Genomic DNA, 144179 nt, shown 5'->3' on the forward strand with positions numbered 1-144179 from the left:
GAACCAAGGGTTTGGGCTCCGTACCTTTGGGTTGCTTTTAACGCATCCTTCATCTACAATAACAAGACCCATAGCCTGCCCACCCTGACCAACTGCAACACTACCAACGTCATTTACATCATTTTCTGTCCATGCAATAAACCATATGTTGGACAGACGACGCAAAAAGTAAAAACACGCATATTGCAACATATGAGCCGGATTCGCTGCAAAGTACAAGGTGCACCTATGGTGGAACACTTTCTGAGCAATAACCATGATCCAACAAGCATGCGCTGGCGCATCCTGGAAAAAATCAATATGAATCCAAGAGGTGGTTCACTGACCACCACACTGAACAGAAAAGAATGCAAATGGATCCATATCTTGAACTCTGTAAGCCAGGGATTAAATGAACATGAGGAAATTAGTAAACAGATGGCGCTACTGTAAACACTGGGCATTAATTACTGATACATATGAGATAACCTAGAATATTCTGGATGTCATACCCCAGGATAAACTTGGATTGTAAATATGCACATGATGTTGCTTGTAACTGCTTCAATTTATCGTAATATTGCCTTTCTGTGTTAAGACCCATCAATTTGTGTGACGCTTATGATCTTCTTAATCATTGAAAGACTTTGAATGCTTGCTTTATTTTCTGTTTATTTAATATGTCCGTGAATATGAGAGATTCTTTACATGCCCCTCTCTCTCCGTTGCTAATTGTGGAACTCCCTTGTGACCACGCGCTGCGCTACCAAGCGTCTAAGTGTTGCTTAGCAACGGACGTCCGCTGCGTCCTCGAGGAGAAAGGCCTTCCGCCTTCCTCCCTGACGCTTTGCATCTGATTGGCCAGTCTCGTTCCGGTTTCACGTTGCCGGGATACGAGTATAGCTACCGCGCAGAGACGAGCCCCTTACTACGAGCGCTTTCATTCAGAGAGCTCGGTTCAGGCGGTCACACTCGGATCGCTGTTCCCATTTCGCGGAGGCATCAACGCTGTTTCGTGCATATTGAGGGTAAGTCCGGACATCGCCCTCTGACTGCCCCATCTAGCCTAAGTAGACTTGCACTGTTTTTAAATACCACGCAGGCACTTCGGTTGAGTCACCCTGGCATGTAATGCGCTCGGTATGCTTTTGCCGGCGCATTTCCTAAGTACTGTTTTTTTAAATACCACACAGGCACTTCGGCTGAGTCACCCTGGCATGTAATGCGCTCGGTATGCTTTTGCCGGCGCGTTTCCTAAGTTGCCCTCATCTAATCACGGATGCCCATGGATATTCAAGTTTGGCTCCCATGCCACCAGCCTGTTAGCATTTATAAAAGCTTTTTAGAAAGGCTAATCAAAAAGGCTAATTCACTCGTGCACTGTCCAGGGCAGACTAGTTTTTTCTGTCACCTAGGCACTAAAAATGATGAGTGTAAGTGTATCCCACGCCATTGGGTCCTAAATATTCCTATTCAAATACTTTGTTCCAGGTTGACCAACGGGCTACCCTCTGGAACGCATTAACATTTGATCATTCCCCATGTAAGTAACCATAAGCTACTCTCGTCATTTACGACGGTTTGCACAATGCATCTCTCTGATACAGGTTTCCCTTCTTTTCCAGCCCCCCCTTGTCTTGATAAAGACCCGCCGCGACCACCAATTGGGGCGCAACTTGGGTCGAAACGTCGACGCTCTTCCTTTTGGCCAAGATAATTCCAGGAATATGGACAATAATTCCTTGCTTTCCTTGGAACTTTTACTTTGATGAAACTGGCCACTAAACGATAAAACAACATATCGTCCTACCCTCTCCCTTCCCTTTGTTGCAAAGTGTATTGATTTAACGTTCTTGTATATAAGTGTCACCACATGTTTCACAATTGTCACTGAAATCACCAGAGTCACTGCACTTATGTTTGTCAGTAATGTAGTGGAATGAAGTAATTCCATCTTACTGTTTCATTGGTCTTTGTTTTTAATATACATAAAAACTTTGGATATCAGAGAGTTTTGCTTGTTTGTGTTTTAGAGCTATCTTTAGCCTAACCCTAAGAGATTGTACATTACCCGACAGAACCACTTTTTTGTCAACCACATTTACCCAGGTTCTGAGGGACACAGGGTTACCCCATTTTGTAAAAATATTTAACGCAATCATGGCAGGGATGAAGATCCCCACAAGTTGGACTGGGGCATAAATAATCCCCATCAATAAAAAGGGTTCTCCCTTATTGCCGGGTAGCTATAGACCCATTAGTTTAATTGACATCTCTCAAAGAATCTTTGCGCGAATCCTATTATTAAGACTCCAAGCCTGGATGGACAATGAAAGTATTCTCACCCCGTCTCAGGCTGGGTTTAGGGAGAAACTATCAACCTTGGACCAGGTCCTAAGACTGCAACTGCTCCGCTGGAAGACGGTTCATCTCGAGAGGGGCAGTCTGTACCTGATATTCGTGGATCTCAGGTCAGCCTTCGACCTGGTCCCAAGAGCTAAACTATGGTCCGTTCTACTCGACCTAGGAGCCCCGGTGTATCTTATACATCTCATCCAGGGATTGAACGAAAACAAATTTGCACAAATGCGATTCGGCAAAGACGGTGGATTATCGGCCCCCATTCCAATCAAACGAGCTGTGCGCCAAGGCTGCGTACTCGCCCCAACCCTGTTTAGCCTTTACATAAATGACTTGATAAATGTCCTGTCAAGAGAGAAAGACCTAGACGCCCCCAAACTAGCAGGGAGAAGAATTTCAGCAATGATGTTTGCTGATGATACGCTTCTAGTACCAAAATCTCCCATGGGGATCCAAAGGGTGTTGGACAGATTTCAGTTGTTCTGTGAGGAGAGAGGGCTTGAGATCAACCTCCAGAAAACTAAATTTATGGTTTTTAATAAGCCAAAGGGTACACGTCCAAACCCCATCCTACAAAAAGAACCCCTAGAGAGAGAGTGACATCCTTTGTGTATCTAGGAATCACAATTACAGACACTATGGAATGGGGGGCTCATATAGGGAAAGCATCTTTAATGCTAGCCCAATCAACCGGGGAAATAATGAAGGTATTTAACAACACAAGTAGGAGTGCAGTTAGCCCGACACTGGAAATTTACAAAATATAGGCATGTGGGGGCGCTCTCTATGGAGCAGAACTCTGGGGCCACTGCAGGCCTGAAATCCTAATCCAGTTTGAGAATGCCTTCATTAGGAACCTCTTCAGGTTGCCACGTAGCACTCCCTTAGTTCCCCTCCGGTTGGACCTGGGGTTGATGGAGATGGAGGCGGTTCTATGCCTCAGACCACTTTTATATTGGCGACGTTTATGGTCGACCCCGGAGCTTCTAATATATAGTAAGGAACTGATGGAAGTGCTAGCTATTAGAGGTGCAGTAAAGCTCCCTTGGTTTGCCCATATAAAGACATCAAACAAAACAAATCCTAGTTCTCACTGCAATATTTCCCTATTGATATATAGACATCAATGGTTGCTCATGAATCACACCAGGGAGTTCCTTAATCTAGGGATACTCGCGACATCTCAATCTATTGCTTAAATAAAAAGCAGCCTAGCTCTGATCTCAACAATACGAGACAACACAGAACTCACAAACACTTTGAACGGACAAAAAATGTGTGAAGAGCGAGATGGCACCTCACGGGCGCACCACCAATGGGACCCCTGGCTGGTACTCACCAGGATGGCCCTGTTATCATCATTGGTGCCATCAAGCTTTAACGGAAACGTGTCTCAAACCCAAAGTAAACAGTGCGTGGTGCAGTGAACACAACTTATATGCAACAAAAACTAACAACATAAAACATTTAGACATATAAGATACTGTGCAACCAGGACGTTAAACTTTACTTATGTTCCTTTCTTTGTTGCAAACAGTAAACACTTGAATATAAAAAAGGAGAGTGTGAAGACTACATATCACTTCACACCCCACTTACAACCGACATGTTTCATTGCCGTGGTTTAGATCAGGCAATTTCCTCAGGGCCACTCAATTTGAATGCCACTGCTAGAGGCACTGTGCTGCAAATGCCTTTGCGTGGTTTAACCCCTCATACCAGCCGAGAGGAAAAAACGCTAGGAAAATGCCCCCAATGGTGAGCGAATTCCTATCTCCCTTCAATGAGGTTACCGTGGAGAATACTCGTTCGGCGTCTGCCCATATAAAGAGCCTGCTAACTAATATGAGGATGGGGGATTGTTGGTCTGACCCGGAAGCATCATGCCTCCGCGTTTCAAAGAATTACCTAAAGTCTGTTTACATGGCTTACAGAATGTCCCTGCTCCACTCTGATCCTAATCTGTGCAAATCTTCTCAAACCTTTCTGGAAATTAAGACCATTCCAGCCTTTGAAAGGGCCATCGATCTTATTAAGCCTACGGCAGCTAGGAAGCTGTTTCTTCAATTCAGATTCGGAGTCCTGCCCTTACGCTGCGTGACTGCTAAATGGAAAGCGCAGAATGAGGTCAGGTGCCCTGCCTGTAATAATTCTGATGAAACTGAACTTCATGTTTTCTTTGAGTGCCCGGGCTATAATAAAGTAAGAAAGAGATGGATTGTCCAGATCTGTAGAAATCTAGGTAGTAGAAGATGTGTAGAAACTTTTAGGATCTTGAAAACAGATACCAGGATCCCAATTGTTTATTGTGTAGCAGGGTTTCTTTTCTCAATGTGGTGTACAAGAAGGGCCCTCACACGTCAACAAAAGACATGAATTGTCCTTTAACTTATACTAAAGTACGTGACAGATTTTCCCCATGTATTCAAAATATATGATGCACTATATTCCAGTCTGCGCAAATTTGTATATTACAAATAGGGGTAGGAATAGTAGAAAGGATTGTTGCAGGAGTCTAAAGACAGACTGGTTAATGCACTATGCACTTTACTCTTACTCAATGAGCTCTTATGGCTCACAACTGATAAGAATAATGGGGAGAATGAATTGTTTGACAGTTCGGAAAACATGGCAGCTAAATGATGATGTATGATGGAATTTACTCAAACACGAAATTTTTAATCATTGTACAGGATTTTATAATTGCTTTTATCAGTGTGGATTTTAACATGTCATTTTAACATTGTTGTAATCTATTTTTCTTTGCACTTACTGGGCCATGTTGGCCGTAATAAAGAACAACTTGACTTGACTTGATTCCCTGGCTAATTTAGGGTCACAAGAGCACAGGAGAATACAACACCCTTTATTAGATGAATATTGGGCCTGGGAAACCTAGCTGTTCTTTGGCTGTAGGGACGCGCTACCTGTCGCGAATTAAGTTGAAGGGCTGCCCAACCATCCGCTTTAATAAATCAGGCCCATAGTCTGCCCCCAAGGAGCTCCGGTGCTGTGCTCCTCTGCCCAACCCAGAACACAAAAGGACCAGTGTGCGAAGAATTTGCTTTCTGGATTCCGGTAGCTTTCCCCATAAACCAGCGAGGCCGCGATGAGAATTGAATCCGGTGCAGCCTTGAGTGTCGAATCTTTCCTTTTGAATAAATAAGCGAGCAAGGTATGTGCTAAGCAAAGGCTCAAACACCGACCTGACCCTATGCTACCTATAGGGGAGGCACCCTGCCAACTTGCCTTGCTCGCAACATTTCCCAGAGAAAGTGCCATTGCCTCTAATTTAACTCAGAAACAGCAACCATTGAAACTCCCGGACTGCATCACATAACCTTTGGAGTAAGCGTCTGAGACCTTTACCCCTCGGTCACAGAGACTCCGTCTGTTGCATGCAGCTGTCCCTCCGTACTGGTGGGCACCCATACATACAATAGGTGCCAGGGCCTGCCCTTGCACGCGGCACCCGCAGCCACAGTCTGCTGTGTCACTGCAGCACACAGCCCCGCCGAGCCGGGAAGCCGCAGGTTGCAGGCATCCGCAACCCAAGCCGTATCGTGCAAACCTGCCCGGCCGTGCTTCACCGCAGGCCAAGGGCCGTCGTGGGCCGATAGGACGACTTTCTCCCCTTCAGCCCCGCATTCCTTATGCTGCCAGTTTTATGGTGCAGCTCACCCAATGCGCCCCGCACCCGCAGCCCGGCACAGAGTGGAATGCGCCCACAGAAAGGACTGCACCCCCCACTACGGTTAGGCTCCACAGCTCCCCAACACACAGAGGAAGGAGGCGTAAAAGGGGGGGCTTGCTCAATCCCCCCCTCTCCCGACGCCTTAGTCAGGACCCAAAACCGGGCCTTGCTCCCAGCTCCATCAACCGGGAACCCATCAGCATGCTGCCGGGGGTAGGAAGCCCTCTACCCACTACTAGAGCCCATTGAGGGATCCCACACGCCTGTTAGCCAGGCCACCTGGACCACTACCCGTGGTGACCCTAGTGTTCGGACCCCATACCCTCGAAACATCGTAAGGGGGGGCCTAGGCCATGCTGGGCAGAGTAACCCTCGCGATTAGGCCGTGGCCTCGGCGTCTGCCGGGCAGGCCTGCGCGGCAGCTGCCTACAGGACAACCCCCTCCCTCCCTGCCCCCATCCTGCTCTCCGAGCTTCAACCCCTTTGGTACCGACAACAGGGACAGACCTCGTGGGGGTCCGGGCCAGGACTGATACCGGGACGGGGTCCCTACCGGGCATGACCCTCGTGGTGGGACCCAGATGGGGGGGCGGGTGGGGGTTAAGGTGACTAACCTCGATCTCTGCAGCAGTCCCTCCGCACGACTGAAACAGCGTCAGGGGTGAGGAGAAAGAGGCCGCTAGGTGGGCGGGTGGGGGAAATTATACCTCTCCCCTTCTCCCACCTGGGCTGGAAATGACAAGCGGGACCCCAAAGGGGTCTCGCGACGCTGGGCTGTCCCGTGTGCCATCTCGTGGCACTAAAGTGGCCGCCCTCTTAGGAGGGTCCCCTTTGTAGACATCGGGCAGCCCACAGTTTTCTTACAGCAAGGCCCAGAGGTGAGCCTGGTAGCCAGTGGATGGACCCATGCTTTGCAGTGGAGTCCAACGAGTGTAGCCTGCAGTAGCCTTCCATCTGAAGGCAGCGACAGACAGTGCTCCATGGATGCTGACTACGTCATGTCCGCTAACCCTTCTTTGAACCTCTCCACCTCCGGTTTCAGTCCTTCCCGAACAGATATATTTCCATCAGCAATATTCTATCACACCCTTTCTAAACTGCATACCCTTCTGCCAGACGTATTTCATTGATATTATATATATCTGCACTCTTTTCCTCAGTAAAGTATCCCGCCTCTCCCTTCATTTGCAGCACATCAGATCAGCTGAATTCCTTCTTGTCCCTTCAGTTACAGCACTCCCACCAATTTAAATACCTTCTGTCACACTCAACGATATCACCTGTTCTAGATTATATATTTACTCTCCTGTCACTATCAAAATATCACATGCATGCTTTAGAAGGATTAGTTACTTATCTGTAATCCTAGTTCTAATCCAGGGGTATACTCATCAAAGTCATAATCTATGAATAATCCCCGCCTATATGTACATATGTGAAAACATATATTTGCAGCCTAAAACATTTCCCAACTGGCAAAATTGCTGCAAAATCACATAAATTAGCAGACACACAGTAGTACTCTCCCAACCCCTAAGGAAGAAAGAGAGCAGTAAACATTTGCATACAACAATGCTTTATTGCCATAGGAAAAACCTGTAATTGCAGGCATTTGCCAGTAGGCTGCAGTAGAGTATAAAGCAACAAAGAAAACTGACACCTTGCCTTTAAGGCCTGAAGGCGACCCCCTGCTCCCATGGTGCACCACAGGTAGCAGTTGGGTCTGTTCTTTTTGGAGGTGTATAACACCTGAGTAGATCCGCAGTAAAAAATCTCATAACTTTATGAACATGCTCGTACGGGGAGGTGGGCAAGAGCTTATGACTTTGATGAGCACTAGGATTACAGGTAAGTAACTAATCCTTCTCCTCCAGGGGATACTCATGAATAGTCATAATCCATGAATAGATTAGCAAGCTCATACCCAAAGTCTCGCGGGCGAGCATGAAAGAATACATCAAAGACTGAGTAAGTCACACATTGCAAAATTCATCTTATGCAAATAAGTTACTTAAAGAGGCCTGCCCTACTCGGGCATCGGCCTGAGTATCTGAGTCCAGGCAATAATAGCGGGTAAAGGTATGCACAGAGCTGTAATTGAAGCTTTCCCCTAGTAGAATGTGCATGTGGTTTACCCTGTAAGGTCTTGTTAGCTAGTTGGTAAGCTAAGGCTATACAGGAGACAATCCAGCGAGAAATGGACCGTTTTGAAGCTGACAGGCCAGTATTAGTGCTGCCATAATTAACAAAAAGCCGGTCAGACTTTCTAAGTGGAAGGGTTTTAGCCAAGTAGAACTTCAGGACCCTCCGGAGATCTAGAGAGTGTAATGACCTCTCCGGGGGAGTAGAAGGTTGAGAAAAAAAGGTAGTTAAGGTAATAGACTGGTTGATATGAAAGTCTGAAACTACCTTAGGCAGAAAACCTGGGTGCGTTCGTAGGACCACCCTGTTGGCATGAAAAACTGTGTAAGGTTCCTTACAACACAAGGCCTGGATTTCGCTGACCCTACGGGCAGAGGTAATCACCACTAGAAAAGCAGCTTTCCAGGTCAAGTGCTGCAAAGAAGCCTTATGTATAGGCTCGAAAGGAGCACTCATCAGTTTAGTAAGGACAATATTAAGCTCCCAGGGAGGTAAGGGTAAAGAGACTTGAGAGCCAGATGAACTGCTCGAAGCTCCAGGAAGTTGATATGGTAGCCTTGCTCTACTTCGGACCAGAGGCCTTCAACTTGGAGCTGGTCCATGTGAGCACCCCAGCCTTGAAGGGAGGCATCCGTGACGAGTGACTGAGATGGAGGAGGACGATTGAATGGAACCCCCCAGAGGAGATTGGACTGTTTCAACCACCATCTTATCGAGTCCCTGGCTTCTTGAGGAAGCAAGATCCGGTCTTCCAGTGATCCGATCTCTGAGACCATTGGTCCTCGAGGGCTTGCTGCAGAGGTCTCATGTGAAGGCAAGCATTGGGAACAATGTAGAGGCACGAGGCCATCGACCCCAGGAGAGAGGACACTTGTCTGGCTGTGGGGGCATGAGTGTCCAGTAGAGGGCGACCCTTCAGGAGCTTAGATGACAACCTCTCCTCCAAAGGACACACGCTTGCCTGTACTGAATCCAGGGATGCGCCCAGGTAGTGAATCCGTTGGGAAGGGTTGAGTTCTGACTTCTTCAGATTGATTTGAAGACTCAACGAGTCCATCATTTTGAGGCAGAACGACAGATGGTTCTGAAGCAGAGTGGAGCTTTTCAACAACCAATCGTCTAGATATGGATAGATGAAGATCTTTCTTTAGCGAAGAAAAGCGGCCACTACCACCATGCACTTGGAGAATGTCCGAGGTGCAGATTTCAGGCCAAACAGAAGCACTCAATACTGGTAGTGATGGCGTCCGATCTGAAACCTTAGAAATTTTCGGTGCTTGACTGACACTGGTATGTGGAAGTGAGCATCCTGCAGGTCGATGGCACACATTCAGTCTCCCTGAAGGTGATGCGGGAAGATCTGGTGCAGGGCGAGCATGCAGAACTTTTCTTTTTGTATGAATTTGTTCAGCAGTCGTAGATCCAGAATGGGCCTGTATTCTTTGACGGTTCCTCTTTTTTGAACCAAGAAATACCGGGAGTATACTCCTTGATTTCTTTTCATGGGGGGAACCTCCTCTATGGCCATCTTCTTGATGAGGACGGAGACTTCGTCTTGCAGCAGTTGACTTTGGAATCGGGGAAGGTGCCTTGTCTGAAGGAGGACTTGCAGACGGGGGGATTTGAACCTCAGCAAGTAACCATGCTGCACAATATTCAGCACCCATCTGTCTTTTGTTTTGGATCTCCACTCTGCCAGATGATGAGAAACACTCCCTCCCACTGGAGTGGCGAACAGCCGTGGAGGAAGCAACGGCTCAGGGCTTGGGAGGCTGCTTTGAGGCAGAATACTGTTTTTTTTTGTTGCCTCTTCCTCTGCCAGGACGTCGCTACTGGAACTGCGTTTTCTGCTGAGACTGGGATGACCACTGATGGGTTTGAACCCTCTGCTGAAAAGACCTCCTGTCTCCCTGGCGAAAGCACTTCTTGAATTCCTTGCGCTTTGACAGTGACAGTGTCCATTTCCGCTTTCATTTTGGACATTTCGTCGTCCGCATGTGTCCCAAAAAGAGAATTACCATTGAAGGGGAGGTTCAATATCTTTTTCTGGGTATCCGGCTTGAGTCCTATCAGGCGGAGCCAGGCCGATCGGCAGGAGCAAATACCATGTGAGTAGCCATGAGCCGCAAGGTCAGAGGCATCTACTGCGGCGCTGATGACCTGATTGGCTACGAGCCCTCCTTCCTTTATAATTTCAACAAAGTCTTGCCGATCTTCCTTAGGAAGCTTTTCTGCAAAGCGAGTCAAGGAATCCCAAAGGGACCTGTCATACCTTCCAAGTAAGGCAGAGGCACTAGCAACCTTCATATATGAAGAGGAGGTGTTGCATACCTTTCTGCCAAACGAGTCCATGAGTTTGCTGTCTTTTTCAGGTGGTACCGAGGAGGAGGTAGTGCCCGAATGGGACTTCATGGCAGCCGCCACAATTATGGAGTCCGCAAGAGGATCAGATCTGAGGAACAAGGGATACTCTGCCGGGGCCTTGTACTTCTTGGCTATCCGAGATGGAACAGATCCCACCACAGCCGGTGTGAGGAAAGTACCCATAGCTGGTTCTAGGAGGCCGGGAACCAGGGGCAGCAGAGGCCTGGGCGCTGTGCGATGATTAAGGGTATCAAAAATCACTGAAGTGGGTACCACTTGTGTATGCAGCAAAATGTTGAGCTTTTTGCTCCCCTGCCCAGAACATCTGAGAAAGTCGCGATGTCATCGATTGGAGAGATTCGCGAAGGAGGCGTCGAGGAGAAGGTCGGAGAGTAATCTCGGAAAGACGGCCTAGTGGAAGACGACCATGATGAAGATCTTGTGCGTCGCCTCTTATGGGGCCTGTCACGATGCCTGTTGTGATGGTCCCTGGACGAAGATGTCTTGACGGAGATCTCGGTCTAGGAGACGGTCTTGGCCTGATAGAAGAAGGTCTTGTGATAGGTGTTCTTGGCCCTGGAGAACGTGATCTGGCCAGCAATCTTGGTCTGGGTGAAACCCTAGACGGTCTGGCCAGGGTTCTTGCAGTAGACGGAGAGTATGTGCGGGAGTAATTGGAGCCCGGACTACTATGATCGCCAGATACAGCCCATTGAGGACGATGAGGTACCAAGCTGCGTGATCTGTCCGCAGATCGGGGAGAAGGTTCGGGGGAGATCTCCACTGTATTTAATCCAGGAGATGATGATTTGTCTCCTGAAGACCTGGTACCAGGGGACTCCACCACGACCATCACCTGATCCCTCAACGGCAATAGTTTCGACGTCGAAGACGTCTGTGTAACCAATGGCGTTGAGCGCGGTCTTGATGCTCTCGACGTCGATCGCCTACGCCGCGAGGGGCTCGACTGCGAACCTCGACGTCGATCCGGCTCGACGTCTGTCAGATGGAGAGCCTCCATGATGTCGTGTCGACGACGACCCTCGACGTTGTGTCGACGATGACCTCCTTCGACGTCGTGTCGACGGCGACCTTTCCTGGCGTCACCTCGACATCGACCTCATTGACGTTGAATGGTGGGATCTTGAAGTCCCTCTCGACGGCGGCCCGCCAGCCGCCGGCGACCTGGATGCCGTCTTTGCTCTCGACGCTAACCCCCTCGGGGGCGGCGGAGAGTGTCTCGACGTCGACGGAAGCCTCAACGTCGACGGAGACTTAGAGATGGTAGCAGCCACAGACTTCGAGCCCGAAGTGTAGCGTCTCGACGCCGACTTACTTGACTGTGGCGGAGATCTTCAACGTCGTGATGGTGATCTGGGCCTCTTCGACGGCGACCTCGACGGAGTTCTTCGACCTTCCTTTCTCTTTCTGGGGGCAGGAGAAGCGGAACGACGCCGGTGTTTGGCCATACTTGCTTGCAGAAGATCTGGGGGCTGCAGGGGCACCCACCTGGTGACTTCTGTCTCTCTCCAGCATGGCATGAAGTCTAATTTGCTCCCTGTCGCGAAGAGTCCGTCTAGAAATTTTTTGACAGTGGTGGCACTGGTCAGTGTTGTGTGCAGATGGAAGGCACACTATACACACTGCGTGTGGGTCAGCCAGAGCCATCTTCTTATCACAAGAAGGACATTTCCGGAACAAAGCAGGCATTCTGACAGGAAATTCTTGTGGGTTACCACAGGAAACCAATTTAGAAGCCTTAATAAGCCAGAAGATGTCGAATTTTCTGAGAAAAATCTCCCAAAATCACAATTTCAGTTAAAAACGAAGAGCTCAAGCTCCAGGATCCTAACAGAAGGAGCCGGAAAAAAGAACTGACTCAACTGCCACCTGTGGTGCACCCTGGGAGCAGGGGTCGCCTTCAGGCCTTAAAGGCACGATACCCCTACTCCAATGCCTTAAAGGCAAGGTGTCAGTTTTCTTTGTTGCTTTATACTCTACTGCAGCCTACTGGCAAATGCCTGCAATTACAGGTTTTTCCTATGGGAATAAAGCATTGTTGTATGCAAATGTTTCCTGCTCTCTTTCTTCCTTAGGGGTTGGGAGAGTACTACTGTGTGTCTGCTAATTTATGTAATTTTGCAGCAATTTTGCCAGTTGGGAAATGTTTTAGGCTGCAAATATATGTTTTCACATATATATACATATATATTTATATGTATTTTCTATATGCTCCGGGATCCCGCACATAGGCGGGGATTATTCATAGATTATGACTATTGATGAGTATCCCCTGGATGAGAACATGTTTTTCAAATGAATCACCCCGCTCCAGAAACTATCCTATCTGCCACTCGTATATATATAAATCCTCCAAGAATATATCTAACCTCTGCTACTGGTAGATATCACCCACTCTTCTAAATATCCCCTCCTTCCGCCCTATAATATATCACTCCCACACTCGACTATATTCCCACTGTGGCTCCACATTACATCAGTTTCATCTATATGTATACATTCGGCAAAGAGTACAGCCCTTCATCGTACTCTGTATCAACGAACACTAATCAATCAAGTCATTTGTTAAGTGCACTACATACCCGTGAGGGACTCAAGGCGCTTGGGGGTGTGGGGGGGAGCGCTACTGATCGAACAGCCAGGTCTTTAGTGTCCTCCTGAAGGTCAGCAGGTCTTGGGTCTGTTGTAGGCTCAGTAGGAGGGTGTTCCATGTCTTGGCGGCGAGGTGGGAGAAGGATCGCCCGCCGGTCGTTGTTCTTCGGATGCGCGGGACGGTGGCGAGTGAGAGGTCAGCCGAGTGTAGCTGGCGATTGGGGGTGTAGAAGGAGAGCCGTCTGTTGAGGTAGGCTGGGCCGGTCTTGTGGAGTGCCTTGTGTGCGTGGATGAGGAGCTTGAAGGATATTCCTTTGTTGACGGGGAGCCAGTGCAGGTTTCTCAGGTGGGGGTGATGTGGCTGTGTCGTGGCACATCGAGGATCAGTCGGGCCAAGGCGTTTTGGATGCGTTGTAGTCGATTGATGAGCTTGGTCGGGGCTCCAACGTAGAGGGTGTTTCCGTAGTCAAGTCTGCTGCTGACGAGGGCCTGGGTGACTGTCTTTCTTGTATCTGTCGGGATCCATCTGTAGATCTTGCAGTGCATACAGAGGGTGTTGAAGCAGGAGGAGGAGATGGCGTTGACTTGCTTGGTCATTGAGAGCGTTGAGTCGAGGATGATTCCCAGGTTGCGTGCATGGTCGGTGGGGGTTGGGGCTGCCCTCAGTGCTGTTGGCCACCAGGAGTCGTCCCAGGCTGACGGGTTGGAGCCGAGGATGAGGACCTCCGTCTTGACCGAGTTCAGCTTCAAACGGCTGATCTTCATCCAGTCAGCGACGGCCTTCATGGAGGTTGGCTTTGGCAGTGATGGGGTCCTTGGTGAGGTAGAGGATCAGTTGAGTGTCGTCGGCGGAGGAGATTATGTTGAGGTCGTGCTGTCGGGCGACGTGTGCAAGCGGGGCCATGTAAATGTTGAACAGTGTCGGGCTGAGGGAGGATCCTTGGGGTACGCCGCAGATGATCTCGGAGGCTTTGGAACGGAACGGGGGGAGGTAGACGCTCTGGGTTCTGCCGGAGAAGAAGCAGGTGGTCCATTCCAGAGCCTTATCTCGGATCCCTGCAGCGTGGAGGCGTGCGCGTAGTTTGCGGTGGCAGGCGGTGTCGAAGTCGGCGGAGAGGTCTAGGAGGATTAGTGCTGCAGTCTCCCCGTTGTCTAGCAGGGTTCTGATGTCGTCTGTGGCGGCGATGAGGGCGGTCTCGGTGCTGTGGTTGCTGCGGAACACTGACTGGGAAGGGTCCAGGATTCTGTTCTCTTCGATGTATCGGGTTAGCTGTCTGTTAACGATTTTCTCGATGACCTTGGCCGGGAAGGGGAGCAGAGAGATGGGTCGGAAGTTCTTGAGGTCTCTTGGGTCTGCCTTAGGTTTTTTGAGTAGGGCGTTGATCTCTGCGTGTTTCCAGCTCTCTGGGAAGGTCGCGTACTCAAGGGAGAGATTGATGACGTTGCATAGGTGGGGTGCGATGGAACTGCTTGCGTTGTTGAAGACGTGGTGCGGGAATGGGTCTGACATAACATAACATAAGTATTTGTAAAGCGCACGTTCACCCTTGGGTATCTTGGCGCTGAATAACAGATGTTTATTGTTACCCAACTCAATGGTACTCATTTTATCGACCTCAGTTGGATGAAAGGCTGAGTGAACCCCCGGGATTTGAACCTGTGACCATGAGGTCGAACACAGGCCCCTGCAATGGACGCATTAGTCCACTGAGCCACCAGACCCAGACGGAGAGCCGGAGTGGATTGTGCTCATGGTGTTGATAGTGTCATCGACGCTCACGCTGGTCCAGGCTAGTAAGGGGACGTGGTCGATGGTGTGGGGAGGGTCTGTTGTGTTGCTGTCTGTTGGGGCTGTCTGGGTGTTGCAGCTGTTGTGGATGTCTGCTATCTTGCGGTGGAAGAAGGTGGCAAGGGAGTTGTATAGGGCTTGAGACGGCGGAATGTCGTTGGTGTTGGAGCTGGGGTTAGAGAGTTCCTTCACGATGTTGAAGAGCTCCTTGCTGTCGTGTGTGTTGTTGTTGAGGCGGTCTTTGTAGGAGGTCTTCTTGGCAGCCCTGATGAGGTGGTGGTGGTTGCTGACCGCGTCCTTGTGTGCTGCGTGGCTGTCTGGAGTTTGTTCACTGTGCCATTTCTTCTCTAGTTTCCAGCAGGCTTGCTTGGAATCTAGGAGTTCTGCTGTGAACCAGATGGCCCTCTTCCTGGTGTCTCTGTGGCGGGGTTTCTTCAGCAGGGCGAGGGTGTTGGAGCAGTCCTCGATCCAGCGTCTGAAGGTGTAGGCAGCGACGTCGGTGTTGGAGGATTCGGTGGGTGAGCTGAGAGCGAGGTTTGCATGTAGTTGGTCTACGGTGATTTTGCTCCAGCGGCGGCGGGGGATCTGTTGGGTGCGGTGGTGTGTGGTGGGTTTCTGGAAGGTGAAGTGGATGCAGCGGTGGTCGGTCCAGAGGAGTTCAGTGGTGTGGCTGACGGAGACGTGCGGGCTTGAGGAGAAGATGGGGTCGAGCGTGTGGCCGGCGGAGTGGGTGGGAGTTGTGACGAGTTGTCTCAGTCCGAGGTTGGCGAGGTTATCGATCAGGGTTGTGGAGTTGTTGTCGTTGTTGTTCTCAAGGTGAAAGTTCAGGTCTCCGAGGAGGATGTAGTCGGAGGTCAGGGCATGCGTACTGATGAAGTCAGCGATGGAGTTGCTGAACTGGGGGCGGGGAACGGGGGGTCGGTAGACGAGGGTGCCTCTGAGGGTGGAGTTAGGGTCTGTGTGGATCTGGAAATGCATGTGTTCGGCGGTGCTGAGCGCGTCGTCTGTGCTAGTCGAGACCCTGATGCTGTTCTTGTGGGTAATGGCGATTCCCCCTCCGGCTCTGTTGGTGCAGTCTCTGGGGGTTGATCTTGTAGCCTTCTGGGTTGGCTATGGCGATGTCGAGTGCAGAGGAGTTGTTCAACCAGGTCGCTGTCAGGAAGGTGACGTCCGGGGAGGTTGTGTTGAGCAGGTCCCAGAGCTCGACGGCATGTTTGCTTGCGGAGGGGGTGTTCAGTAGTATGCATCGGAGGTGGTTGAGGTCTTTCTTGGCGAGTGGTTCGTCGGCACTCTGACTGGTGTAGCTGCAGGTCCGGCTGGTGAAGGGACCGTGTGTGCGTTTAGGGGTGGCCTTGAAGCAGTTGTGGGTCCGTCTGGGGTTGAGAGCATGCAGAGTGCTGGTGTCATAGTGGCGGCGGTCGTCATGGCGGGTGCGGGGGCCAGGGGTGCTAGCACTGGGCGCGATCCAGGCGTGGACGGGCGCAAACGAGCTTGCCGTGCTCCAGCGGTGCGACTGTGCAGCGGCCGGCATGTATAGGGAGGTGGGAGTGAGGAGCAGCTGGGAGGCGGAGGCAGCGAATGGGCAGTCAGGGGGGCGGAGCCGCAAGGGACACAGCGGCGAGGCGGTGTGGGGCGACGAAGGAAACAGAAGGCAAAGGGCACAACAATGGAGGGGTAAACGAGTGGCACAGAGAGAAAAAAGGTCACAAAAGGGCAAAAGGTCACAGAAAATGGGGGAAACGAGTGGCACAGAAGGCAAAAGATCACAAGAAGAGGGCAGAAATGTCACAAAAAACGGGGGGAAACGAGTGGCAATGAAGGCAGAAAGGTAACAGAAATGCAGGGGCAGCTAAGCAATAGAAGGCAAAAACGGGCAGAGAGACACGGGGGCTGCAAGAGGAGCAGAAAGAAAAAACGGGCAGAGAGACACGGGGGCAGCGAGGGGAGCAGAAGGGAAACCGGGCAGAGAGACACAGGGGCAATGAGGGGAACAGAGGGAGAGAACGGGCACAGACCATGTACAGGCAGCGGGGGAAGGGACAACAGCAGTCACAGACACAACAATGAAAATGCAGTCACTACAACGGGAGCAATGAAAGAAAATACAGGCAATACAATAGAAGATGAGCAAACCTACGACCTACCACTGGCCACCAGGGATGAGGCGCAGGTGGTAGCCTGCGGGTGGAGGAGGGCCTCGAACTTTCTCAGCAGCGGCAGCTGGGGCAGGGACACACAGGCGGTGCTGTGCTGAGGGGGAGCGACCTACCTGGAAGGGTCAAGGGTCACTCTCCTCACTGCGCAGCGGCCGGCCTATATGGGGAAGTGGGAGGGAGGAGCAGCTAGGAGGCGGGAGTTGGGGGCAGCGAATGGGCAGTCAGGGGGTGGGGCCGCAGAGGATGCAGCAGCGAGGGGCGACGAAGGAAATAGAGGGCAAAAGGGCACTACAATTAAGGGGGAAACGAGTGGCACCGAAGGCAAAAAGGTCACAAAAAGGGCAAAAGATCACAAATATACAGGGAGAAACGAGTGGCACAGAGGCACAAAGGTCTCAAGAAAGGGCAGAAATGTCGGGGGGAAACGAGTGGAACATAGGCACAAAGCGCAGAAAGGTCAGAAAAAACGGGGGGAAACGAGTGGCACAAAGGCACAAAGGTCACATGAAAGGGCAGAAAAGGTCATAAAAAACATGGGGAAACGAGTGGTACAGAGGCTGAAAGGTCCCAAGAAAGGGCAGAAAGGTCACAGAAAACGGCGGGGAAACGAGTGGCACAGAGGCAGAAAGGTCTCAAGAAAGGGCAGAAAAGGTCACAAAAAACAGGGGGAAACGAGTGGCACAGAGGCACAAAGGTTCCAAGAAAGGGCAGAAAGGTCACAAAAAACAGGGGGAAACGAGTGGCACAGAGGGCAGAAAGGTCCCAAGATAGGCCACAAAGGTCAGAAAAAAACAGGGAGAAACGAGTGGCACAGAGGGCGGAAAGGTCCCAAGAAAGGGCAGAAATGTCACAAAAAACGGGGGGAAACAAGTGGCACAGAGGCACAAAAGTCACAGGAAATGGCAGAAAGTTCAGAAAAACGGAGGGAAACGAGTGGCACAGAGGGCAGAAAGGTCCCAAGAAAGGGCAGAAAGGTCACAAAAAACGGTGGGAAAACGAGTTTCACAGAGGCACAAAGGTCACAAGAAAGGGCAGAAAAGGTCACAAAAAACGGGGAAACGAGTGGCACAGAGGCACAAAGGTCCCAAGAAAGGGCAGAAAGGTCACAAAAAACAGGGGGAAACGAGTGGCACAGAGGGCAGAAAGGTCCCAAGATAGGGCAGAAAGGTCACAAAAAATGAGGGGCAACGAGTGGCACAGAGGCACAAAGGTCACAGGAAAGGGCAGAAAGGTCAGAAAAAAACGGGGAGAAACGAGTGGCACAGAGGGCAGAAAGGTCCCAAGAAAGGGCAGAAAGGTCAGAAAAACGGAGGGAAACGAGTGGCACAGAGGGCAGAAAGGTCACAAAAAACGGGGGGAAAACGAGTTTCACAGAGGCACAAAGGTCACAAGAAAGGGCAGAAAGGTCAGAAAAAACAGGGGGGAACGAGTGGCACAGAGGGCAGAAAGGTCCCAAGAAAGGGCAGAAAGGTCACAAAAAACGGGGGGAAACGAGTGGCACAGAAGGCAAAAAGTCACAAGAACAGGGCAGAAAGGTCACAAAAAATGAGGGAAACGAGTGGCACAGAAGGCAGAAAGGTCACAGAAATGCAGGGGCAGCTAAGCAACAGAAGGCAAAACCGGGCAGAGAGACACGGGGGCAGCGAGGGGAGCAGAAGGGAAACTGGGCAGAGAGACATGAGGGGAACAGAGGGAGAGAACAGGCACAGACCACATATAGGCAGCAGTGGAGACAGACAACAGCAGTCACAGACACAACAATGAAAATGCAGTCACTACAACAGGGGTAATGAAAGAAAATACAGGCAATACAATGGAGGATGAGCAAACCTACGGCTTACCACTGGCCACCAGGGATGAGGCGCATGTGGTAGCCTGCGGGTGGAGGAGGGCCTTGAACTTCCTCAGCAGCGGCAGCTGGGGCAGGGACACACAGGCGGTGCTATGCGGAGGGGGGCGACCTACCTGGAAGGGTCAAGGGTCACCTATCGTTATACGATACATCACCTCCCTAGCAGATTAGAACCTTTCCTGGTACTCTAAACCGCCACAGTGTGGAACATATATGATACATATCAGAGGCGCAAAACTAGAGTCAAATTCCAGCAATCGGCAGAGTGAAAATGCAGGGGCTCTAAGAAGGGGTGAAAGAACAACAAACCTCGTTAACAAGTAAATGGTCTTTTAAAGACCTGTGAAGTACTCGGTGCGGCTGCATTAAGACAGACGCTAGCCCACAACAGCTCAAAACCTGTCTGTGTGGTGTGAGAAGTTGGCCTGATATATGATGCTCACTAGTTCTAGTGATCACCTTGTATCAGTCCAAACAACCCTTATGGTGATTGGTTGTAAGTCAACCTTATAGACCAGCTATCCTAATGGTACCATGGACAAAGCAGTCTTAGGCTAAACTCTTTTGGCAGGTGAAGCCAGCTGTTTTACCACATATAACCCCTTGAATACCAAATGAAAGGACACCACACAGGTAGTTATGAAAATAAACAAGATATTTATTAACTAACATACACCTCTGAACTCTTTATGAGGTCAGAGGGCTAAGCACATGACAAGACTCTTAAGAAAAATACGTTAAGTTGCACAAGTTACAATGTTGCCCTAGGGGCGCAACAAACCATATACTAAACAAGTGGTATAAGGAAGTCGATAGAAGGAATGGAGCTGTCCAGAGGCTGTAGGATCGCTGGGTCTACACTATCCTAACTTTAGGTAAGTAATAGGAGGCCCACGGAAAGCGTGTGCAGAGTGTGAACTCACACGCGAGATGCGTAACAACGTCTATGGACAGTACAGTTCAAGAAAAAGGTGAGTACGGACAATCCTGACTAGTTAGGACTAAAACGACTGTGAATCTGGACACTAGGAGAGTCAATTTACCCTTGAGCACCGAAATGCTCTTGTTACCTCACCCACGGGCTGCGGGTGCATAGGTGCGAAGTCGTGTCGGGTTTCTGCGTTGAAGTCTATGGAGCCTGGAAGAAAAGATGCTGCAGGCGACCAGGAGGAAGATGTCCGGTGTGATCCAAGGGTGGATCACGGAAGCTGAAGACCTGAAGCAGAGGGGGCAATGTTCAAAAGCACTAGCCATTGACTGGAGTGGAACCAGGAAGGAACCAGATGCTGTTGTCGCGATCAGGTGAAGAGTAGACGCTTGACTCTGTAGCCACGTGGACCAGGAGGTGTCTTCGACAACCAGGATGGAGGCACGAGCTGTCCCACGCAGGTTCTCGCTGTCCGCGGTGTTGGTTCCGGATTTGGCGTCAACAAGCGTTGGCAAAGGCAACCCACGCGGTGAGTGGAAAAGGCGTCTGGTGCGGACCAGGAGGGTCTGAGGTGCTTCTCCTTTGCAGGGAAGCAAGGGCCAGTCTGGAGCAACCAGACCAGTGGTGTTGATGTCGTGGATCGTCGTCTAGGAGGCCACTAGCCAGCCGGCAAGTGACCAGACAACGCGTCGAGCAGCAATCAAGCAAAAGGGCCCCACGCAGATCTCGTGGATGCTAGAGGGCTGATCTTCTGTGCAGGAGCTGCTAGGGGCTGGGGCTTCTCAATCTCCAAAGCACTTCGTCGAGGATGCCTCTGAAGTCGTGCTGGAAGCGAAGTGCAGTTTCTCCAAGATGGCCGGTCCCACGTGTCTCGTCGCACCCACGGATCTCAGCTGCGCTGCAGATGTAGGTAGAGGTCGGAGAGGTCTGGGAATCCGGGTCTCGTCAGGCTCTGAAGTCTGGATCCTCGAGGGAAGATGACAAAGTGAAGCCGCTGGACGCTTGATGGTGCCTGCTTGTGCAGGGTGGTCACTCCTTGGCCACAAGGGAGATTTCTTCAGTCTTCTGTAGCAGAATGTCGAAGTCCAGAGTTTCTTCTTGTAAAGTTTCAAGTCAGGATTAATCTGATTTGGAATGGGACCAGCTCCTACCTTTATCCTGCTAAAGGGGGCTCCTATGGGTGGGACCAGGAAGGGGGGTGGTTACACCCCCTATCCTTTGTCCGGTTTCGCATCAGAGCTGGGGCTGGAGTGCCCCAGCAACTGGTTTGAACCGGTGTATGCACAGAGGTACCTTGTGTGCCCAGGCATGTCTCATTCCTTTCAGGCCTGTTCTACCTAATACACAAAATCCTGTCTGGGGTGGTGCTAGCACCTCCCAAGGCAGGAAACCCTTTGTCCAGGCCTCCCTCGCTGGAAGGACTCCCAGCAGCAGGAGGTCAGACTGGTGTCTGGCGGCAGCATCCATTTTGTGATGCTCAAGTTTAACTTTAACTGGGGTTCATAGTTACTTACATGTCGTGTCCCTCGAGAAGGGTGGAATGCTATCCCCGTCACCAGAATTGGCGAGGGGGTAGTATTCCAATTCGTATGACACCTTACTCGACATGTTTTGATAATGCTATACCAAAGTTAGCAATAACCGCGAAGATTATAATGCACTTACGAGTATATGGTATAGCGTTATCATGGAAACAGCTAAAGGACTTGGTTCCGAAAGCTGCAGACAGGCTCAGCTCATGCCAGAGCACTATCTCACGTAATTCCAAGCACTCTGCCTCCAGGATTGTTAAGGCCTGCCATAGGAGTGACTTATAGGAGTATATGTGTCCATTTTGGGGTTAGATATAGAGATACTATATCTAAAGCAAAGGGTGATTACACCACCTTGCCCCAGCTGATTGATCAGCCAGTTGTGTCAGATTTGGATGGCCAGCCAGGGGTGGCATAATACATGCTGCAGCCCCTGGTAGGCCTTGCGTTCACTTATGCCCTGGGTACCTATGGTACACTGTACAAGGACTTACAATAGTGACCCAATACCAATTGGTAAATGCACCTAAGGTACATGGATGCCAATTTAGAGAGAGAACAGCTAGGCTGTAGGTCTGATTAGTTGGCCCACAGCCAGGGAAAGTTGTAAACCAGTGAAGCAAAAAGCAAAAATCTGGGGTGACCATAGGATTGCAGACCCTACTCTCCTACATAACCCCCCCCCAAACTTAGGGACATTAAACTAACCTTGACCAGGTGAGTCTTCTTGTTCTAAGTGGAAATACCTGGAGAGACCATCTGCATTGCCATGGTCAGCCCCTGGTCTGTGCTCCACTGTAAAGTCCATCCCCTGTAGGGAAATGGACCACCTAAGAAGTTTGGGGTGTTCACCCTTCATTTGATTTAGCCACAAGAGGGGCTTATGGTCTGTCTGAATCTTGAAGTGAGTTCCAAATAATTATGGCCCCAACTTCTTCAGGGCCCAAACCACAGCAAAGGCCTCCCTCTCAATAGCTGATTAGGGGTCAGCCTTCTACTTATAAAAGCAATGGGCTGGTCATGACCATCAATATTCAGTTGAGATAGAACAGCTCCCACACCCAACTCAGAAGCATCTGTTTGGACAATGAAAGGTGTGGAGTAGTCTGGACTCTTGAGAATAGGTGCAGTGCACATGGCCTGCTTTAGGTCATCAAATGCCTTTTGACAGCTAACTGTCCGCTGAACTTTCTTTGGCGTTTTCTTACTTGTCAGGTCATTAAGAGGGGTCACAATTGTCCCCTAATTTCTGACAAATTTCCTGTAGTAACCAGACAGGCCCAAGAAAGCTCTGACCTGTGTCTGGGTGGTTGGAGGAGCCCAGTCCTTTATGGCCTGTATCTTGCTCTCCAATGATTGAACCTGGACTCCACCTACAAGGTGGCCCAGGTACACAACCTGACTCTGCCCTATCTGGCACTTAGTAGCCTTGATAGTGAGGCCTGCCTTTTGCAGGGCCTCCAAAACTTTCCTCAGGTGGATCAGGTGATCCTCCCAGGTGGAGCTAAAGACAGCAATATCATCTAGATATGCTGCACAAAAGTCATCCAACCCAGTGAGAACTTGGTTCACCAACCTTTGAAAAGTGGCCGGTGCATTTTTCAAACCAAAGGGCATCACCACAAATTGGTAATGACCTCCTGGGGTAGAACATGCTGTTTTGGCCTTGGCATCCTCATCTAACCTGATCTGCCAATAGCCAGCTGTAAGGTCAAATGTACTCAGAAATTTGGCAGAAGCCAATTTATCTATGAGTTCATCTGCTCTGGGTATTGGATGGGCATCTGTCTTAGTGAAGGCATTGAGACCCGTGTAGTCTACACAAAACCTAATCTCTCTCTTACCATCCTGGGTGTGAGGTTTTGGCACTAGAACTACAGGACTAGCCCAAGGGCTCTCTGAGGGTTCAATGACTCCCAATTCCAACATCTTTTGTACTTCTTTCTTTATGCAGTCCCTGACGTGGTCAGGTTGCCTGTAGATTTTACTCTTTTAGGCAGACTGTCACCAGTGTCCACCTCATGGGTGCACCAGTTTGTCTGACTGGGGGTCAGAGAGAACATTTGTCTAAAGGATTGAAGAACCTGTTTGCAATCCTTTTGCTGATGTTCAGAGAGGCTGTCAGAAAAGACTACACCATCTACTGACCCGTCATCAGGGTTCTGAGTGAGCAGGTCTGGGAGAGGGTCACTCTCTTCCTCCTGTCCCTCATCTGTGGCCATGAACAAGCCCATGTCCTCCCTGTCAACAAATGCCTTGAGCCTGTTCACATGAAGTAATCTGTGAGGGCTCCTGGGAGTTCCAAGGTCTACCAGGTAGGTGACCTCTCCCTTCTGTTCAATGATGGTATGGGGTCCAGACCATTTGTCTTGGAGAGCTGTTGGGGCCACTGGCTCCAACACCCACACCTTCTGTCCAGGCTGGTAAACAGTAAGGACAGCCTTTTGGTCATGCCAAGCTTTTTGAAGTTCTTGGCTGGCCTCAAGGTTTTTAGATGCCTTCTCCATGTACTCTGCCATCCTGGAGCGGAGACCAAGTACATAGTCCACTATGTCAAGCTTAGGCTTTTTGAGAGGTAACTCCCATCCTTCCTTCACAAGACATAGGGGTCCTCTTACAGGATGCCCAAATAGAAGTTCAAAAGGGCTGTAGCCAACCCCCTTCTGTGGGACCTCTCTGTAAGCAAACAGAAGGCAGGGTAAAAGGATGTCCCATCTTCGCCTAAGCTTTTCAGGTAACCCTTTTATCATCCCTTTTAGGGTCTTGTTGAATCTCTCCACAAGCCCATTGCACTGTGGGTGATAGGGGGTGGTGAATTTGTAATTTAAACCACACTCCTTCCACATTGCATTCAAGTATCCTGACATAAAGTTTGCATCTCTGTCAGAGACAACCTCCTTAGGAAACCCCACTCTGGAGAAAACTCCAAGTAGGGCCCTGGCCACAACAGGAGCTGTAGTGGTCCTAAGGGGAATATCTTCTGGATACCTAGTGGCATGATCCACTACCACTAGTATAAATCTGTGTCCAGATGCTGTTGGGGGGTGGGGGGGTCCATTGGTCCAACAATGTCAATACCCACTCTTTCAAAGGGTACCCCCACCACAGGTAGTGGTATCAGGGGGGCCTTTGTTGTGCCACCTGACTTGCCACTGGCTTGGCAAGTGACACATGAGCGACAAAACTCTTTAGTGTCTTCGGACATATGAGGCCAGTGAAAGTGTGGGAAAAGTCTTTCCCAAGTCTTGTTCTGGCCTCAGTGACCTGCAAGGGGAATCTCATGGGCTACGGTAAGAAGGAAACCTCTCAGAGACAAGGGGATAACCAGCCTCCTGGTAGTACCATGCTTGGGGTCTCTTGCCTCAGAGTATAGGAGTCCATCATCCCAGTACACCTTGTGGGTACCTGTAGCATTCCCTGCAGCCTCAGCAGCAGCCTACTGTCTGAGGGGTTCAAGAGAGGAACAGTCTAACTGTGCCTGCCTCAAGTCTGCCCTGGAAGGTCCCCCTGTCCCAAGAAACTCAACCTGTTCAAGTTCAAGCTCTTCTAGGACAGTTCCTTCTGGGGTCTTTGGGTCAGCCTCCTGAGAAGGCTGATCCTCACCTTGAGGTAGGGGGGAAGGCACTGCCTTAACCCTACTGCTCTTTCTCTTGGGAAGTGTCTGGTCCATTGTTCCAGGATCCAGCACTTGTTCAGCTGGGCATTTCTTGGCCTGTGACCTAGTCACAGCAAGGACATGTGCTGACAAACCTAACATTTCCACATGAGTCCTATACTCCACTTCTGACCATAAGGAGGATTCCAAATCATTGCCCAACAGACAGTCCACTGGGAGGTCTAAACTAACTACAACCCTTTTGAGGCCAGTTACCCCTCCCCAGGAGAAGTTAACAACTGCCATACTGTGATTGGTAGTGACATTGCTAGCATTGGTCACTAGGTAGTCTGAACCTAGTATTACCTGATCAGGGTCCACAAAGTTTGGTGTCACCATAGTGACACTGGCACAAGTGTCCCTGTAGGCCTGAGCCATTTTTCCATTGATTAAAGGCGTTTGTCTGTATTTGCCCAGAGTACTGGGACTTGCAGTAGGGGTCAAATCCATTTCCCCAGTACAGACAAGAACAGCCTGAGTAGGTATCCTGACTAAGTCAGAACCCACCTCAGTTCCCAGGGTTAACCCAACTATAGCCTTGGGGGGTGCACTACCACTACTAACTGTACTAGGGAGTGCAGGTGCCTTAGGGGCAGTAGTGGTAGGAGCTGTGCCTTTCATGGTGCACTCACTAAACCAGTGAGTCTTACTTTTACAGTATTGGCACCATGATTTTCTCTGACCATCATTATTCTTCTTTTGGGAATTCTGGGACCCACCCTCCTTAGATTGTTGAGGCCCTGTTGAAGACTTCTGGTCATTTTGCTTATTCTCATTACCCTTCTGGTCTGCTTTCTTCTGGCCACCACCCTGGTTCTGGTTCTGCTGCTTGACCCTTGTCCTGACCCATCTGTCTGCCTTCTTTCCCAATTCTTGGGGAGAGGTCAGATCTGAGTCAATCAAGTGCTGATGCAACAACTGGTTCTGACAATTATTTAAGATTTGCTCTCTCATAAGTAGATTATACAATCCTGTGTAATCAGTAACTTTACTTCCCAGTAACCAGCCTTCCAAAGCCTTAGTGGCACAATCAACAAAGTTAGTCCAATCCTGAGCTTGAGTTTTCTGGGTGTCTCTGAACATCAACCTGTACTGTTCAGTTGTTAGGTCAACCCCATCAATCAAGGCACTTTTCAGGACTTGGTAATCATTAGCATCCTCATCTCTAACAGTGAGGAGCTTGTCTCTTCCTTTACCTTCAAAGGAGAGCCACAATATAGCTGCCCACTCCATTTGTGGATGTCATCTCCTACTTTAAAGGAGGGCACTATCTTACTCAGGTGTCTATTATCAAAACTCCTGTCTTTATCTCTAGGGATAATGCTGCCACAAGTAGGTTCTAACCCACTCAATTTCTGCTCTCTGGCAAAGGCAAGTTTCTCTTTGGCAAGGGAAAGTTCTTCCCTCTCAATCCTCAGGTTCACTTCCTTCATCTTTGCTTCATGTTCTCTTCTCTGAGGGGACGTCATCCCTCTCTGAGAAGTTGCCTGAGAGACATGGGTGTGAATAGATCTGTTAGAGCCTCTGGAGTGAGACCTAACTCTTCTAATCCCAAGGTTAGGCCTGCTTGAGGATGGGCCTGGGGCTCCCCCAGTTCCATTCTCATGTAGGCTTAAGTTGGCCATGGTAAGTCTGCTGACTATAGCCTGACCATTGTCTACCACTCCATCAGATGATTCCCCATCTTCCTCACCATCTACATCTTCTGTTTCAGGGAGGTTAGACTCAGGGTCACCTTCTAAGGGGGGCATGCTTCCATCTGTAGGATCAGAGGGGCCTGGATTAGAAGCCCTTCTAGCATTATATGTCTCTGAGAGACCTATCAGAAAAGGAAGGGTAGGGTTAGAACCCTGTTTCAGTTTCCTGGAGTTACACAATTGTGTCATCTCCTGGAAGCTGAGGGCTGCATATCTTGAAATGACCTGTGGAGGGTCAATAGCCACAAGGGGAGCCACTGTGTTCTCTCCTGTGGCAGACATGCTTTCTAGTGAGGTGTAAGTGGTGCACTTACCTACACTATGTGTTTTCATACTGATCCCTTGCTAAGAATTGTAGTCAGGGTGTGCTACTCCCTTTTTACTACAACAGCTGGTTCAGTAGAACTCAGAGTATTTTTAAGCTTGTTATATGTACCTATGGTACCTTATGTGATCTTTCAAATGATATCTCAAGATTATATTTCGTAAAAACAACAGCAAGCTCAAATCCCAACCGCTGCACACCAATGTGAGAAGTTGGCCTGATATATGATGCTCACTAGTTCTAGTGATCACCTTGTATCAGTCCAAACAATTCTTATGGTGATTGGTTGTAAGTCAACCTTATAGACCAGCTATCCTAATGGTAGCATGGACAAAGCAGTCTTAGGCTAAACTCTTTTTGCATGTGAAGCCAGCTGTTTTACCACATATAACCCCTTGAATACCAAATGAAAGGACACCACACAGGTAGTTATGAAAAATAAACAAGATATTTATTAACTAACATACACCTCTGAACTCTTTATGAGGTCAGAGGGCTAAGCACATGACAAGACTCTTAAGAAAAATACGTTAAGTTGCACGAGTTACAATGTTGCCCTTGGGGCGCAACAAACCATATACTAAACAAGTGGCATAAGGAAGTCGATAGAAGGAATGGAGCTGTCCAGAGGCTGTAGGATCGCTGGGTCTAAACTATCCTAACTTTAGGTAAGTAATAGGAGGCCCACGGAATGCGTGTGCAGAGTGTGAACTCACACGCGAGATGCCTAACAACGTCTATGGACAGTACAGTTCAAGAAAAAGGTGAGTACGGACAATCCTGACTAGTTAGGACTAAAACGACTGTGAATCTGGACACTAGGAGAGTCAATCTACCCTTGAGCACCGAAATGCTCTTGTTACCTCACCCACAGGCTTCGGGTGCATAGGTGCGAAGTCGTGTCGGGTTTCTGCGTTGAAGTCTATGGAGCCTGGAAGAAAAGATGCTGCAGGCGACCAGGAGGAAGATGTCCGGTTTGATCCAAGGGTGGATCACGGGAGCTGAAGACCTGAAAGCAGAGGGGACAATGCTCAAAGTCACTAGCCAGTGACTGGAGTGGAACCAGGAAGGAACCAGATGCTGTTGTCGCGATCAGGTGAAGAGTGGACGCTTGACTCTGCAGCCACGTAGACCAGGAGGTGTCTTCGACAACCAGGATGGAGGCACGAGCTGTCCCACGCAGGCTCTTGCTGTCGGCGGTTTTGGTTCTGGATTCGGCGTCAACAGGCCTTGGCAAAGGCAACCCACACGGTGAGTGGAAAAGGCGTCTGGTGCGGACCAGGAGGGTCCGGGGTGCTTCTCCTTTGCAGGGAAGCAAGGGCCAGTCTGGAGCAACCAGACCAGCGGTGTTGATGTCGTAGATCGTCGTCTAGGAGGCCACTAGCCAGCCGACAAGTGACCAAACAACGCGTCGAGCAGCAATCAAGCAAAAGGGCCACACGCAGATCTCGTGGATGCTGGAGGGCTGATCTTCTGTGCAGGAGCTGCTCGGGGCTGGGGCTTCTCAATCCCCCAAAGCACTTAGTCGAGGATGCCTCTGAAGTCGTGCTAGAAGCGAAGTGCAGTTTCTCCAAGATGGCCGGTCCCACGTGTTTCGTCGCACCCACGGATCTCAGCTGCGCTGCAGATGTAGGTAGAGGTCGGAGAGGTCTGGGAATCCGGGTCTCGTCGGGCTCTGAAGTCTGGATCCTCGAGGGAAGACGACAAAGTGAAGCCGCTGGACGCTTGATGATGCCTGCTTGTGCAGGGTGGTCACTCCTTGGCCACAAGGGAGATTTCTTCAGTCTTCTGTAGCAGAATGTCGAAGTCCAGAGTTTCTTCTTGTAAAGTTTCAAATCAGGATTAATCTGGTTTGGAATGGGACCAGCTCCTACCTTTATCCTGCTAAAGGGAACTGTACTATCACTAGGTCCCTCCTATGGGTGGGACCAGGAAGGGGGGTGGTTACACCCCCTATCCTTTGTCCGGTTTTGCACCAGAGCTGGGGATGGAGTTCCCCAGCAACTGGTTTGAACTGGTGTATGCACAGAGGTACCTTGTGTGCCCCAGGCATGTCTCATTCCTTTCAGGTCTGTCTTACCTAATATACAAAATCCTGTCTGGGGTGGTGCTAGCACCTCCCAAGTCAGGAAACCCTTTGTCCAGGCCTCCCTCGCTGGAAGGACTCCCAGCAGCAGGAGGTCAGACTGGTGTCTGGTGGCAGCATCCATTTTGTGATGCTGAGGCTCGAGCTTAACTTTAACCGGGGTTCATAGTTACTTACATGTCGTGTCCCTCCAGAAGGGTGGAATGCTACCCCCATCTCCAGAATTGGCGAGGGGGTAGTATTCCAATTCGTATGACACCTTACTCGACATGTTTTGATAATGCTATACCAAAGTTAGCAATAACCGCAAAGATTATAATGCACTTAAGAGTATATGGTATAGCGTTATCATGGAAACAGCTAAAGGACTTGGTTCCGAAAGCTGCAGACAGGCTCAGCTCATGCCAGAGCACTATCTCACATAATTCCAAGCACTCTGCCTCCAGGATTGTTAAGGCCTGCCATAGGAGTGACTTATAGGAGTATATGTGTCCATTTTGGGGTTAGATATAGAGATACTATATCTAAAGTATGGCTCACTGGTTAGAGGCGGCAGACCCGTAAGCAGAGGACGGCCCAGGACCAGGGTTCGATTCCCGACGCGGCAGGGTCGTGGACCAGGGTCAGCGGTCTCGATAATTCTCGCCTCGGTGCCTACTCTAGTCAGGGACCACACTCGGCAACTCTGGGCATTAGCTTGCCTCATCTTCACAACGGCCCCCCAAGACCGCTGGGGATGCTTGGTCGCACCTTAGAGATACCCATTAGGGACCATCTCTCAGGGTGAGCCAGGACGGGTTCCCCAGCGGTCGAAGCGCGGAGATACTCCTCCGGGAGTCGATCCTAGCGCTATATAAACCCACAATTAAAGCAAAGGGTGTTTACACCACCTTGCCCCAGCTGATTGATCAGCCAGTTGTGTCAGATTTGGATGGCCAGCCAGGGGTGGCATAATATATGCTGCAGCCCCTGGTAGGCCTTGGGTTCACTTATGCCCTGGGTACCTATGGTACACTGTACAAGGACTTACAATAGTGACCCAATACCAATTGGTAAATGCACCTAAGGTACATGGATGTCAATTTAGAGAGAGAACAGCTAGGCTGTGGGTCTGATTAGCAGGCCCACAGCCAGGGAAAGTCGTAAACCAGTGAAGCAAAAAGCAAAAATCTGGGGTGACCATAGGATTGCAGACCCTACTCTCCTACATGTGGGTGCCCGGGAAGCTGTCTTAGCCCGGGCTCACACACACAACGGGGGCAGGGACTGAAGCCCTTTGAGCCCAATGGGCGTTGTGCGCCAGACACTTAGCCATTTGCACACATTCTATTAACCGTCCGCTTTCCCACCTCTTGCTCAATAACCAGTCCACGCTGATGTTAAGCGTAAAAGGCCATTTATTAGGACCAGGCTGCACAACATATTACATAACCAATACCATCAAATAACCAATAACAACCCCCCCCCAACATCAACCTTTTCATCCACTCACTCCCTTCACACCACTCCGAAATCACCTCTCATTCCACTCTATGACCCGTTCAGTTCTTCATCCACTTCTTCACTTCTCTTCTAGCATCCTCCCCTGTATCACCTGGCATTACACTCATGCCTACAGCCCCCCCATCATTCACTCTCACTCCGAGGGGTGGGTGAGCCCATCAGTGACTCCCCCACCCCTCCCAAATACCACTAAACCCTGCAACCTGTCCTAAACTGGCACACTCAGCCTACCCAGCTCCTGAACCCTAGTAAACTTTAGGGTGGGCGGGTGGTCTTTTCTTTAACCTAATCATCCTGATGGTGCCAGAATGCAGGAAGAGGAAGTCGCCTTCCTCCCCTGCATTTTTGTACCACACCCCAACCCCCACCCCCTGACCCCAGCCTGGCCCTGCAGTACGAAAGACCCCGTGGGAAGACTAGTCTGCGGCTTTGCTTCCCAGGGTCCACCATTCTTCGGCTCGCGCACCAGCAATCCATATTAAGAGAGAGGTCAACAGGGCGTGGCACGACCCTGTAATAAGAATATTTATTCACCGTTAAGAGGCAGGCCCCTACCCTCTGTTGTACCTCTATGAGCCCCCACTTGTCTATTTCTAATTGTATAGGGCAGATAAAGATGACCCTGGTTTTTCTGAATACGTGGAAAAACACATAAATTAGTCAAGCCACACGCAAGAGTGGTGTTAGGATGTTAGAACTACAGGCAACAATGAAGTATACGCAAGCTGAGGCGTTCTCTGTAAAGCGAAAGGATACATTTGTGCCTGTCTTCAACATGCTTGAGCCCCCGCTAGGTGATGATGGAAGCCCTGCCCATCTGTTACTTTGGGTGCAATGTGTCGTATTATTACATTTGAAGTGCCTACCTTGTAAAAAATTAAAAATAAATGAAGTACCAGGGCCCTTTTCGGATGCCCACTGCAGCCTTCACCACACATTGCCCCTGCCAGTACTGCTAATGAGAGTAACACCTAACCATCGCACTCCTACAAGCGTGACAATTCAAACTAGTTCAGGACACACAAAGATATAATAATGATATGAGGGGCTGGTAGTATTCATTTACAATGCGATTTGACTTAATAAACGCGGTGGTTGTGCTCATCTCAAAATTAAACCGACAGCGCCACCATGTGGTGGACTGTCACTACAGCCGGTGCTGACAATTAAGTGCGGGTCCCAGCACCGTAAACCACAGGCTGAAAGAAAACAAGTTACTTACCTGTAACTTTGGTTCCCCAGTATTGGTAACTTTCATAGATTCCCATGCTTTGTATCATTCCCCGTCGTCGGAATGGGAGCCTCGGTAAATAGAAAATACCATAGTAGTAAGCACAAAGTGAAAAAATAGGCCTAGGCCTCATCTCATTTTGTAGCTTATCCACCTCTTTTTGTAAAAGAGACCAAACTTTTGCAGTAGCCAATCAGAGCAGCCTCACCCCATAGAACCTTCCTGAGAGAAGCTCAGAGCCTCAGATTTTCGTAGCCGTTGTGAATAGCTATCCCACAAGACAGTTACCAATACTGGGGAACCAAAGTTACAGGTAAGTAACTTGTTTTCTTGCCCCGGTATTGGAACTTTCATAGATTCCCATGCTTTGGATCAGAGTAACCAGCAGTAAATAGAAAAAGCATATTTTGTAATTTGTGTACCTGAAAATGTCACACATATTTCTGATAAGAGAACTAGATACACATTAGAATCATAAAGCATGACAATAACCAGTAATACAAAATATGCAAACAGTAAGGCGGGATAGAAAGGAAAGCTCACCTACTTATTGGAAAAGGTTCCTCAAAACCGCCTGGTCCACTGCCGCATCCTCTTTCACAGAAGAATCCAAGCAGTAGTGGCGAGTGAAGGTGTGGACACTGCTCCACGTCGCTGCTCTACAAATGTCCTTGATTGGGACACCTGCGAATAGAGCCGTCGATGAAGCCATTGATCTTGTAGAGTGAGCACGAACTGCTCGCTGCAGTGGTTTTCCAGCTGCCTGGTGGCAAAAATGTATAGCACTGGAAATCCAGTGGGAAATACAAGCTTTAAAAACTGGACACCCCTTGCGAGGAGCACTGAATGAAACAAAAAGCTGTGAAGATTTTCTGAACTGTTTTGTCCGCTCCAGGTAGAATTTCAGGCATCTGTGAATGTCCAAAGAGTGCAAAGTTCTTTCCGCGGGTGTGGAAGGTTGTGGAAAGAACGGTTTTAAGACCACTGGCTCATTTAGATGGAATTCTGAGGGCACCTTCGGGATAAATTTAGGATTTGTTCTTAGGATGAGAACATTATTCTTGAATTGTAGAAAAGGTTCCTCAATTGTGAAAGCCTGGAGTTCACTTACTCTTCTAGCCAATGTCAGGGCCAAAAGAAGAGCCAGTTTCCACGAGAGAAACTTAAGGTCAGTCTTATGAATAGGCTCAAAAGGGGCTTTCATGAGATATGACAAGACCAAATTCAAATGCCAGGCTGGTGGTGGAGGTTGGACTGGAGGAAAGACCCTGAATAAACCCTTCAGGAATTGTTTGATAATCCTTGCTGACCACAGGGAAGGAGCTGAAGATGAACGTCTGAATCTAGAAATGGCCGCTAGATGTACCTTTACAGAAGACGGAGCCAATCCAGATTTTGCCAGAGAAAGGATGTAAGGCAAGAGTTGGTGTGGTGCAGAAGTATATGGATGTAAACCTTCCTTCTGACACCAAACACAGAATCTCTTCCACTTAGCCCGATAGGTTTTGTTGGTACTAGGCGCACGGGCCTGGGCCAAAATGTCCCTACATTCCCCTGAGAGATTTAAACCTTGGAACTCTCGGAACTCAGGAGCCACCCTGTCAATCGCAGAGACTTCAAGTCCGGATGTAGAACCTGTCCGTGAGCCATTGTCAACAGTGTTGGATCAGGATGCAGGAGAACTGGCTGATCCTGGGAGAGGAGGAGAAGTTATGAGTACCAAAACTGTCTGGGCCATGCTGGAGCGATCAGAATCATCCTGCACGGTTCCACCTTGAGCTTGCTGATCAACCTCGGGATCAGCGGAATGGGAGGAAAGGCGTAAACAAAGGCGCCGGACATAGCAATCAAAAGCGCATTCCCCAAGGATTCCCGATGGTGAATCCTGCTTGCGAAGGACTGGCATTTGGCGTTCTGGGGAGTTGCAAACAGGTCGATGGATGGTGTCCCCCATCGTGCAAAGAGCTCCTCCAGAACGGTCTGGTCCAGTTCCCACTTGTGTGAGACAGTCCTTTGGCGACTCAAAGCGTCCGCCCTGACATTGAGTGTCCCCGCTAGATGTTCCGCTGAAAGGGTGATATTGTTCTGGATTACCCAATTCCAAAGAGTCTGGGGCTTCCCTCGAGAGGGTGGAGGATCTCGTTCCGCCTTGCTTGTTTATGTAGTGCATGGCTGTGGTGTTGTCTGTACGAACCAGCACTGCACGGTCGCGGATCCTCGGAAGAAAAGCTTGTAGAGCCAGACGGATAGCGAGAAGTTCCAGGAGGTTGATGTGGAACTTGACTTGGACTGGACTCCAATGGCCACTGACCTTCAGCTCCTGGAGGACCGCTCCCCATCCCTCCATGGAAGCATCTGTTGTCAAAACTATGGGAGATGGTGGAAGTTGGAACGATAAACCCCTGGAAAGATTGTCTTTCAGAAACCACAAGCCGCTTGCCTTTCTCATGTCCGGGGTAACGACAATCCTGTCGTCGAAGGAGCCTGTGACCTGATGCCATTGCTTGTCCAACTGTTCCTGCAGTGGACGCATTCTGAGCCTGCAGTGTGGAACCAATGGTATGCAGGATGGAAGCGATTTGTACTTGCGAACTGTCAGTGACTTTCGAGTTTGAAGAAGGCGGGCTGAACAAATCAGCTTGCTTTGGCGTTCCTCCGATGGAAAGGCTAGGCAACACTCTGTGTCCAGGATGGCCCCTAGGAACCTCGCTGTCCTGGAGGGGCATAGAACTGATTTTTCTTTGTTGAGCCGAAGACCTAGTTGCTCGAACAGTTCTCTGCAGGACGTGACTGCCCTGGACGCTTCCTGAGCAGACGGAGCCTTCAGCAGCCAATCGTCCAGATATGGAAAGACCTGTATAGCCTGTCTTCTGAGAAAGGCTGCTACTGGAGCCAGAATCTTTGTAAAGATCCGCGGAGCGGACCGGAGACCAAACGGCAGTACTTTGAATTGAAAGTGGCTCTTGCCCACTGTAAATCGAAGATATTGCCTGTGAGCTGGATGAATAGGAACGTGGAAGTAAGCGTCTTCCAAATCTAGGGTCGCTATGTAGTCCCCTGGATTGAGAAGGCGGAGGATGTCCTGAAGAGTGACCATCCTGAAGGACAACTTGACGAGATAAGTGTTGAGCTTCCGTAGATCTAAAATTGGACGCCACTTGTCCTTTGTCTTTCGAACCAGGAAGAACATGGAATAGAACCCTTTCCCCTTCTGAGAAAGGGGTACAGGCTCTACCGCCCCCTTGGTGAAGAGTTGGTGGGCTTCGAGATGAAGGAGTTTGAGATGTTTGGGAGGAAAGGCGTCTGGCGCTCTTGTTGGAGGAAGGTCTTGAAACTCCAACGTGTGTCCTTCTTTGACGATCTGTAGGACCCACTGATCCGATGTAATGACTATCCAGTTGTTGAGGCAATGGGCAATCCTGCCCCCCACTGGTGTTAATGAGGGAACAGGAACAGTGGAAAGAGCCACCTGGCCGCTATTGTTTCCTGGTGTCTCTCCTTTGCTGCCCTTTTCGTCCTCTGGGCTGTTGGCGAGAGAAAGAACCCCTCTGAGTGTACTGAGGTTTATATGTCTGGCTAGATTGTGAGCCGGAAGAGTAGCAATTCTGATTGCCTCCTCTATAAGTGGAGAATCCTCTACCTCTTGCTCCCCTGAAGGGTACCTTGCGATATTGCAAAGTTCCTAAGGACTTGGCTGTATCGGTGTCCTTCTTTATGCCCTGCAGGGCGTCATCAACGTGTTTGCCAAACAGCATTTCTCCGTCGTATGGCAGATCTAAGATTTTATTCTGCACTTCCTGTCTGAACCATGTGGCCCTTAACCATCCTTGGCGTCGCAGAACAGCTGAACCGGCTAGCGCTCGAAATGCTGTGGTTGCTATATCCATAGCACAATCAATGACCTCCGAAGAGGCCCGCTCCCCCTCCAGCAAAATCTTCTTCACTCCTTCTTTAGAGGAATCCTGTAATTCCTCTACAAATGGAGCAAGGTCGCACCACATCTGGCGATCGTAACGTCCCAGAATTGCTAAAGCATTAGCTGCCCTAACAAGAAGACTGGCCATTGCGGAGAATCTTTTACCCACATTGTCCAGGCGCCTGCCCTCCTTATCTGGTGGTGTAGTTAACGGTGTGGATGAGAAATGACCGAGTCCGGTTTTGGTTGACCAAGCAGACACGCCGGACTGCCATCTGGTTCTTTGTACTTTTTCTCTAGTCTTGGTAGCACCGGGAGGACTGTGGCCAGGTTATGCATAGCCTTCAGGCCCTCAGACCAGACATGCTCAATGATTGGTATGGAGCGTACCGATTTCCTGAATGGTTCCTTAAAATCATATAAGAAACATTCGGACTGAACCGTTGTCACTGGGAGACCAAATCTTTTGGAAGCCCGTTCCATCAGGTTGTGAAAACCTCCAACGTCCGCTGGAGGCGAGGTAGCGTTATCTGGATCAGCGACGTCTGGATCCTGTGGGTCATTTGGATTCCAATCCACTTGTTGATCTTGGTCTGGATCCACTTGTTGGTCCGCATCAGAAGAGGCAGTATCATGATCTGTATCGTGCACCTGCACCACTTCTTGTGGGCGCTCTTCAGGCGCAGTGGTATGCTCTTTTGGAGGCAAAGAGTGTTCTGCCACAGGCTGTAACGATTGAGGCGGAGGCGTCGGAGGACGCACTCGTTGAGTTTCTTGGGGAGTAGGGAAACGCTTCCGGTAATCCTGCAACATAAGTTGTAGATCAGTAATCAAACTGGATGGCATCGCCACCATCCCTTCTTGCACCTGACGTGAAGGCTTCTGTAAAGGCATTTGCCTGGTAGTTGTGTCCTCTTCCCCATAGTAATGATCAGGAACATAGTGTTGGTGTTCCATCTCTCCTTCCTCAGAACTAACATCCTGAACCTTAACTTGTAGGTCAGATGGGCTATACGCTTGTCCAAACTCGCTAAAAGTCTCTTCATCAGAGTCGTCATCCAACAGAAGATTAGGTGGAAGTTTTTGAACTTGTCGCGGAGACGTCATCTCTGGTGTTATCTGCTTTCTTCTGCGCGAAAAAACAAGTTTTTCAGATGATTCCGTCATCGACGTCATCGTCGACGAGGTCGTCGTCGTTGACAGTAACTCTTTAAGGGACTGCGTCGACGATGGAAGCGCCGACGAAGATACTGCTCTCGTCGTCGAGGATTGCGTCGTCGACGAGCTGAAACTCATCGTCGACGATGGAAGGAGCGTCGACGGGATCGTCGACGAACTCGTCGTCAGCAGCATGGAAACAGGAGTCGTCGACACGGTCGTCGTCGACGTCGTCCTCGTCGTCGTCATCGCCGTCGAAGCCATCTTTGCTGTCATCGTCGTCGACGTGGAGATGGTGATCTTCGTCGACGACGAACAGGTATCAGGTGCCTTGAATACCTTTGACGGTGCAGGCGTCGTCGACGCAGCCGTTGTCGACGAGCCCGTCGACGAGGCAACTTTCACAGAGATATCCTTTTTTATAGCCGTCGTCGAAGTACCTGTGTTTTTCACCGTCGACGACCGCTGTTTCTTGTCCGAAATGGCCTCCTGTACTGAAGTCGAAGGCTTCTTGACCCCTCTATCCTTCTCAGAGGGAGGGAAGAGATAGCTTACCCTGCCTCTCTTTTTCACTGTGGTGAGGAGATTTTAGGGAAGCAGGCCTGTCAGACCTATCAGAGATCCCTGGTAAGGCCTTGTTAAGGGACTCGCCTGAAGTAGAAGGGGGAGACCTACCCCTCTTCTGAGACTTCTTAGATGACACCATCGACGAGGAGCCCTCACTGTCTGAAGACACAATGTCCTTACGGCCCTTCATCTTCTGAAGCCATGTGAGGAGACGTCCTTCCCTGTCCCTCAAGGTCTTCGCTGAGAAGGTCCTGCAAATCTGGCAGCTTGTAGGTTTATGGTCCGGATACAGGCAGTATATACAGTCCATATGTTTGTCTTCGACAAACAACCTCTTCTTGGAGCAAGTAGCAAAGGCTCTAAAAAGGGCTTTTTTCTCCTTGTCAGACATGACTGAAAGAAATCCAAGTTGTTGAAAAAAGTAGTTTAGAAATTGAAGAAACTGAGCAGAGCTCAATGGAGACTCCCTTGCACAACGTGCGGTAGAAAATCTGAGGCTCTGAGCTTCTCTCAGGAAGGTTCTATGGGGTGAGGCTGCTCTGATTGGCTACTGCAAAAGTTTGGTCTCTTTTACAAAAAGAGGTGGATAAGCTACAAAATGAGATGAGACCTAGGCCTATTTTTTCACTTTGTGCTTACTACTATGGTATTTTCTATTTACCGAGGCTCCCATTCCGACGACGGGGAATGATACAAAGCATGGGAATCTATGAAAGTTCCAATACTGGGGCAACTAAGCACTGCAGATTTGCAGTCCATTGGCAGCCTCGACGAGACTACGGCGGTCTTATTGCACCGGTCCCGGAGCGGCCTATTGAACTCTACAGTTGAAAGGATGCTAAGTGCAGAGTAATCTGTGTGAGAGGTGCTGCTTGAAGTGCTGAGGCTCAGAGAAGTGCACCAAGCGCGGTGAAGTGAGCATCGCAACACTTAAGCATGTAGCGTTGAAGAGTGTGAGGATAAACACAGCTGCGCATACCTACTTATTCACTGATTTGTTTAGATCATACTCTGGATATTGTGGTAATCTATGTTGTGATGCAGACCAAGGATCAAGACTTATACCCCCTTGCATCATCATTATACTTATTTTTACTGACCCATGGACAGACACTGCCTTGCTAATGTTTATCTTGATGGTATGTACACTTTTATACCAACACTATGAAGGCACTTTTAAATTAGTGTGTGAATGCAGTGTGTTGGCCTCCTTATCAGCACCCCATACTGCAACCCTTCTGATATTTTGGCATGCAACATCTTTACAACATTATGGTGCATGAAACAATTTCATCCTGCACAGGCACTGGGGCTTTTTTATGAGCACCTTGCACCACCAATTTTAATGATGTTTACAGTGACACACAGGCGGCACATGTGGCTTGTTGATAACCCCCTAAATTTGTAGGCACGCTGCCATACAGGCACCCTTGCACCATGGTGTTGGAATGCCAGCTTGGTGGGTAGATTTTTTTTGTGCATGAAGAGGCACCTTCATGCACATGAACAATATGTTGGGGTGAATTCATCTTCTGATGCATGCTGTAGAATGCATTAGGCATTTCACTGGAGTAAATATGCTGGGCACATATGAACATTCCTCCTTGTTTCTCCTCACTAGGCCAGCCGTAGGGTGGCATAGCACTCGGATGCATTTTCTGATTGACGATTGCTCATTAATCTGAACATGCATCAGTGCACATATGAGTTGCATAAAAATACCTAGAGCAACACACGTCACACCACTGACACGCTAAATGTAGCATTTACAGGGTGATATATACAGGCACAGGTTAAGACACGCAAGGTAGCTTAGCCGGTCCTTGTAAGGATCACACACCAGGGTACACCACTAGTGCCTCACGCAACCTTTTTCTTGGGTTGGACAACAAGATTGTATATCTGCCCCATCAGAGAAAGACATGGCAGGAGTGTTTTGGCATGTGCAAAGCGTGACTGTCATATGTGATTTACTTCCATTCTGGATGGGTGGGACTGGGGACAGGTCCCAATACATCAAGATGCACACAGAAGACTGTAGCACAGGGACATTTCTAGCTGAGATCACCACCATGACCCATTACACATATATGTGCACTTATTGTGATTTACCTGTTGACTGCTCTTGATTTTCTAACACTGCACTGTCCTGTCCCGATATTCCAGTGACCAACTCCTCTGGGTTGACAGCTGCCACCCCCTTCTCCAGGGCATCCAGAACCTCCTGTTCTGCTGGGCTACCTCTTTCTGTTTGTAATGCTGCCTTGCGGTTTGCCGCTAGCTTTTGTTTTGCACTTGCAGTCGTGCGAGCACATTTTACAGTTGGCGACAGCCCTCTTAGATTGTCCGACGCTGTTTATCTTCTGGACAATGCTCTACCATATTGCCTCATTTTTGGCAAGTGGCAACTTCGAATGCTCGAAGAGCTAGTACTGGTAATTGGTCACCTCAGTGACCAGTATTTTATTTTCCTCTTGGCTGAAGTTCGATTTGCACTTCCTCTTTGCCAGGGTCTCAGCATGTGCATCACGCCTTTTGCTGCGGGTGGCTGCTGTAGGGTCCTGACTACTGCTGTATCCTTTCTGGTCCATTGCAGACTCCTCTATGGTCCCCAAAGTTTTTTTTTTAGGATTTGTGTTGGTTTTTGGGTGCTTTTTTGTCGTTTCACGCAGTGGTGAGTGTCGCAGAGTACTCGGGCTGGCGCTGCGTGACGCAAAACTGCCTTACATCACTTTTTCAGCAGTTGCGTCAGGCTGACTTGCGGCACTTTTGTGGCACCTACGTCAGTTCTACCGACGCAGGCTGCCGCGTTGCACCACGGTCCACCAAGATATAAATTTGGCGCAACCACAGCGATTTGCGTTGCCACAATAGATTTGGTCAAAGTATACATAACAATAATGCAAATATATAATGATAATGGGATCATAAACAAAGGTGTGAGAGAAACCATAATACAAAACAGCTTTGTGGAATAATGAATGGAGGGGAGTTGGGAGGAGTTGGTCTAATGGCTAGGGCGGTCGACTTCAAATCTGGGGTGCCGGGTTCGAGTCTCAGCAAGGACGCACAACATCCTGTGATTCTGTGCAATTCACTTAATCTCCCTGTGCCTAACAAAAATGATTATTTCCTCATGTAACGCAACTGGTGCTCGTGTAAAGTTCTCTGATACCAGATACCTTTGGGTCAAGTTCGCGCTATATAAAACTCAGTAAAAAAATGAATACAAGAGTAACATGACCAAAAAGAAAGGTTACAATTACCACATTAATGAACATTGAGATAAAACATATACAACTTAAATTTTTTAAACAAGAAACGTGAAGCAGGGAATCAAAGGGAAAAATGGGAGGGATAAGGAAAAAAAATCTGGTTAAGACCATCCTTAGAATTGCCAGAAAAGAAAATGTACATTGTACAGGACAAAACTACTGGATACTGCCTGCAAACTATACCAGATATGAGATCTTAGTTATGTGTGTAGGCGGAATTACGGGGGGTTATTCTTTTGTGATTAAATGTGAATGGCATTCCACAGTTTCCTAGATAGTTGAGAGGATATGAAGTTGTTTGAAGCAAGCATTGTCTGCATTTCCAATGAAGCATACCCTAGACCAGCATGTGTGACAGGAGAGGTTTGAAGAGCGTTTCCACTCAGAGAGTATCAGTTTGACACCAATGCCAGAAGTAAGTCAAAAAGTTGGGTATCAGAAGGAGAGAGGCTATTAGTTTGAGATGAGGCATGTATACCCAGAAGAGCTGTGGGGGTGTCTATGGTTATCTTGGTATTAAACAATTTTTGGACCATGTATTCTATATATCGCTAAAGAGACAGGACATAGTTACAGGGATAACATATATGCATGGTGTCTCCAGGAGCTAATTTACAGTTCCAATAAAGTTTCGAATCTGTGAACCCTCATAGAAAGAATTTCCGGGGCATCCAAAAAGCATTATGGCTTAAGCACAGGTTCAAATCCCGCCAGGTCCACTCAGCCGTTCATCCTTCTGAGGTCGATCAAATGAGTGCCTTTGAGTTGGGTAACAAAAAATATCTGCTATTCAGCACCAAGATACATTTCTGGGTGAAATTGAACTTTACAAATACATATGTTATGTAATCCAAAATCAAACTTGTGCGAGAGCAGGTGTTATTTTACCTATGAACGGTGAACTCTAAATCTTTATCCATGTAGAAAAAGGAATCTCAAAATCCTGACTTAGTTTGAAAATAAAGACCAAGATTTGGTATCAGCTTTTATTTCAAAAGTATTAGGGGTTCCATAAGCCTATATATTCTGGAAGCAGCATTTCCTAGTTGTATAAAGTTGCCCAAAATGAGAGCGATGACGAGTAAGACTTAATTTCCTAATGGATGATTTTATTTTAAGAAATGTATACAAATCTAAATTGGATGAATTGTATTTGTGTTGGAGTATTGAAAATGAGATAGGATTATTCACAGTTCCGAGATCTTTAAGAAGAGAAATACCTTTCAACACCCAATCTCTTCACCAGTCGGGTTTTCCTTCTATTTTGATCTGCTTATTAAAGCATAGAGATGCAAGGTCCAATTTCGGAAGTTGATGTGTGGTTTTCTTGTCCATGGAGCATAAGGAATCAACGCTAGCACGTATAATGAGTAATGAGTAACGAGTAAGGAATAGTAAGGTAGTTGATATTATGTATTGTTAATAGGGCTCAAGGTGGACAAGGACTAGATAAGTCCCTTTCTATGTGTAGCCACGAAGGAACATTGGTAGTAGAGGTAGTAAACCACCAAGTTCCTTGTCTATCCAGTAAGGCGCGTTGGTATCTATGGAAATCAGGAAATAGAACACCACCTTCCGTTTCAACCATTCTAAATTTCTTGAGCGAGATCCTAGCTTTTTTACTTTTCCATTAAACAGTCCATCAGGATGTTGTCTAGTGCTTTACAGAACTCAGTAGAGAATTGAAAGGAAAGCATACTGCATGGGAAGTTAGTAATGGGTGACTACATAATTTTAATGGTTTCTAGTGTGCCCCACCAAATGATAAACTTTTTAGACCATTGTGAAATTAGTTTATGTTTATGTTTATTGGATTTGTAAAGCGCGTGACTACCCTTGGGCATCTCAGTGCTGTTTGGAGCAGATACCGGGAATGGAAACTAGTCTTGTGGAAAGAGCCAGGTCTTAAGTTTTTTCCTGAACTGTGCTTCGTCTTGGGTAGTTCGGATGTTTGGATCTAAACTATTCCAGAGCGTAGGTATCAGATGGGAAAAGGACCTTCCACCCCATCTGGCTCTTAGTGATTTGATTTTTGTCATTGTTTTGTCTTCGTTGATTGAAAGGATGTCTCATGAACTTTTCCTAAACCATGTACCCAAATATTTAATAAGGAGCTTTGCCACAGGAGACCCAAATGTTGGATATGTATATTCATAGGAAAACCTTCAGTCTTCTCTTTGTTAAGGGTGTATCCAGAGAACTTTGCAAAATTCGAAATCACCTCCAGGAGTGATGGGATGGCGTTATCCGCTTCTTCTGTACAGACTAAAATGTCATTGTTATACGCCCCAACTATTTGCAAGCCCAAATTAAAGGGAATGCCTTTGATGTTGAGCCAGACATGGACCAGTTGTAGGGTCCTGTGTTGCTGAGAGCCGTGAGCCCATAACCAGGTATAGAACTACAGAGCTGTCCAACTCATGTACACTGTGGATTACAAAAAAAGATAGTCTGCCCCATATGGAGAGGACCTGCTACTGATTTTGTCGAATGGACCTGTATCCCTATAGAAACAGAACTCCATCTAGGACCAGCTTGTGGAGAAACAGCCCACTCACGATCAGATACTGAGTGCAACTCAAAAACAAATCCACTAACAAACAGAACAGAGGTCTGCATAGGAACCCCCAGCAGATGATACCTACTTAATGAGCCACTGTCCCTGCTTTCTGCTCCTGCACATGAACTTCTTTCAGACCAGCATTAGCAAGCTGGGTGCGTGTTTATGGTGTGTGAGCAAGGAATGGAAGATGCATGATTCCCTCATGAGCCGGCAACCCATATATTCTGGCGTAGGGCAGTCATTTACACTTGTGTTGGTCCCAGTTCAACTTGCCCTTCTGCCCTACAGCAAGACTAGTACGACTCTCCCTTGTCTCTCCCTTTCCCCTGAACCTCTTGGAAGTTCAATTTTAAGATTCGGGATCCCTGGTGTCTGAGCATTGGAAAAGACTAACTTACCTACATCTTCCACTTGGGATAACTTTTGACAAATCCCTGCAGTCAATAAGCAACCATTAAAGAAATGAGTCCTTGCTGGTACGATTGTTAGTGGAATATGGGGCGTTCACAAATATCAGGTTCTTGATTTTTTTTTATCCTTATTTAATTTTATGAGAATTACAGCTTACAAACGACATTGAGACAAAATAGAAAAGGGGGGTGGGAGAGAGGGGAAGGAGATGAGTCGTTGCATATGTACTTGTGATGCATGTGACAGGCATGCAATGCTGGCATTAGGATGCATCATCAGGTTCTTCAACATTGATACTGGCCGATAACCTGCCTAGCTATGATTTCTATTAAAAACCAGAGGCTGTTGTAGTCACAGATGCTACGAAACCTGATGTTTGTGTTACATGTGACCTGCAACATAAAAGGAGCCGTTCACTTGCCCATAAGTGAACTGCTATGAGTTAGGCATCACTCTGAATGCAGTCCTGTATCCACAGGTTATGGCTGAGAGACCAGTACTCACCGAAAGCATTTTATTACAGTGAACGTCTTCATTAATCTATAGTGTAAATAAAGACCTACATGTTTTCTAAAATGTAGCACTAGTTGGACATCAGCATCTGCTGTTGTATGAGACCTTTATTGGTTCTCTAGACTCAAGGGCATCAATGGCTGAGGACACTTACTCGCTTGGGAACTGCCTAGTAGCCAGTGACTAGCCGGGAGCGAAAGAATGCCCTAATTTCCGCTCACCTAGGAGGTCATGTGGCCAGTACCAAGCTCAGTCTCTAAATTACTTTATTGAGTCAAGATAAATAAGGTCCAATTCCTCCCCAGGGCTGCTCATGGTTTTACCTTCTCTTCTTTCTCAGCTCTCTTCTCTGAATTCCACATCACTCAGTTGCTCCCCAAGTGGTTGAGTATTTTGCAGTTTCTTGGCAGTGACTTAGTGCTAACCTTGGTCACTTGAGGCAAGAGTGAATGTAGGATACATAGACCGGGTAAGTCGGATGTGAAGTTCTTCCCAAAAAAGTCTTGAAGTCCAGCAGTTCAGAGATGAAACCTCTCTCTGCTCACTACTTTGTAAGCATGGAACTGCCTGCAGTATACATTGCACCAGACACTGGGCCACTCATAATGAGGGCCTTAGTCTTAAAGTTTACGGAGGCTGTCCCCCAAGTCATATTGGGTGTCATGGGTCACAAACTTCCTGACATTCACTTTGTTTACATGTCTCCACTTCAGACATAGTGCCTCAATTTTGTCTGTTTACTTTTAAGAAGATGGCTGAGCCCAGTTCAGAGCTGGGACCCTCAGTAGACCTTCCGAATGTGAGTAAGATCAGGTCCAAGTGCAGGGGTGTAGCTTCCGTAGTGCACCATGTGCAGTGGCACCAAGGCCCACTCCACCCTGATTATTGCTGTATTTTTTTCAATTCAAACAGCAACTAGAGGGCACATTTCCTTCCATGCACTAGGGCCCAGGACACACTGGCTACGACACTGTCCAAGCGAGCTACCACAGCTATTCACCACTGGTAGGGTGGCACATGCTAATTACAGATAGGATATTGATGATAAATCTGAATTTGAAACATGGTTCACAAGGGTTATCTATCACCAACTCAGAATCAACACTCATTTCCACAAGTCATGTGCCGAATGTTTCAGCTCCCAGAATACCTCACAATCTGCACAGACAAAAACCCTTCTTGAACACACTCCCTTGTTCTGCCAGTCTTACTACTATATATATTATATTTTAGGGAGGGAGAACGTGTGCTTGCAGTGAGTAAAGGGGATGGAGTAATACTCACCGCACATCTTCTGCAACAAAGATTTTAGAGTGTTGAGATGAAAAACATAAAAGTAAACTAGAATTAGCATTCTTTCTAATTAAGTTCATATTGAGTGATAGCTCAGGTGCATCCTAGAAAAACACATTTCTGAGCAGAGCTACTTGGAGGTGATATCCCGCAAGTAGAGCTCATCAGAGCCCAATTATTACACTGAGAGAGTTTTTGGAAACACAAAAAGACACACATTTGTTACACGACTTTGGAGTATCTTACAAGTTATGCACCTTGACAATGATAGCCTTCCTGACCTCTGGTCTTATGCTATGTAAGCACAGTAGAATCACCCTGATCTCCGTCGTTCTGACACTAGTAGCGTTATGTACCACACTCTTGGGTTTTCATTTCAAGTGATGCTCAGGTCAGCCGAGAGGGTTTAAGAAACCGGTTAGCTTATAGCATTGGGTCCTAGATTCTCCCTTTTTCATCTTTCCTTGTTTCTATTCTCTTCCTATGGAAAGTACCCAGCAATTGCTAATAGGAGAGAGCCACAACATAGGAGCAGGGTATGGAGACCCTTATGATCACTCTGTTAATATTAGTCTATATGGCCGGTCTTCTATTTCTAATACACCACTGCCCCCCCCCCCCCCCCCGTCTGCCATTGGTCAAATCCATCATATGAATAGGCTCCATTTGAAAGACAGAACCAACAAGGAAATGACCCATGGCTGTATATACATTTACACACCTGCCTGGTAAAATCTGGTTGCAGCTCTACAGGGCTGAAGCCAGGTGGCTGGATACACCCAGGCTGGGAATAGCAGAGAGCATATGGACAAGAATTAACTGAGTCACCACAAATATTTTATCATATCATGTCATGATAATGTGTAATAGTCCACCCATTTGCACACTCCAATGAGATTCATCCTTTAAAGATCCTAACAGTAGTTGGTTGTTAAAGAGCCTGTCTGCTTGCCTCTTACCATGCTATAAGGGGTTTGGTACATAGGTCCTGAGGTTTAAAGAGCCTCCCCGCCCACCGGCTTCAACTTGAGGATCCCTCTCTCCTGCTGCCCTCTAAGAGCCCCTACCCACCTGCTGAAACTCTGAAGGAGCGGGGAGAGAGAAGAAAGTCAAACAGAGACCAGAAACGTTGTGTGCTCCATAAAAACATTTTATTCTACATAAGACACAGAGAAGAGGATTTAAGAGATGATAGCAAGGATGAAGCTAGAGAAGACATCTCATCAGAAGAGTTATTCTTCGGTCATCCCCTTCTGCAGAGAAAGAGAAGACGTTAGAGACAGAGGAAGAAAAGAACAAGCAACAGAGGAGGAAGCATGGAACATGCACAGACCACAGCCCATTTCCTGCAGGATCCAGGGTCAGCCTTTGGGACAACAAATCAATATTCCTTTCAAGAAGCTAGAGCAGTGCGATTGGGGTGAGCGATAGCAATGCCACTGGCATACTCTCCCCTCTGCTGATTCATTTAGTCCAAGAGTGTAAAATAATAGACTATGCCCCCTGCTGATAATAACCAGAACAAGTACAATTTCCCAGAAGTACTGGGACAAATTCAGGATATTGAGGAGCGTCTAGGCACTATGCAATCTGAGGTCCGGAAGAATCAACTGCCTAAACAGTAGCTAGACCATTGATCACCCACTCACTCTCACTCAACATCCCTCTAAGGAATCGAGAGTAATCAATTCTTCATCCCACAGTTCAAAGCTGCGGCAAATACTACCCTTTCCACACAAGCAAGGAATATGTTCATGGTCCAACTAGTGATGTACAAAGGTTTTTCTATGGTCGTGTGTAGTTTGGCTAAGTCTTCGCACAGCCTTGATCGGGATGTACGCTCTCAATTAAGAAGTAATAGTCCAGATTAAGGTTACTCAACCACATAAAAAGAAGGAGTGGGATACCCAACCAGAGAGACCATTATTAGCTCTCGCACCGCTCATTTCTCCCTAAAATATGATCAGGATTATCATCTCCTTCAATGTGTATACAACTCTCCAGTGCTCAGGGCTGGAGTGCAGTGTGATCGTGAGCGTACTGCTGTCATCTTTCTCATGCTGGAGTGGAAGGGGTACCAGATGTGAAATCACGTATGCTTCATGTTCTAATGTTCTGTTATACTGTTATATGAACAACCTGGAAAATACACTGGGCTTCTAAGCCACAAAGGGTGAAACACGTGTTGGCTGATTCAAAGAACTAGAAAATGTAAAGATAAGCATTGAACCACAACTGTACGTACAGGAAAATAATGAGGTTTTCAAAGATACGTCTACAACGTCCCATGATTAGTTCTTTTCAAAGGGGCTGTGGAAATGGCATCACATGCCCTGTGACTACGGATGACGTCACAGGCTCTCCATAGCTCCTTAACAGACTGCTATTTGCTATTGATCAACTAGAGAAAATGCAGTTCAGAAAGGAAATGGTTGTTTACTTATTATACTTTCCACTGCCTTTGTGACTACTGAGATGAGGGATGCTACTGTGGCTAACCCTAGTTCATGCTCATACAGGGCAAGAGTCTTGGGTCTCACAGTGTGCTTATGTTCACCCTCAGATTTCAGGACAGGCATCAGCTCTCAACCTTCTCATTTCTCCTCCAAATGTCAGCAGCCTTGACGATGTCGTCAATTCATACGTGTCCCCACCCGCGCCCCAGTGACTTGGGCAGCACCAGTTTTGACTTTGCCTAGTCATCCTTTCTAACCAGTGATTGGGACACGCTTCTCATCTCTTACCTCAAGCAGCCACGCCCCAGTGATCACCCTAGAAGCTATATTTAAACTGAGCTTCACATTTTTTGCCCGTCTTGTTCCCTGGATAGGAAAGGCCCTACTCCTTCCATCACTCAAGTTCCTTCCAGTGATATGTAAAGGTCCCCCAGCTAACACCCTGCACATGCAGCCAACATCAGTGATCAGTGCAGTCCTTCAGCTCTCACTTTGTTCATGCCTCCTCTTTCCCATCGTGATTGTAGCAGGGTCCTTAATCCTCACTTTGCTCTTAAACCCCCTCTCCCTCCAACTCTCAACTTCTTCACCTTTTCTCTCCCACCTGTCCCAATTGAGATTGAGAGAGCGTGAAAATGAATAAAAAATTGTAGGGGTGCATCATATCCACGAGTAGTCAGCACCCACCTATATAGAGGACTTATTAATCATGTTTAATGTAACGTAGGGTTAAGAATTTATGTGTTAGAAAATGTTTAGAGCAACCTAAAGTGTTGAAAGCATTAATGCTATGTTAATCAGAAATGACGATTGCAGTAAAGAGTTGTTGTGATCGAGAAATGCTTAAAAGGCTTTCATTTCATTTAGTTGCTTTATTAAAATGTTGCTGTTATATTCCTTTAACGTGATAGAATTGCTTAAAGTTAGAGAAAATGTGTTTTGCTTTATAATGAAGGCCTAAAGAGTGAAATGTATTGCTTGTGTTAGCATGATTAGTGCACATAAACGTGCAGAGGCCTAGTCTATGGAACTGTGTAGGCCAGATTGAAAATGCTTTGTTCGACAATAAACTCATAGAAATGTTTAGAGAAGACTGCTTTTAGTTAAATTTTGTTTGCAACATTTTGAATGTGGACCTATTCATATGTGTTCCTTTGAAGGCGCCAGACTCAGTAGATAGTGTATAACGGCCCATTGTGTATGAATGTTAAAATGGTAGACCTAGACATGGAGGAGTGACTGAGGAATTTAGGGAAGCAACCAGAAGCGGAGAAGAGTCTGGGACCCAAGGACATTCTAACGGACAAGGATGGAGAGATGCCATGGAGAAATTTTCTGAAGCCCACCACCTTCGAGAGGGCGTACCTTTGGGCGTGTCGCCTGCATTGTGGGGTTTTGTATTAGGGACAGTACCCCGAGGGTGGAGGTAGAGCAGACGGACTGGAAGTCAGAGAGAGCGGTGGGTCAGGCAGAGAGCTTAGCCATGGCTGGGTAACCTGGAGATCGAGGGACGTGAGTGAACTTCTTTGGAAGTTACCACAGCTGACACCTTTGTTAGGTAGGGCACTGTTGCGTAGGGATGTCACTTAGTATAGTGTAGGGACAGATTAACCTGGATTTATTCCTCTTTTCCAAATGCGTACCAGAGCCCAGGTGGTGGCGATTCTTGTTAGCCTAATGATCCTTGAACTAGTTTTAGTATTGTTTCTTACTCGCCTGAGACTTTTCCGTAGGATTATGTTTGTATTAGTTCCTGTTTACCTTTTGAATCTTTTGCTGAGATGTTTATACATCCAACTGTCTTTGGATTTGTAATAAACTTTTGAACTTAGTCCTTAGTCTGTGGTTCTTTGGGAAACCAACGAAAGTCAACTAAAAACGATTTATGATTTGTTTGAATAGATTGCCTATTTCACTCTATGACAGGTAAAAAGGTCTAGTCGACCTGTAACGGGATTCTGGAGAATGGCATGTTGACATCAGATCAGAAATCCTGCCTTCACAAGATCAAGGCAGGCCCATCACCTTTCACCTGCTCAGACCCCACTTGGCTCTCAGTTTGCTCATGTCCCCCCTCACCCTTCAGCTGTGATCAGGGTAAGCCCTTCAACTCTCACCATGCTCCCTCAGCTGCTGCGGTGTACATAGGTCCCCTTGCCCCAGTTGTGATCAGCATAGGCCCTTTAGCTCTTACCTTGCTGATGCTGATGCTGATGTCGCGGGTCTTGGCGCGCAGCTTATTGACCTGGGATTCGGCGATATCGGCCCTCTCAGCTGCCTCGTCCAGCTCGTGCTGAACCTTTCGGAACTTGGACAGGTTGGTGTTTGCCTGTTCCTCCTGGGTAAAGAAAAGTGAAATGATGAGTCAGACATGATGTCTGTCTTTGTCTTGCGAGAGAAATGGAGCTATGCAAGGGACTTTTCACTAAATAAATACCACCTCTCGTCTGTTGCTTCTTGTTGAACAACTAGAATCAATAAATCAATCAAGACACTTGGAAAGCGCGCTACATACCCATGAGGGTCTCAAGGCGCTGTGGGGGGGAATGGGGTGCTTACTGTCTGCTTCATTGACTCTAGTGCAACAGATTGAGTGAACAATTAAAGGGGACGTCACTTACCGCCTCCTCTGCCTGTCTTTTGTAGGCCTTGACTTTCAGCTGGAGTTTGTCCACCAGGTCCTGCAGGCGTGTCAGGTTCTTGCGGTCTTCCTCAGTCTGTGAAGAAGGGTGACAGAAGATGGGAGGGGAAGGGGAAAGGTGAGTGACAGTCCATCAGCTTACTCATTGGCCTACACAGCTCCAAACAGCAAAATACCCATTCCCATTCTGACTTGCACGCTTCCATCTTGAGCTCCAAACCCCATTCAATATAACACCAAATAGGATGTCTGTGATTCGGACCACCACAAGGTGGAAAGAATTTAGCATCCACCTCTTCATTAATTATCTTTTATTATTAGAACAGACATTCCTGTTAAAGGCAGTAGTCTTAGGAGAACAGTAAGTTACAGTGTTTGGACACACTTGTGTCCCTTTGGAACATTCACAATAAACTTAGAAACATGACCAAAAATGGACTCATGAATGGGATGGACCCGAGCTCCAACTGGAAGGAGTTCCAATATGGCTGCTTGGCAAAAAAAACCTCTGCAAAAAGTAGCCTAATAAAGAAGGTCAAAACCAGTCCTGCAAAGGAGCTGTCTAGTCAAAGCCAACCTTCATGTTTAAACGCTGTGTAGAGGTTCCTCTCCATGGTCTGGACCTCAACAAATGAAGTGACTGTAAAATCCTGAGCTTCACTATCTACCCAGCCATTATTAAGGAAATATGGGCCCTAGTCACAAAGGTAAATCTACATGTGTGGATTTACTACAAGTCAATTTATTCTTACAATTGTGAGTAACTTTACTACTGTTGGCTATTCACCATTTACAAGTGTAAAGCTACTCTAAAGTGTAGACTTACATGTCCCCACCACCTAAAATAGGGGCTGGGGTTGGTAAAGAAAAGAAAGCCAAATACAACTGCAGAATAAGTGATAGTAGGGATTTTATGGCCATATTTGATGTTCCACACACTTGGTAGAGACCACCACAATGGGGGCGAAGATCTACCTATGGTACACTAACCAGAAAAGTTTGGAACTTTATTAAAAAAAAATCTAAAAAAATAGAACACATTTTTTTATGTCAGATATATATTTTTTTTATATATATGTTTATTGGTTTTCAAACAGATGAAAAGGAATGGTTGGTAGCCTTTGCAGTGACTGAAAACAGCCTCCGGCAGCATTCCCAAAAGAGCAAAGATATACAAGTAGTATGTGTCCAAACGAAGAGCCGTTAAGAGCCATATGATGATATCTAGATGTCCCAGGCGTAACCATGTTAGTGCTTGGGGATGATTATCTTGTTGTTAATATACAGGAAGTTATAACTGTACATGCTAAGGCTAGCAAATAGAGATTATCCCCATATGAACAATTCCCCAAAGGCCATGGTATGTCGAGAGTTAGGGCTATGGTGATGTACTAATGAAAACCCATGTCTTCTCTAGAGTAGCAAGCAAAACCTGCCTAATGGTGGAGCATATTAGCAGCATGTTAATGGTGTTTGTTCTCTTATGTCAAATATTAATGGTCATTCATTTGATATATTTATTTTAAATGGACAACATAAAAAGTTACAATGTTAATAACTTAATTTAAATTAAAAAATTTAATATTTTTAATATATTAAATACAAATAAAAATACTTTTCTGACATCAAATTAAAAAAGAAGCTTTAACCTCAAGTAAAAAATATGTGTTTTAATTGTAAAATAAAAATGATCAAAAGTGAGGAATACAATTAAATGCAATTTAATTATTTGTATTAAATATTAATGTTACATACATTTTTACATTGAAACAGGTGGAATATTTAAAAAATAAAATTATTATTGTTTCATTTGAAGGACAAATTTAACCTTAAATTAAACCTATTTATATGTTTAATAGTTTAAATGATTTAATTGTTTTACCATAAATTTTATTCTAAGTCCCTACATCCATTATTTTCTTTGGGAATGTGTTGCATTACCAGTTGTGGCTATTTGTGGTGCTGGACGTACTCTAGCTCTAAGTTGGAGTACATTTCCAACTGTTTTGGGTCTCTTCTAGCTGCAGTAACTATAGACGAGCAGTATGTGAATGACAATGGCCTTACTCTATTGTGAGGGGTTGTTTGTTCCTTTCTAAACCTCCCCCTAGCCCCCTCCTTATTCCTCCCTTACCCACTTGCCTGTATTTGTAAGTACTCCTCATTCTGCAGTCACTCCTCTCTGTCTCTCCTACATTTACTACTAAAACATATACTTACTTGGGCGAGATCGCCACAGTCGGGTGTAGATCTCTCCACATAAATGATAGGAGAGGCAGATACCTCTGCTTACAAGCTTTGGAATAGCATTTAGTAGTACATTAGAAGTACTGTTTTAGTACTACTAAACATAGTACAAAATGAAGTTTGTGAATAGGCCCGTATATGTTCAAAAAGCATCAGTGGGTAGTTAGTAATGCTGCACTTGTTTTAATATGATATGGCCAGAGATAAGACATCATTGTTAACAGTCGACAAATATGAGTGGGTGGCTATCAAACAATCCATGTTGTGGAGCTACAAAAGGGAAGCAGCACTGGATGTTAGACACTCTTGATTGAAACATACTAAGAAGGAATTTGTGTAATTGCAATAGCATTACATAAGCTTAGCCTGGCAGGGAAGACCAATGCCCATGCTGTACTGGTTGGTGTTAAAGTACTTAATTAAAAACAAATCTACAAATACTAATCCTGCATGTGCATACCTACCAGGGATGGGCTTAAATCTTGTTTCACTATAAAAGATTGACCCAGACACTGCACTGTTGGGAACTACTTACCGACTTTTGAAACTGCCATGTCTAGTCAGCTAGTGTCTAAACCCTAAGACCTGACATATGACATATGTCTATCAGGAGACAGGGGTATTCTGCCAGCTCGGGTCCCCAGGATAAGATCATTCCTTCATTCCCATTCTCCTTGTCATATTAGTCTCTTTAACTCTGAGGTTTTACTATGTGTGGGTTCGAACACCTCTAACCCACAGTTTTTTTTTTATCTGGCCCATATCCATTAAGCTGCAGATATATTTTTACTCTTTTCTCTGTGATTGAAACCTAACACCTATGCCTGAATACAAACCCTCTATCTTACAGAACTTTCCTGGAGGTCCATCGTCATACCTGATAGGACAGCTCCTTGACGCGCCTCTCGTACTTTCTCATGCCTTTCACTGTTTCAGCTCCACGCTTCTGCTCGGCCTCCAGCTCATTCTCCATCTCCCGCAACCGGGCCTCCAGCTTCTGCACCTGTTTCTTGCCGCCCTTCATGGCGATCTGCTCGGCCTCATCCAGCCTCTGCTGTAGGTCCTTGATGGTCTGCTCCATATTTTTCTTCATGCGTTCAAGGTGGGCACTGGTGTCCTGCTCCTTTTTAAGCTCCTCTGCCATCATGGCCGCCTAAATAATAAAACATCAAAGACTCAGACACTTCGCACTAGGGCAGCTGGCCCACACTGCTGAACAGTAAGACTAGACCATGGATCAAGGCTGAGAGGTGGACCCTTACGTCAGTGATGGCTTTCTTAGCCTTCTCTTCTGCATTTCGGCACTCCTGGATGGATTCTTCCACTTCTGTCTGCAGCTGAGAAAGGTCTGCATCCATCTTCTTCTTCTGGTTGATGAGGCTTGTGTTCTGAAGGACAAACATAAACCAGTTAGAAACACAGCAAATAACTCTAACTCATTGGAGCTGGTAAAGGGAAATCATTGGCTGGTGCTCTACGTAGCCATTTTGTTATCTCATGTTCAGCTCAGGGTGACCGATCCTTAGCTTCCTATGGGATAAATAACAAGTTACTTACCTTCAGTAATGCCTTAGCTGGTAGAAAGTCTATCTCTTTATGATCCCTAACTTAGGATTGCAAGTTCTGCTGCACCTCTAAGAGCTCCCAGTGGTTCTTCAACTGGGAGTGCATGAGCTAATCCCTCTCTCTGAGCTCTACATAATCCCTCTGTTGGAAGTGCACGGTCTGCTCCCTCTCTCTGACTGAACTCTCTGTGGTTCTTGACTTGAGACTGCAGGGACTGCTCCTCTTCTCCGAGCTTCATGTGGTTTTTTACCTGGGAGTGCATGGTATACGCCTTCCCGCTAAGGTCTATCTGGTTCCTCACCTGGGAGGGCAGAACCTACTCCCTCTCTCTGAGCTCTATGTGGTTCCTCACCTAAGACTACCCCTCTCTGAGCTTCATGAGGTTTCTCACCTCGTAGTGCAAAGTATTGTCCCAGTGGCGTAACAAAAGTTTAAGGGGCCCCCCTGCAATGTACACTGAGGGGCCTGCTCTGGATTTTATCCGGAGCGCTCTGACCCGAGTACTGTGCTGAGGGGGCTCCCTGCAGCTGCCCCCCCCCGCACCGCAGGGGATGCGGGGGCCTGTGTTACGCCCCTGTATAGTCCTTCTATCTAAACTCTACATTGTTCCTCACCTGGGAGTGCAGAAGCTGCACCCTCTCACTGGTCTCGATCAGTTCTTGTTCTGCCAGTTTACGGGCCCTTTCCGTCTGCTCCACCATTGCACGCAGCTCTTCCAGCTCCGCCTGCAGGAGGTTATTCCTCCGCTCCACAATGGCAACATTCTCCTTCAGGTCCTCATTTGCTCGAACCACGTCATCCAGCTGTATCTGAGTGTCCTGAAAGCAGAGGCAGAATATGAAATGACTTTTATTTCTTCTAGATTCAGCTTTCTAAAAGCCTCTGTGAGGGGCTTGTCTACAGCAGATCGCCACCAAAACCCTATGAGGTGCAAGGTATGAGGCATGTCCAGATTATAAAGGACAGAGCTACCAGCATTGCACTCTCTAGCAGTATGGGAGGCGGGAGATGGGGCATGTCCAGGGCACATATAACAGCACAGCACACCATAACACAGTGATGTGAGGAAAAAGTGGGGTGTCCAGGGTGCGAAGGAAAACCCAAGCTATGCAGCACCCCCCTAACAGATTTCAAGGTGCAGAGGGCAGTGCTCCAAGCAACTTTTCACCCGTTAACAGCAGGGAGTGCCAAAAATAGAGGATGCCCAGTTTACAAAGCATAGGTCCCAAGCAGTACTAGATTCCCTAAATATAAGATAAAGAAAATGGGAACTAAAGGTGCAGCACATCCATTTACAAAAGTCACACTTAGATGCTTTTGTGAAATGAAGGATTCACAAATCATCTAATAGAAAGTCTCATTAAACAAGTGCTCAGAGCTCCCGGTACCTTTAGGTATCCCTGCAGCATCTTGACTTGTTTCTGGGCCTCGGATGCCATGCGGTTGGCCTGGCTGAGCTGGATCTCCATCTCGTTGAGATCACCTTCCATTTTCTTCTTGATGCGGAGGGCTTCATTGCGGCTGCGCGTCTCAGCCTCCAGCGAGGTCTGCAGCGAGTCCACTACCCTTTGGTGGTTTCTCTTGGTCTGCTCCAGCTCTTCGTCCTTCTCAGCCAGCTTCCTCTCAAAGTCTGCCTTTAACTGATGAAGTTCAAGCTGAGCCCGCAGAATCTTGCCTTCCTCGTGTTCCAGGGATGCCTGTGGAGAAAAGACATCTAAGTGCACAATTCCTAAAAAACACCGTCTCTAAAATCTTATTTGAACGGTTTAAACGTGATTAGGAGAAAAATCAAGCAATTGTGGCAGAGAAAGATGCACTATTGTACCTGCATCTGCCCAAAGAGAATCATTTCTTGGTGATAGTTACATTCAAATTGAGGTTTTTAGGTATAGACCAAGGAGGGTCTTGCCTCAACGCCCCAAAAGCAGCAACTCTCCTGTGTATTAATCTGGTAGAAGGTATCACCTAGTCTGTAGGATTTCCAACCAAGTCTGAGTTTCTAAAAACTCAGCAAGAAAGGTGGTGATTGTTTCTTATGCTGTCTACATCAAAAGGAAATTAATACACAACTGGTCATCGTGCTATCTCTTTGATGGACAGTAATTGTACCTCCACTTTATACCCTACGGGTGGATTGAAGGGCCATAATGCGTCAGAAGCAAGAAACAGTGACAGCCTGTGGTGCTATCTCAGGTGAAAAAGATTAAAGGTCCCTAAGCTTCCCTCATGTCATCCCCATAATACTAACTCTGTCTGATGGATTCAAGGCTGACAACTGGTCCACAGGTTATCCCCAAAGATCAAATACATAGCTGAGAATTGTTCCTCACGTGATAGCCAAAGTCTGATAATAAGTAGTCATGGTATCCCCATTATATGGATGACAGACTGAGAGTGACTATCATGCCATCAACTATCACATGGATGAAACTTTAATAACTGGCCTCACAGAAGCCTTTATGTTGTCCGCTTATTCTATGCCACCCCGTAGATGTCCGGCGGTGACATGAAGCCCTCTCAAGGGCTTTGACTGTCAGGAATCTGCAAACTCAGGATCAAACGTTGCAGGATTGCAAAGTTTGGTCCATTCCTGATCAGAGTTGTATGGAAGGGCTTCATTTCTATTTGTAACGATGATCGTTTTTTTGTTGTTGTTTTTTTGGGGAGTTTCATACAGGTAGAACTTGACCTAAAGGTATCAGAGCACTGGACATGAGCACCAGTTGCATTACTGACAGACACATTTATTTTGTAGGCACGGGAGATTAAGGGGCAGATGTATCAACAGAATTTTTTGTCGCAAACGCTGCGAACCGCAAAAAAGCAGCGATTGCGACTAAAAATTCACAAAACGGTATGTAGTAGGAAAATCGCATCGCAAAATTAAGGAATCGCAAATTGCGATTCCTTAAATGCTATGCAACAAGCATTCAATGTTTGCGATTTCTTCTCAAGAAATTGCAAATTACCACCAACTTCAAGTTGGTGGTAATTTTCGATTTCTTTCACAAATGCACTTTTTGGCATTTGTGAAGGTGCCATATGGCGCACATACATGCCCTTAGGGCATGTATGTGCACCATTTGCGCACACATGTTTATTTCAGGGGTGCATTAGGGTGTCCGTATGACACCCGTGCACCCTTGAAATTATTCTCAATTTGCGATTCTCAAATTGCGAATCACAAATTGAGAATGGCTTCACATTCATTCCTATGGGCCTCTTGGCCCATAGGAATGAATGGGAAAGTATTCCTTAATTGCGATTTCGCAATTAGCTAATCGCAATTAAGGAATACTAAGAAATCGCAAAATAATTGCGATTTTTTTATATACATCCCTTTATGCAATTCTCAAATAGAGATTCTCAAAAAAATCGCTATATGAGAATCGCAAACAGGGCTTTTCATACATATGCCCTAAGTGATTTGCCCAGAATCAAAGGATGTTAAGCGTCCCTGCTGGGACTCAAACCCGGTCCCTAGCTTCGAGGTAGACTGCGCTAGCCGTAAGGCCATATCCTCGCCCCAAACTGATCTAGCTGCCCTGGACTCTAAATAGGCAAAATAAGTAAAGACCGTGTCCCCAAGCAGGGGTGCCCTTCTCACCTCGGCTTCCTCCAGGGCAGACTGCAGCTCCAGCTTCTCCTGCTCAAGTTGCTTCCTCAGTTTCTCCAGTTCGTGGATGCTCTTGCCACTCACACTCAGCTGTTCTGTCAAGTCCGAAATCTCCTCTGAAAATGAATGCATTACGGTTAATTTGTAAATGGTCCCCGGGTAGTATGTCTCGTCCTCTTCCTCCTTCAGCACATATCATGGGAATGCAGTGTCATTTAAACTTGATGATTTTCCAGACTTTCAACACACACTAACTTCTTGTGTCTGAAATCAAGATAGACAATTTCACCCGGGCCCCTCTCCATTCTCGACCCATAGAGATAGGTTCCTCACCTTGCAGGTTCTTGTTTTCCCTTTTGAAGGTCTCCAGATGTTCTAAGGACTCTTCATATGCATTCTTCAACTTGAAGAGCTCAGTGCTCAGTGACCGCCCCTCTTTCTGGGATGATTCCAGCTCCATCTGGGACTCCTCATACTTCTGCTTCCACTCGGCCAAGACCTTGAGAAGGGTGAAGGATCAAGAGTCTATTCTTACAGAAGGGGTGCCAGGCAGCCAGAGAGCGGCATGGCTTTGGGATGATCAAGTACAGAGTTGATCGATTTATGTGGTTTTATAAAGTGTGTGGTTACTGAAAGGCATCCTGGCGCTTACAGAGTTCAGATTAGATAGAATATGTTACACAATGAAAAAACAGGTTTTAACGACCTTTAGAAATTGAAGATGGTCGGTTATTGAGCAAATATGTGTTGGTAGGGAAATCCAACTTGTACAAGGTTGATAAGAAAAAGGTCGGCCTTCCTGCCAAGTATTTTTAATCATGCATATTTTCAAGAGGACACTGTTAGTTTAGTGGAGTGGTTGTAATTTTGGATAAATTGTAAAAAGTCTCATAGAAATCTGGGACCCAAACTGTATATTCAGACATTTAAAAAGAGCTCTTTTCTCAATAGACAACCAATATTATTTTTAAGATGTGGAAAAAAGTGAGATGACATAGCAGGTTAAGCAATAGTCAGGCTCCCCAATTCTGAATAAGCCAAATAAATTAGCAAGATTTTTTGGTAAACTAAGAAAGACAATTACAATAGTCAAGTTTGGATTCCACAGTAGCTTGAATGACATTAAAATGTGTGGCTTTCGTAGAAAAGGCGAGATCTCCCTCAGAGTTTCTAAAATCAAGAAGCAGTGAGAGGTAACTTTAGAGGCTAGTCGGTCATTGAAAATAACACCCAGATTGGGACCCATACATACTGATGGAGGACAGATTCCCAATTGGTTGAGCAACCAATTTTTTAACCGGGTGGAAATATTGAAGCCAAATAACATTTCGTTCTTGGCTGAGATGAGCTTTGGGAGTTATTGTTCGGAGAACATCAAATAGAGAATATATATAAAAAGATATCTTACCACTTTCTGGTCGCACAGCAAGAGAGTTACCGCTCATAATGCTTCCTCCGCCTACTCTCTTCAAGATTCCTCTTCTTATACAGCCACATTCTTCAGCATCCACCTTACAATTATCACCTGTGTCTCTTCTACTTTTTTGCTCTATCTCTTCCCCATGACATGTTTTTCTGTGCCCTTTTTCTGCTTATCTACCAGAACTTCTCTCCTCCTCTTCAGACGCCACCTCATCTGCTTCCTTTTTATCCACATAATCCCCAGCATTAGTTTTCTAACCCATCTTCCAGTCTCTTCTCTCCACTGTAGTCCTGTCTTCCCCTCCCCCCATCCCCTTCTATCTTCCTCTTCCAGTCTCCCTGTTGCATATTTTCTCTTGCCTGTTATCCACATGTACCACTTTTCTCCAATTGCTTCTCAGCAATCTTGAGATTAAGAGATTTTGCCCAGAATCAAGGAAAGCTGAGCCGACGCGAGGCTTAAACCTGGTTTCCAGCTCTAAAATCGGCAGCTCTGGCCATAAGTCCACAATCTCTCCCAATCTTTCCTACAGCAGGACCTCCTTCAGCCTCACAATGTCAGCTGTGTATATACTCCCTGCATACCTTATCAAAGTTCCTCTGCTTCTTGTCTAGGGCAGCCGCTGCAGCGTTGGAACGCTCAAGGTCCACCATGAGGTCCTCGATCTCGCTCTGCAGCCTATGCTTGGTTTTCTCCAGGGAGGAGCATTTAGCGTTCACAGCCTCCACGGCCTCCTCTGCTTCTTGCAGCCGCTGGGCCAGTTTCTTCCTACCAGGTGGACAAGAGGAGGAAGATGAAACAGAGCTTTTCAGGAAAGGGTGCTGTATGAAGCTATCAATGGTGAAGCAAGGTCAGTGACAGGGGAGATGAGCAGATTATTATTATTATTATTACATTTCTTATATAGCGCCAGAATCGACCCCCGAAGGGGTATCTCCGCGCTTGCCTTGGGAACCCGTCCTGGTTTTTCCCTGTGAGATAGCCCCTACAGGGCATCTCCAAGGTGAAAGCCAGGCATCCCGCCGCGGGGGCCGTTGTGGAGATTAAGCAAGCTTAATGCCCAGAGTTGCAGAGTGTGAACCCATGATTAGGTCAGGCACCGAAGCGAGAATTATCGAGTCCGTGGACATATGAGCTCAACACCCTGCCGCGTCGGGAATCGAACCCTGGTCCCGGGTCTGACCTCTGCTTCAGGGTCTGCCTGCTCTAACCAGTGAGCCACACTTCTCCTCAATATGCTTTCAATAAATGAACTAGAACACTGCTGATGGAAGATCAATACCACTAAATGGACACCACAGGTAGACCCCGCCCATAGACAAGTAGTAGTTACATCTGAGCAACCTCCATGGACGTATTAAATCTGTTGATGAACTCTGTCCATGAATGCAAAGTATCTCCCGATGGATACTTTCCAAAGGCGGATCCTATCTGCAGATGACTACTGTCAATGGGCGGTAACTGTGCTTTAGCAATGAACAGGATTTGCAGGTATGACCTGCAGATTGGTAAAGAGCAGGAATGGTCCACATACACAGAGGGCCAATGTTTAGGGATGATCAGTGCACAGATATGGGCAAAAGTACCGTTAATATGGACAAAGGCCATGAAAGAGGAAGGTCTCTGGATGGACAGCAGTGGGGAGTGGTGGAGTAGTATGGAGAGTAGTGAACATTAGTGGTGGAGATAACCATTGGAAGGCAATAAAGTGACAAGTAAAGCGAAAGCTGGATATATCATTGCTTTCCTTAAAATTGTAGAACCCTTCTGCTCACCTGCTATAAAATTGGGTTTCAATCCAAACCCTATTTAGAGAGCTGCACAGAGACTCCAGGAGCTGATTGTGACCATTTCAGAGGATATGAATGGACTCACCATGGGGGTCTGGCTTAGAGAGTGCTGTGGTATAACCCCCAACTCCAATGCACAATTTGTACTGGTTATAGATCAAAGGAAGGCCTCCTTGTCATTGATGCGCTATCATAGATGAATACCAATGCTCACCCTAAGAACTCCAGACAAACACAAAACAGAGACGCGCAAGACCTGACAACTTTTCTAAAGATTTGCAGAGACATAGCTTGACTTGATCTGTCATTCCATGGTCTCTGATCTGTCCAGAGTTCTTGTGCCCAGACTAAGGTAAAGTTGAAAGGTGCCATTTCCTATCTCTGCATTCATCAAATTCCCCACACAGTCCTTGAGCTCTCTTTCACCACCCATCACTTACCTGCATCTGAAGAGGTGACTCTACCAACAGACAAACCTTTTGTTCGTCTTATATTCCAATTCAAACATAAAAGCAAACAAAAAGCTTGTCAGTTAGGAGATAAGTGCTGGTACTGCTGAGATGGGGCGAAAGGTAGCCTGATTCCCAGATACCCATGGAGAAACTGAAGAGAAAAGAACCTGCTTAGAAGCGGGAAGGGGAGGAGAAATGCATGCAGGGATCATGAATAAAACCATATATCTGCCTCCTAAAATATCGTGAAGACTATTGGCTTTTGCAGCTCTAAAACACTGTAAATTAATCTTGAAATTTACTCTTATCACATGTCATCACGTTAAACACCCTAATACTGAAAATACGAAAATGCCCTAGATTTTGTGAGAAAAAATGCCTTTCCATTTTTCTCAATCAGTGACAATTGGCTAGAAATGTCCTCACGTTGGCCATAGGTGATAATGAGGGGTTTCTTAACTGGCTGTCAAATTTCAAAATGTATGAAAAATATCTTTATTTACTGAAAAGAACCATGTGTGATCGGCACTGCAACACATGGCTTCATTTGCTCTCATGGATCAGGATGAATCTGTTTGTGCAGCCCCTCAATTGGAATATGGCTTTACAACGTACAGCAGAAAAGAGGCTGAAGTACTGCACCTGGCCATTTTGATTCTATGAGCTCAGCAAAGGATTCAGAGACTAATTTGAATTCATCAAGTGGCAGAAGGGTACATTTGTTCATAGGGGAGGATAACAATGTCTGCTTTCATGATGGTGCACTCACTTGGCGTCCTCCAGCTCCTCGGTTCTCTGGATGGCATCAGTCTCGTACTTAGTCCTCCACTGCGCCACCTCGGAGTTCGCTTTAGATAGGATGCGCTGCAGCTCGGCCTTTGCCTCCTGCTCCTCCTCATACTGCTCCCGCAGCATGTCGCAGTCGTGACGGGCTGATTGTAGTGCGTGGGCCAGGGCATTCTTTGACTAGAATTAAACACAAGGACACAAGTGGGGCAATATTATCCTCATACCCACTCCAGTTTCTGAAGGTTTATTGTGGGCCAGTGGCCGACTAACGCGGATATGCACCTTGCTCTTGGCCTATGACACCTATGGTCATTCTAGAACCGGAAAGATACGCATAGCTCCAGTGATGAACCTCAGATGTAACCTGCAACAAACCCAGCTCTTGTAGCCGCTGAATCCAACCATAATTCTGCCAATACATCATCAATACACAGCTTCAGCAGCCCCTGACATTTCATTATTAGGATAGAAACCCCACTCTCCTAATGCTCACATCCCTCTTCTGGAGTGCTTTCATTGATCCAACAATGAGACTACCCTTTGATCATACTGCCAGTATTGTAATAGTGGTACGCGGTTTCTCCTCTTTGTAGAGAGGACTTCACTATCACGGCCAGTATTGTGGCTTCCTTCTTCTCCAACATGCTCAAAATATATGACAATATTGGAAACCCATTAGCCGATGCTTGTCCCCTCCTCTACTGCATGCCTGAGAAAATATGACACTCAATTGGCCAACCTCCACACTAATAATTGTCATAGTCCCTTTCTCTTACATACAATAACAAAGGTTACTTAATCATTGACCAATGCTCTAGTTTCCTATTGGTTGGTCTTGGCTGTCAGAGTCCGAGCCAATGATCTAATTTCCCAGCCAAAGCCTACCTTTGCCTCCTCCTCCAGTTGCCGCTTCAGGTCTTCCAGCTGCTGGGTGTAGGTCTGCTTGCCACGAGTCAGCTGTGAGACTAAGGCTTCCTTCTCATCTAAGCGTCGAGACAGTTCACCTAAAGAGACAACACAAGTCAGTTAACACCTTGGAAATCTTTTGCAGATTGTTGCCTGAACGTCAACTTTTGGCTTAAAACTGAAATGTCAGTTCAGTTTTCTCCCAAAGGAAAGTAAGAAGTATCCCACAGTGTGTTTTCTAAGCTGTTCCCGAGTTACTTCCTAAAGGAAGGGGATGCCGGGAGGTGAGGTGTGTCATAAGGGTAGGTATTCTCTGCTGATCCCAGGCACTGTTTCCTGTGGAAAGCTGGGGCTGGGACAGGGACTGCTGGTCTGAGTCCCAGAATCGTATTCCGTAGATATTCCAGGACAGCCCAGAGACAAGTCCCAATTAAAAAAGGGGGGACTAGGAAGGAAAGTCTTGAGGGTGTATGGTAAAGAGATTCTACTTCCAGTTTCCCCTACTCAGATGCACAGGGGTCGGGGAGTGCCATATAGGACTCCATGATGAATTCACAGGCCCTGCAAGGAGAGACATGCAGTTTACAGGTGCCATTATGTAATAAAGGGTGGCCATATGTTTTCAAGCAGCTTCTGCCTCTGCACACATGCATCCGTACCATTCTCAGTCTGCAGTTTAGCCCTCTGTGTGGTCAGCTCATTCACAGACCTCTGTGTCTCCTCTGACCTTAATCGGTGCTCGTTCATCTGGTCCTCCAAGGTCCTGCTGACTTTCTCCAAGTTAGCCTAGAAGATAGATAGAAGGGACTTGAGTTTGCGGAAATCAAGATGGTGCCAGGAATGAAATATGAGATTAGGGAAGTCAAAGTGTGGCGAGGTTCTCCTCTTGAATAATGGGCCTAAACATGACAATCTTAAACTAATAATAATAATACTCGGACTTGTATTGCACAGTGAGGGTCTTTAGGCACTGTTCCTAGGCACAGGGAGATTAAGTGATTTGCCCAGAATCACAGGCCGACACCGAGACTCAAACCTGGATCCCCAGCTGCAAAGTTGGCGGCGCTGGCCGTTACGCCACACCCTCGCCTAGGCTCTGATCTCAGATCGCGAGCCACCTCTGGTCTACACACACCTTGGCTTGAAGATAAGGATTCACACTACTGTCTGCTCAAGCCTTTGTATACCAATATGCCACTCTAGTCTCTGCTCCAGTCTTTGAACATTGATAAGACTGACTCTAGCTTTTGCTCTCCCATAGGGCAGGCTGTAGTCCATGCTTTCTCAAGCCCCTGGGTAGGAATCTAGATCAGTATAAGGTTTTAATGGTGGCACGTGAAGGGGCTAGATCTGGACAACCAGATAAGGTGCACTCCCTGAGACAAGAAAGCACCCATACAAAATAAAAGGAGTATAAGATAGATAAAACTCTGCCCAAGCTTTTACCTGCACCACTCAAATGATGTCCTGGTCCGCTAGAGACCACATGAAGCTACTCTACTGCTCATGCTGCCCGAACAGATGGGGTTTTACTGTTAAAAAGCATCTTTTTCATTTATACGAGTTTCCTGCGACAAAGCATTTGTCACATAAACTAAATACCTGTGCTTAAAAATATATGCTCTTGAGGCTGTGTTACTAAATGTAGATGAAAGGATTGAGAATCCAATCTATGCCCTTATCCATGGCGGTACAATAGCACATACTTTTAATTATGCCTCATCCTTGGCCTATTCATTGGTCTATATTGTAGCTGCGGCTCTCTGCTATGACTGTCTCTAATTTATGTTTTATCCTTGCTTCACTGAAATTCTCTTGTCCATACTTTGGCCTTGGTCCACTCATATGTCTAGTTCTGGGCCATACTTTAGAACCAGCCTTATGACAGGACAGATTCTGATTTAAAATTCAGGATTGTCTTTCATAGGACAACGGTTATTCTATAATATTACCTTGACTCATTGACAGTCTTGGCTCATCAGGAGGACCATATCTGGTCAATTGCCTGGCTTTGGTTAACTTGAAGGACAATATCTGCCTTTGGCTCAATGAACGCTGTATAAACAAGAGTCCTTCCTACCTTGGCTTTCACAAGTTGCTCCATATTGGACGCCATGTCATCAAGCTCCAGCTTAAACTCGCTCTTCTCTTTCTCCAGCTTCTGCTTCACCCGTTGCAGATTCTCGATCTGCTCGCTAAGCTCGGCCACGGAGTCTGCATGCTTCTTGCGGAGTGTGGCTGCTGTTGCCTCACTATGTAGTGTGGCCTCCTCCAGGTCCCGTCTCATCTTCAGGAACTCAGCTTCTCGCTTCTTATTCATCTCTATCTGTACAGAGGTCGCACCGCCTGCCTCCTCCAGCCGCTCACTGATCTCTTCCAGCTCTCGCGACAAGTCAGCCCGCAACTTTTCCACTTTGGCCCGGGCAGCCCTCTCTGCCTCCAGCTCCTCCTCCAGTTCCTCAATGCGTGCCTGGGCAGGACAAATAAGAGAGAATTCATACCTAGGCAGAGGTGGTATGAAGGATGCAGGCACAAGACAGACCTCACTTCTCAGTGTTGATCTGCATATACTTGGGCATGGGTTTCAACTACATGAGTCTTGCTTTCCACTGCCTCAAGGCCTTTATTCTCTAAACAGAAACCATTATCAGACCTCTCTCCACAGCCCTCCCACATCGCCCTATATCCAATGCTTTGCGCCCTCAACATCAAAGCGGCTATAACCTCATTCCTGCTTCACACACACATCTTCTTCTCTATATATACACTTCCACTCTCCCGCGGACATCCTGACCAGGATTACATTGTTAATCTTGCACTCTTTGGGTCAGAGACTGTGTAGTTTATTGCACAACCCCTGCGATTTTTATGTTCTTGCTGAAATTCCTTAATTGAACTTCATGAGACAGTGGGATTGACATTTAGAGACACTTTCCACCGTTCATGGCACTACCATGCCCATGAGATGTAAATGCTCAACACATGGTCTAGGTTCTTTAGATATGGAAAGACCAGTGCTTAATTTAAGCCGGTGGTTTCGGTGCTCGGCACAGGCACTTAATTGACTACACCGGCACTTGTTACAGTCCACCACATTGAGGCGATTTTTTGACTAATTCCAAAATTAGCAAAACAGCTGTTTAATATTTTAATGAACATTAACGTTGAGTAATATCTGCCACCCAGCCATTCTTATAGCTTTGGGTGGCCAGTAATAGTCAAATTGTCACACTTGTAGGAATGGGATGGTTAGTAGTTGTGTAGGTCATATTATTGGCAACTCTGGCAGGAGCAATGGCTTGTGCAACCTGCAGTGGCCTCTTGATGAGGGCCCTGGCACCTATGTTTTTTACAAATTAAGTACTGGGAAAGACTGAGCAGTAAATGGATCTGAAGAAGGGACTATCTCCAACTTTGTTATCTTTACAGTAAGGACAGTGTGTTCATAACATGATAAAGTCTTCTTGAAGTAACGGACAAAGGTATTACCAGTATTCTCAACTAGGATGAGTGGGTGGTGGTCATACAAGGTAATAAGAAAAGGTTTAGTCTTGAAATTTCTACTTACTTCTTCCTATTATAGTATTAAGACACTTATTCTAGAACACACAGAAAGGTCAATGCATACATGCTGGACCACATCCTTTTTGTATTTCTCTAATTGGGAAAGAGCATTGGCATTGGAATGTTACACTCACTTGTAGTTCCTTTAACTTCTTCTGCAACTGGGCCGCCAGGTTCTGTTCATCCTCAATCCTAGCGTTCAGCTGGTTGATTTCAAAATCTTTTCTGGGTTTGGAAAACACATCAACAGTTAATAATGCAGCTTTAATTAGTTGCTTGGTCCACCCCTCCCCCCTCTTTAGCTCTACCACATCAGCTACCTACACACCTAAGACCTTCCACAGGCATGTAAGGCTAAAGAGACTAGCCTTGGCTTGCCAACCAGTGTATAAAGTTGGCACATGCTGTCTGACCATGAGGATTTATATTTTGAGTTTCTCTTTAAATCTTTGTGTCCCCATTATTAAGACATGGGACTATCTTTGAGGAGTCAGACTGATACCTTGGGCAATCTAGACAATTCTCTGTAGACTCTGAATAGTCAGTACAAATAGGGCAGAACAGCTCAACTAGTCCACAATAGATGTCCTCTATTTACTCTCATATTCTTTGTGTGTTGGGTGAGAGTATTAAGCGCACAGACAGCGGCCATCCCAAAGAGAAGGAAGTACTTCATCTTGATTTGTTTTTGTGACAGTACAGAAAGGGTACATTTGCTTGGCAACCTGAGAAGATCGGGAATTTCTGTGAGTACTCCTCATGTATCCAGTCTTAGAGGACATTCCTAATAGACAGTCCAAAATGGGTTCTTACTTCTTTAGCCTCTCTTCTAGTTGCTGCTTGTCATTCTCCAAATCCATGAGACTCTCCTGGGTGAGCTTCAAGTCTCCCTCCAGCTTCCGCTTGGCGCGTTCCAGGTCCATGCGGACCTTCTTCTCCTGCTCCAGGGATCCTTCCAGCTATGGGAATCACAAGGACATTGTCGCTGAACCTTTGGTGGCCTTTTAATCATTCCTGCTGCAGTAAGAGAGCCCTCAGCCACACCGCCTGGCCTATTCTAGCATGGATAGAGACCTTTTCATTCAACCCTCGTTCTAGAGCAAGATAGGTCAAAGAACACCATCAGCAGCCTCGGTACAACAGCCTGTTCAAACTGTAAGACAACTTAACGCCCTTTCCCACTAGGGAACCGTCCAATTAAGAAACTTCAACTTCTCTTTGCTAACCCTCAACACTACAGTTCTAGTTTGGTAGGAAAATTACACTAACAAAAGTTGTAAAATTCACAAAAATGTGCATGATGCAATCTTGCATCATTAGTTGCTGCTTGGAACAGAAAGTGCTTCTCCAGGAGATATTTTCTGCTCCAACATATGGGCTGCTGGTATCACGTGTGACTTTTTTTTTACATAATGTGTGCCCAATTCACAGGAGATACCAACAATACACATTTCATACCATTCGCATAATCTCATGTAATTGTTGAAAAATGTAAAAAAAAGAATTGTGCGGTTCTACATACCCTGTACAGGTCCTCTTAACTATAGGACATCCTAATGTACCCTAATGAAACATAAGTATTGTCAAAGAAATTTTCTGACTGACCATCTAGCCTACAGTGAATATTTCATGGGTTTTGATATTTAATTAAACCCATGAAACATTCACAGTAGGGAGGAATACTGTAGTTACAACAAAACCAACCCAAACATCTATATCTGCCTCTGATTCTGAACCTATTGCTCTCGCTGCAGCACTCCCTTCTCCATCCTTGGTAATTAAAGGAATCTGGAGAAAGTAGTGGGTATGGAATAAGAGATTGAGGCATAAAACAGAAAAGAATACATTTCTCAAAGCCATCTACAAATAACTACTAAAGAACATGTGCTGGCTATGTCATTTCCTTCGCCCGCCCCGCCATTACTCCTATTACTTTGTCTTACACAGATATCAGGTTTTTAATCTGTATGTGTCCCACACGTTTAAAGTTGCTTTTTATATTTTGTCAAAGGATGCCTAAAAGGCTGAAAGGCAAGAACATTTTATTAAAATGCCTACATTTGTTTTCACAGAACCATTCCACCAACGTCCCTTCCAAGTAAGAGAGAGTCCAATCTCAAGCGGCACTCCAACATCCACGTTTGAACAATCCCCACACAGATAAGCAATCAATACCGTGGGATAGAGTTTCACCATGTAAACATCCATTAACAGCTATATTAGTCCATGGAAACACCAAGGCCAACACTTACCAAGACAGAGATAGCAATTAACGTTTCTTCCTTATTGAACCAATCATAAAGCAACTCATTGACAGAACTCATGGATTCTCACTTTGAAAATCACAGACCCAACTTAAATTGCTTTATAGTGTCATGTTGTTGCTGTTTCTACATCCTCCAAAGATACATCCAGCTAATGAGAACGACCAAAACGTTTCCCAAGTGGTCATTCAGTTACCGGTATAGCCCACTGTCAGTCATCCGCAGATAATATTTCACAAGGCCTATACGTACATCATCCACTTGCTGCTCCAGCTTTGCCTTGGCTTTGCTGAGGGTGTTGACCTTGTCCTCCTCAGCCTGGAGGTCATCCAGGGTCTGCTGATGAGCCTCCTGCAGGGCCTTTTTCTCTTTGGTAAGTTTGGCGATGATCTCGTCCAGTCCAGCCATCTCCTCTGTCAGGTTCTTCACCTGGGTGTGGAATAATAAAGTTAGTCAATCAATCAATCAGTCAATATTACATAATTTCATGGACATTTGGGGAGCTTCAGTTGTTCTAAAGGCAATGAAAAAAATGGTTGTCTGACAAAGAGCAGGATAATGTTAAAGGCAGATAGGTTGAAATGAAATGACGTAGAAAGAAAGCAGCGAGGAGTGAACCACAGTCACCCCAAACACCGATGAACTCATCTTACTCCTAATATGTGGTGGAAGATGGGGGGGGGGAAAGGTGACAGAGCTGGAGAAACTATCACTGTAGCCATAGCGGGAGAAAGAGGAAGGTTAAGGGTACGTCTATCAGCCTCACCTTGTTCTCTGTGGCATGTTTCTCCTTCTCCACCTTGGCCAAGGTGAGCTCCAGGTCGTCAATATCTTTCTTGAGTTCCGAGCACTCATCCTCCAGTTTCCTCTTCTTGGCTGTCAGCTCAGCGTTCATCTCCTCCTCGTCTTCTAGGCGCTCCGTCTGCTCCTTCACCTTGGCCTCCAGCTGGATCTTGTTCTTGATTAATTGATCACATCGCTCTTCTGCATCAGCCAGATTATCTTGCTCCTGCAGTGGGACAGAGAATGTGAATGTGGAGCCACAAACAACTTCAGGAGTTCACAGGGCAGTGGTTCTCAATGAGAAACCTCTATAATAGTTGAACTAATATTAAGTACTGAAGCCAGAAGTAACACACAATCCTCTGGGAATAAGGTCATCAGCTCACTTGGCATGGACTTGGGACACATGCATTTAATGCCTTTGCTGTGTGAGTCAAGACATCAACTTGGATGTTTAAGAAGTTAAAGAATAGCTACACTTGGGGGTTGTAACTGTCAGTTTGAGGTTTCCGTCGGGACGGGGGTCATCTAATTCTACGTCTGGTGATATGAGGGGTGATTCGTTGCATGAGCTTTGAAGGTGAGCTCTTTCTCCGGAGGCTTGGTAAATGAACATGTAAAGACATGTAAATCTCGTCTGGAGGCTTTGTGAAGCAAGTGAGTAGGTGCAACTGAAAGACATGCACATCTACCCATAATGGCCTGAGAGGGGAGTGAAAAAAGGTAACATGTAGCTTTATCGTGGAAGTTTTAGGGATAAGAATATACCTCTAATTGTAAGTCATGAAACTGTGCCACTTGCCAAGCCTGGGGAGATGATCCTCCCTATGGTCTGTGAGGACCTTCAATTGGCTCTCACTAGTAGTCTCTGGGCTTTTACTTAGCACAATAACTCTGACCTCCACCTCCAAGGAAATGTGCAGAGAAGACTCACAGCTTGAACTTGTAGCTGCAGGTCATTCTTCTCCTGGAGCAGGGACACCATCTTCTCTTCCAGCTCCTTGCGCCGAGTCTCTGACTTTTCCAGAGCCTCCTTGAGCTTCTGGAACTCCTCCTTCATGGTCTGCATCTCTTTCTCGGTCTCGGCGCTCTTCAGCAGTGGCTTGATCTTGAAGTAGAGCTTCATCCAAGGCCAGTTCTTCACTGACATGAAAGCTCTAATGTTCCACTGGATGACCAGTAGGGCATCCCTGAGGTAGTAGAAGGGCAGACGATGGAGGGTGGGGAGAAGAAGAAACAGAACAGCATGAAGAATTCATAGAAAGGAGAAGAAGAATGGACTGTGTCAAACATGAGACGCAGAAACTGGCATTGTACCTGCGCTCCACGATCTTCTTGAACTCCATCCTAGACAGCACTCCGCGGGACTGTCCCTGGATTCGGGTGATGATGCGGGACAGGCGTTCATCTCTCATCTCTTCCAGCTGACCTAAGAGACCAGCCTTGAAAAAGACCTGGGGGTGAAGAAGAACATCAGGAGATGCCTCAAGGTTTACACGGGATAGTGGAATGCTCAGGGCAAAACAGGTGGCACTGTCAGCACCACAGCATCCACCATCTTGTGTTGTTCAAGGGATAGGGTGAACCTAGGGTGCAGTAAGACATCTTACCTTAGTGTGCCCAAACTTGTACTGGCTGTTGTCTATATCAAGGGACCCCAGGAGCTTTTCTGCCCCTTTCCGGCTGTCGATAAACTGGCCTTGGGGAATAGCAGCTGGGTTCAGGATTCGGTATCTGGAAGGAAGGCAGAACCTGGGTCAATCAACTATCAATAAACTCTTCGACTATAATAAAGACCTAAGAATTCAAATTGTAGCCAAGCTACATTGTACTCTTCGCTCTCCTTATAGGCGGGTAGAGGTCGGACCCTTGTAGCCAGTTCCTTGGTCTCTCCCACCCCCACCCAACCTGCCTGCTGACACTCCACACCTTCTGCCTTTTACGGAAATACAGAAAACTAAGCTCTTATTTTTGGGAAACGCAAACACATTTACAAGCACAGCAAAAATAATTCTGGAAATGCACTCATATAATCATAAACAAATCAAAAGACTCATACCTATACAAAAGCGGAAGAGAATTTCAGAGATATCCGGTAGGTAAATACAGAAAAAGGCTTTTGGGTAGGGGTTTTTGGAGCATGTACACTTACTATACCAACATTTCCAGGAGCTGCCATGAAAATACATAGCAGGTTTTTTAAAGGAATGTACAAGAGCTGAGCAGTGTTCTCAGGCGAAAACTTGTATGCAAATGCCTCAGGGGCAGGCAGAGAGATGCAAACACACACACAAAACGAAGGAGAGCTCGGTGCAATAGACCAGTACTTGCAGTCGCTGGAAAGGATTGCAAACAGAGGTTCTCCTGAATAAGGTCGCTTCCATGGACTCTGGTGCCACCATGCTTGCAGGACACTGAGGATCTTTTATTCCATGGCACAGACAAGCTCCCTAAGCCCAAGGGAATTGGGATCCGGGCCATCAACCTACATTCCCCACACCGGACCGCTCCTGCTCCTCTGAGGAGGCCTACAATTTGATGTTGTAGGTTCTGTTTCCAAACAAGACCTGTGAGGTTGCCTTGGTGCCCTTAGTTGATTCTAAATCTGGGGTTGAATCCACTCAGGAGGCTAGCATCCCACCTGATTAGGAGTAATGATTATTAAAGCAGCCACACTACAGCCTGGCACCATGACACCTTGGGCGCCCTCAACAGCACATCCCTTCTGTGCCACACTTGTGAAGATCCCTGCAGAAGTCTCTCCTGTGGTGACCCTGGAGACTAAAGAGATGCCAGCAGGGCAGAGGCTCTGCTAACTATTCAGTCTCCCTACATCCTTGCTGTCTGCTGCCATACTTCCCACACAGCTCAAAACTGGCCAAGACAACCCCCTTTCCCGCGCTCAAAGGAAGGGAGTAACAGTAGGGGCAAGCAGTGTGGTGGTGCCAGGGTTGGATTGGGATTAAAAATCGGCCTGGGCACGCATAAAAAAATCGGCCCACATTTGCATAATGCCTTCCCTAAAATCACTGCTTCAGCGTAATTTTACATAAAAAAGGGGGGAATATGAACGCATCAGTTTACACTAGTGAAACACCCCTGAAAAAAGTGAGGCCACTTCTGCACAGGCCCTCTGCCCCGCTCAGTATGCCTACATTAATGGGAGGCCCAGTGAGAGAAAAGGGGTGACATCTCTACCTGTTGATGCTATACGGGAGGTAATGAGCGCCCATCTCCCTCCAGAAAGGCCACTTAGACACCCACTGGGCCACTGGTGGTATAGTCGAACAACAGAGACACTGCCCAAATCAGTCCCCAGGCTGCTCAAAAGCAGCCCTCAGGTGGAACTCGGACCCCGGCCCCTCGGGCATTGCCCGAATGCCCCCGTTACCAATCCGACGCTGGGTGGTGGCAATCACTCTTGCCGGGGAAGCCATGTCACATGCCCACGCCGGTACAAAGATGAGAGGTCCCAGGTCTAACTATGCCGGGAAATGGATGCGCGCCTTTGAGTTGGCAAAAAGTAGCTCCTTTTTGCCGAAGGTCTGGGTGGTTGTCACAAGCTCTCCCCTCCAAAGACGCACCAGAAGCTATGGAAGAGTGCTCACCTCTGGCGGAAGTCCCCGTAGAGGATCCGGTTGGGAAAGCCCTTCCGGCAGATCCTGATACCCTCCAGGACCCCGTTACAGCGGAGCTGGTGCATGACCAAGCGGTTATCCATCGAACCTGCGTGGGACAGACACAAGAAGAACTGAAGAGAAAGAAAGGAGGAAAGATCCCACTCACTCTGGGACCAGAAGGCTGCCTCCTTTGGACAGGAGAGAAGACATCTAGACGGGATCCCTGAAGAGGTGGAGCCCTCTCAGGTGGCTCCTAGCAGTGGTGGGATTATAGGGATAAGGGGGTGTCCTGGGATGCGCGCATGTGTGTGTTACATGTGTGTAAGGTGGTACAGTACATACGTGTGTGTGTGTGTAGCTATAGAAATACCCCAGCCCTAAAGACCAGAAATGTAATTGCCCCAGGGCACAAGTCTGGGGTACACGCGGGTGGACGGCGTCTACCCACTATATTCACACGGTGGACACCGTCCACCCTGCCAAGAAGTTGGGCCCCACTGAAAAATATGCTGAATTCGTCCCGTTGTAATTTGCAAACCCACAGTGTAATTTGCAAATACCGGGACACATTCAGCAGGGCCTGCACCTTGTTGTCTGCTTTCGATCATCGCAACAACGTGCAGGCAGGGAGGTGGCTCTCTTATTTCGGACACCTGCTAGACCCATAACAAAGTCCGAATCTGAGGGGTCATCAGGCCTGCTTTTGTTCGAGTCTCCTGGCTGATAGATGTCAGGAGCCTTACACCTAGAAGCAAAGGCAGTGGAGGGGAAACAAAGGCTCACACCTTGTTAGCACTTCACAGTTACTTAAAAGAGGCAACTTTTCACTTTGTTCAGGCTCTGTTTAGGAGATTTGCATGTACTGTAAGAATGTCAGATGTGTTGGTCTTTCCCAGTATTTACACAAAATAAATAGCATTTACATAGTGCTTACTACCCCTGAGGAAGCGTAATAATTTAACTATCACAATTTTTTCTTGGAAAGCACTATGGGTAGAGGAAGTTTACACCGACAAAAGGCAACATTGTTTAATGTGTAGCTTGCGAATGTGTTACTCTTCTGCCTAAATCAGGGGGGTTTCCTGTATACTCAAACTGTGCTTTAATGTACTCATGATAGACATGTTAAACATATATGTGAGGGCTTAAGATCTGGTGTCATGCGCCGTGATGACACTTGCTTACTGATTAACTAGGTTAGCCCCCCCACTTGTGTTTTAGGACTTGTGCCCTGATTGCCACTCTTACTGAAGGGAAAGAAGGTCCCTCCAGAACCAGGGCAGATTTAGAGGAGCACGAGTGAGTGGATGCGTGATTCCTGCCTCGCTCCGTGCCCCGGGGTCCACACGGGGCAGGGCCCCCTCCGCGGTGCAGTGTGGGTGACAACGGCGCTTCTCTGTCTCACTGACTCACCTGGAGCCTTGGTTTCATTCGGAATGATACACCGCACAAAGTGGGGGTGTGTGGAGCGCAGGTTGGACATCAGCTTGTTCAGGTTTTCCTGCAGGAGAGTGAGATGGCATCAAGAAACCGAAAGGGAGGTGTGGACGGACAGACAGACAGATGGAGGAAAAGGAGAAAGAAAGGACACAAGAAAGGGAGAGAGGCCACGCGGAGGGGAATGAGATGTGAAGAAGAGTAGAGGGCTGAAAGTGGAACAGAGGGAGAGATAAAAACGGGAGGGTAACATGGTGACATATAAATGAGGCGATGGAATTACCGCCTTGCCCTTTGCCCTGTAACCCTTGACCACTCGAGCCCGTGTTGTATCAGAATATCGTAACCAAAGCACAGAAAATAAAATATCGTCTACAAAAGCATCGCCCCATTGGAGTTAATGATAGAAGAGGTACGCCCGATGGGACGATGTGTGTGTAAAGGATATTCAGAGCTCGATAGCTACGTCTGCTAACCTCCCCTCAGCGTGCACCAACTCACCCGATGCAGCGCAGACACCGTCTGGAACGAAGAGCCCTTCTTCTTGGCGCCTTTGCCTTTGGCCACTTGCTCTAGTGTTGGAAGAAAGACAGGAGGCAAATCAGGCAAACGGTAGAAAGAAAGGAAGGACACCTCCGAGACACTCGCTACCCTCGGGTCTCTTAACTGGAACACCGGGGAACATGGCCGGCTCTAGGCTCATGGTGGCCCTGGGCAAGGAGCGTAGGTAGGGGACCCGGAAGAGGTAGTCCGGGCGGGGCGGAGCGCGCAGCCCAGTAAAGAGGGGAGGGGGTCAGGGTGTTTAGTAGTGGAACAGAGCCGGAGGCCGCCAACTCCCTGCCAGGGGCCACCACGCAAATATGTATCCATCCTCAGAGGATTAATATATTAAGGATATATATTGGCGTGGTGGCCCCTGGGGTTTGGTGGCCCTGTGCAGGTGCACAGCTTGCACATGCCTAGAGCCGGCCCTGCGGGGAAGCACTCTAATGCCTCAGAGGATCAGACCCAGGCCACAGAACGATGTAAGAAAGATCACAGGCCTCAAAGAATCATACCCAGGCAAGGGAAGCATGAGAGGTACACCATACTCCTCAAAGAACCAGACACATGCCATGGAAGAACGTGAGGTGCACCCTGCTCCTCAAAAAACAGACCCAGGCTAGGGAAGGATGTGAGGTACACCCTATTCCTCAAGGCATCAGACCCAGGCTAGGGAAGCATGTGAGGTACACCCTACTCCTCAAAGAAACAAGACATTGGCCTGTGAAACATGTGAGGTACACCCTAGCTCTCAAAGAATCAGACACAGGCCATGGAAGGATGTGAGAAACACCCTAGATTGCAAAGAACCACTTGTGAGTTTACCTGAAACACCACTGCCTTTTTCTCCCGCATTATATTGTGGTGTACCTCGATGCAGACATTTCATTTGTTCGTGTATATCAGTGTTGTTATGTGTTTCATGCAACTTGTTAACGAGACCTAACCAGCAGTAAGCATTTGCTAGCAATCTCACAGGTGGGGATATTTAAGGCTGCTCTCTCATAGCTGGAGACAGACTGACATAGAATTGGATCTCCATTGCAGAGAGGGTCTTCGGTGCTGCAGTAAGAGTTTTTGTGCATTTGGGGCTTTAGTACTTGCTCATCTTTTTATAAAGGTGTGTACACGTAGCATTTGACTAACTGTTACTAGCACAAACCTTGCAGTCACAGATACGAGTAGCTTAAACACAAAGTATTCGAATTAAAAAGATAGATTGGAGATGAGAGACCAGAAGAGCTAGGACAAATATTGGAACAGCAAATGGGTGGGAATTGAGTTCTGGGAGGGGGCATCAAAGAGTGAGGAACAAATAGGAAGAGGGCAGGGGCGAGGGTGCTTGAGGGTAGGTCTGGTGGGAGAACAAAAAATATTAATAAGGAAAGCCAGGGATAAGGTGAGGAAAGCTTTAGAGGAGCGTTGGGGGCGGGGGAGGGGCACGCATACGGTGCAGGTGTTTTAAGTGTAGGAAGCAGGATACACAAAGCAGAGAGCTAGAAAACACACACACACTCTTGTGGAGTGCTTCCAGATAAAGAAAACAGTAGTTCTCTGAATGTGAACAATGAAAGAATACAAGTCATCCAATAAAAAAATAGTAAACAGACTATGCTCCATGGGTGGGACAAATACAAGAAGAGAAAGGCAAGACATCAAATCAGAAGCAAGCACATGAGAGTGACAAAAAAGCCAGCCAATGGTAAGCAATAGAGGGGCCCTTTTCCCACTATAATGTTTCAGTATGGTACACAACAGGCTTTTGTCTACACAGAGCTGTTAGGTAGGCAAGACCTTAAAAATGGACTGTAACTGCCCTGCAGCTGTGGTTACCTGAGTCAGCACTGGCATAGTTTGCAAACAGAGTCGCTAGGAGCTTAAGAGAGGACTTTTGGTAAAGCCCCACCACAGTTTCGTTCAGGGGGTCCTTGTTCTTCTGCAGCCAGCCCATGATGTTGTAGTCTACTGTTCCTGCATAGTGCATAAGGGCGAAGTGTGCCTCTGGCTTGCCCTTTGGGTTGCGTGGCTTCTGGAAGTTGGCAGACTTGCCAAGATGGTTGTCGTAGAGTTTGGCCTTGAATGTCAGGTCGGAGGCCTTCGGGAACATACACTCCTCCTCCAGGATAGACATAATGCCCATTGGCTGTAAGAAAAGGCAAGTCAGCAAATTGATCCTGAGTTCTGGGTAACAAACTGAAGGTCTAACTCGAAGATGAGTTGAGCAGAGGGGCTAAGAGGAGCACCTCAGGCCTGTGAGGTACTTTGGGCAGTCCCTCACTCTATGATAGATCCTGTGTTCCTAAAATCGACCCAATTCCTCAATGGAGCCCCCATTTGTCAAACCCCTCCTGCCAAGTCCAGCGTCCAATGTGAAGTAAATGCAGATATCTAATGGAGAGCTTAGATAAAGCATTCCTCCTCCCACCTGCCTCCATTTCCTCTTACAGGACTCCCCCATTCCTCTGTCCCAATGCAATAGCTTTAGACCCCTTCCGTCACCACTCGCTCAATGTTGTTGACCTAGGTGTGCAATCGAGGCCCCACATTCCTTGATGGAGATACCATTCCACTGAGGAGCACCTATTCTCCGCACATCCTTCCTCCCCCACGTTTTGATGAAATCTATGGAAGGCTTTAATGGAGCCTCATGTTCATTCCATTGACAGCTCTTTCATGCATCTGATGCCCTCGCCCCATGGACCTCCATGATGACGTTAAGGTAGAGCTGAAATGGAACCCAGCAACGCTTAATCGTTCCCAAATTCCATCAACAGCCCCTATTCTGCAGGTCGCCTTACTGTTCTCTCAGTAACCCCCACCCAGTTCTCAGTAACACTTGTACAGGCCTGCAGTGCAGTCCACCAATCCTCCATGGCTCCCTCCATTACTGTCAGCCTCCATTCCAATGGAAGTCTTTCATTCCCTGGTAGCCCTCCATTCCCTTGCTGGCCCGCCCCTGCCCACACTCCAATTGTGGTTGATGCAGGCTTGCAATGGAGTCCACCATTTTCCTAACAAACTCCATTCCCTTATCAGACCCTTCAATCTCCTCACAGCCCAAGAGTCGCTCAACGGTACCCACTGCCCACCTTCTTGATGAGGTTGACGCAGGTCTGCAATGGAGCCCACCATTTCTCAATAACTTCCTGTGTTCCACTGAATACCTCCATTCTCATATTAACCCTTCCCCCTCAGATACCCCACGAGTCGCTCAATGGTCACCACTGGCCACCTTCTCAATAAGGTTGATGCAGGTCTGCAATGGAGCCCATCATTCCTCATTAGCTTCCCGCATTCCACTGATAACCTCAATTCCCACATCAACCCCTTCTACCCCCGGAAACCCAACGAGTCACTCCACATTCTACTGCCCACCTTCTCGATGAGGTTGATGCAGGCCTACAATGGAGCCCATCTTGCCTCAATAACTTCCTGTTCCACTAATAACGTCTGTTCTCATATCGAGCCCCATCCACCCCGGACACCACATGAGTCGCTCAATGGTCCCCACTGCCCACCTTCTCGATAAGGTCGATGCATTTCTGTAATAGAGACCATAATTCCTCAATAGCTTCCCGCGTTCCACTGATAACCTCGATTCCCATCTCAGCCCTTTCAATCCCCTCACAGCCCATGAGTCGCTCAACAGTCCCCACTGCCCACCTTCTCGATGAGGTTGATGCAGGTCTACAATGGAGCCCATCATTCCTCAATAACTTCCTGTGTTCCACTGATAACCTCTGTTCTCATATTGGCCCCATCCACCCCCGGACAGCCATGAGTCGCTCAATGGTCCCCACTACCCACCTTCTCGATAAGGTCGATGCAGGTCTGCAATGGAGCCCATAATTCCTCAATAGCTTCCCGCGTTCCACTGATAACCTCGATTCCCATCTCAGCCCCTTGAATCCCGTCACAGCCCATGAGTCGCTCAACGGTCCCCTATGCCCACCTTCTCAATGAGGTCAATGCAGGCCTGCAGGTCCATGCCAAAGTCGATGAACTCCCACTCAATGCCTTCCTTCTTGTACTCCTCCTGCTCCAGCACGAACATGTGATGGTTGAAGAACTGCTGCAGCTTCTCGTTGGTGAAGTTAATGCAGAGCTGCTCGAAGCTGTTGAACTGTTTAGGGGCAAAAAAGAAGTGATCAGACACAGAGTGGTGGACACGTGCCCATGTGTGGTCCATCTGGAAACTGGTGATGACTTCCACATAGCGGCCCCAACTTCACAACACCCGGAAGATACAAACAGTGCTCGTACATCACTTCCTACATCTCCTAGTTGGTGCTCTTACACCAAAATCTACAGCTCCCAAACAAAACTTACAAACATCCCTAAGGTTCCCCCATAGCCACTGATTCCACAACCACTTCCAACAGCTCTCTCCAACAGCTCCTGCACAGCCAGTGCTCTATAACAACTCCTTACAGCTCTTTCACAGCCAGTGCTCTGTAACCACTGCCTACAGCTCCCGCACAACCAGTGATTCTCTATCAATTCCTTACAGCTCCCTTACAATGATTCTACAATCGCTGTCTACACTTCATACAGCACAAGCAATCACTACAGCTAATGTGCAGCCAGTGCTGCTATAACCACTCCCTACTGCTTTCTCAGAGCAGATGTCTCCACAAATACCCCTACAACTAAAACACATACAGCGATTCTACAACTACGCACTACACTCCTTGCAGCATAAGCGGTGCCTCCATCTCCCTCACAGCCAATGCTCCTCGACCCTTGCTCCTGCCGGGATTTCTGCTGGGCTCTCTGGTACTTTTGTAGGACACCAGCCTCTGTGCTGCTCAGCCAGAGACTCCAAAAAAGCACTTGAGACATCACTGAACAATGGCAATGTCGACTTGTTGTTTAAACATGTGTCTTTCACTCTATGCGGTCTGGGCTCATAAACTCTATGAAAGTGTAACTCAACAGTAGTTGGAATTCCCGCCCCCTGCATCCTGCAGCTTCGCATGGATCTCCCTGGACACTGCATGCCTTTTCTCAAATAGTAAAATGCAGACCTGCACAACTGTCCTAGTTGGTGAGTGGATGTACGCGTGTGTTGATGAACCTCTGTGATTTTGACTGTTCGCTGAAGGGAAGGCCTGGTCAGCCTCCTGGTATCTTCCATGGCTTTCTGTGATCAGAGCTTCAGATGAAGCGTGAACTGTGCGCACAAACTGTTGATTGCTGTCAATAACCCCTGGGTTACCTCCTTCTAAATTCCCTAGGTTGGTGTTGTCCAACATTGGCCCACGAGGGTTGACAGCTTGACGGATTTTCAGTAATGCCCCGAGCTAGAAAATGATATACCCTTTTTTGCATATTGAATGGATCTCTTGTAAATTGCTTGAAAATGTAGCAAGGCCTCGGCTGCCGTTGAACAACGGTGGTATGTGCGCTCTAGAGAGCCTTTCCGCTGGATTGTGGTATGACTTCACCACCTGTGGTCAGGTGATTCCTTTTCAGGATATTTTTTGTCTTCCTGTACTCTTTGTTGCCAGAGCCTTGATCTCTAATTCCTGTAAGAGCCAAGGTGGCACCCTTGGCTATGAGTGGAAGAGAGGAGGAAGCCACTACAGTCTCACCCAAACCTCTGCATTGACTGGTTAATCCAGCCAGACCTGGATCGGCCGGATTCGGTTCCCATCAGCCCCCTCTACGCACTACATCAAACTAATCGGTAGGCCCTTGTAGGTGACTGCCTTTATGAAAGGTAGAGTGGCTTGTAATATGTATACCCCCTGGCGTAATTGCTTTATTTTACCATCTTTGCTCATCGACACCCTACCCTCTCCCTGGACCCCTTCATAAGTTGCCTTTGCATTAAGCAGGAAACCTTGTATTTGTGGGGACAGCTCAGTGGCTCTACTGCCAGAGTCGCTTGTCTACGGCACGCTGGTCACAGACTGAGCTTGTGATGAGGACAAGCTTACATCAAAGATCTCAAAGCCGGCGATGTCCAGGACGCCAATGAAGTACTGCCGGGGCTGCTTGGTCTCCAGCGTGACATTGATGCGCACCACCATCCACAGGAACATCTTCTCGTACACGGACTTGGCCAGGGCACCGGTGGAGTAACAGACCTGGAAGACACAGACATTTTGTGAAAGCGCGGACACTGGGGTGCTGTGACTGTGCTAATGTGGACGACAGTGTACAGCATCTGGGAAAAGGCAAACGCTGGCTGTGGTTGTGCACTGCACACGTGGCGACATCCAAGGCTCACCTGCTGGACATTCTGCCCCTTGGTCACGTACTCGTTACCAACTTTCACCCGGGGGTGGCAGAGGCCCTTCAGCAGGTCAGCTGAGTTCAGGCCCATCAGATAGGCGGACTTGTCGGCCTCTGCAACATGAGGAAGGAATTAAATGTTACTGCAAGCTTTGACTGTGCAACACACCAAGCAACACACGCAGAATTCTAAAGGCCCTCTCATCATGTCACATAGTATCAAACTCGGTGCATTCATTACCACTTACAGCGTATCTATGCCACATACAAGGGGAAGCTATGTAATGGTATATGCTAGGACACACAGTGATAAAATCACTGCACAGGTGGCGCCATATCCCAGTATACACACATCACGCAGTTGTACTGATTATCACTCAGTATATACCAGCACATCGAGGGAGGACGCGTATCACTCTATAACTCAGCATAAAATGCTACCACTTTAATTGTGTATACATTCCCAATCCCTATTAAACATAGTCTGAAAGCTAACAAAGAGTATGTTGATTATCAATCATATGATATATAGCGTTATAGATGGGTAACGGGAGTTGATACATGTATGCTGTTACCGGGCTTGTGTGTTTGTGGTCACCAGCCCCGTAAACTGGCAGTTTGCTGCTAGAGAAGCAATACCTCAGAGCCGCGTGCCCTACGCTGCTGCGCATCCTTGACATGCACCTGTGTTCACCCACAGTCCTTGCTGGGCCCAGGGACCTGTAGACTCACTGGAAGGGAAGGCCGATGGCCCAGGGCTACAGCCCTGCCAGACCAGGCCAGAGAGCCCAAGGCCTTGTCAGTTAACACCCCAGGGGGCTGCCTCTAGAATTCGGATGTCTTCCCTGCTCCCCACCCACACACACATTGCCAAGCAAGTGGCACTCACCAACTCTACCTCTGTTTTACTCTCGCCACCCCCCGACTCCGCAGGTAAACATGCATTAGGACTCGAAAAAGAGGCGGCCAGGCTTGGCCGTCCCTGCAGAAGTCCCAGCAGAGGTCTGGGAACACACCCGCAACGGACAGGGGACAGACAGTCACCCGATCATAGATCACTCATTCCCGGACCACAGGAGCAGAGCTCAGGTGCGTTAGTTATCCCTTGCTCATGGAAGGCGGTACAGCTGTGCCCCGGTTTCCACATATTATTCCCCATAAACGTGAAATCTTTGTAGTCCCTCCTCCCGAAATGACTAGGATCCCCGTAACAGGAAATCAGGGGAGAGCACTAAAGGGCCTCACTTTGGACCCCTGCACACGGACCTACCTTCGGTGCCGTCGGGCTCGGCCTGCTCCTCGCGCTGCTTCTGCTTGAACTTCATGTTCCCGAAGTGCATGATGGCGCCCGTCAGCTTGTACATGGAGTTCTTCTCGTCCTGCGTGAAGCCCAGGACGTCGAAGGCGCTCTGCGCGAGAGAGAGGAAAACTGAAGGGCTCGTGGAGAATATTCTATCGCCCAAATATTGGGGGGAACTGCACCACGCTCTGAAACTTTGAGGTGGGTAGGCCAACTGAAGGCCTGGCTCGGGCTGGGCTCGTGGGGGTCTTGGAACCTCAAGGCATGATAAAGCCGGGCCTTCTTCACGTACTTCTTGCTCCCATCAACTTAGCTAAATCACTGACCTCCCTGCACCCCCCACCATCACTCCTGCAGCAGAAGAGGGACTGCCCAGCACTGCGTCCTCCTCGTTGACTGGCAGGGAGGTGTCACCAGAGTGCTGTGAAAGTGCTCAGAGGGATGCGGCTCGAATGACTCTGTCCGGAGCATTTTGCCAGCACTCTGCAGGCCTAGTATGGCCTGCCATCTGAAGGGCGCTCCCGGCCGAGGAGACAGCTCCCCAATGAATTAAAGGCAATGCATTAGCCTTTGAGGCCATTTGGGAGAGAGACAAGATAGTATACCTGTCTAGGGTTGAACTGCACAACATGAAACCAGATAACCCGGGATCAATCCCAGCTTCCCCACTTGAACAAATGCTGCGATCCTACACAGTTACTTCTCCTCACTATGCCTCCTTTCATCATCACATTTGAGCACCCCTATGAACATATCTGCTCAGGATGTGTGCTGTACGAAAGCATTATCTTCCCTAGGTTTGATAGTGCCAATATTGGCAACGCACCCCGACCACAAATTCAACAATACCATAATAAAGAACACACAAGACACATTGGTTGTTGGAAAAAACATTGCTGCAGGTTTATTTTGCATAGGAAATATGCCAACATGGTGGGTCAACTTACGGGCGATCCAAGGGCAGGCAGCCCCTCTGCTACCTGCCCACCAGATGAGCCAAATTGCACCCTGGCCCTAACCAATCGGTGTTCACCATTTTGGGGGGTTACCCCTTATCACCTGTGGACCGCCAGTCCACCCATTTACTAACGCCCCTTGAAGGGACGGAGTGTATCAAGGGAAGCCCCCGGTTGCTCAGGTTTACAACCGTCCACAGGACTAACGGGGCGCCGCCGTTCCTCCTGGGTCCTGCCGTAATGACTTTCTGGGGCTCTTTGGCATTTGCACTCTTGTGCTCCTGAAGAGAGTACCGCTATGTACCATTCAGCCTCTGGATCGCCCTGTAACTCCTTCACAGCTCTGGGTGTGGCCCCCGTCACACCCAGGACCCCCCACCAAGGCAGGCATTCGTACTTACACCCAGATGATTCTAGAACGTCGCCCAGGTCTAACAAACACAAGTCCATGCCCAGTCTAGACAGATGGACCCATCCCTACTAACACATCCTGTGGTCTTGGCATACAAGGGTCTGTGTCTCATGAAGCCAAACCCCCTCTGTTCTGTGAATTGTTTAATTAACAAGTTATTGATTGTGGCCAACACCATATTCTTATCTTTCCCAGCTGGCCTCCTCCTGTAACTGCAACCCTGGGATGTCTGCGTGCAATCTGTTTACGTTTAGGGTTTACCCAGCCCTAGTTTACCTCTGTGCTTCAATTATACCAAAAAGGGGGGGAGGGGCGCGATCTGATAACCGTGTAAAGCACCAGCAGAGGAAATGAACCTGGCCTCTTCTTGCTACCCTACCGCCACCGAACTTCGTTGGACAGACACACACACACACACACACACATCTCTGACAAGGCGCACTCACTCTCGCACATACACGTGTTCCACTGAGACAGGCAGACAGACACACAGCCCTGACAAGTCGGAGTCAAAATGTCGTGTATGCTTCAGCCTACGTGTGTCCAAGTCCCCGCTTCAAGTGTGATCTTGACGCGGAGACAACAATCGAGATATCCAGGGCCAGTATTTATCAGAACCCAGCATCCCTCGAGGGAAAGGGGTGTCACGCCCCCGCGGGCAGAGACACAATGTCCTAACCATGGCTGCAGAACCTGACTCCGGAAGCGCGTCGCCGGCCCATGACCATGAACGCATGCAGCCAGGGCCGCATTCCTCACAAAGTCTGTGCACTTTTACTCCGACCCAAAAACAGCTCCAAGGCCGCCCGGCACACTCCGCGCGGCGGATCTAAAGGGCACGGAAGCCAGCTGTCCGTATCTGCCTGCATCTGATACCCCGGCCGTGCGCACATGACCCGAAGCCACGGGCGCCCCAGGCGCCGTTATTTCACCCCTGCGCTAACAATGCTAAAGGTGGAACTACGAGTCTCGGAATGCAGCATGCTATTGGTTCACAACCCTTCAATCATACACAAACATGTGCACTAGGCAGCCATGAGCTCGTGGTTTGTTGACACAAAAATAAGTGCCTTACACATATTTCTTAGGCGATGAATGTCATGGCTCTTTAGATTGAGTACATACGTTGTGAGTGTTTGCCTGATGTCATGAAAGTATGAAAATAACATAAAGACACCACTGGACAACGCTGAGCCTGAAATCTTTGTTCCTCTGTACAGTACTTTTTGGGTCCGTGTACTGCTCCTGTTTGGGGTTTCCTAATCCTACAGTGCCATACTAACACGGGGCGCTCCTGTGACCTGGAGCTTTGGGGTGTCATGATCGCCCCTCAGGACACTGGTCTCCGTTCTCCCTCCGAGCACTGTCTCTCTTCCTCTCAAGGCCTGTTTTACCCTCCCATAGAGTGAGCCCCACTCCTTGCTTTTACACAGCCCCCCCCCCCGCCCTTCTGCCTGGACACCGTCTCTGCTTCTTGCCCAGCGCCCCCTTCCGATGGGGCCGGTGTCCTAGCTCCACTGACAACTTGGCTCTAAGCTCAGATGTGAGTCCGGTTCTCCCCTCCCTCAAAAACCTGGGGTCTCCACCCCAGCGAGCTCTTCTCCCCTCCTCTTTGTTCCGTGGTACCCCCATGCACCAGCTCTTCCTCGTGAGAAGGACCTCTGGGCCTGGACCTTGCCAGCCATCCAGGACCTGCCCCACACTGGCAGGCTCGAGGCCTCCCCCTGGTCGGGGCACGCCACCTCCCTCCAGACCCGGCCTCTCCCCTCAGCACCCCAGCAGACACTTACATCCGTGGCCAGCAGCTCCTCCGCGTCGTCGATAGAAGCCACCGTGGTTTCGCCCTGCGAGATGTAGGCGTAGTCGTAGGGGTTATTGGTGACCAGCATTATGTCTGAAGGAAGAGAAGAGATGTCAGCAAAAGAGGAGGCCACATAACAGAGTAGGCGCCATGCCTATGCATTACTGCGGGGAGAAGCGCTCTTTGGGGATCCACTACAAATCCCATCACGTAACCCAGTAGAGGAAAAGTGATCATTTCTGGTAAAGGGTTCGAAAGTAATCAGAGAAAAGTGACTAGCTGCTGTAACTAGGCGCTTTAATGATTCGAAGCACATTTTTCATTCCCATACTTCTGAAGAATGGGAGGGCCACGGCGGAAGAGCCGTGACACCATTAGATCTCGGGGGATCGGGGAGGGTCCTAGAATGGGGCAGAATCAAAACATGTGGTTACCCAGCAGCTCGGGTTTCTTATTTGAGAGGATCTGGTAGAAAATGTGGTAGTTCCGCTCGGACTTCAGCTGAAAAATGCAGCGAGACTTCTCCAGGAGATCTGAGAAGAAAGAACAAAAGTAACTATCAGCACCCCCCAGACGAAACAAGGCTCTAGAAGGAAGGGGGCGCGCGATCACCATCGGATAGTAAAGTGTTTAAAATTCACCGCCGCGTGTGTGTGTGAAAGAAATCGAGAGAGAGAACGAGTGAGTGAGTGAGAGTGCGTGCCTGGGGGAAGTGTTTGAGATTCTCTATATTATAGGGCATGCGTCACACCCCCCAGGCCCAAGTCCCGCCGCCCTCACCCCATTCACACTCTGTGACTCACAGGTCTCGATGTCCGCTGACGCCAACTTTCCAGTGGCTCCAAAATGGATGCGGATGAACTTGCCCTGAATGTGGAAATGGTTGGGCGAGGGACACGTGAGACAGAATGGGACGGGAAATCAGAAAAAGAGGGGGTAGAGAGGCAAGAACGAGCCGTGGTGGGGCATACAGGGAGAAAGAGACGGACGAGGAAGTTGTAGACAGGGACATAGAAACAAGGAGACATGGGGAAAGATTCGGGGAGCAAGAGATAAAGAGGGAAATTGAGACAGAGAGGGTGAAAAAATAGAGGGAGTTTGGGGAAAGATGGAGAGAAAAAGGAATAAGGTGAGAGCAAGCAAATAAAATGGAATTGGGGTATTCAATGTAATTTCAAGAAGTTTTAATACAAAAGATGGTTACCCGCCAGTTTCACATCACTAACCGCGCAGTTCTCCTGCACACACACACCCCTCTTTCCCTCTCATCACCACAGCAGTGGCTGTCTCATTCACAGAGTGCGCAGGCTGCGGAGATACTCACGAATCGAGAGGAGTTATCATTCCGGAGGGTTTTGGCGTTCCCGAAGGCTTCTAAGGCAGGGTTAGCTTGGATGATTTGATCCTCCAGAGTACCCTGAGGAGGCAGAAGAGACACGAGCCGGTCAATAAGAGGGTGAGGGAGGAGAGGGCAGGTCAGGAGGAAGGGGTTGTGAGGAGGGTGGAATGGGCTCTAAAGAGGTGATATCCAAAATGGGTTAGGTGAAAAATGGCAATGTGGTGAGATTAGATGGGAAAGGCAACTTGGCAGGCTGCAGGGAGGTTTGGTAGGTGAGAGAATGAGTTGGATAAGAGATAAACTGATGAGTGAATTACAGGCTGGAGAGATGTTTGGTAGGTGAGATAATTAGTTGTATAATGTGATGAACTGATGAGTGAATGACAGGCTGGAGAGATGTTTGGTAGGTGAGATAATTAGTTGTATAATGTGATGAACTGATGAGTGAATGACAGACTAGAAAGAGGTTTGGTAGGTTAGAGAATGAGTTGGATAAGAGATAAACTGATGAGTGAATTACAGGCTGGAGAGATGTTTGGTAGGTGAGATAATTAGTTGTATAATGAGATGAACTGATGAGTGAATGACTGGCTGAACAGAGGTTTGGTAGGTGAGAGAATGAGTTGTATAATGTGATGAACTGATGAGTGAATGACGGGCTAGAGAGAGGTTTGGTAGGTAAAAGAATGAGTTGCATAATGAGATGAGTGGACGAGTGAATGACAGGCTGGAGAGAGGTTTGGTAGGTGAGCGAATGAGTTATATAATGATATGAACTGATGAGTGAATGACAGGCTGGGCAGAGGTTTGGTAGGTGAGAGAATGAGTTGGATGAGAGATAAACTGATGAGTGAATTACAGGCTGGAGAGGGGTTTGGTAGATAAGAGAATGAGTTGCATAATGAGATGAACTGATGAGTGAATGACAGGCTGGCAGAGGGTTGGTAGGTGAGAGAATGAGTTGTATAATGAGATGAACTGATGAGTGAATGACAGGCTGGAGAGATGTTTGGTAGATGAGAGAATTAGTTGTATAATGAGATGAACTGATAAGTGAATGATGGGCTGGACAGAGGTTTGGTAGGTGAGATAATTAGTTGTGTAATGAGATGAACTGATGAGTGAATGACAGGCTGGAGAGATGTTTGGTAGGTGAGATAATTAGTTGTGTAATGAGATGAACTGATGAGTGAATTACAGGCTGGAGAGATGTTTGGTAGGTGAGATAATTAGTTGTATAATGTGATGAACTGATGAGTGAATGACAGACTAGAAAGAGGTTTGGTAGGTTAGAGAATGAGTTGGATAAGAGATAAACTGATGAGTGAATTACAGGCTGGAGAGATGTTTGGTAGGTGAGATAATTAGTTGTATAATGAGATGAACTGATGAGTGAATGACTGGCTGAACAGAGGTTTGGTAGTTGAGAGAATGAGTTATATAATGTGATGAACTGATGAGTGAATGACGGGCTAGAGAGAGGTTTGGTAGGTAAAAGAATGAGTTGCATAATGAGATGAGTGGACGAGTGAATGACAGGCTGGAGAGAGGTTTGGTAGGTGAGCGAATGAGTTATATAATGAGATGAACTGATGAGTGAATGACAGGCTGGGCAGAGGTTTGGTAGGTGAGAGAATGAGTTGGATGAGAGATAAACTGATGAGTGAATTACAGTCTGGAGAGGGGTTTGGTAGGTAAGAGAATGAGTTGCATAATGAGATGAACTGATGAGTGAATGACAGGCTGGCAGAGGGTTGGTAGGTGAGAGAATGAGTTGTATAATGAGATGAACTGATGAGTGAATGACAGGCTGGAGAGATGTTTGGTAGGTGAGAGAATGAGTTGTATAATGAGATGAACTGATGAGTGAATTACAGGCTGGAGAGATGTTTGGTAGGTGAGATAATTAGTTGTATAATGTGATGAACTGATGAGTGAATGACAGACTAGAAAGAGGTTTGGTAGGTTAGAGAATGAGTTGGATAAGAGATAAAATGATGAGTGAATTACAGGCTGGAGAGATGTTTGGTAGGTGAGATAATTAGTTGTATAATGAGATGAACTGATGAGTGAATGACTGGCTGGACAGAGGTTTGGTAGGTGAGAGAATGAGTTGTATAATGTGATGAACTGATGAGTGAATGACGAGCTGGAGAGAGGTTTGGTAGGTAAAAGAATGAGTTGCATAATGAGATGAGTGGACGAGTGAATGACAGGCTGGAGAGAAGTTTGGTAGGTGAGCGAATGAGTTATATAATGAGATGAACTGATGAGTGAATGACGGGCTGGAGAGAGGTTTGGTAGGTGAGAGAATGAGTTGGATAAGAGATAAACTGATGAGTGAATTACAGGCTGGAGAGGGGTTTGGTAGGTAAGAGAATGAGTTGCATAATGAGATGAACTGATGAGTGAATGACAGCCTGGAGAGATGTTTGGTAGGTGAGATAATTAGTTGTATAATGAGATGAACTGATGAGTGAATGACTGGCTGGACAGAGGTTTGGTAGGTGAGAGAAGGAGTTGTATAATGTGATGAACTGATGAGTGAATGACGGGCTGGAGAGAGGTTTGGTAGGTAAAAGAATGAGTTGCATAATGAGATGAGTGGACGAGTGAATGACAGGCTGGAGAGAGGTTTGGTAGGTGAGCGAATGAGTTATATAATGAGATGAACTGATGAGTGAAAGACAGGCTGGGCAGAGGTTTGGTAGGTGAGAGAATGAGTTGGTTAAGAGATAAACTGATGAGTGAATTACAGGCTGGAGAGTGGTTTGGTAGGTAAGAGAATGAGTTGCATAATGAGATGAACTGATGAGTGAATGACAGCCTGGAGAGATGTTTGGTAGGTGAGATAATTAGTTGTATAATGAGATGAACTGATGAGTGAATGACTGGCTGAACAGAGGTTTGGTAGGTGAGAGAATGAGTTGTATAATGTGATGAACTGATGAGTGAATGACGGGCTAGAGAGAGGTTTGGTAGGTAAAAGAATGAGTTGCATAATGAGATGAGTGGACGAGTGAATGACAGGCTGGAGAGAGGTTTGGTAGGTGAGCGAATGAGTTATATAATGAGATGAACTGATGAGTGAATGACAGGCTGGGCAGAGGTTTGGTAGGTGAGAGAATGAGTTGGATGAGAGATAAACTGATGAGTGAATTACAGGCTGGAGAGGGGTTTGGTAGGTAAGAGAATGAGTTGCATAATGAGATGAACTGATGAGTGAATGACAGGCTGGCAGAGGGTTGGTAGGTGAGAGAATGAGTTGTATAATGAGATGAACTGATGAGTGAATGACAGGCTGGAGAGATGTTTGGTAGGTGAGAGAATGAGTTGTATAATGAGATGAACTGATAAGTGAATGATGGGCTGGACAGAGGTTTGTTAGGTGAAAGAATGAGTTGTATAATGTGATGAACTGATGAGTAAATGACAGGCTGGACAGAGGTTTGGTAGGTGAGAGAATGAGTTGTATTATAAGATAAACGGATGAGTGAAGGATGGACTGGAAAGAGATTTGGTAGGTGGCAGAATGAGCTGTATAATGAGATGAACTGATGAGTGAATGACAGGCTGGACAGAGGGTTGGTAGGTGAGAGAATGAGTTGTATAATGAGATGAACTGATGAGTGAATGCCAGGCTGGACAGAGGGTTGGTAGGTGAGAGAATGAGTTGTATAATGAGATGAATTGATGAGTGAATGACAGCCTGGACAGAGGGTTGGTAGGTGAGAGAATGAGTTGTATATTGAGATGAATTGATGAGTGAATGACAGAATAGAAAGAGGTTTGGTAGGTTAGAGAATGAGTTGGATGAGAGATGAACTGATGAGTGAATGACAGGCTGGGCAGAGGTCTGGCAGGTGAGAGAATGAGTTGTATAATGAGAGGAACTTATGAGTGAATGACAGGCTGGAGAGATGTTTGGTAGGTGAGAGAATGAGTTGTATTATAAGATGAACGGATGAATGAAGGATGGACTGGAAAGAGATTTGGTAGGTGGCAGAATGAGCTGTATAATGAGATGAACTGATGAGTGAATGACAGCCTGGACAGAGGGTTGGTAGGTGAGACAATGAGTTGTATAATGAGATGAATTGATGAGTGAATGACAGACTAGAAAGAGGTTTGGTAGGTTAGAGAATGAGTTGGATGAGAGATGAACTGATGAGTGAAAGACAGACTGAGCAGAGGTTTAGTAGGTGAGAGAAGAAGTTGTATAATGAGATGAACCAATGAGTGAAAGTCAGGCTGGAAAGATGTTTGGTAGGTGAGAGAATGAGTTAGATGAGAGATGAACTGATGAGTGAATGACAGGCTGGGCAGAGGTCTGGTAGGTGAGAGAATGAGTTGTATAATGAGATGAACTGATGAGTGAATGACAGGCTGGCAGAGGGTTGGTAGGTGAGAGAATGAGTTGTATAATGAGATGAACTGATGAGTGAATGACAGGCTGGACAGAGGTTTGGTAGGTGAGAGAATGAGTTATATAAAAAGAGGAACGGATGAGTGAAGGATGGACTGGAAAGAGGTTTGGTAGGTGAGAGAATGAGCTGTATAATGAGATGAATTGATGAGTGAATGACAGGATGGACAGAGGGTTGGTAGGTGAGAGAATGAGTTGTATAATTAGATGAATTGATGAGTGAATGACAGCCTGGACAGAGGGTTGGTAGGTGAGAGAATGAGTTGTATAATGAGATGAATTGATGAGTGAATGACAGACTAGAAAGAGGTTTGGTAGGTTAGAGAATGAGTTGGATGAGAGATGAACTGACGAGTGAATGACAGGCTGGGCAGAGGTCTGGTAGGTGAGAGAATGAGTTGTATAATGAGATGAACTGATGAGTGAATGACAGGCTGGCAGAGGGTTGGTAGGTGAGAGAATGAGTTGTGTAATGAGATGAACTGATGAGTGAATGACAAGCTGGAGAGATGTTTGGTAGGTGAGAGAATGAGTTGTATTATAAGATGAACGGATGAGTGAAGGATGGACTGGAAAGAGATTTGGTAGGTGGCAGAATGAGCTGTATGATGAGATGAACTGATGAGTGAATGACAGGCCGGACAGAGGGTTGGTAGGTGAGAGAATGAGTTCTATAATGAGATGAATTGATGAGTGAATGACAGCCTGGACAGAGGGTTGGTAGGTGAGAGAATGAGTTGTATAATGAGATGAATTGATGAGTGAATGACAGACTAGAAAGAGGTTTGGTAGGTTAGAGAATGAGTTGGATTAGAGATGAACTGATGAGTGAATGACAGGCTGGGCAGAGGTCTGGTAGGTGAGAGAATGAGTTGTATAATGAGATGAACTGATGAGTGAATGACGGGCTGGACAGAGGTTTGGTAGGTGAGAGAATGAGTTGTATAATAAGAGGAACGGATGAGTGAAGGATGGACTGGAAAGAGGTTTGGTAGGTGAGAGAATGAGCTGTATAATGAGATGAATTGATGAGTGAATGACAGGTTGGACAGGGGGTTGGTAGGTCAGAGAATGAGTTGTATAATGAGATGAATTGATGAGTGAATAACTGACTAGAAAGAGGTTTGTTAGGTGAGAGAATGAACTGTATAATGAGATGAACTGATGAGTGAATGACTGGCTGGACAGAGGGTTGGTAGGTGAGAGAATGAGTTGTATAATGAGATGAATTGATGAGTGAATAACTGACTGGAAAGAGGTTTGGTAGGTGAGAGAATGAGCTGTATAATGAGATGAACTGGTGAGTGAATGACAGCCTGGACAGAGGGTTGGTAGGTGAGAGAATAAGTTGTATAATGAGATGAACTGATGAGTGAATGACAGACTAGAAAGAGGTTTGGTAGGTTAGAGAATGAGTTGGATGAGAGATGAACTGATGAGTGAATGACAGACTGAGCAGAGGTTTAGTAGGTGAGAGAATAAGTTGTATAATGAGATGAACCGATGAGTGAAAGTCAGGCTGGAAAGAGGTTTGGTAGGTGAGAGAATGAGTTAGATGAGAGATGAACTGATGAGTGAATGACAGGCTGGACAGAGGTTTGGTAGGTGAGAGAATGAGTTGGATGAGACATGAACTGATGAGTAAATAGCATGCTGGAGAGATGTTTGGTATGTGAGAGGAGTTGTATAATGAGATGAACTGATGAGTAAATGACTGCCTGGAGAGGGGTTTGATTTGTGTGGGAATGAGTTGGACGAGAGATGAACTGATGAGTGAATGACAGATGGGAGAGAAGTTTGGTAGGTAAGAGAATGAGTTGGACGAGAGTTGAACTGATGAGTGAATGACAGGCTGGAGAGAGGTTTGGTAGGTAAGAGAATGAGTTGGACGAGAGATGAACTGATGAGTGAATGACAGGCTGGAGAGGGGTTTGGTAGGTAAGAGAATGAGTTGGACGAGAGATGAACTGATGAGTGAATGACAGACTGGAGAGGGGTATTGTTGGTGAGAGCATGGCCTGTATAATGAGATTACAGGGCTGAGGGGGAAATAAAAGTTCTATTGAGAGTGTAAAGTGAGGAGATCACTGGTTTTCCAGTGGCGGTCAGGATGTGACCCGCACTGGTTGGTGGGAGATGGCAGAGTTGGGAAGAGTTTGGATGGTAATTACCTTAAAGGTCACTGTGGTAAGTTGACTACAGCACAGGGCCCCTGTAGCCTGTGTGACACCTGCCTGCCAGGGTGCCAGGAGGACCCTACAAGCGGCAATGCACATGGGCCTCGACCAGGGACGTAACACAGGCCCCCGCAGCCCCCGCTGTCCGGCGGGTGGGGGGGGCGGAGCCGAGCTGCGGGGGACCCGTCATCACAGAACTCAGGCATGAGAGCTCCGGATTAAAGCCGGAGCGGGGGGCCCCCTCAACTTTCGCTACGCCACTGGGGTCTCCCTTCAGGGATGCTTGCCTTCTAGAGTGCTATTAGGAGTCCTGGCAATGTATTTACATTCATTCAATTATCGTTAATGTAAATACACTGCCCCATCCCTCACAGGGCACCTGAAAGGCTCTGTGCTGGGCTTTCCCCCCCACACTTGGTGCAGCATAGCAACCCTAATTCTACTACGCAAGTGGAAAAACAGGAGATTTCACTTATTTCCCAAAAATCGCCCAAATACTTCACCCACCTCTAGCTACTGACTTTTAGTGGGTTGGGAGTTTGTTGCACTGGAAGCCAGATCGGTGTATGCTCGTCCGTTAAGGGGGTTGGTTTGAGAGAACTGAAGAGAGCAGCTCTGAGCTGAGTGTGGCTGTGACTAGGGATGAGGACGGAAGGGGTTGGGGTAGTGTAGTGCCTCTGTTAATAAGGTTAAAACTGTGAGGGAGTAGGTAAGCGGTTGGTAGGGTGGTGGAACTCTATCGGGGCCCAACATGCCTGCTCCCCAGAGTGTTCTCTACATTTTATTGTGTATCTGAGACCACCTCCTTCCAAAGAGCCTCTGAGACACAGGTGCGCTGTCCTCTCACATGAACTTGCTAATTGGTGGCCTTGTGCTGTACCTAACCTGCTTGTCCAGTCAGTATGGACGCTGTGTGTAGCTGGGGGACATTCTTTGTTGGTGTGTGAGCTGGTCATGCACCAGGGCACCGGCAAGGGCTGTGAGGGTGATAACTGTGCAATGTTATCTCCATCCTTCCTGAGACCATGTAGGACACTGTGTAAAAAGTCGTGATGGTGGGGAGTGAGTGCCTTCACGCCACACGCACCCATGTTTCGTGTACTCTATAAGAAACAGTATCTGTTTGCGGGGCTCATCCCCAAACCCTAACATTAACACACCCACATCGCCCAGTGATTTTCTTTTTTTGTATCTTGATACATACCTGCCAACTTGAAGAACAATCTCACTGTGTGAGGAGGAGTCCAGGCCTTGAAGGGGCGGGGCCTCGTGCCAAGAAGTACCTATAACCAGTGGCGTAGTGTGGGTTGGGCCACAGGGGCCGTTGCCCCGGGCGCAAAATTCTTAGGGGCGTAATATTTGTTAAGAAAAAACTTCGTACTAACTTTACACCAGGAAGTGTTTATTAGAGTGGGCGACACGCCGGGGGATTCTAAGATGGCTGCTATGGTGTGCTCCGCGGACATCTTCAGCAGCATACAAGTTGGTCGTTATTACGTTAGCCACAGGGAAGAGGAAGCTGCAGGAGAAAGAGGAAGCACGCGAGACGGGGAGTGAGAGACTGACTGGATGGATTGCTGCAGGAGAGGAGGCCTCCTGGGTTGGGGATATCCAGAACGAGGTGGGTGTCTTTACTGGTGAAAACCAGAACCGAGGAAGAGAGGAGCGACGCAGCTGACGGCTGAGTTACGGCAAATCTCCCCAGCGGTCCTGGGACACAGGAGGACGCTGAGGACCACAGCCCAATAGGGTCGTGGCCGAAGGCAAGTCTTACGAAGGGCAGAGGACACTTTGGGGTGGTGGGCAGGGCTACGCTCACTGTACGGGTATGTGTTAACCCTTACACCTCACTTGTTTTTTGTCACTTGTACACTGCACTTGTTAATTTGAACATGGTTACCATGAACTGAATACCACAAGGTGCCAAGGGTCCACGGGTTAGGGGGCACAATACTAGCCTTGCCCCGGGTGCTGGCAATTCACACTACGCTGCTGCCTAAGAGGCACTCTTGAACCCCATCCTGCACCCAAACCCCCTCCTCCAGAACAAACAAAAGCTCTATAAGGCTTGTGCCAATGTCCTGGGTGTTTTCATATCCCTTAATGGATGTTGGCAGTTTAAAGCCTCGTTAAACAGGATGGAAAACCACTATTTAAAGAGGGTTTCTTCTCGTTTTCCCTCCTCACCAGGAGACCGTGTGATGGGAGCCGGTATCGTGTGTCACAGAGTGGCACTGTGTGAGTTGGCAGATGAGGAAAAAGGAGTACCAGTTGGTCTCTACCAGAAACCACTGGCTCAAATAAAAGCATTAAGAGTGTAGTCTAATGGGAGAGGTCGTCCTTACATCAAAAGAGTGAGCATCGACCCTTTGCATCTGATGTTGGTTCGTGTAAAATGCGTTGACTTTTGTGAGCCCCTAAAATATTCTTACATATTGCTCTGATAACTATACACCAAGCAGGGTTTGTCTTTTTCGGGGCTTCCAGTTTTTCTTTTTGATTTCAAAGTATTTTATTGATTTTTATAAAACAAGACATCAGCATTTCTGTTCCAAGGTTAGCCAATAGTGGTTTGTACATCAGTGTCACGTAGAAACATATGCTTCCTAACCACACCTGATTTGGTGAGGACAAGACAAAAAGGATGAAAGAAAAAAGCAGAAGAGAAAGGATTGAAAGAAGGGTACAAGAAACTCCGGAAGCTGGTTTCCAGGGTGAGTTCTGTAGTGAAATGTCATGCAGCTGTTTACAATGTGTTTCCCGAAGTTGTGAGATGGGAGTTCAGAATTTCATTCAAACACCTATAAATGTAAATGTTGACTCTAACCTCTATGAAACCACCCCTTGTGAAAATACTACTTCGTTCCTTGGGAGCCACAGTGGGAAAAGATATGGCACATTTTAGTATGAATATCCCTGAAATGACGACGTCCATGCCTGTTATGCACATTGCGCAGAGCTGGTAAATGGTTGCTTGAGGGAGGTTTGGCTGCAGAAATTGTTTGATCTGAAGGGAGAATTGGTATGGAAATGGTTTGGTTGCGAAAGTCATCTGCAAGAAAATCATTGGTGCGAAATGGATGAAAGTGTTGAGTGATGAATGAAAAGCTCAAGTGAACTGGTCAGGGAAACGTCTAGTGAGCAAGTAACTGGGTTAGTATGGGATATTGGGGGAGAAGTGCTTGATTTGGGAAAAGACTGGGTGAGGAGTCAGGGGGAATGTTTGGGGGATAAGATCACTTGAGGGAAAGGGTGGGCGGGGGTACAGGTACATGAAGAGCCTTTCAGGGGGCTCCCAGGTGCACAAACCTTGCCGCTGGCAGCACTTTCCTTCTTCTTATAGTCACCAATGGCCGCAATTACAGCAAAGTACTGGATGACCCGCTTGGTGTTCACAGTCTTCCCGGCACCGGACTCTCCGCTGTGAGGACAAAGAGGGACGGGTGGAGAAGGTGAGTCAACAACAGGGTTGGGAGATAAACAGGGAGAGGCCAAGAAAAAAAGGGAACTCTCTCTCGGTCTCTCTATATTATATCAATATGTAATGTAACATATGCATCTCTCTCTCTCTATTATATATATGTATATATTTGACATAAGGGCAATAAAACCATCTTAAGCAATAACACACGGGTCTGTGTCCAGTGTGCGGCAGGCGACGCGTGGAAAGACTGCAGGCGAGCGGCATTATCTGGATTCTGTTGAAATATATATATATGAATAAACATATATATATAAATATAAATAGAGAGAAAAGAGAACCAGAGTGCACGGGAAGTAAGATTTATATATCTGATATATTTCTGTGTGTGCATATATACACAGCAATTTATGTCCATCAGTTGTTGTTTTTGCATTTGTCACCCTGAGTGGGACAGGTATGCCCAGACGTGGGTCCCGTGCTCTCCATGCCACTGGAGTCAATCTATTCTGGCTGAAGAGGGGTGAAATGGCGAAACCGGTCCTAGGATGCTTCTTTCCAGTCCAGGGAGAACCTGGCCTGGTTGTTCGGGCTGAACTGTTCCCATTGGGCACAGGGTCAAGACTGATTTGCATATGGCTGGGCTCAAACTGGAATGGCATGGTGAGCAAAAAAACGAAGGATTTAGGCCCAGATCTCTGTACTGGGGTGAATGCATGACATTGTTCTGCATTCTGTCCATCGATTGTTGTTTTTGCATATATATACACACACACACACACACACATATCTATACACACACATACACACATATGCATAACTATATATATATATATGTATACGTACATAAAGAGAGAGGGACAAATAGCAAGAAAGCAGACAGAGAAAGATAGGTGAAAACAGACAGTGCCAAACGGCAGTGGGCCTAAGTGATAGGCATTATCAATGAAGAAGGAAACGAAAGGCAGCTAAGGGAAGAAAAAGATTGGCTAAAAAGATGGGTGGGGAGTACTCACGTGATCAGGATGGACTGATTTTCTCTGTCTGTAAATAGAAAAAGAGAGGTTACAGAAAAGAACAAAGGACTGTAAACTCCTATGGAAAACTAAGCTTAATGTACAAAACTCTTTCACTGCTGGGCCATGGCGATAATGGTCTGTGCTGTGATCAGACTCCCTACAAGCTGGTGTCCTATAGGTAACGCACTAGGAAAGGACCAATGACAAGATTCAACATGGTCAGGCACACCCTGCACATAGTGGAAGGGACATCATTAGTCGTGCAATGGGCAGGAGGCATGGGTAAGTGTCCATCATTTGTGTCACTCCCCCAAAGGTTGTGATGTCATCAAAGAGTGCCCAGGACTGAGGTATTTAAGCTATCACCGGGCGAGGAATTGGCCTCTTCTTTCCTCGACCACGCACCTGTATCCCAGAACAGACGCATATCCATCCACACCTGGAGAAAGGTGGAGTTTCTAGCAGGAAAGAAAGGGGACCGCCCATAAATTAGACTGATTGCCTGGACTAGCCCCTTGGCCGGGTGTTGATTTGTGGCGGCACAGAGCTGGCAAGAGAGGGGACTAACCTGCTGGTGGTCCTGGACCTTTCCGCCCTACCCTGAGTTGCCTAGAGTTGCCGATTTGAGGGGGCTTTCGCCTGGTGACAGGTACCACGCCAGGGACGGAGCACTATGCAGTGCCCCCGTATTATGTGTTTGTATCAAGGTGCGGGTATTTTCCATCAATCAGTGAGATAGAGGGGAAGTTGCCATTAAATGTATGCTTTTGCCAGTAGTCCTTCAGATGTTCTTGGGGAGGGTGTGGGGATGCATAAGGAAAGAAGGGGCCTCTGGCGCAATGCATTCTGTAGAAATTACACTGCAATGGAGAGTGCAAGAGACAATTGTTGTATCTTGCACAGTCTTCGCTCTTTTTGCCTTATCTTTCTCTCTTGATTCTCATAACCAATGTGCACGTAACTACTGTTTTCAATCCTTCCTGGAACTGTGTGAATTAAAAGACTATGTCCTGGTAGAACCACCTAACCGTATACAGTCTCTCTCCTCGGGGATCAGGGAGGGCTGGGGTGCAGTTTCAGCTGGGTATAGCGACTTGCGCTTTGTGAGCGCGCTATGAACCATGACACACTAGACCAGAAGCACTATAGTGTAAGTATCATCCTGCCCACTACCACCCTTCTTTTTCAAAACACAAGGATGAGCACTTAATTACCATAGTTACAAGGTTTGTTAAAAGTGTTTCCTCTCTACTCATGCCAGGCTTAGGAGAGGCAGCATGAAATGATACACAAAACGATGAGATCAAGGAAGGACCGTAAGTCAACAGATGTCAGGAAGTGTCTGCTCGGTTTGTTGCATGGCCTCTGCTCTGTACACATCACACCCCTCCAATCGGCATTCGGAGCACGAGGTGTTGTTCAGTAAGCGACGACGTGAGGGTTATGTCTTCAAAAACAAATACTTTTAAATACCCAAGCGGGCTGACCTGCACTGCTGTGCAGCACTCATAAGACCTGACTAATGCATGAAAACATCAACATCAACACAAGTCAGGTCGTATACCCGATTCCTTAATTATTGAGGAATCCCCTAGCAATTTTATGAGCATTTTTGGTCCTGATGAATTGCCTTAGAGGCATGAAACATGTCGACCACACCTGGACTTAGGGTTGAATGAGGCCTGATTACCCAAATCGTCACGCCTCAATACCCCTCATCTTTTCACGCATTTTAATGAGGCAGTGAGCCATGTTATTAAAGTTTTCCCTATTGGACTTTACTGACCTTTTTTAACCTCACTCACGCTCACTATTGCACTTCCTAGGTCCCTCACACACATGCACCCATTGGCAAAAGGAATAAAAGATCTCCGCTAAAGTGCAGCACCTTGTGCTGCCCGACGGGCATTGCATCGCCAGCCTGCCGTAGGAGCAGGAAGCCAATGATGACACTGGACATTCATCGGGTGGGATGACAATAGTCATTCAACCTTTGACTTGTGTGAGGCATCCTTGATTCCGAAAAGGGATTACCACATTCCCTGTTCTGTTACACCCCTTAAGAGAGAGGTTCTATTGAGTTACTTTAGTTAAATCCTTTGGGGAACTTTGTACTTCTTTTGTTGATTTCCACGTCATAGGACATGTACATTGGATCCCGGTAAAAATTGTCCACCCCCTGTTCCCTCTTTTGATATAATGCATGAAAACAGACATCACAAAAAGCATGTATGGAAGACGTAAGCAACTGAACAGAAGTGATACACCGGGTTGTAAGGCTGACACATAACTTGTAATGAGTTAAAAACACTATCATAATCACTGTGACATTTTATTTCCCTAACAGATTAAAAAAACTCAGCCCGCACTGGTGGTTGGCCAGTTCACCCCTAGACCAAGGTGGAATATGGGCAGGTGAAAAGCTCGCCTTGAATGTCTATGAAGAGCAAGCAGAGATGGACTCCCCCAATGGTGTGGGTTCCACAAAGGGTAGTCTGTTCTGGAGTTGGCGTGGCCCTTACCTGTCAGCATGTACTGATAGGCGTTGTCGGAGATGGAGAAGATGTGGGGCGGGGCCTCAGAGCGCTTCTTGCCCCTGTAGGCACCGACCACCTCCTTGTTGTACACGGGCAGCCACTTGTAGGGGTTTATAGTCACACAGAAGAGCCCGGAGTAGGTCTGTTAGGAGACAGGAAAGAAAGACAACTGTGCAGATAGCCTCAAACAAACATGGTGCACTCCAGCAAGATGGGACTCAGACGGGCACCCCTGAGAGACCCTAGTGAAATGACGTTCTCTCGTATACAAGATCTTTACCCTATCTCTTTCTCTCTTTTGTAGCAGGGTAGGGGTGAGTGCACCGTCGAACACGAGAAGCCGGATGGTCAGTGGGCTCACAGTCAGTCTGCACACTCTGCTTCATGAGTCCGCCTGGGCCCCAAGTGGTTCTCCTCAGGAAAGTGCTTTCTTGCCCTCTCACTCAGTCAGTGGATGAATGATTCTGTGAACGTGTAACCTGGGACTCTGGAGCTCGCTGCAGGCATCATTACTGGCGGCGGGAGGAGCCCTCGCCACCACCTCTGTTCTTGAACTAAGCTTGTATTAATTTGAGTTCCTCTTCTTAGACTTCTTACAAGGGCTCTGCTAGGGTGGGTGAAACCAAAAACAACCTCTGCTTGCTCATTTCTCTCAAATGGGCATATTAGAGCAAGACACCGGGGACTACGAAATATACAGTCAAATGACTGAGCACTTCTTTCAGTGGTTCCATGGGAAGCATCAGAACAGTACCCGCTACAGTATAGGGAAGGTAGATTGGGACAGACGATCCAGTTCTGCTAGAAATTCTGTCGATCTCCCAGGAACCGTTCCTGACCAACAGCAATTGTCCAAAAAGGTACCGCTAAACACCTCACCTTGTACCCCAATCAATCTACTCCTTAAGTTTGAGGTACCCCTATTTAGAAGTAACTATTCTACAAATGTGTTAGTTTTATTTGTCGCTTCCTAGCCACTAACCTGCATTGTTGTATTGAGTGTCTCTTTGTGTCATCTTTCATGGTAGATAGAGTGTTTATCAATATACCAATTTTTTTAAATAGCCATTTTTTTGGGCTTCTTTGTGCAGCGGGGTCCTAAATTATTCCTCACACCCAAATAATGTAGCTTTGGCCAAAGCTTTGTTTTGGGAAATTACGTTTTTTGACAATTCATCTTCTGATAAAGACATCACCCACCTCTCCAAGGAAAGATGGTACGATCCAACCTCGGAGATGACTTCATATTCAACTACAAATAGCACAGACCCTTCAGATGATAAGCCACCCAAAGATGGGAAGGCATGAACCAGCCCTTGATGTGCTCCCCTTGAAGCGACCACCCGCAGGACAAATGCCATTGTCCAGACTGCAACAGGGTTTCCTTTGAGCCAATGAGACTGAAAACAGGAACTTTGAGCAAGTCTTAATCACGGTCTGTTCCAATGGTGCTGCATTAATGCTGGGGAATCTTCTCTTATATGGGAAGCAACGCTAGAAAAGTGGCAGGATTGTCCTTTTGGTGAGGCAGGCAGCCCATGGTTAGGTGATCTCAAGCAGGATAGTATGGGTGGGCTCTCTAATGGGCCTGTTGGTTAATCTGGTCTGGTGGGGTTTTTGTCTGGTGCGTTGTTGGGGGGCTGCAGAGATATCGAGGTACTCACGTAGATCATCCAGGCTGCATAGCGCTCTTTGAGGTTATACAGCACGGCGGGCTCGTTAAGAAAGGTCAGCATGGCCATGTCCTCGATCTTGTCGAACTTGGGTGGGTTCTGCTGCATGACCTGGCTGTCCTTCACTGTGACCGTCTGTAAGAAGAGAGACAGGTGAAGTGCGGGGGATAAGAGAGACTGTATCATTGCCTCGACTATTTACTGAGCTCGGATGGCTTTCATCAAGTTTTGCGCTATACAAATATCACATACCTACATAGGTCCATCAATACATACACAAGTTTAGAAAGAGAGCACAGACTCCTTAGAACCGTATCAAAACACTTTTGATGACCAACACGCCTCAATTCCCACTTTAGAGGCATGTGGAACATTTTGGCTCACAATAAACCTCTGTCCTGTGCACTGACGGCACAGAATGCCTTGCTCTTTTTTAAATATGATGGTAAGTTGTGCGTGTAATTAAGACTAATCCGACATAAGCTAAGTACCATATGCACTTATTAAATAATATACAGCAACATCATTTACATAGTTACACATTGTCTTAAAGCAAATTTAGGAAAACCAGTGGCAACTATTACAGAATCTCAGGCTATAGGGGCATGGATGCTCTTGTGCCATTAGCAGAGAACGGTGCCAGGCCACGTGTGATCTTCAGGAGGGCAGCTTAGTGTATCACCACTACCCTTTAACCTACTGCTCTGAAAATCAACCATGAGCATGCTACCAAAAGGCTGGAGTCTTAAAGGAATGGTACAACTTCTGCAGGTTACATAGAAAAAGACTTCCCACCTGACAAAGCAACAATTCTGTCAGACCATGTCCCAGAATGCTGCCTTAACTCTGGGGCAAGACTCAGTGGCAATGAATGAAAACAAAGGATATTTTAGGGGCAAACCCTTTCCAAACAAAAAAGTCAGATTTGAAACCCCCAGTATTTTAAGGGAGGGGATTTATCCCCTTATTCTCTCACACACCATTCTAATGAACTTATAGAATTGGAGCCTGCAAAGTCTCCAGGTCTTGAAAACAGAGGACACAACTACTTAGTGACTGGATATGTTAGCATTAAGTAGGGCGAACCAGAAACATTTTCTTGGATTGGAAAGTAGTTAGAAACTTCAAAACAAGTTAAGCAACAGCAGATGTTCCTTGTTGCATCCCAGGTCAGAATCATGGAACCGCTGTGTGAATGTGTGGCACTGCCCATAGACTTAGGGGTCCCAAACGCTGACTCTGGTGCCTGCTTACGCCCTAGCACCCTGCGGAGGAGAGGACCCCTTCACCTCCACTGGGATCCCAAAGAATTACATCCACAAACATCTGCATAGAGGTGTTCCCCAAAGACGCAGCATTGCATATCCAGTGGAGTCTCTTCTCTGGTTCACAGTGAGTCATAACCCCTGCTGCTGTCCACCCATCTCTGCACACAAAACTGTGCCACTCCTTGGAAGGGTTCACCCGGGTTGTCACCCGGGGCATCTCACTCACAGTGTTGACTCTGAAATGTAGTCAACCAGGCGGCTCAAAAGCAACTTTAATCTCATAGTCAATGCAAATCTATTCTGTACTAAGGCTCCAGCATGAGAAGCGGCAATCAGACACGCAGTGTATGAGAAGAGGAGACAGCGGAATGAGAGAAGAAGACAAGAGGTTAATGGTACAGCGACTGAGAGAAAGGGTGGGAGGTCCATAGGGAGAGAGAAGAGTGAGGAGTGAGGAGGATGAGCGAAGAGGAAGAGGGGTCCAGGGTAAGGTAAGAGAGGGGGAAGGGGAATGAGAGACGAGCACGCGAGGTCCTTAGTAAGGGAGAAAACGGGGAAAGGAGAAGGAGAGAAAAGGAAGAGAGGCTCATAGTGAGGGAAAAGATGGAGAAGAAGCAGTGAGGGGAATGAGAGAAGAGGATGAGCGTTCCATGTTGAGGTAGGAGATGAGGAAAGGAGAATGAGAGAAGAGGATGAGAGGTCCATCGTGAGGTTGGAGATGTGGAAAGGGGAATGAGAGGAGAGGATGAAAAGTCCAGCGTGAGATAGGCGATGGGGAAAGGGGAATGAGAGGTCAACAGCAAGTTGGAAGACCGGGAAAGGAGTGAGGAGAGGTAGAGAAGTCAAATGAGAGATCCGTGGTATATCTTTAGAGATGGTTGGGCAAAGACAGAGGAGTGAAGAAAAAGAATAGGAGTGAGAATGATAAAACAAAATGTAAAGGCCACGGGGGCATCCGTGCATGCTTGTGAACGCTCTGTTCAGTACAGGCCTTTACTCATTCCCAGAATCCAATGTATAATGAGTCTCCTGAAACACTGCCATAACATTCACCTTGTTGCAGTCTTTCTTCTCACCACGGCCATCTCCGGTCCATATTCACTCTTCCAGTGGCCTACAAGGCCCCAGGGAGGTCCGGGTATGGAAGATGGGCCTAGGTGCCCTCTGGTTCTGTAGTAAAGGACAGCCACGATTGGGATCTATCAATTCGCTGGGCCCCAAGTTCACATCATTTGCTTGAACCATCATAGCTACAACTCTGGTCCCTCCATTGCCAGGACACTTACTCAGCCATGCCCGTGTCTTGCTGCAGCTTTGCCCCTTCCTTCAGTCCTTACCTTTCCCGTTTCGGTGTCAGCAGTGACCTTGTCGCCGTCCTTGCTGGTGATTTTGGCCTTCACGTACTCATCCTTGTCATCTGGCACAAAGACGTCCTTCTTCATGTCGAAGGGCCGCGTCTGCATTTCCAGCTTCTCCTTGTCCGACTTGCGGAGGAAGGAGGCTGCAGGGCCAAACACAGCCATTTCTGCGTCACCCATGGTGGACTCTGTAGACAGAAAGGAGGGACAAGCTTTATGCACTCTTCTAAAACTCACATTTATGCAATTTCCCACTCTTCTACATAGTTTGGGCTAGTGACATTCTGTAATTCTGTGGCCGCGATTAGGTAAATTAAACTAAGTTGAGACTCCATGGGCTCTGATGAATCCCATAAACTCCGTAGACTTCTTCCTACAGGTATGTGCATGTATGTGTGGGATCCATGGTCTGCCCTCCTCTGTGTGTATGTGCATGTATGTGTGGAATCCATGGTCCGCCCTCCCCTGTGTGTATGTACATGTATGTGTGGGAACCATGGTCCGCCCTCCCCTGTGTGTATGTGCATGTATGTGAGGGATCCATGGTCCGCCCTCCCGTGTATAGTAGGAGAGCACGGACACTAAATCCTCTGAACTCAAGAGCATTCAAACCTGCCACCGCAAAGGACGTGTGAGGCATGTGCTCAGTGTGGGCACTGCTGGGAGTGAGGCTTCATGGATGGGTTGCCTAAGCTACACACAGCATGCAATGGGAAACAAGAGGAACTATGTTTTCTGGAGTGCCATGAACTCTCTCGAGATGTGCAATGGTGATGACATATTGATCTACTGCGTAGATCCTCATGTTTCAGAGGGTTCTTTGCTAGGGAGTCAATGTAGTCAGTTGCTGCAAGACAGAACCTGTTGCCAGGAGTTGGTTTCATCCCACCTTCATTCCACGATGGTTAAGAGCTTCATCATATTCAGAGAGGTATACTGAATAACATCAGGTATAGAGGGCTATATTTATTAAAACGCCTTGCGATGCAGAGCAGAAACCAACGTTGCTGTGTTGAGTAGCGTGGGAGGAAGAGAGCTGTTCAACGCCATATCTACAAAGACGGCGCTGTCCTGCTCTCTCCCCAGCGCTGGTGCACAACCAGGCTCCCAGCACCATGCACACACCTTTGCACCTTAGCACAAGGATGTGTGCTTGATACCTTTCATAGGTTTTGTACTGGAAGGCTATCCTTTCAGTACGAAATACTGTGTTTAGACTAACTTTTAAACTCTTCCTACATTGTATGTGTGATGCTCAGTGCAACACAAAAGCAAAGTCGCAAAAGATTGGAGGAATAAAATCATTTCTCCTCAATAACGCCAATGTCAAAACAGTGTTATTTGTTATGCAAAACCCTGTCCTCTTTTATTATTACATTGGGTTTTGCGTCATAAATCATGGATGGTTGCATGGGAACGCCCATGTACTACCCATTGAACACCCTCTTGATGCAAAGTTTGCGTTACGTTTAGATTACTTTTCAGTGCGTAACAAGTGTTGCACTGGAAAGTAAATTTTAATTAAACATTTTGTGCCAATTTGCATCATTTTTGTGATGCCAACCAGCACAAATTGTTAGTAAATTACACCCAAGAAGTTAGACTATAAAATGACCTCTGTGATGGAGTCATTTTGTTTGTGAAAACGAACTCCATACTAGAGTGATTTTGTTAGGATCACAAACTGTAAACTGGAGCCATCTTGTTTGTGAACACGAACTCTATACTAGAGTGATTTTGTTAGGATCACAAACTGTACACTGGAGCCATCTTGTTTATGAACACGAACTCTGTACTAGAGTGATTTTGTTAGGATCACAAACTGTACACTGGGGCCATCTTGTTTGTGAAAATGAACTTCATACTAGAGTGATTTTGTTAGGATTACAAACTATACATTGGAGCCATCTTGTTTAGAATGACCTGCTCTATACTGCAGTCATCCTTCTAGGTTTACGAAATGTCTTCTATAGGCTACTTCGCTTGAATCACATATGGTATTGAGATAATGAACTAAGTGTTCTAAGAATTATTAAAATCCCAAACCTAATTCTAACCTTCTGAAGCTCGAAGAAATCATGCAGTTGTCAGCAACCTCAGAGAGTGTGTTATGCAGAGAGTTCACATTATATCTACACCTCTGCAGTGCAGCTTGAGCCCGGCAGAAGGAAGGAGAGGTGAACTCCTACATGCATCAAGTTAGAGCAGTTCTGGCTTCCATGTTCTTTTTAGGTGGCAGAGCCCACCCCTTGAATTCTTGCTAGGCCGCCCCAGAGGAAGGACTCGCATTTATACAGCACAGGAACACCCCGCAGTGCAGGGCTGCAGAAGATGGCGGGTGTGCGGGCGAGCTGTACTGTTTGGATGACATCCTTCCTATCAAAGAGTACAGCACTAAATGAACGGGCAGAAATACAAACTAGGGAATACGGCACACTGTGTGATGCCTCAGGGCGCCCCGCTGTGGCTCACTGGATTTCCACTCTATTTATACAAAACAGTTCCGTAATCTACTCTTGAGTGAAGTTGTAGGGTATTGTATCTAACACAAGATTAGGGGAACCAATGTTTCATGCTGGATGCTGATCAGTCCAGTTTGTGCCCGAGCAGTGCGACTGGTGCTGCCGCACTGGGCACTGACCTGTGGAGGGGGCGCTGATCTCCAGGGGGGCACTGCGTTTAGAAATAGCTTATGATTGGAGAGATGAGGGGCACTTTTGCCCAGTGGTACTGGGAGAATCTGAGAATGCGGTCATGGGGTGTGGGGGCGCTACAAATGATAGTCGCACCGAGCACCAGCAAATCAAGAGCCTGACCATGTGGTTTTGATCAACAGGCGTTAAAATCGATGTCACTCACAGGTACCAATAATGAAAGACCTCTGGGAATCCAAACATTTAGTAGGCACCAGCTGGAACCATTACAGATAAGAAATGCGTCTCGTAATCACTGATCACCACAGCGACTAGAGATTCTGTCCAGTCTTCACTTGGCCAACCAGAATCACCCTTCCAATTTACCAGAGCTCTCTGACTTCCACAAATCCACACCCTGAAACCACAGGAGGACCATGCAAGAAATCTCACTTGAAAGAATTCTCACACTTTTACTCACCTTACCTGGAAGGAGGCGGAGAAGGAAGAGGTGGTGAGGGAGGAGGCGATGTTCAGGGAACCCCTGCAGCGAAGACAGGATAAGTCCGGTGAGATAAGACACTCTACACAACAGTTCATGAGGGAAGGCATGAGCACACACTATGTAACATCCCCTAAGTGACAACATGACTACGCTCATTATGAACAAAGCCAGAGGGAAGACATCAGCATACCTAGTAATTGTGGCACACAACAACAGACCCTGAGAAGGGACATTAGTATACGCCTATACCAGCCCATGAGCGAAGCCCGAGTTAAGACACAAGCAGACTCATCAGCTTTTGAGTGACAGCAGGGACACACTGAAGTCCACTGACCTCAATGTTTCCGTCCCTCACTCACATCAAAGACCACATTAACCCCACTTCTGCCCACATGCACACCCAAACACTACACATCCTGAAGTCCTCTTGAATCACCGAGAGTAGCATCAAAACAGCTGAAGACACTGACACATGCCACATTACACTACTGGGGTCATGGCACAATAAGCACCCCCTCAGCTCTGCAATCCTGAATATTTTGGTGGAAAGCCTTAAAATCAGACCCATAGTGTCAGCATATTATTTTTTTCTTCATTAAACAGTTTATTTTTATATGGAGAACGAGTGATCACTAATGACTTTGCCTCGTGGCGCTTTGTGCAGACATCAATTCTGCTTTTGCGTTGGTCAATCCAGCGGAGACGCTGCACTGAGGGATTCCATTCTTGAATAACGTTGGAGCGAGTGGGCGGTTTTGAGGCTGTGGGTATCCTCCAGCAGTTGTTCTGCAGAATTGTCGCATTGGGGCAATTGATCTTGTGTTATTCCGACCAACCTAGGCGGGTGTGCTACAGAGTCTTTCTTCTGTTTCTCATCTGAGGTATACTGATCCCAATTTAGGTTCTAATCGAACCACACCGTTTTGAGCTCTTGCTTCCCCAAGTCTGTGCAGTTGGAATATTCCTGAGTTGTGCCTGCCATTCCCGAGCCAGAAGTGATCACTGTTAGGCTCTGTCTGTCCCTGTGTATTCCTGTCCTCTTGTTTTCCTGGCCCGCCTTAGTATTCTTTCAGGTTCTCTTTCCCCAAAGCTTCTGTTCCTTAGTTCTCAGTCACATAAAATTCCCGGGGGTTCAATGTCTCACTCTCCTGAGGACAGACAGACTGACAGAGAGACAGAACAGACATGTAGACCTGTAATCTGGCATGTACACACCTTCCCAGTGACAGATCAGTGGAAAAGGCACAACTCTCCTGTCTGTACCCAATGAGGGTTAGTACTGCTAGTACAAGTGAAAGATTGAGGCAGGCGGGAAGTGGGTCTGCTGTTGGCACTTGGCAAGATATCAATCAGAAAAGCAAGGGAGTGGTCTGCCAGAGGTGAGGGACAGGGGATAGCTTTGCTGTCTGTGGCAAGTGAAATATATCTGTGCTGCCTTCGGCAAGTGAGGGGTAGCTCTGCTGTCTGAGACATGCGAGAGCACTGATTTATCCAATGATTCAGGAAAGGTCAGTGTAAGTAGGGTAAAAAGAACATTGTTGGTTATGGAAGTTGAGTAGTAGCTCTGCTGTCTGCATTAAGTAGTACTTCAGATGGCTGACATTCCTGGTGATAACCCACAACCAGAGGCTAGCAGCCAGGTTTCAGAAAGGACATGGACAATGCGAGCAAGAATACACACCCCACCTATGAACACAAACTAGGGAACAAGTAAATACACACCTATTATGGAGAAAGTAGTATCATGACCTGATAGCAAATTAAACTAGAGATGTGAACCCACAGTCGCTGGTTGAAATCGCCAAACTTGGCACCCACAGGAGAACCCTCTGGCATACAGACATGCACACAAGGACACAGGTACAAACTCACACAAACAGACACAAGGGAACACAAACCTAGCCACAAAACATGGAAACACATATAAACAAGATTAGACAAACAAAGAACTAGACAATCAAACATAAACACACAGAAGGACAGGCATACAGACATTGTACATACATACATATGTTATGTGTACACTTTCACCCACAAGGGTATCATGGATCTGAGCAAGTGTGTGCATATACTTGTCTATGCTAGGTGGGTTAATTGAAAAGCCAGGTCTTCAGCTTCTTGTAGAATTCATGGAGAAGAGGAGGCTCTAAAGTGGAGTGGAAGGCTGTTTCACGCTTTAGGAGGGATGTGAGAAAATGCTCATCCTCTTGATCTGGTTCTGTGCATGTGCTGTGTGTGTGCACGTAGTCCTGCAGAGTGGAGGTGTCTGCATCGTTGGTGGAAGGAGATGTGGCTATACAGGTAAGTGGAGCCTGAGCTTTATAGTTCCTTGAATGTGTGTGTGAGGAGTTTGAATTGAGTGTGTTGGTGTATCAGGAACCAGTGTAGTTCACTGAGGTATGGTGTGATGTGAGTTCTGTGTGGGAGGTAGAGGAAGAATCTGGCTGCCGAGTTCTGTATGGTGTGTAGTCTTCTAGTCAGATGCTTGGTGATTCTGGCACAGACAGTGTTCCCATAGTCCAACATAGAGACACAGTCCGATATAGTAAGAAAGCCACTGATACACGATTGGAGGCTGATGCATGAACAGAAATACATAAGCAACCAGAAATACTCAGACACAGGCAAACACACAGTCACCAAGGAACATACAAACATAGGCACAAATACATAAACATGCACACAGAATCATACACACAAAACCAGACACACAAAGGCACCCTCTCCCCTCCCAAATACACAAAGACACTGGCACATACCCATAAAGACACACTCACACAGACAAGTCACCCACCACACACACAGATACAATTTAAACACATATATAAACACACCTAATATTGTTATGTTATGTTATGTTATCCTTTCTTGTATAGCGCACGGCTGCCCCAGCAAAGGGGCGTCCCGGCGCTGGATCAGAAGAGAGAAAGCAAACATAGCCAACAGAAAGATCACAACAAAGCCAATTACTGACAGAAAAGGTGAGTCTTAATGGCCTTTCTAAAGGCCAAAAGATCATTTAGATTCCGGATCTGCATTGGAAGAGCGTTCCAGAGTATTGCAGCCAGGTAGCGGAAGGAACGTCCTCCCGTCAGAGCTAGCTTGACCCGAGGAACCACAGCCAGACACTGTCCCATTGATCTAAGGGCTCTTCGAGGGTAGTATTTTGTCATCAAAGTGCAGAGCATAGGGGGAGAGTCCATTTTCAAAATCTGAGCTATACAGCCACTCAAACACGTACACGACAGACATGTAAATACGTATGAACAGATGTGGTGAAACTGACACACATACATACATACACACACACACACGCACACACACACGTGCAGTAATCTCTAAAGAGATAGGTGCAGCATTCGAGACAAGCACTTACATACATCAAACAAGCACGTACATCGACCCCCACTCTATACACCATCTGGCCCGCAAATAACACATACAGACCCAAACTGACACAGAGAACGATATAGACACACCTGCAGAGAAACACCCACATTAACAGTGACAGTGGACAAAGTAATGCACAAAAAGATACAGACAAAACATGATCAGAAAGAGGTACACATGCACGCCCCCCAAACACATAGTCACAGACAAAGCCATATACAAACAAACACTACACACATAAAGGCTTAGACACAAACACCACTCGTACATGAACACATACCTGGAGCTGTGCAGAGAGAGGCGAGGGGTGTGATCGGCAGCTGGTGAAGGGCTTGCCCTTTTATACCTGGTGACTGTGCCCCCGCCCTGTCTCACACCCCCAGGTCAGGATTCCATTGCCCCATGCCCCTCCTGTCCCATTATCGCCTCTGAGGAGAACAATTGGAGCCGGCGTCATTGTTCTGGCACGGTGCTGACAGACAACAGGTTCAAGGCAGATAGGGTCCGAAATACCCGCATACCAGGGGCGCCGCAGAGGACCAGCCGGGGAGGGCATCTGTGGAAGCGGAGAGCTGCCGAGGCGAGGAACAGAAGGAGAAAAACAATGGGTACAGAGGGGAAGAAAAGGGCGATGGTATAGAGAACAAAAGAAAGAAAACTAGAACAACACCAGTCCCAGGGAGAGAGAAACAGTAAAGGGTAGTGGGTGAAGAACAATAGGAGGGGTAAGGAGGAGAGAAAAATAAGAAATGCCAAAGGCGATGCAGTAAACTAGATAAGAGTTGGGAACGATAACTTACAACTGGGGTAATACAACAGAGGAAAAACAACGGCAAGAACAATAGCGTCACATAAAGGAGGCACCAACAAAGCAATGCAAAAGGAAGCAGAACAATAAAGGGATACAATGGGGAAGGAATAGAGAGACAGTAGGGGGGAGCAGCAAGCAGAACAATGGGGTAAGAACGATAGAGAAAGACTGTGAAGGGAGAAAAGGAGACAGAGAGGCTGAACAAAAAAGACAGAGTGGAAAGAAAAAGAAAAAATGGGAAAAAAATAGAAAGGGTAAATTAGATGAGAGAAGCAGAGATATACAACGGCAAATAATCATACATGAATTAAACAGAGAACAGAGGCAGAAGTTTTACATCAACAAGAGAAGCAGAGAACAGAGGCTGTGATACTAGAGAAGCGAGAGAGACAGAGAATAGAGGCCCAAATACTACAGATGCAATGAAAAAGGCCAAGCTTCTACAGAAAAAGAAAAAAAAACAGAGGATGAGTTATATGGTAAACAGAAGTTGAACTCCTCAAAAAATTAATCAAAGAACAAGAGGCCGAACTCGGGTAACTAGAGAAACAAAAATACACATAGACTGAACTCACAAATGAATTATAGCGGGAAGAAACCAAGGGGACGATTTAGAGTTTGACAGACGAGTAGTGTCTGTTCAGATGGCAGAGGACATTACCACGGCCATCCTGAGGGTTCGGCACTCACCAAATTTAGAGTTATTCACCAGTCTTGCGGACAACTCTGTACATCGAAAGGGAAACGCCCTCACGCCAGTTCCTTTCAATGCATAGATCATGATTGGTTTACGTCTGCCATCAGTTTTGATGGCCACACACCACATTTTTCAATCCTTTTTTTTCCCCAAAAACAAACTCTTAAAGTGGGAGCTTGCTATTGAAAAACAAAAAACTAATGAGCCCAACACACTTAGAGTTTTCTCCCAGTCTGGTAGTCATTATTGTTGTCTTATCCCTTGCCTGGAGGTGACCGCCAGCAAAAAAAAGACAATAAACAGTCCACCCTTTATAGGGTGGACTGTGTTATGTCCTTCCTCTAATGGCTCGACTCCATCACCCCGTCAGAGGAAGATTTCAATCAGAGGAAGATTTCCGTTGATGGAGCCGACAGTGGATTCATCAACAGAAATCTGGCAGTCTGTCCAACTCTAAATGAGGCAGGCGGACTGATGGGTTGGCGGGCCGGTGATTATGTTGTATTTTTGATGAAGTAACTTGTCTGCCGAACTCTAAATCAGGCCCGAAGTGCCTGAAAAAACAAGCAGTGACAAAGACAATAAGTCTTGTCTTTGGGACCAACTGGCTTTTCCAATTGCTTCGGGCTGTGCTATATAGTGTTGGGCTGCTGAGCAGAAATATAAAAATAAAAAGTGCGAAGGTGGTCGTGTCAGTCCAATAATGGCCACATATATCAGAATGCATGTGCGTGCCAGCAGGATGACGCAGGTGCCATTCGCTTTCATTTTTCTTACGATCCAAGATGGCAGACACCACTTGGTTTGGTAAATAAAAAAATAAGGATTTTTTAAGAGGAAAGCAAAGATTTAAAAAAAAGGATTGTGGGTTTTGAAGGGGTAACAGAGGAGTGTGTAGGAGAAGCAAGGAGAAAAGCAATACATGGAGGGTGTGGGAGAGGAGCATAAAAGGGAGAGAGCACCACAGAATCACCCAGATGAGAGAGAGCAACACCGAGTACGTGGCGGGGGAGAGAAGCACTTGGGCAAGAGAGATCAGCATGAGGGGAAGAGAACAACATGTAGTGGAAGGGGAAGAAAAACACACAAGAGAGACCGCTGGAAAACACCTGCACTTGAGCAGTGCTTATGTAAAAAGCAATGGGAAACAGCAGGACAGTGGAAGGGGAAGAGAAGCATATGGATAAGAGAGCATTATGGAGCCGGAGGGGTGAGAAGCACAAATGGAAGACAGCTGGAAAACACATTCACTCTTGTGGCAAAGGACATATTGGCTTTGCCAATTACTTTGGGAGGTTTTGTACAGCGACAGGACACTATGTGGGAATTTCAAAATAAAAGTAAGACACAATGGCCGTCTCATCATTCCACTAGCAAGTGCATGCCTCAGAATTCCTGCACGCATCAGCAGATTGATGCTAGAGGCAGATGAGCCAACAAATTAACAGGGACAGCCTAGCCAAGCGTTGGCTCTGGCACAAAAAATCAGTGCACAAGTCGAGGCTTGAAAATATTTGTCATGTCAATCATGCAACAAATATCTTGTTAGAATACGGTACGGTATCTTCAAGATTCAAACACAGTCTATTTTTTTTTAAATACACTGAAGCACTTCACCTTAGTACATTTGATTATTTATGAAGTATTTCTTAAAAGTAAGAGTTTACATGAACAGAGAATCCTTCTTGTCCCACCCTGATGAAAATGCTATTAGTGACCTAAGAGGCAAGTACGTGGTCATGTGCACCCTACATGTGGCCTAGATTCATACTTTAGATGGAGCGACATCATAAGTTATTCAATCAAACACAAGAGAGGTTTCTATAAAGCGCACATCCTGAACTCAAGTATTCCAAGGTACCACGGTATGTGATTATGCACAACAAGCATTGGCAAAGCCAATAGGTTTCGCCTATGTAAAATCTATTGTCTTTGTTAATTTTATTTTTAACATTGTGGACAGCATATGACCTGCTGTGCAACATGGCTTAAAGTAAAAATAAAAGGGCTATCACATGGCCAGCTGGCACCGTGTCATAGTAATCACTTTCTTTAAGCCATGTTCCACACACGCTAAAAAGCTGTGCAACATGTTAAAACACATCGACACGGTAAATCACTCTATTATGATTCAGAGACTGAGTGACGTGGGGGTATCAGGTATGGCCCTTAAATGGCTACAGTCCTTTCTCACTGACAGAACTTTTGCTGTCTTTGAAGATGAGGCAATTTCTAAACAGATCCCCCTGCAGTACGGCATACCCCAGGGATCCTCATTAAGCCCTTCCATGTTTAACATCTACATGAGGCCGTTGGCTAGGGTGGTACTTCCCTGGGGAGTCCAGTTGATCACTTACGCCGATGATACCCAGCTGGCAGTCTCCCTTTCCAGGCATGACGCTTATGGCAATAACCTTTCTCCTTGTTTAAGCAAAGTACTTAAATGGATGGATGTGTCCTTTCTTAAACTTAATGGATGTAAAACCGAAATCATGATGCTAGGACATGTGGCCCCTAATAATTTAGATCCTTGGTGGCCTAGTTGCCCTGGCCCGCCCCCATCCCCAAAAAAACAAATTAAGAGTCTGGGAGTTTGGCTAGATCCCAATCTTAGTTTCCTTGTACAATCTTGCAAGGTTGCTGCCACCTGTTATGGCCTGATTAGACTGATAAGGAAGATCCTGAGTCTCCATCCTTTTGAAGCCACGTATCTGCTGGTTCAATCACTTATTTTATCGCCTCTTGATTACGCGAATGCAGTCTATCTGGGGTCTCCTCAGGGAACTATTAAAATCCTACAGATTGTTCAGAACTGTGCTGCTTGACTGTTAATGGATGTCCCTAAGCGGAGTTCGGCCAAATCAGCTATACGTCAGTTGCACTGGCTGCCAGTGCAGCAAAGAATCTGTTTCAGGGCCATGTGCACTGTTCATAAGTCCATTTCGGACAACGGACCGGTCTTGATCCAGCCTATGTTTCAACTCCATCAGATCACCCGGACTCTTAGATCGAACCATAAAAAATGTCTGATAGTCCCTAGGATTAAAAAGGCACGTATGGGTGGCCGACGTTTTTCTCTACATGCTGCAAAATTCTGGAACCAGCTCCCCGACACCTTTCGGTTGGAACCCAACTATCTCAGCTTCAGGAAACTGCTGAAGACCTTCCTGTATCCTTGAAGAGTGAGGAATGGCTAGGTTTCTAGATGCGCTGGGATGCCCCCGAGTAGCCATGCGCTATATAAATGTGTATTCATTCATTCATTCATTCATTCATTCATTGGCAAAGCTAATAGATTACGCTTAGGCGAAACCTACTTGATTTACCAATGCTTGTTGTATGTACTATTATAAAGAACTACGTGAATCTTCCACAAGATGGAAGAAAAGTGGTGCAGCTTTATTTTTATTATTTGACACAACAAAAGGAAAGTCACAACCCATATTAGTCATATGTATTTTGGACATTTCCAGCTTTGTGAAACGCGATCTGCTGTAGTGGTGCACAAAAATCAGTCTTGGTTTACATGAGGTTGAAGTTCCACTTAAAGAATCTGCTCGCTCTTGGTTCCTGCGGGAATACATGGAGGGTAAATTGAGATCCCACGCCCTTTGCTAATCTGTCCAACAGTGCAATCTGTTTGACACAACCATCTCTACAGAACTCAGGATCTCTGTGGATTTAAGACCAAATATTTATAGTCCAAAGGAGCAATCAACCAAAAAATGACTAATTTCATTAATAGCAGAAATTAATTCAAACTATCTCAGAGCAAGAGTTTGGTTCCCTTATATTTTGTGCTCCTTTCTTGTGGTGACGCGTTTCGAATCCAGGGAAATAAATACCCAGATTCTGATCAGGGCTTTCTTGATTTTCTGTACAAAATGTATAAAAACAGAAACATGATAAATGATGTAAGTTCCTGAGATGCCTCCACCAATTCCACCTAATGATGCGCTGAAGTAAGATCCAGGGTAGTATAGTATCTTGCTCCAGTCAACGTCAAAACTATCTCGTCAATATTTGCCAACCGGTATTTGTCAACTATGACCTCTTTGTTTAGTGCTCTTTATATCCACACAAAGCCTAATGTCCCTATTCCCTTTCCTCGCTACCACAATTGGTGCCAACCATTCTATTCATTTTTAAATAAGTGCGCAAACTTAGCTACAAAATCCTCCAGTTTCTCTTCTACCTCCTGTATCTGTATCTGAGGCTCCACATTGGGGTTGAGTGTCATCCTAAGAAGTCGCTGATGCGACCACCCAATTAAGTTATCACCATGCTTGGAAATATACATTGTCTCTAATGCATACCTGTCACTCAGTTAAATTCATTCTTTAAAATAGCCACACATACTAATGGGTTGTCCCCTCATATCTACAAGGTGTTATATCCATAACCTGTAACTTGCTTTTGTTTTCAACCCATTGCTTGTATGTATTGAACGAAATATTAGTCAAATGTGAACATGAATCGAAATTAATTTTTACCATTCCACACAGATGCTCCCTCCCAGCATCATCCCCAATCTGAACTACTACTTGAAATGAAATGAAATAACAATATTTGTAAAGCATACAGCTAACTCTGAAGTGGTGTCCCGGCGCTGGGGGCCCTCGGGAAGATTAAGCGAGCTATTGCCCAGAGTCACATGATGCTGGGCTAACCTGCCTCCGGCGCCGGGGATCAAACCGTGAACCACGTAGTCTGGAGTCAGGAACCCTGGCCGCTGTGCCACACCTCTTCTACTTCTTGTGTGTTTGTTTTTAGCTCCTTGCTTATATCCTTCTTGAACTTAGACCTACAACATTTGCTGTAGTGACCTCTTTTCCCACAGCTATGGCATATCACATTTGTTGCTGGACAGCATCTAGCATTTGGTTTGTGACCGCCCCTGCCACAAAGGTACCATTCCCCTGAAATACAATTTCATCAACCTTCTCTGGTTGTCCTGTTTCTGTTACTTTGCCTGTTATAATTTTTAGTTCTGCTACACATTCCATCACATGCTTTACCATTTAAGCCCCACGTATGACCTCCTATAGTGGTGGTTCATCCTTGAGCCAAAGTTCCTCTCTGATTTTTTCGCCTCTGCATCGTAATACCAGTGGATCCCTTATCCTCTCTTACGTGGACTCTCTAAACTTCAATGTAGAAGCCAATTTTCTGAGTCCAATTACAAATTCTTCTATTGATCCATCGCTACCCTGTCGTCTGAGACCAAAATTGTACCTCTCAAGAACTGTGCTGTTGCATGGTAAGCAAAGTTTATACAGTTTAAAAATGCACATTTTATATACACTGAGAACTATTTGCTCTTTGTTATTAGTAAGTTATCCAGTACTTCTTGACCTTCCCCACCAAGACAATGAAGCAGCAAAGCACACTTTCGTTCTATTCTTAAAGTGGTACCACATACTTTTGCATAGTGGCCAAACATTTTATTCCATTTGCTCCATCTTATCATTGGCTGCCCTGTGCTACTTGAGAAGAATGGTGGTGGTACTAAATTCTGCACTTTTTATTTTAAATCCCATTATTTCCTTGTGCTCTAATAAATTTAGTATTTTGCTTGCTTCACGTGTCACTGATTTAATGCTCTGCTCCACACTGTCAATAAACAACAAAGTTGCCTGTACCAAAATTATTTTTTAAGCTCTCATTATTCTTGCTTATTGGCCAAACACAAATGCTTTTTGTTTGCACTGGTATTTTATTCATACCTTTTGATTTACATTTTTTTGTTTTCATTTAACACATTTATCTACGAAAATAAGAAAAAAGATCTATTCTGTACAACATTTACAAACACATATACAAATATTTACAAAACCAATTCAAGTCCACATTATCACTAAGACAAACTTAACATACTGCATCAAAAGTACAAAACTTTACACAAGAAAAGACAAACATTTATGACCTTTCTTGGATTGCAACTGAATAAATCAATATCCAAATGTAAGACCAAATATTTATAGTCCAAAGGAGCAATCAACCAAAAAATGACGAATTTCATTAATAGCATAAATTAATTCAAACTATCTCAGAGCAAGAGTTTGGTTTCGTTATATTTTGTGCTCCTTTGTTGTGCCGACGTGTTTCAAATCCAGGAAAAAAAAATACCCAGATTTTCATCAGGGCTTTCTTGATTTTTTGTACAAATTTTATAAAAACAGAAAAGTATTTACATGTTTTAGAAGCGTCTTCGCTTCCAATACATTCCACTACCTCCATATTAGATTTAATGTTTATACCTGAATGCAATACAGATGAGCCTTCTTGTATTTATAATTGCAGGCTTTAATCAGGCTGTCGCAAATCTTTCTGAGTTGTTTTTATTAAAAGGTTCAAATCAAGGTTTTCTGGCCACCTTGTTCAATTCCTACAAAAAATACAAGTTTGTATTCATGGAAGCCTATGTGGGCGATGTTTAATAGTGCTGACAATTTAACTCAAAGACGCTCCTACCTCAAATTTGTTATCTCGCTTCTTATAACAAGAGTTGCTGCTGTATTTCTCAAGTGCGCCTGTCACCATTTGCCTTGTGAATCTATCAAAAAATGGATACTAATATTAAATGCAGGCTTCGCTTTATTCCTCTGCTCTATGAAAACTTACTTGTGGGGGCATTTTGAATCACGGCTGTTGCTGCTGCTCATTCCGGTCCAGCTTCTGGTTTCCTTGGTCCCCCTACCGCCGCTGCAGCTCCATACCATCGCAGCGCGGCCCGAGAGGAGAGGGGGGACTACAAGCCCCGGGAGCCTTTGCGGCGGAAGCCGCCACCGCCGCCCTTACCGCGCTACCTCTAATCTCACGCCCAGTGCCATGGTTAGCACGTTGCCTCTGTCAAAAGTATCAGTGGCTAATAGGCCCCCATGTCATACCCCATCGCTTACAGTAACCCCACCTGCTTTATCTGTGCCAGCCCCCACAAAATCGGTGTCAGACCCAAACAATAAGCCAATTTCTGCTATACAGGTTAAAAAACATGCTGAGGCTGTTCTTCATTTGCTGCCAGAAGCATGCCCTTATGTCATAACCTTAACTGGAGTACCTCCTCTTAAAGAAGATCAAAGCGAGACTTGGAACCAACTTAAAAATAAGTGTTATGACTGGTTATCTAAGTATAAGGGGACGGGTATGGAGATTACTAATAAAATCTTGATGGTGCGACGGGTGGGATGGGTAGGACCCTCAGTTAAGAACTCATGGGCGACTGCATAGTCGTGAACTTTAGGCATACTTTCATGGTGAAATATATATTAAAAGGTAATACCGATCACTTTAGCACCCCAACTGTCATGACCTCATTACCACTCGGTTTCTTTTATAGACCTCCTCAGAGAGTTTTCAACCCAGTTACCTCGACCTATTCTGTACATAACCGGTTCACCGCTCTGTCTGACCTAGAGAGACAGGACTGACTACCGAGCGAACCCTTGAATACTGTAGAATGGCCCGGGATGTAAAAATGGTTAATCAGGCTGTGATTAAACCCAGGTCTACCGGTACCTCTCAAAAAGTTTGCTTGATAGAACCGTTGCTATCTTGTCCTGTCATTAGTGAATCCAGATCTTTAGATCAAAATGTAAATATACTTAGCTGGAATATCGCCGGTTTAAAATCGAAAATGAATATAGTAGAGTGGACTAACTTGGTTAGTAATTTTGACATTTTAATGTTTCAAGAACATGGTGTACTAGTGACTTGCTTCTTGAGGGATTTGCTTGCTATAATAATATTGCATCCAGCCCTGAAGTCGGCTGACCCAGTGGGGGATTATCCACATGGATAAAGATTATTGCAGGAAGTAATATTAAACCCCTGGAGACAAATGATAGCCACTTTCAGGCCACAATCTATTGTAATGGGATTACGGTATGTTTAATACATTTTTACAATAATGATTTTACATCACTGCCCAATAGGAATTTTATCAATTTATTTAATTTTATTGATAATATGGTAGATGAACAGAGGTATGACAAATTGGACGGAATCTGTTTGGGGGCTGATTTTAATGCGCATTTGCACAAAGGTATGGATAACCCTGCTGTTACACCTGTCCGGGTAATTCCGTGTAAAAGAGGGGAAGAACTGCACAATCACCTATCCACTCGGGATTTAACCAACGTCATGGACAAAGTCGTTGCATGTCTGATAAAGGTCCATTGCCCACCTTTAGAGGACGGCCATTGATTATGTTTTTATATCCTCTGTAGGAGAGTAGGGTCTGCAATCCTATGATCACCCGGATTTTTTGCTTTTGTTTCACTGGTTTACGACTTTCTCTGGCTGTGGGCCTGCTAATCAGACCCACAGCCTGGCTGTTCTCTTTCTAAAATTACGATATGTACCCTAGGTGCATTTACCAATTGGTACTGGGCCGCCTTATCAGACCCCGTAACGCAGGGCATAGGTGTACCCAGGGCCGCCAGGGGCTGCAGCAGGTATTATGCCACCCCTGGCTGGCCTCTTAAATTTGACACAACTGGCTGCACGACAGCTGGGGCGAAGACGTGTAACCACCCTTCGCTTTAGGTATAGTAGCTCTATATCTAACCATACCATGGACACCCGAGTTCCTATCAGTCACTCCTATGGCAGGCCTTAACAATCCTGAAGGCAGAGTGCGTGGGCTCGTGTGAGCTAGGTTCAGGCCCGAGCCGAGCCCGGTTGCAGCTTGCGGAATCAAGACCCAATGGCTGTTCCATGATAACGCGTACCACATCGGTAACTTCGGTGTCGCGTTATCAAGACATGTCGAGTAAGGTGTCATACGAATCGGGATGCTGCCCTCTCACCAACCCTGGCGACGAGGTTAACATTCCGCCCTTCTAGGGGGACACGACATGTACGTAACTGTGAACCCCGGTTAAAGTTAACTGAAGCCTCAGCTCCACAAAATGGATGCTGCCACCACAGACACAAGTCTGACCTCCTGCTGCTGGGAGTCCTTCCAGCGAGGAGCACTTGGACAAAGGGTTTCCTGTCGAGGGCGCTGTTCGCACCGTCCCAGACAGGGTTTGTGTATTCTGGGTAGGTAGGGCTTTGGCGAGAAGGTGACTGCGGAGTGGCACCCCGGTGCTCACTACGCATCTGCCGGTTAGAACCAGTTCCAGGGGCGACAGCCCTGGCCTGGGGAAAGTCCGGCAGGGGAGAGGGGCGTAACTACCCCCCTTCCTGGTCCCACCCTTAGGGCAGGACCTAGTCATGTACCCACCCCTTTCTTTAGGATAAAGACCGGAGCGGGGACCCTTCCAAATTAGATCATCTTTGAATCAAGAACTACTTTCTACGAAAGGACACTCAAGACTCTTCTCAAGATTTCTCCCTTGTGACTAAGGAGTAGTCACCCTGCATCAGCAGGCACCATCTAAGAACTCTGCGGTTTGCTGCAAGTCCTTCCTCAAGGATCCGACGGCCCAGCTCGACGAGAACCGGCTTCCCTGGCACCTCTGACCTCTACCCACGTCATCAGCTCAGCTGTGATCTGTGGGTGCGACGAGACCTCGAGGGACCGGCCATCATCAGAACCTGCACGCTCTTAAAAACCAGCACGACCATCGAGGTAACTCTCTGGTGAGTGCTCTGGGGTCCGAGAAACCCCGACCCTGAGCCGCTCTAGCACCGAAGTGCAGTCTCCCAGCATCTCCACGATCTGCGTGGGGCCCTTCTGCTCGCTGCTCAGCACGTTGTCTGGTCACTCGCCGCTGGCCTGTGCCCTTCTGTGACGACATCCGAGAATCATCACTGCTGGTCTGGTTGCTCCAGACTGGCCCTTGCTTCCATCTTTGCGAGAAGCACCCCGGACCCTCCTGGTCCACTCAAGACGCCATCTTAGGCCCACCCCGTGGCCCTGAGATCTGCCAAGGCTTGTTGCCCCATCCTGGGCCCAGCGACGCCGACAGCATCATCCTTCGTGGGACAGCTCGCACCTCCACCGTGGTCGCCGACAACGCCTCCTGGTCCGTGAGACTGCAGAGCCTAGCGTCGCCCACTCACCTGGTCGAGGTGACGGCCAACTGGTGCCTGCCTGGTACCCTCTGACTACTGGCTAGTAGTACGAACTTGGTCCCCTCTGCTTTCAGGTTTTCATCACTCTCCGATCCAGGCTTGGATCTCTACGAACTATTCAGCACTGGTCGCCGGCCAGCAACTCCTTCCTTCCGGCTCCTGGCTCGTCAGCGAAGACCCCGACGCCTGTAAGACTTGTGCAGCCGCAGCCCTCGTGGCTAGGTAACTCGGCATTTCGGTGCCTGCATAGCCTCCTTACTCTAGGGTCCCGAGTCCCTCGCTTCCGACTTGCCTTATCGGGTCCGCCCGAGACCTTAACCTTTCCGTGTCCTCGGACACTTGTTGTTTTTAAACTGTGCACTTGAAGTATTTGCTAAAGAGATTTGGTCTGTGCTTAGTACCCTGTCCTCATAAAGAGTACAGGGCTGTTGTGATTCTTAATAAATATCCTGTTTATTTTCATAACACTTGTGTGGTGTCCTTTCACTGGGTATTCAAGGGGTACATGTGTGGTAAACAGCTGGCTTAACACGCCCTCTCGAGTCTTTAGCCTTAGACTGCTCGTATCCACGCTACTAGGATAGCTGGTCTATAGGTTGACTTACAACCAAACACCATAAGGGTCGTTGGAACGATACATAGCGGTTGCTAGAATAGCGAACGTTGCATATCGGGCCAACTTCTCACATTGGTGAGCAGCGGTTGGGATTTGAGCTTGCTGTTGTTTTGCCACACGTATCCTAAGAATATCTTGTTGAAAGATCGCACAAGTACTGTTAGTACATATAACCAAAGCTTAGAATACTCTGAGTTCTACTGAACCAGCTGTTGTAGCTCCTCAAGGCTTAGCACACCTTGGCTACAACTCTTAGCAAGGGTACAGTAGGTAAACACGTAGTGTAGGTAAGTGCACCACTTACACCACACTAGAAACAGTATGTCGGACAAAGGAGGAAACTCTGGGTCTCCCCTTATGTCAGTTGACCCTCCACAGGTCATCCCTTCAGGATATACTGTGCTGAGCTTCAAGGAGTTAAGACGACTGTGTCATTCCAGGAAGATTCAGCAGGGGTCAAACCCCACAACGTCCTTTCTGATTGGTCTCTTGGAGACTTATGATGCCAGAAGAGCTGAGAAACTTCGTAGCTCTTCTAATCCAGAAGGAGACATGCCTCCCCTCGAGGGAACCCGGGACGATCCTGACCTCATCCACCTCGCAACTGAGAACGAAGATGTGGAGGAGGATGAGGATGAGGATCTCTCTGGGGATGAGGCAGATAAGGGACAGGTAGAAGTCGTCAGACTAAGCAGGTCCAACTTAAGCAAACATGATAGCGGCACTGGGGGACCCCTGGGGCCAGTATCAGGTCAGCTTAACATTGGGAATGGACGAGCCAGATCTCTGTCAAGAGGCTCTGGCAGATCCCTTCAAACCAATGGCTCTCACAACTCGTCTCAGAGAGGGATGACGTCCCCTCAGAGGAGAGTGTACGAAGCTAAGGAAAGGGCAGCTAATCTAAGGATCGAAAGGGAAGAACTTGCCCTGGCCAAAGAGAGGCTTGCCTTTGCAAGAGAGCAACAGTTAAGTGGGGTAGTCCCCACTGGTGGCAGCAATGTACCTAGTAATAGGGAAAAGAGTTTCGATACGAAACACCTTGGTAAGATAGTGCCCCCCTTTAAACAAGGGGACGACATCCACAAATGGATTACTGCGTTGGAGAGGGCCTGCACTGTGCAGGGCGTTCCCCAGAGTCAGTGGGCAGCTATCTTGTGGCTCTCCTTTGAAGGAAAAGGAAGAGACAAGCTCCTCACCACAAGGGTGGAGGATGCTAACAATTACCAAATCTTGAAAAATACACTCGTTGAAGGGTTCGGCCTAACCACTGAGCAGTACAGGGTGCTGTTCAGGGATACCCAGAAAACGCAGTCTCAAGATTGGTCTGATTTTGTCGATTGTGCCACTAAGGCTTTTGAGGGCTGGTTGCTGGGCAGTAAGGTTACTGATTACGAAGGATTGTATAATTTGATGATGAGAGAACAAATTTTAAACAATTGTCAGAACCAGTTGTTGCATCAGCATCTTGTCGACTCGGATCTGACCTCTCCCCAAGAATTGGGAAAGAAGGCAGACAGATGGGTTCGTACAAGAGTTAAACAGAACCAGGGCCAGAATCAAGGTGGTCAGAAGAAAGCAGACCAAAAGGGTAAAGATTCTAAAGGGGAACAAAGTGACCAGAAGTCTTCGACAGGTCCCCAACAACCCAAAGAGGGTGGGGGTCAGGCTCCCCAAAAGAAGAAAGAAGGCCAATCCAAAAGATGGTGCCAGTACTGTAAAAGTAAATCTCACTGGTTTAGTGAGTGCACCAAGAAAGGAGGAGGGCAGACTCCTGCCACTGCAGCCCCTAAGGCACCTGTGCCCCCTAGTACAGTCAGCAGTGGTAGTGCGCCTCCCAAGGGTTTAGTAGGGTTAACCCTGGGTTCTGAGGGGCGTGACAACTTAGTTGGCACACTCACTCAGGCTGTCCTTGTCAGTACAGGGGACGTGGACGTGTCCCCTGACGTAAGCCCCAATTCTTTGGGCAAATACCGACAGACGCCTTTCATAAATGGAAAGATGGCTCAGGCCTATAGGGACACTTGTGCCAGCGTCACCATGGTGACGCCTAACTTTGTGGACCCTGGACAGGTCATGCCAGGTACAGAATTCCTGGTGACCAATGCAAGCAATGTCACTACCAATCACAGTATGGCAATTGTAGCTTTCTCCTGGGGAGGGGTAACTGGCCAAAAGAAGGTTGTAGTTAGTCCAGACCTCCCAGTGGATTGTTTGTTGGGCAATGATTTGGAGTCGTCACAATGGTCAGAAGTGGAGCACCGGACTCACATGGAAATGTTAGGTTTGCCAGCACATGTGTTCGCTGTGACTAGGTCACAGGTCAGGAAATGCCCCACTGAACAGGTGCTGGATCCTGGAACAACGGACCAGACACCTCCCAAGAAAAAGAGCAGTAGGGTTAAGGCTGCGCCTTCCCCCTTGCCCCAGGTCGAGGATCAAGTCTCAGAGGAGGCTGACCTACAGGAATTGCGGGAAACTGAGCCTAGGGAATTCGAACTTGATCAAGTTGAATTCTTGGGTTCAGGGGGACCCTCAAGGGAAGACCTGGGGAAGGACCAGTTAGACTGCCCTTCTCTTGAACCCCTCAGACAGCAAGCTGCTGCTGAGGCTGCTGGGAACGCCACAGGTACCCACAAGGTATACTGGGAAGATGGACTCCTGTACACTGAGTCAAGAGACCCCAAGCCTGGCATGACCAGGAGGCTGGTTGTACCCTTGTCTCAGCGTGGTTTCCTACTTACCTTGGCCCACGAGATTCCCTTAGCAGGTCACTTGGGCCAGACGAAAACGTGGGACAGGCTTGTCTCACACTTTCACTGGCCACACATGAACGAAGATACCAAGGAGTTTTGCCGCTCCTGTGTCACCTGCCAAGCCAGTGGTAAGTCAGGTGGCACGACAAAGGCCCCCCTTATACCCATGCCGGTGGTGGGGGTACCCTTTGAACGGGTGGGGATCGACATCGTCGGTCCCATGGAACCACCTACAGCATCAGGGCACAAGTTTATACTGGTGGTAGTGGATCATGCCACCAGGTATCCTGAAGCTATTCCCCTTAGGACCACTACAGCACCTGTTGTGGCAAGAGCCCTAGTTGGAGTGTTCTCCAGAGTGGGCTTCCCTAAGGAGGTCGTCTCCGACAGAGGTGCAAACTTTATGTCGAGCTACTTAACTGCTATGTGGAAGGAATGTGGTGTTAACTACAAGTTCACTACACCCTATCACCCACAATGCAATGGGCTTGTTGAGAGATTCAACAGGACCCTAAAAGGGATGATTCATGGACTACCTGAAAAGCTTCGGCGTAGATGGGACGTCCTGATCCCCTGCCTCTTGTTCGCCTACAGAGAAGTCCCACAGAAGGGGGTTGGCTACAGCCCTTTTGAACTTTTGTACGGGCATCCTGTAAGGGGACCCCTGTGTTTGGTGAAGGAAGGATGGGAGAGACCTCTCAAAAAGCCTGCAACCAGCATAGTGGACTATGTGCTTGGCCTCCGCTCGCGGATGGCTGAGTACATGGAAAAGGCATCTGAAAACCTTAAGGCCAGCCAAGAACTCCAAAAAGCTTGGCATGACCAAAAGGCTGTCTTGACTGTTTACCAGCCCGGACAGAAGGTGTGGGTGTTGGAGCCAGTGGCCCCAGCAGCACTCAAGGACAAATGGTCCGGGCCCTACACCATCCTGGAGAAAAAGGGAGAGGTCACCTACCTGGTCGACCTGGGAACTCCCCGGAGCCCCCACAGGGTGCTTCATGTCAACAGGCTTAAAGCATATGTCGACAGGAAGGACATGAGTTTGCTCATGGCCATAGATGAGGGACAGGAGGAGGAGAGTGACCCTCTCCCCGACCTGCTCACTCAGAATCCTGACGATGGATCGGTAGAGGGTGTTGTCTTTTGTGGCAGCCTCTCCGAACATCAACAGAGCGACTGTAAACAGGTTCTTCAGTCGTTCAGACATATGTTTTCTCTAACACCCAGCCAGACCGATTGGTGCACCCATGAGGTTGACACTGGTGACAGCTTGCCCGTTAAGAGTAAAATCTACCGGCAGCCTGATCACGTTAGAGACTGCATCAAGAGTGAAGTGCAGAAAATGTTGGAGCTGGGAGTCATTGAACCCTCGGATAGCCCTTGGGCTAGTCCCGTAGTTCTAGTGCCGAAACCTCACACCCAGGGTGGTAAGAGAGAGATGAGGTTCTGCGTAGACTACAGGGGTCTCAATGCAGTCACTAAGACTGACGCCCACCCAATACCGAGGGCAGACGAGCTTATCGATAGATTGGCTTCGGCCAACTACCTAAGTACGTTTGACCTAACAGCTGGGTATTGGCAAATCAGGTTAGCTGAGGACGCCAAGCCTAAAACCGCATTTTCAACCCCTGGTGGGCATTATCAGTTCGTGGTGATGCCCTTTGGTCTGAAGAATGCACCTGCCACCTTCCAAAGGTTGGTGAATCAAGTCCTTACTGGGCTGGATGACTTCTGTGCGGCGTATCTTGACGATATTGCTGTCTTTAGCTCCACCTGGGAGGATCACCTGGTCCACCTGCGGAAAGCGTTGGAGGCCCTGCAAGCAGCAGGCCTCACTATCAAGGCCACCAAGTGCCAGATAGGGCAGACACAGGTTGTATACCTGGGCCACCTTGTCGGTGGAGGCCAGGTTCAGCCACTGGAGAGCAAGATACAGTCAATCAGGGACTGGGCTCCTCCAACCACCCAGACTCAGGTTCGAGCTTTCTTGGGCCTGACTGGATACTACCGGAAGTTTGTCAGGAACTATGGTTCCATTGTGACACCATTAAACGAACTGACAAGTAAGAAAATGTCAAAAAAGGTTCAGTGGACAGCGAGCTGTCAAAAAGCATTCGATGACCTAAAGCAGGCCATGTGCACGGCGCCTATCCTCAAGAGTCCGGACTACTCCAAACCATTCATTGTCCAAACAGATGCTTCTGAGTTGGGTGTGGGAGCTGTTCTTTCTCAACTGAATTTTGATGGTCAAGACCAGCCCATTGCTTTTATAAGCAGAAGGCTGACCCCTAGAGAGAAGAATTGGTCAGCTATTGAGAGGGAGGCCTTTGCTGTGGTTTGGGCCCTGAAGAAGCTGAGGCCATACTTGTTTGGCACTCACTTCAAGATTCAGACCGACCATAAGCCCCTCTTGTGGCTAAATCAGATGAAGGGTGAAAACCCCAAACTGCTTAGGTGGTCCATTTCCCTACAGGGGATGGACTTTACAGTGGAACATAGACCTGGTACTGATCATGGCAATGCCGATGGGCTCTCCAGATATTTCCACTTAGAACAAGAAGACTCACCTGGTCAAGGTTAGCTTATTGTTCCGACGTTTGGGGGGGGGTCATGTAGGAGAGTAGGGTCTGCAATCCTATGATCACCCGGATTTTTTGCTTTTGTTTCACTGGTTTACGACTTTCTCTGGCTGTGGGCCTGCTAATCAGACCCACAGCCTGGCTGTTCTCTTTCTAAAATTACGATATGTACCCTAGGTGCATTTACCAATTGGTACTGGGCCGCCTTATCAGACCCCGTAACGCAGGGCATAGGTGTACCCAGGGCCGCCAGGGGCTGCAGCAGGTATTATGCCACCCCTGGCTGGCCTCTTAAATTTGACACAACTGGCTGCACGACAGCTGGGGCGAAGACGTGTAACCACCCTTCGCTTTAGGTATAGTAGCTCTATATCTAACCATACCATGGACACCCGAGTTCCTATCAGTCACTCCTATGGCAGGCCTTAACAATCCTGAAGGCAGAGTGCGTGGGCTCGTGTGAGCTAGGTTCAGGCCCGAGCCGAGCCCGGTTGCAGCTTGCGGAATCAAGACCCAATGGCTGTTCCATGATAACGCGTACCACATCGGTAACTTCGGTGTCGCGTTATCAAGACATGTCGAGTAAGGTGTCATACGAATCGGGATGCTGCCCTCTCACCAACCCTGGCGACGAGGTTAACATTCCGCCCTTCTAGGGGGACACGACATGTACGTAACTGTGAACCCCGGTTAAAGTTAACTGAAGCCTCAGCTCCACAAAATGGATGCTGCCACCACAGACACAAGTCTGACCTCCTGCTGCTGGGAGTCCTTCCAGCGAGGAGCACTTGGACAAAGGGTTTCCTGTCGAGGGCGCTGTTCGCACCGTCCCAGACAGGGTTTGTGTATTCTGGGTAGGTAGGGCTTTGGCGAGAAGGTGACTGCGGAGTGGCACCCCGGTGCTCACTACGCATCTGCCGGTTAGAACCAGTTCCAGGGGCGACAGCCCTGGCCTGGGGAAAGTCCGGCAGGGGAGAGGGGCGTAACTACCCCCCTTCCTGGTCCCACCCTTAGGGCAGGACCTAGTCATGTACCCACCCCTTTCTTTAGGATAAAGACCGGAGCGGGACCCTTCCAAATTAGATCATCTTTGAATCAAGAACTACTTTCTACGAAAGGACACTCAAGACTCTTCTCAAGATTTCTCCCTTGTGACTAAGGAGTAGTCACCCTGCATCAGCAGGCACCATCTAAGAACTCTGCGGTTTGCTGCAAGTCCTTCCTCAAGGATCCGACGGCCCAGCTCGACGAGAACCGGCTTCCCTGGCACCTCTGACCTCTACCCACGTCATCAGCTCAGCTGTGATCTGTGGGTGCGACGAGACCTCGAGGGACCGGCCATCATCAGAACCTGCACGCTCTTAAAAACCAGCACGACCATCGAGGTAACTCTCTGGTGAGTGCTCTGGGGTCCGAGAAACCCCGACCCTGAGCCGCTCTAGCACCGAAGTGCAGTCTCCCAGCATCTCCACGATCTGCGTGGGGCCCTTCTGCTCGCTGCTCAGCACGTTGTCTGGTCACTCGCCGCTGGCCTGTGCCCTTCTGTGACGACATCCGAGAATCATCACTGCTGGTCTGGTTGCTCCAGACTGGCCCTTGCTTCCATCTTTGCGAGAAGCACCCCGGACCCTCCTGGTCCACTCAAGACGCCATCTTAGGCCCACCCCGTGGCCCTGAGATCTGCCAAGGCTTGTTGCCCCATCCTGGGCCCAGCGACGCCGACAGCATCATCCTTCGTGGGACAGCTCGCACCTCCACCGTGGTCGCCGACAACGCCTCCTGGTCCGTGAGACTGCAGAGCCTAGCGTCGCCCACTCACCTGGTCGAGGTGACGGCCAACTGGTGCCTGCCTGGTACCCTCTGACTACTGGCTAGTAGTACGAACTTGGTCCCCTCTGCTTTCAGGTTTTCATCACTCTCCGATCCAGGCTTGGATCTCTACGAACTATTCAGCACTGGTCGCCGGCCAGCAACTCCTTCCTTCCGGCTCCTGGCTCGTCAGCGAAGACCCCGACGCCTGTAAGACTTGTGCAGCCGCAGCCCTCGTGGCTAGGTAACTCGGCATTTCGGTGCCTGCATAGCCTCCTTACTCTAGGGTCCCGAGTCCCTCGCTTCCGACTTGCCTTATCGGGTCCGCCCGAGACCTTAACCTTTCCGTGTCCTCGGACACTTGTTGTTTTTAAACTGTGCACTTGAAGTATTTGCTAAAGAGATTTGGTCTGTGCTTAGTACCCTGTCCTCATAAAGAGTACAGGGCTGTTGTGATTCTTAATAAATATCCTGTGTATTTTCATAACACTTGTGTGGTGTCCTTTCACTGGGTATTCAAGGGGTACATGTGTTGTAAACAGCTGGCTTAACACGCCCTCTCGAGTCTTTAGCCTTAGACTGCTCGTATCCACGCTACTAGGATAGCTGGTCTATAGGTTGACTTACAACCAAACACCATAAGGGTCGTTGGAACGATACATAGCGGTCGCTAGAATAGCGAACGTTGCATATCGGGCCAACTTCTCACATCCTCCTCCCTCGAGAATTGTTTAGTCAAGGCTGAAGTTTTATACACTAGCTACAGTGACCACACCCAATTCTGATAACTATTAGATTTGTGAATAAATTTATAAAACGGAAAGAAATAGGGGCAAAGAATCTGGATGCATCGACCGACAAACTTAAAGTGATTTGGAAGGGCACAGATAACAAGGCCCTAATTGCACGTACTATAAAATCTTATCCCTTATTTGTGGACACGTGCTTGTCCAGTGGATGCTCAGGCATAGAGATTATTCAGGCCTTTACCGGGTTATGCGCTGGTATTAAACAAGAAATTTCTAAACCTGTCACAAACTCGAGTAAGAACCCTAGATGGGTCAATGGCATTTGTTCACGGGCGAACCGAGAAGTACGTGAAGCATTAGCTGGGGAACCCAGGGACATGGCTCTGGTTAGAGCTTTGAGAGAACGCTATAAGAAAGCAACTCAATTGCGCACAGAGGAGATACTGAAGGAGCGGTGGGATTCTCTTGCAAGCGCTGCTGCACTTAAAGATGTAACTGGGTTTTGGGGTGAGGTAAAAGCCATGAGGTGTATGGGATTGAACATCCCCCCTATAAACTGTAATATAGCTAGTAAGTCATGGGAGGAGTATTTTTCAAGAATATATACAGCTCCAATAATGACTGTTGATAGTTATTGCCCAGTTAATAAAGTTGCTATATCTATAACCAAAGTTGATGCCATACTTCAAAGTGCAGGGAATAAAGCGCCAGGTCCTGATGGATAATCAATTGATCACATCAAATCTGAACCCGACTTCTGTTCCCCTTTATTTTGTAATGTTTTTAATAATTTGTCCAATACTACCATCCCAAAAACCTGTTCAACTAGTATCATTGTGCCCATCTTTAAGAAGGGCGACAGACTCAATCCCAGCTGTTATCGCCCCATATCTTTGATAGATAATACTCTGAAGATCAGGAACTGGGCAGAGGACAACCAAATTTTAAATTCTTGTCAGTTGGGATTTAGGAGGAATGTGGGAACTGTAGAACAGTGTTTGAACCAAAATCTAATATTGGGCAAATATACTATCGCTAAAAAAGTCCCACTATATTTGGGTTTTATGGATTTAACTTTCAGCCTTTGATTTTGTTAACCGTTCATGATTATGGGAGATTCTTTTAAACTATGGGTTGGATGAGGCGGATGTACGGCTTTACAACGCGTGCTATTACACCGCGTGCCGTTACAACGCGGTTTTTTCAACGCAAGTCGTTACCACGACTTGCGTTGGAGGGGGTGCGGACGTAGGAATTTTTTAATTTACTATTCCAACATCAGCCTACGTACAGTAGGGAAGGTGTTGGATAGTAAATAAAAAAATTCCTTGTCCTGCAGCGCCCTCCAGCGCAAGTCGTGGTAACGACTTGCGTTTTAAAAACCGCGTTGTAACAGCATGCGGTGTAACAGCCGCGTCGTAAAGGCTGTTCACCGGATGAGGCACTCGTTCATTTTTTGGCGCATTTGCACAGAGACCTGAAAGCACGGGTGAGGATAAACAATGAAGGAGATTGTTTCCGGGGATATTTTAATTGGTAGGGGGATCAGACAAGGTTGTGTCTTAGCCCCCCTACTTTTTATTCTTTATATAAATGAATTAAACAATTCCCTGTCCAAATCGACATGTGATGTACCAAACATTAATGGCAAATTGCTCTCCGTACTTTTATATGCGGACGATGCGGTCCTGATGGGCCGCACACCAAAAGCACTTTGCACTTTATTTACGGGTTTTGTATCTTTTATGGCAGATTTGGACCTGTGTACTAACTTTAAAAAATCATACATAATGTCCTGCGGGCCTAAAAAGCATTGCATTAACCATATAGTGTCAGGAAATTATCTCCTAAAAAGCACTAGCACTTTTCCTTACCTGGGTTTAGTTTTTTCAGATTCAGGATCATGGCAAGCAAATGTGGCCCATGGTAAAAATAAACTCGGTAAGGCGGTTAATTCTATTATCAACCTACGACAACCCAAGCAGGCAGAGGTTGCGATACCGTTATTACAGATTTATAAAGCTCAATGTATACCAACGGCGAATATGGCGCCGAGGTGTGGGGGTATACAAATTGTAGCGGGATCCAAACCGAGGAAAATAGATTTTGTAGAAAGGTACTAGGGGCCCAAATCTCATCGCCTACTTATATATGCCATAAAGAATTCAATGTACATTATGTGGAGGATTTTATTAAATCCCGGCCAGCATTATTCTGGCTAAAGATATGGTGAAATCCCGCTACAATTTTAACAAAGGAAATAATTATAGATTGCCTTAATTGTGACAGGGGTAGCTGTATACCTTGGCTCTGCGCAGTAAAGAAAAGCCTAGCCAGTGTGAAGCTGGAGCATACTTTTCCTATCCTCTAGTCACAGACGGTATAAATTTAAAAACTGTGAGAGGGGCATTGTATGATTTATACCGAAAGGAAAGAGGACATACAGAGCTCCACAAACCATCAATTATCAGATATATCCCTATTTTGGTGTCATCAGGCAATAAAAATAATATGCCACAGGAATATCTCAGGAAAAACATTGGGAGATGGAATAGGAGTTTGCTCTTTTGTCTCAGGGATAGGAGTATAAAATACTCACTTTGTTTTCCGTTTGGTTTTAATAATAACTTGGAGAACCTGCCTTGCCCGTGTGGCATTGGTTGTAAACAAACAGTGTTACATTTTCTGTTCTTCTGTAAATATTATGTCAGATACACTAAACAGTACTTAATCCTTATTTTAAGGTAGATGCTATTATTAATTATAATCTGGCATTTCATGAAATACTGCAGCTAGGAAGTGACGATATGATTTTCCGAGTAAGCTCATTTTTGCAATCTGTGGTACGCTCGCGAGCCTCTATGAATACACCATAGATTATGTGAATCATTTGTACATATATTTGCCGTTTTTTGCACCTAGTCCAAAGTTTACGTATTGCGAATTTGCACAATGATATTGCTAGCTGTGTTGTTTACATCATGTATATATAGCACTTATTTGCACTTTATTGCTATTTTTGCACATTGGCCTCATGTCATAATGATGTCCGATTTGACACATGTGTTTTATGTTGATTGTAAGTCAAGTCAAGTCAAGTCAGAGAATTTATATAGCGCGCTACATACCCAGAGGGTCTCAAGGCGCTTAAGGAGGGGTGGGGAATTACTTGTCAAATATCCACGTTTTAAGTTGCTTTCTGAATGCTAGGTGGTTCTGGGTAAGGCGAAGGTAAGTGGGAAGTGAGTTCCAGGTTTTTAGCTGCCAGGTAGGAGAAGGATCTACCTCCCATGGTGGTTTTGTTGATGCGAGGTACAGTGGCAAGGGCTTGGTTGGATGATCGTAGCTGGTGGGGGGGGGTGTAGAAGGACAGTCGTGTGTTGAGGCATTCTGGTCCGATTTCGTAGAGTGCTTTGTGTGCGTGGGTTAGGAGCCGGAAAGTGATCCTCTTATTGACGGGAAGCCAGTGGAGGTTTTTCAGGTGGCCAGAGATATGTTCTTTACGCGGGATGTCTAATATGAGCCTGGCTGAGGCGTTTTGGATTTGTTGGAGTCTTTTCTGGAGTTTAGCGGTAGTGCCGGCGTAGAGGGTGTTTCCATAGTCCAGTCGGCTCGTGACCAGAGCGTGGGTGACCGTTTTCCTAGTTTCGGTGGGGATCCAGCGAAATGTTTTTTTGAGCATGCGAAGAATGTTGAAGCAGGATGAAGAGACGGCGTTGACTTGTCTGTTCATCGCAAGTGAGGAATCCAGAATGACGCCCAGGTTCCGTGCGTGGTCTGTAGGGATGGGTGCTTTTCCGAGGGCTTCTGGCCACCAAGAGTCGTCCCATGCAGAGGGGGAAGTACCTAAGATGAGGACTTCTGTTTTGTCCGAGTTCAGTTTCAGACGGCTGTGTTTCATCCATTCGGCTACTTCTTTCATTCCTTCGTGTAGGTTAGTTTTGGCGGTGCTGGGGTCATTGGTGAGTGATAGGATCAGTTGAGTGTCATCCGCGTAGGAGATGATGTTGAGGTTGTGTTGGCGGGCGATGGTCGCGTATATTTATGTCCTACTGGTGGTGATGATTTGTACTTTTATGGATCTTTTACATCCGAAAAAAAAGACAATTTTTTATTCCTTTCCACACTCTGTCATGTTTACAAAAATGTAGCACGTACCTTACGGCTTGCCGGGTCACGCTCGCTTTATTTTTGTTCTCGTTTTTCAGCAGACGCGTTTGTTTTTCATCACCGCGTTCATTTTAGACAAAGCTAGCGGGAAATAGATACATTTGTTGAACTGTTCTTTGCTACATTTATATCCACACGCTAATGCGGACTGTTGATACTAAACAGAGCTCACGCGTACCTCGTAGAAGGGGTTTCACAGGTCGCGCTGGTGCTCGTAACTCTTATTCTTTCTTACTTTGTTTCTTGAAGCAGAAAAGAGTTTGTTTTATTTTCCAAAAAACTAGCAGCTGGCTTGCATATAGCTAAATCTAAGCAAGATTCATTACCTGCCTTTCGACTTGAAGGGCAGTTGTCAGCTTCTCAAAAGATTAGAGAGGACATCTTAGAGGCGGAGCCCCATTCCCTTTATACTAATAGGTTGAATTCTGGGAAATGCAGATTCAATGTCTGCAAGGCGGTTTTGATTGGCCCAAAGTGTTGCATTATAGGAAACTGGGTTCTTTATATCGAATCAAGCCAAAGGGCATAAATATATACATTATATGCTTGATATTTCTGACAGTCTATTCAGCCTTGTCTGCGCACTATTACATTTAAGAATCAAGTAAGCCTCTTTTTGCAGCAAAACGTTATCGATGTCAAGAGGACGTTTCATCACATGATGAATAAAATTGTCCATTTAAAGTCATTTCCCCATGGGATTTTTCAATTAAATGTTCGATCATCGGGGTTGTAATGACCTTTTTCTTAATCCTGAACCTGTGCTGTGTGATTCTTATATTTACTTGTTGATTTGTCTACCATATATATATCTTCATATAGGGGCATAGTATAGCATATACCACGTTTTTGGTCTTGCAATTTGAAAAGCCCAAATGTTTCCATTTTATGCCCAGATGGTTAAATTCATTACCTTCAATGGTGGTGGGACAAGCCACACAATTGCCACACTTGTGATGGCCTTCCACTGGTTTTAAATTGCATTTAGATAATAAATGACCTTTAGGCTTTTGCAATGCGATATCGGCCCGGACAATCTGTTGTCCTTTACTTTGATTCTTTCTCAAAGCAAAGATTGGTTTTGGGAAAGGGCATTCTAGTTCTTCAAGGAGGTGCCAATTTTTAAGTATCATTTGTCGGAATTTGTGTGTCTCTGGTCCAAAAGTAGTAACACATACCAGTCGATCTAATTCTTTTTTCTCTTTAACCTGAAGAAGGCATTCTCGTGGTGTAAATATCGCCCTTTTCAGTGAATGTTTCAGCAATTTTTTGGGGTTTCCCCTTTGTACCATCTTGTTGCAAAAAGTTTGTGCATGTTTCTCATACTCTCTGACCTCTGTACAATTTCTCCTGATTCTTAGGAGTTGTCCATACAGGAGATTTGCCTTTAGGCTCCTCAGATGGGCACTCCTATGGTGTAGAATTGTACTTTTGTCTGTATCTTTCTTATAAAGAGATGCTTTTAACTGACTCTCTACACTTCTAATCTCCACATCCAAAATCGTAATTTCTATCACTTCCAACTCCTCATTTTGATGGATTTGCGTATAACACTTTATACGCAGATCCCGCAAGATGAGGCGTTTTGAGTGATAGAATTGTACCTAGAGAGCAGGGTGAGGCTCCATAGAGTTCCAACATCATTTATTTTGAAATTGGCTAAAATTGCCATCAAAAAGAATTATTTCAAATTTGATGATCAATTCTTCATGCAGGTTAAAGGTACTGCTACGGGGTGTCCTTATGCCCCAGAAATGGCAGTGCTGTATATGGCCCAGTACGAGAAAAGATTTGTGGAAACCAATAATCCATTTGGTAAGCACATCAAACATTGGTTACGCTATATTGACAACATCTGGCTCCTGTGGTAGGGGAGCCAGGTAGAGTTATTGGCGTTCCATAAATGGCTTGATTCTCGACTTGAGGACATTAAATTTTTCATACAATACAGTAAAACCAAAATGACGTTTTTGGATGTGGAAATTACAAGTGTAGAGAGTCAGTTAAAAGCATCCCTTTATAAGAAAGATACTGACAAAAATACAATTCTACACCATAGGAGTGCCCATCCGAGAAGCCTAAAGGCAAATCTCCCGTATGGACAACTCCTAAGAATCAGGAGAAATTGTACAGAGTTCAGAGAGTATGAGAAACCTGCACAAACTTTTTGCAACGAGATGGTACAAAGGGGATACCCCAAAAAATTGCTGAAACATTCACTGAAAAGGGCAAGATTTACACCACGAGAATGCCTTCTTCAAGAGAAAAAAGAATTAGATCGACTGGTATGTGTTACTACTTTTGGACCAGAGACACATAAATTCCAACAAATGATGCTTAAAATTTGGCCCCTCCTTGAAGACCTAGAATGCCCTTTTCCAAAACCAATCTTTGCTCTGAGAAAGAATCAAAGTATAGGACAACAGGTTGTCCGGGCTGATATCGCATTGCAAAAGCCTAAAGGTGATTTTTTATCTAAATGGAATTTAAATCCAGTGGAAGGCCATCACAAGTGTGGCAATTGTGTGGCTTGTCCCACCACCATTGAAGGTAATGAATTTAACCATCAGGGCATAAAATGGAAACATTTGGGCTTTTCAAATTGCAAGACCAAAACGTGGTATATGAATACTATGCCCCTGTATGAAGATATATATAGGGAAGATAAATCAACAAGTAAATATGAGAATCACACAGTACAGGTCCCGGATTAAGAAAAAGGTCATTACAGCCCGATCATCGAACATTTCATTAAAAATCCCATGGGGAAAATTACTTTAAAGGGACAATTTTATACACTATGAATGTAATGAAACGTCAGAAGGTCATCAAAATGGAGGGATGAGGAAAAATTGTGTCAGTTTCTTTCCCCTAAATACTAGACAAGGTTTATCAAAAGGAAAAAGGACACTTGTTACACCTTACAACCTTAGGTTTAAGGATGAAGAGTACCCTAAAAAAACTCAATGCAATTGGGAGTGCGGTATATATGTTTCATCCGCCCCGCATTGTAGTTATGGCAGTTATCATAGGGATATCTTCTGTGCGTAAACTGCCAGCCTCAACCCGAGGCACCTCTGGGTTATTTGGTGCAGTGTCCAGAGATATGAGGGTTTCCCCACTTACACCGTGCAAAAAAGGAAGAAAAAGAAAATAGGAAAAGTGATGTGCATAAATTGATTTAAAAAAGGGGAAATTGACCCCGAGGATTTATTTAGGGGTGTATTTCCACTTAGTTTAAAAAAAAGCACAGTACTTAATGTAGGCCGAGTTACTGGGTCTATAAGTATTAAAGTTGTTGAAATATCGTCGACATCTTTCAGCTCCTTGGGCCCTAGGGGTCTATGGAGCTTTTGTCAGGACTTACACAAAAACATAGAAAGTATACTCACACTATTTGTGCAGTATCAGTTTTGTATTTTCAAGGTCTAGACAATTTGTCCAATTTCTGAAAAAGAGTTGCATGTTAGTACAGAAATACAGACTACTAATCAAAGTTCAATTTCTTCACATTGGGGGAACGTTAACAAACATTGTCCTATTGTGGAACAAAGTTGAGTCATGCTCTATTTACAAAAAAGGGGTAAAGGAGGGCTAGGGTTCAGTCGTTGCAAATACAGGAAGATTAGACAATGATGAGCAAGTGTTGTGGACGTGATGTTTCTCATTTGGATAAAGTATTAATGGTTAAGCTGGTATGGGTTGACTGTAAAGTCTGTGTGTTCAAAATAGGAGTTCTTGCTTGGGTGGAATTTAGCAAAGACAATGGTCCATTAATTGCAAGAGGTTCCATTTTTATAGTGAAGTTGAGGTCACCCCAGGTTGGAGGTAGCGTTTATATATTTTCTGTGCCCAATGTTAGTTTCCAACATATATACATTTATATATATGCATATAAAAAACACAATTTGTACAGGTCACATTTTCAAATTGCTTGTTTGTTTGGAAAAACGGAAATTAGAGTTTACGGATTGACTCTTGAACAATCATGTATTTGCACTAAGATGTCACAATAATGGGCATGGTATAAGTTAATAAAGCCCAATAATGTCGATAAGTATAGGACATTCATACCTTTCTGAAAACCAAGCCCACGGGATGCGTATGATAAGTTCAACAAACGTGCTGGGTAATACTCGAGCCGTACTGGGCAAAGCGCAAAGCGGCGAGCATTTACATAGCGCGAAATCTAACACGTTAAGAAAAACGGGTGTTCTACCTTTATTAAATCAGGCGCCTTACAACGTCAGGGGAGTTCGCTTAATAAGCCCAGAGCTATTGGGGAAAAGGAACGGGCTTTAAGAAAGCGGGTCTTGAAAGGCAGCGTCTTACCGGAATGGTTGTAGTATTTTCCTTCAGGCGCCATTACCAGGCTATGGAAAGTATCCTAACTGGTGCTGACTCTGCCCCCGGATGCCAGTGGAGTTCCGGTAGCTCTGTTTTAAAGGGGCAGTGTTAAAGGCAGCAAATGTATTTAAAGGGGCCTCACTATTTTCAGAAATATGCGCTGTTGTGCTTCAGGAAAGGCACGTAGGCTTGCAGGATTCGCTGAGGTGGGAATGTGGGTAAAGTAATTTTAGCTGTGTGCAGGAAATACAGTTTTATCAGGAATAAGTTCACAATAAAATATAAAATATGTTAGGAGGTGTAGGTGGTGTTATCTAGCTATATGGTGTTATTTCACCTATGCTTGAAAATGCGCATTCCAAACCGCTCACCTCTGTTCATTAACACAAATGCAAGATATTTTCAGAATGGTATATCACTGGCTGTTGAGGACTACCGTGCGAAGTGGTGCCATGCGATGCCATCATTTAGCCCATGCTCATAAGTGCGCAATCGGTCGACCCACCTCTGCTCCTTTTCATACAACATCTTTTCTGCATTATGTGACTTATCATCCAGCATCTCGATCACTGTCCAGTGTATTTCATCACAGGAGTGGTTCATTTCAATGAAATGTGAGCACAGTTTGGTAGTGTTTTTCTTCAACCTGATATTGCTTTTATGTTCGCTGATTCTTGTTTTAATTTTGCGACATGTCATCCCTATGTACTGTTTTTTACAGGGACAACTCACCATGTATATGACATGGGAAGAATTGCATGTGGTGTGTTGTTTTTGTGTCCATGTGAGACTTTCAGATAACTGTAGTGTTTTTGAGGCTGATGTTGTCTTACATGCTGCACACATCCCACACGGGTAATGTCCTTTTACCGGTGTCATTGTTACATCTCTTGTTGAGGTCGTTGGTTTTTGTTTTTGGGGGCGCGTGTGAACCATGGCGTCTTTTAGGCTTTTTGATCTGCGGTTTGCGAATCTAGGTCTTGGCCAATCAAATTTGCCTGTGTTCAAAATGTGCCAATTTTTGTTTACAAGTTTCTGTACGGCATACGTCGCTGGGTTAAAGGTGGTCACACAAGTTGTTAGGTCTGGTATTGGTTCCTTTTGGTGGATTTGTAGGAGGCACTCTCTTTGTTGGTTGCTGGCTCTTTTTTTGCATTTCCTGGTTGTTTTTTCAGTGTAATCTCTGTTTTTCAGTTTGGAACTAAGTTCTTCTGCTTGAATTTTATAATCCTCATTTTTGCTGCAATTTCTTTTAAGCCTTAAAAATTGGCTATAGGGTAAGTTATCCCTGAGTGGTTTAGGGTGATAACTTTTATACGATAGCAGGCTGTTCTTAGCCGTTGGTTTCGTATAGGTCTTTGTTTGCAGTGTATTGTTTTCGGTGAAGATAGTGAGATCCAGGAAATCAAGTTTTTGATTGTTAGAGGTATAAGTGAAATTGAGCCAAGGGTCCAGGCTATTGAGCCAGGTTATAAAGTTGGGCAGATCCTTTTGAGTGTCCCAAATCAAAAAAATGTCATCAATGTATCTCTTCCAGTATAATATACTGGAAGAGAATGGATTGATTTCATTGAGGACATGTTGGGATTCGAATTGGCTGACATATAATCCGGCCACCGAAGGCGCAAAAGCGCTGCCCATGGATGTTCCATGGACTTGAATATACAGATTACCATCATATTCAAAGAAGTTCTCTTTTAGAGCTAGTTGGCAACATTGTAGGATAAAATGTCTTGGGGTGTTGTAGTGCCATTCTTCCATATAAAGTACATCTTTCAGCATCTGCAAGGTTTCGTCGTTACCCCTTTTTTGTAAATAGAGCATGACTCAACTTTGTTCCACAATAGGACAATGTTTATTAACGTTCCCCCAATGTGAAGAAATTGAACTTTGATTAGTAGTCTGTATTTCTGTACTAACATGCAACTCTTTTTCAGAAATTGGACAAATTGTCTAGACCTTGAAAATACAAAACTGATACTGCACAAATAGTGTGAGTATACTTTCTATGTTTTTGTGTAAGTCCTGACGAAAGCTCCATAGACCCCTAGGGCCCAAGGAGCTGAAACATGTCGACGATATTTCAACAACTTTAATACTTATAGACCCAGTAACTCGGCCTACATTAAGTACTGTGCTTTTTTTAAAACTAAGTGGAAATACACCCCTAAATAAATCCTCGGGGTCAATTTCCCCTTTTTTAAATCAATTTATGCACATCACTTTTCCTATTTTCTTTTTCTTCCTTTTTTGCACTGTGTAAGTGGGGAAACCCTCATATCTCTGGACACTGCACCAAATAACCCAGAGGTGCCTCGGGTTGAGGCTGGCAGTTTACGCACAGAAGATATCCCTATGATAACTGCCATAACTACAATGCGGGGCGGATGAAACATATATACCGCACTCCCAATTGCATTGAGTTTTTTTAGGGTACTCTTCATCCTTAAACCTAAGGTTGTAAGGTGTAACAAGTGTCCTTTTTCCTTTTGTAATGAACCGTCCTCTTGATATCGATAAAGTTTTGCTGCAAAAAGAGGCATACTTGATTCAGAAATGTAATAGTGCACAGACAGGGCTGAATAGTATGTCAGAAATATCAAGAATATAATGTATATATCTATGCCCTTTGGCTTGATTCGAAATAAAGAACCCAGTTTCCTATAACGCAACACTTAGGGCCGATCAAAACAGCCTTGCAGAACTTGTACTGCATTTTCCAGAATTCAACCTATTAGTATAAAGGGAATGGGGCTCCGCCTCTAAGATGTCCGCTCTAATCTGTTGAGAAGCTGACAACTGCCCTTCAAGTTGATATGCAGGTAATGAATCTTGCTTAGATTTAGCTATATGCAAGCCAGCTGCTACTTTTTGGGAAAATAAAACGAACTCTTTTCTGCTTCAGGAAACGAAGTAAGAAAGAATAGGAGTTACGAGCACCAGCGCGACCTGTGAAACCCCTTCTACGAGGTACACATGAGCTCTGTTTAGTATCAACAGTCCACATTATCGCGTGGATATAAATGTAGCAAAGAACAGTTCAACAAATGCATCTATTGGCCGCTAGGTTTGTCTAAAATGAACGTGGTGATGAAAAACAAACGCGTCTGTTGAAAAACAAGGACAAAATAAAGCGAGCTTGACATGGCAACCCGTAAGGTACGTGCTACGCTTTTTGTAAACATGACAGAGTGTGTTAAGGAATAAAGCGAAGCCTGCATTTAATATTAGTATCCATTTTTTTGTAGATTCACAAGGCAAATGGTGACAGCCGCGCTTGAGAAATACAGCGGCAACTCTTGTTATAAGAAGCGAGATAACAGATTTGAGGTAGCTGCGTCTCTGAGTTAAATTGTCAGCACTATTAAACATCGCACACATAGGCTCCCATGAATACAAACTTGTATTTTTTGTAGGAATTGAACAAGGTGGCCAAAAAACCTTGATGTGAACCTTTTAATAAGAACAAC

General features: G+C 46.8%; 1 protein-coding gene across 2 annotated transcripts; it reads right to left on the bottom strand.

Moving 5' to 3' along the window:
• Window positions 1-46732: 46732 nt before the first annotated feature.
• On the bottom strand, window positions 46733-112511 carry LOC147716765 (myosin-7). 2 transcript variants are annotated; one of them, XM_086923715.1, is made up of 40 exons: window positions 112436-112511; window positions 108742-108804; window positions 105607-105815; window positions 102993-103136; window positions 101314-101470; window positions 98789-98816; window positions 97661-97772; window positions 87734-87826; window positions 87213-87276; window positions 86844-86942; window positions 86399-86502; window positions 83211-83349; window positions 81936-82054; window positions 81643-81792; window positions 79653-79823; window positions 77534-77843; window positions 75659-75729; window positions 75134-75221; window positions 73709-73826; window positions 71711-71834; window positions 71418-71554; window positions 71035-71290; window positions 70084-70326; window positions 69570-69746; window positions 67867-68012; window positions 67188-67278; window positions 65570-65959; window positions 64149-64275; window positions 63469-63587; window positions 62564-62760; window positions 60137-60320; window positions 58463-58628; window positions 58121-58245; window positions 55902-56210; window positions 55128-55331; window positions 54210-54335; window positions 53825-54100; window positions 50681-50776; window positions 50254-50397; window positions 46733-46856 (listed from the first exon to the last, which is right to left on the bottom strand). In XM_086923715.1, exons 3-40 carry the CDS (start codon window positions 105805-105807, stop codon window positions 46836-46838), a joined length of 5826 nt encoding a protein of 1941 aa, XP_086779841.1. In that variant the 5' UTR covers window positions 105808-105815; window positions 108742-108804; window positions 112436-112511; the 3' UTR covers window positions 46733-46835. The 2 variants fall into 2 exon arrangements, with proteins under 2 accessions (XP_086779841.1, XP_086779842.1); XM_086923716.1 differs by having other exon boundaries at window positions 108747-108804; window positions 112436-112454.
• Between the last annotated feature and the right edge of the window lie 31668 nt (window positions 112512-144179).

Source organism: Lissotriton vulgaris, chromosome 5 (assembly GCF_964263255.1).
Source record: "Lissotriton vulgaris chromosome 5, aLisVul1.2, whole genome shotgun sequence".
In the NCBI taxonomy this organism is placed as follows: Eukaryota; Metazoa; Chordata; class Amphibia; order Caudata; family Salamandridae; genus Lissotriton; species Lissotriton vulgaris.

What these genes read in the sequence shown, in the direction of transcription:
- LOC147716765 (XM_086923715.1), bottom strand. Translation starts at nt 105,807, where the DNA reads ATGGGTGACGCAGAAATGGCTGTGTTTGGCCCTGCAGCCTCCTTCCTC. An exon ending in CCGGCTTTGAGATCTTTGAT is followed by an intron (nt 79,824 to 81,642) that starts GTAAGCTTGTCC and finishes GCCCCTAAACAG; the next exon opens with TTCAACAGCTTCGAGCAGCT. An exon ending in TGGAGCAGCAAGTGGATGAT is followed by an intron (nt 68,013 to 69,569) that starts GTACGTATAGGC and finishes TGATTCCCATAG; the next exon opens with CTGGAAGGATCCCTGGAGCA.